This window comes from Ovis canadensis, chromosome 3, assembly GCF_042477335.2.
Source record: "Ovis canadensis isolate MfBH-ARS-UI-01 breed Bighorn chromosome 3, ARS-UI_OviCan_v2, whole genome shotgun sequence".
Classification (NCBI taxonomy): Eukaryota; Metazoa; Chordata; class Mammalia; order Artiodactyla; family Bovidae; genus Ovis; species Ovis canadensis.
Window position 1 is genome coordinate 219,899,395 of NC_091247.1, and position 125,259 is coordinate 220,024,653.

At 53.2% G+C, this 125,259-nt stretch overlaps 3 protein-coding genes across 3 annotated transcripts; 2 read left to right on the forward strand and 1 right to left on the reverse strand.

Annotated features, from left to right (window-relative positions):
* The first annotated feature begins 474 nt into the window (after positions 1 to 474).
* On the forward strand, positions 475 to 40,982 carry ADIPOR2 (adiponectin receptor 2). Its single transcript, XM_069585931.1, has 8 exons — positions 475 to 823; positions 22,386 to 22,642; positions 29,304 to 29,423; positions 33,290 to 33,461; positions 35,216 to 35,402; positions 35,573 to 35,760; positions 37,167 to 37,360; positions 38,406 to 40,982. The coding sequence occupies exons 2-8, from the start codon at positions 22,472 to 22,474 to the stop codon at positions 38,532 to 38,534; spliced, it is 1,161 nt and encodes a 386-aa protein (XP_069442032.1). The 5' UTR covers positions 475 to 823; positions 22,386 to 22,471; the 3' UTR covers positions 38,535 to 40,982.
* A 3,662-nt stretch (positions 40,983 to 44,644) lies between these two features.
* Positions 44,645 to 111,604, reverse strand: CACNA2D4 (calcium voltage-gated channel auxiliary subunit alpha2delta 4). Its single transcript, XM_069582008.1, has 38 exons — positions 111,459 to 111,604; positions 109,620 to 109,701; positions 108,232 to 108,348; positions 106,600 to 106,659; positions 105,312 to 105,474; positions 104,999 to 105,130; positions 101,505 to 101,565; positions 100,744 to 100,894; positions 99,890 to 99,964; positions 99,537 to 99,626; positions 99,347 to 99,460; positions 98,893 to 98,971; positions 97,194 to 97,342; positions 96,104 to 96,166; positions 95,262 to 95,342; positions 94,685 to 94,759; positions 93,974 to 94,060; positions 93,382 to 93,453; positions 88,361 to 88,422; positions 87,202 to 87,269; positions 86,723 to 86,768; positions 86,541 to 86,638; positions 85,088 to 85,181; positions 80,078 to 80,173; positions 78,993 to 79,120; positions 75,844 to 75,924; positions 53,987 to 54,048; positions 51,750 to 51,794; positions 51,518 to 51,580; positions 50,567 to 50,637; positions 50,152 to 50,227; positions 49,715 to 49,767; positions 49,388 to 49,443; positions 48,979 to 48,999; positions 48,070 to 48,187; positions 46,618 to 46,730; positions 45,930 to 46,012; positions 44,645 to 45,323 (listed from the first exon to the last, which is right to left on the reverse strand). The coding sequence occupies exons 1-38, from the start codon at positions 111,602 to 111,604 to the stop codon at positions 45,219 to 45,221; spliced, it is 3,336 nt and encodes a 1,111-aa protein (XP_069438109.1). The 3' UTR covers positions 44,645 to 45,218.
* LRTM2 (leucine rich repeats and transmembrane domains 2) lies at positions 65,621 to 73,003 on the forward strand. Its single transcript, XM_069585939.1, has 3 exons — positions 65,621 to 65,746; positions 67,813 to 68,403; positions 70,896 to 73,003. The coding sequence occupies exons 1-3, from the start codon at positions 65,683 to 65,685 to the stop codon at positions 71,348 to 71,350; spliced, it is 1,110 nt and encodes a 369-aa protein (XP_069442040.1). The 5' UTR covers positions 65,621 to 65,682; the 3' UTR covers positions 71,351 to 73,003.
* Positions 111,605 to 125,259: the final 13,655 nt, after the last annotated feature.

A 125,259-nucleotide genomic window follows, 5' to 3' on the forward strand; every position in this document is an offset into this window, starting at 1 on the left:
TTCAGACCACGGAATGTGAAGAAAACATGTTCTACACCGGCCAACTTCTACACTGTGTTTTGTATTGGATAAGTATGTAGGCAGATTTTGGGTTTAAAGAAGTTAAAGCTCAGCTGAAACAAGTAGAAAATGAATCGTTTTGGGCAAATGGACACGGTATTGATGAATTAGTTTCTGACCTGCTATTACACTGAAACATTTTTAGAATCGCTCTGAATTTTATACTTTTAAGAGGAGCGGGCTCACATTCGTTTTCTGGAAGTCGTGAGGCACAAATGGTAGTGTCTCCGTGAGGTAATAAAAAGCAATCGCTGTTGTCTTGTCGCAAGACGCTTCACTTTTAGGTCTGAAGCCGCCTCCGACTGTGTCTAGCAATCCCTCGTTTCGGTTCCGCCCGCGGCTTGCGGGCCGTATCCATAGAAACCGGGAAGCGTCCAGAGCGGCGGCCACGCCTCTTCCGCTGCACATGCTCCCGTTTCCGGTGGGAGGGCAGCTAAGGGACTTCCGTGTCCCCGGGTGCTCGGCGCCTCCCTCTAGATTCCCGACCCACCCAAGCTGCTCCAGGTCCGGGAGCGGCCAAGGGGCGCTTCCGGCTTCGACCAGTGCGGCTGCGCACGAGGCGCCTTCTCATTGGCTAGGGCCGCCTCGTGTGATTAGCGTCACGGCGGCGGCAGCTGTAGGAGCCTCCCGGACGCTGGGTCGCGGCGGCGGCGGCGGCGGCGGCGGCGGCGGCGGCAGCGGGCGCCACCTCCGCTCCTCTGGGCTCCCAGCAGCCGCGGTTCCGAGGAGCTCGAGACGTGCGGCGAGGCGGCGGCGAGCTCTGGTGAGGTTCTCGAGTGGGAGCGCGGTACTAGGGAGGGAGGCTGGACTGGCGGGGGCGAGGGCTGAGGGCAGGTGTCCCGGCAGCGCAGCGGGCGAGGAGCGCACTAGTCGGTTCTCTGCTCCGACCCCCGGGCCGGCGCCCTCAGTCCCCGGCCCCCTCCGCCGGGATCTTCTCAGCCCCGGGATCTTCTCAGCCTCCGCTCCCTGCAGTCTGGTTCCCCCAGCCTTGGATCTCCTCAGTCCTGAGTCCCGCCGCCCCGGGTTCCCTTCAGCCACGGCTCCCCCGGCCCTGGGTCCCCGGTTTCCTTCGGTCCTGTTCCCTTCTCAGCCCCGGGTCCGCTGGGCCCCGGGTCACCCTTCCGGGTTTCCGCTGGCCGCACTCCGAGGTGGGCTCCGCTCGGGCCCCGATCCGGCTTTTGCTGCGGGGAGACCCCTCACCGGCGTTTGCCCGCGCGCAGGCGGCTTGGCCGGACCGGGTCCTGGGCCCGGTGTGTCTATATCGCCCCTCGAGGCGGCTGCTCACCGGCTCCCGCGGGCCTGGGCGTCTGTGCCGGAGCTCGCTGTGGGCGCCCCTGGCTCTGGACCTTGTTTTCGTTCGCCGCTGAGGCTTGACAATTTGGCGCGGTCGCTGGGTAGAAAGGTGCACGGGTCCCGCCGCGTTCGTACCCGGCACGCAGACTGTGGTGCAGGGTCAGCGTGTTTTTTAAGCAGAGGGGTCTGCTAACGTCTTTATGTTTAGACTCTGGACTCCTCAGCCCTGGGTTGTTCCCCTCGCATCTTCTCCCAAAGCAGCCCTTCGTCCATCCTCCAAAGAAACCCTTTAAAACTCTGAGAAATCTGTCATAACATTTCAATTTGCTTCCCAAGTGAAATGTTGAGAATAGTTTCTTCCAACCCAAAGCTTTATTTTGGGGGCGGAGATCAGAAACTTTTTGAAGTTTGAAGTGTCCTACCAAAGGCCACTTGAGTGTCTCGTCTTACCACCCTCTGACTGTAATTCTGTTAGACTTTCATAGATGGTTCATTCCTGATTCTTTTCACTCCTCATGTTTATCTCAGAATTTTCACTTCTAGTGCTGGTAGTTGTCCATAGATGTTTTCATCTCTTCTCATAAATTTTTCCGTGCTGACTGTCCTGATCCAAAACCAAAATCCTTCCATCAGTTAGTTGGGACTTCAGGCCCTGTGGTGGCAGCCACTAGTGGTGAATTATTATGACATTTTCAAGAAATTTCAAATCGATTTAAATACGAAAGGTATTTCTTTTTGCCTGTGTTTGTAATTGCCTAGCTACTAGTATGTGTTCCCATTCAGACTTCAGGCTCCTTAGCAAGCTTTCTCTTACTGGGGCACTAAGGATGAGAGGAAGATTCCCAGAGCCTAAATAAAAAAGTTGATTTTTTTGTCCCTACTCTTGTGTATATTAATAAATGAAAAAGTCCCTTCCCCCTAATCAATAGCGTCAGTTTAGCAGATGCGCTTTCTTTTTGTTTTCCAAAATGAGCACAGTTTTGTTTCCCTCTTTATTTCAAGGGTGAGCAAACTTGACAGCTTGTGGGCAATGTCCTACCCGCTGCCTGTTTTTGTAAGTTAAATTTTCAATGGGACATAGCCATATGCTCTCATTTAGGTTTTGTCTGTTGCTTTTGTGGTGTGATTTGAGTAGTTAGGACAGAGACCTTTATGGCCTGTAAACGGTAAACATATTTACTATCTGGCCTTCAAAAGAAAATGTTTGCCAACTCCTTTACTTTATTAAAAACAACACATATTCAATGTAGAAAGTTAAAATGAGTCAAAAAAATGTAAAGGAAAAAGTAAATAGGATCACAGCAAAAATCACAACACAAATCAGGGGTTTGTTTTTATGATTATCCTTGTAGAATCTATTAGTGATTATTTCTATGTAAATGGGCTTATGTTGCCAAATATTGGTTTGCAGTCTGTTAAATACTCATTTGGCAATTGAATACATTGTATTTTTCTGTATTGAAGATTTCACTAGAAGGGGCTTGATGAACCAGGTTTTCCTTGTTTGTCTTACCAATCAAGGTTTTTTTTAAAAAATGAGGCATCATAGATGCTTATTGGTGGTGGACACTATTTATTGAACACAATAGATGCTTATTGGCGGTGGACACTATTTATTGAACACAATAGATGCTTATTGGTGGTGGACACTATTTATTGAACACTTACTATGGACTAGATAGTTTACCAGTCTACATGATACAGGTAGTGAGTCATTTAATGCCTGCAGCAGCTCAGTACAGGTACACAAACTATTGTCGCTACTTGCACATGAGGGGACTGGAGGCAGTGAGAGATTAGCTGCCTGAATTGGTCAGCTAGTTAATGATGGAGCTGGGGTTTGAGTCCACACAGTCTGGTTTCCTGGTGGCTCAGTCAATAAAGAATCCGCCTGCAATACAGAAGACCTGAGTTCGATCCCTGGGTTGGGAGTATCCCCTAGAGGAGGGCCTGGCAACCCACTCCAGTAGAATTCCCTGGAAAATCCCCATGGACAGAGGAGCCTGGTGGGCTGCAGCCCATGGGGTCACATAGAGTCGGACTCGACTGAGCAACTGAGCGCACACAGTCTGGTTTCAGCGCCCATGCCCTCAATGTGCTACTTGGTCACTGTAGTAAGTTTTTAGACAGTTGAGAGATACATAATGTAAAAATTCTTCCTTGTGCTCCTCACTCTCTGTAGGAAATGACTGCTAACAAGTTTGATATAGAGCTTTCCCTCTCTCTTTGCATATGCAAATGTTTATTTGCAAATCCATCTAACACATGCAGGTTTTACAAAAATTAACAGACTTCATTAGAGCAGTTTTAGATTTATAGAAATTGTGTGGCTAGTAGAGAAAGTTCTCATATCACCCACACTCCATTTTTCCTTATTAATAACATCTTGCACTAACATACTATATTATAATTGATAAACCAATGTTGCTTCATTGTTAATTAAAATCTGCATATTAGGATTCATTTTTGTATTGCAGAGTTTTTAAAGTGGGATCAAACCAGTCATTGTTCAGCAAGTGTACTTTTTTGGGGGTGATTTTCAGAAAATAGTGCTTCTGGACTTTTAAATGCAAATGAACAATCTTAATTTACTAGTATTCAGATTAATAACACAAGTTTAGCATTTTCCCTGGAATGGAAAATTTGCTTGGAAGTTACTGCTTTTTCCGTTTTTCAGAAATTTATCCTGTAGCACCAGCTGGTCTTCTCTGAAGAAGCACTTACTTTTGGACTGGACATTCTGGCTCTTCCATGAAGCTTGTTCACTTTCTTGGAGATTTCTAGCTGTTCTTCATCAAGGGAGTGGTGCACAGCCCCCATTTACATCAGCTTCCTCCTCACTGAGCCTGGTATTTCCCCACCTATCCGGATAGTTCTCAGCATTCTGTTCCTCAGCTTTCAGAAGTTCAGTTCCTGGAATGTAATCTTTAGCATCTAAGTCTCCATATTCTTGCACCCTTGATTTTATTGAGACCTCTGTAGGCTTACCCTGGAGTTCCTTCTGTGATATCTGAGGATTCAGTTTTCAGAAGAACTGAATCAGAGTTCTAGGAGAGGTTGAGAGTGTATTTTATACTGGGCCAAGTCTTCAGGAAGGTTTCAGTCATTGAGCTGTTACCTCTCTCAGGGCATTACTTCCTCCTGTCATGACTTCCCCAGAGTTCTTGTCATGACAGAATGGGTGGCGTGGTCCTGAGCAGCACCTCAGTGGTCTCTGGGACTACCAGGTACAGAGAAGTAGGTAATGCAAACAGAAGGGTCTGGTTCCTCCTCTTGGTGCTGCTGCAGAAAGAAACCTGTGTACAATGGGACAGAAAGAGCTTGTGAATTCTTGCCAGTCTGGAGATGAAGTTCATGAGCAGTATCTTCACTTCAGAAGTTTCCTTGTAACTCTTCAACTGCTTTAGTGGTTTTCCTGCAAATCCTTGGGGCTCATGAACTGAATGGATCATTGAGAAGTTAACACTTGTAACTTTTTTCTTCTGGTTTTGAGGTGCTTTGGTAACATTCTTGTCCTGTGTTCGGAGCCTCTCCCCCAAGGCATGCAGCATTAGCACTCTTAAGTCCTTGCCCTGTTGTTATTGTTCATCTTGCCCTTGGAAGAATGTCAGGTCAGCGACTCATACTTCGGTGACCTTAGAGAAGCTTACAGTTGTGATAACACTGACTGATGGTCTTGGCATCATTTCATTTGTTTCTTCTGTAATTTAGTCATCACTTCCAGAGATACCTTGGCTGCAGTTGTGCTGCTGTCTCTTAACGTGTGTATGTGCAATTCTGCAATACATATTCACTTCATTCTTGTTTTTTGCACCTTTTTTCTCATCAGTCACAAAATGAGTGTACAAAGTCTTAGAAGCTTACCTGGCAGCATAGAGGTTCAAAAAAGAACTCTGGCAGCCTTGATGGATTGATGAGGTTCTCGGTGAGGTCAGAACTTTGCAGTGTTATTGGGAGGTGTGCATTCAGGACAGTGTAGGAGAGAAGGTCTTGGTTCTTGAGGAAAGTTGTCTAGATGTTCTGGGTGGCAGTGACCAGTCTGTGCCATAAACATCACCAGCGTTGCCAGTTCTTTCCTGGGTTTGTGGATTAGTCACTCAGTCGTGAGTCATGTCCGACTGTTTGTGACCCCATGGACTGTAGCTCACCAGGCTCCTTTGTCCATGGAGTTCTCCAGGCAAGAATACTGGAGTGGGTTGCCATTCCTTTCTCCAGATTTATTTGGTTGCAATTTGAAAATCTCCCACATTGGATTTGCAGTGAATATTCTGCTGTGTAAGCTTCTCAGTGTAGACCAGAGGGTCTGCTTTATTAATCCTGTAACTGCCATAGGTTGCTGGGCAGCTTGTGTTTATTTCTGCTTGACAGGTTGACTGTAGACTGACTTTCTTTGAGCGTTTCTCAGAAGACCCACACCACTAATAGCAGCCAGCCCTTCTCAGGCTGGGTCCTGGAGTGTTTCTTCCAGGTGTGACCAGAAGTAGCACTGGGAAGTTGACTGATGGCGGCATCTTGGTCACAGTAATATGTTTAAGGGGCTTCCCAGGTGGCTTAGTGGTTTGAAAAAAAAAAAAAAGAAATCTGCCTGCCAATGCAGGAGACATGGGTTCGATCCCTGAGTCGGGAAGATCCCCCAGAAGAGGAAATGACAACCCACTCCAGTATTGTCTGGGAAATTCCATGGACAGAGGAGCTTGGTGGGCTGCAGTCCATGGGGTTGCAAGAGTTGGACATGACTTAGCAACTGAACACGTGCAGTGTGCTCAAAAACCAAGGTCCACGATGGCTTCTGGGTCTCCATCCTTTAGTTTCTTGGTATTTTATTGAATGTGTGCACCATAATTTAATAGTTTTTCCTATTGCTGGGTATTTAGATTGTTTAAATTGATTGTCTAGTGTTTAGATTTAATATGTATGCGTTGTATGTACAATGTCACATGCTAGTGGCTCTTTAGGGCAACTTTCTGTAGCTTTCTTCTTTTTTTCTTCAGTATTTGTTGATTTGACTCTGCCGGGTCTTAGTTGTAGCATGTGAACTCTTAGTTGTGGCATGTGGGATCTAGTTCCCTGACTAGGGATCAGACCCAGGCCCCCTGCATTGGGATCATGGAGTCTTAGCCACTGGACCCCTAGGGAAGTCCCTAGGGTGACTTTCTGAGTCTAGTTACTGGGTTGAAGGAAATGCATATTTTTTGTTTTGATGTATATTACTAGACTGCTACCCAGAAAGGTCACAGCAGTGTAAACTCTTGTCAGAACTGTGGCTGAGGTCTAGATTCTTTATACCATTTTGAACTTTTTTTTCAATCTTTATCTGATTGGCAGTTAAACATATCTTGCAGTGTAGTCTGTCTCTCTCACTGGGAGATGTATTTTGTTTGAAGTTGGTTTAGAGTTACTTTAGGCAAGACCAAGCTTTCTGTAGTAGTTCTTTCTAGTATGTTCTCCCTTAGATAGAGCGGCTCACCTGTTTAGATTCCCTGTCTAGCCCTGAAAGGCAGTGTAATTTTGCCAACCCTGCTAAAAGAATCTGGGTGACTGCCCGGTAGACAATATACTTGTTGAGGATAGGTGTCTGTTGCAGTCCTCAGTTCAGTTCAGTTCAGTTCAGTTCAGTTGCTCAGTCGTGTCTGACCCTTTGCGACCCCATGAATCGCAGCACGCCAGGCCTCCTTGTCTATCACCAACTCCCAGAGTTCACTCAGACTCATGTCCGTTGAGTCAGTGATGCCATCCAGCCATCTCATTCTCTGTTGTCCCCTTTTCTTCCTGCCCCCAGTCCCTCCCAGCATCAGTCTAGTGGTGGGTAAATGTTATGTTCTTTTTAAAACCTAAATTAGATTGTGTTCTTTTGGGCTACTGCTGAGTGAAGTGCTTTAAGTTTGTTAAAAAATGACCTTTTCAAAGTCTTTGTGTAATGTAAACTTGAAAAATTACAGCATGAATTGGTCATCTTGGTGTATATTATCTATATCGTCCTTTATTTCTAAAATAAGGTAAGTAAGACTGGTTAATATCCTAGGACCTGTTTGTAAGGAAATAATTAACCAAACCTATTTAGTAAGTACAGACATATTCAGTTTTGGAAGTTAAAGGACTAGGTTAATTAGGGGGGTTGTTTCATGTAGCCCCTGGTTTGGAGTATGCCATGTGGTACGGGGCGTGTGTACCGCCTAAATGTTATCTTGCCTTCGGTAGACCTCGTAAGTGTCCAGACAGAAGGCAAAGGCTAGCTGAAGTTGGGAAGCTGCCAGAATATCTTTCAGTTCAGTTCAGTCGCTCAGTCATGTCCAACTCTTTGTGACCCCATGAATTGCAGCACGCCAGGCCTCCCTGTCCATCACCAACTCCCAGAGTTCACCCAGACTCATGTCCATCAAGTCGGTGATGCCATCCAGCCATCTCATCCTCTGTCGTCCCCTTCTCCTCCTGCCCCTAATACCTCCCAGCATCAGAGACTTTTCCAATGAGTCAACTCTTGGCATGAGGTGGCCAAAGTATAGGAGTTTCAGCTTTAGCGTCAGTCTTTCCAGTGAACACCCAGGACTGATTCTCTTTAGAATGGACTGGTTGTATCTCCTTGCAGTCCAAGGGACTCTCAAGAGTCTTCTCCAACACCACAGGTCAAAAGCATCAAGTCTTTGGCTCTCAGCTTTCTTCACAGTCCAACTCTCACATCCATACATGACCACTGGGGAAACCATAGCCCTAACCAAATGGACCTTTGTTGGCAAAGTAATGCCTCTGCTTTTCAATATGCTATCTAGGTTGGTCATAACTTTCCTTCCAAGAAGTAAGCGTCTTTTAATTTCATGGCTGCAGTCACCATCTGCAGTGATTTGGGAGCCCCCCAAAATAAAGTCTGACACTGTTTCTACTGTTTCCCCATCTATTTCCCATGAAGTGATGGGACCAGATACCATGATCTTAGTTTTCTGAACATTGAGCTTTAAGCCAACTTTTTCACTCTCCTCTTTCACTTTCATCAAGAGGCTTTTTAGTTCCTCTTCACTTTCTGCCATAAGGGTGGTGTCATCTGCATATCTGAGGTTATTGATATTTCTCCCAGCAATCTTGATTCCAGCTTGTGTTTCTTCCAGCCCAGCATTTCTCATGATGTACTCTGCATATAAGTTAAATAAGCAGGGTGACAATATACAGCCTTGATGTACTCCTTTTCCTATTTGGAACCAGTCTCTTGTTCCATGTCCAGTTCTAACTGTTGCATAGGTTTCTCAGGAGGCGGGTCAGGTGGTCTGGTATTCCCATCTCTCTCAGAATTTTCCACAGTTTATTGTGATCCACACAGTCAAAGGCTTTGCTGTAGTCAATAAAGCAGAAATAGATGTTTTTCTGGAACTCTCTTGCTTTTCCCATGATTCAGCGGATGTTGGCAATTTGATCTCTGGTTCCTCTGCCTTTTCTAAAACTGGCTTGAACATCAGGGAGTTCATGGTTCACGTATTGCTGAAGCCCAGCTTGGAGAATTTTGAGCATTACTTTACTAGCATGTGAGATGAGTGCAGTTGTGCGGTAGTTTGAGCATTCTTTGGCATTGCCTTTCTTTGGAATTGGAATGAAAACTGATCTTTTCCAGTCCTGTGGCCACTGCTGAGTTTTCCAAACTTGCTGGCATATTGAGTGCAGCACTTTCATAGCATCATCTTTCAGGATTTGAAACAGCTCATCTGGAATTCCATCACCTCCACTAGCTTTGTTCGTAGTGATGCTTTCTAAGGCCAAGGCCCACTTGACTTCACATTCCAGGATGTCTGGCTCTAGGTGAGTGATCACACCATCGTGATTATCTTGGTCATGAAGAGCTTTTTTGTACAGTTCTTCTGTGTATTCTTGCTACCTCTTCTTAATATCTTCTACTTCTGTTAGGTCCAAATTGCTTTATCGAGCCCCATTTTGCATGAAATGTTCCCTTGGTATCTCTAATTTTCTTGAAGAGATCTCTAGTCTTTCCCATTCTGTTGTTTTCCGTCTGTTTCTTTGCATTGATCGCTGAAGAAGGCTTTCTTATCTCTTCTTGCTATTCTCTGGAACTCTGCATTCAGATGCTTATATCTTTCCTTTTCTCCTTTGCTTTTCGCCTCTCTTCTTTTCACAGCTATTTGTAAGGCCTCCCCAGACAGCCACTTTGCTTTTTTGCATTTCTTTTCCATGGGGATGGTCTTGATCCTTGTCTCATGTACAATGTCAGGAACCTCAGTCCATAGTTCATCAGGCACTCTTATGTATTATATCTAGTCCCTTAAATCTATTTCTCACTTCCACTGTATAATCATAAGGGATTTGATTTAGGTCATACCTGAATGGTTTAGTGGTTTTCCCTACTTTCTTCAATGTAAGTCTGAATTTGGCAATAAGGAGTTCATGATCTGAGCCACAGCCAGCTCCTGGTCATGTTTTTGCTGACTATATAGAGTTTCTCCAACTTTGGCTGCAAAGAATATAATCAATCTGATTTCGGTGTTGACCATCTGGTGATGTCCATGTGTAGAGTCTTCTCTTGTGTTGTTGGAAGAGGGTGTTTGCTATGACCAGTGCGTTCTCTTGGCAAAACTCTATTAACCTTTGCCCTGCTTCATTCCGTATTCTAAGGCCAAATTTGCCTGTTACTCCAGGTGTTTCTTGACTTCCTACTTTTGCATTCCAGTCTCCTATAATGAAAAATACATGTATAATATATACATATATATAAATAAGGTAAAGGAGGAAGCATATATTCTTTTTTCAAGTGGCAGCTTAATTCAATGACTAAGAATAAAATTTGGATTTGAATTTTCTTGGCAGCCGAGATAAAAATGAAAATATGGTAAAATACCTAGCACTGAACTGGAAGAAGGAACTAGACCAGTTTTCTAGGGATAAATCTTCCCTTGACAGATTTTAAGGAAATTGGGTATTACATAAAGCCTTTTTTTTTTGGCTAGAAGCCTGAGTTTAGAAAAGGGGAAGGATGATGCATTAACATTTCAAACAAATGAAAGAAGTTTTGTATAGGGCAGTGGGTTTGAATTTAGGTTGCACATGTGTATTTTATTTGGCTAATAAAAATTTTTTTCATTAATATATTTCAAATATATGGGAAAATCCTGAGACCAATATAATTAACACTCACATACCCACCATACATGTCATTTCTCTCAAAATCTTAACATTTTCCCACATATAGGTGAAGCACCTTCTTAGGTTACATTTCACTTTGCAGAAGTATTGCTATTGTCTTGAATTTAGTGTTGATCACTTCTAATGCCTGTTTTTATGTAATTACTACATTGGAGTATATTCATAAATCAATATTATGTCTTGGGCATTTTCAAACTTTATATGAAACAATATTCTACATATTCTGTAACTTGTTTTTCATGAAACCTGTTTTTTAGACTTGAAAATGCTGATTTTTTAAAACCCATTTTGACCTACAGAAATGGCACTTTCATATGGTTCATCCTAATTAGTCATCACTTTTATTATCTTCTTATAGCTATATTATTGTATTATATGAATGCAACCAGTTTAAATTTATTTTTCATGTTGATAAGGTATTTAGGTTGTTTCCACTTTTCCTGTTTTAAAAACAGTGCTATAGTGAACATTGCTGGTTAGCAGTCTTTGTGCATGTATGTAAAATCATTGGCAGGTTTTTCAAACTACAGGTTGGGAGCCATAAATTGGTTATGAAATCACTTTAGGAATTAAAATAGGTTAGAGAAGTATCAGGTAGTTTTGCAGGCAATAAGGATAAAATGTCTTTTGATTTGGTGTGTGTGTGTGTGTGTGTGTATGGTGTATGGTTACTAGCTTTGAAATGAAGTTCTCTGTCAGACATTGCCAAATTGTTCTCCAGAATTGTGTCCCTTGCCGTTTTTTAGCATGAGAAAGAGAATTTGCTGTATCTAACTAAATCCTTATAGATCCATGGCATTGTTAGATTTTTCACCTGTTTACTTGTTTACAAGTCAGATGAGTGTGAAATGATATTACCTTTAATTTTTTCTTGATTGTTTGTGAGGTTGAGCATGTTGAAATGTTGAGTGACCATTCAGGTTTCCATTTCTTGGCTGAGTCTGTCCCTGTCCGTCTGCCCTACCCCTAACTGGGTTGACTTTTAAAATGGCTTTTAGTAGTTTATTGTATATCCTGTTTATGTCTGTGAAGTGACCTGCAGATATCATCTAGTTTGTGTGGCTTATCTGTCAACTTTTTATGTGGTTTGTTTTGGTGAATGGAAATGATTATCAGATCTATCATCATTTTCCTTGTTGATCTGTATTCTTTGTGCTTTATCTAAGAAATCTGTTTTGTACTCCCAGGGCATTAAGTTCTCCGGATTTCTTTCTAAAAGCTTTAGAAGTTTGGTTTTTTATATTTAGGTCTTGATCTTGCCTGAAAAGAATTTTTTTGTGTGTATTTAAGTCAGGGATCTAATTTTTTTTTTTTATATGCATAGCCAGTCATCACAGCACTGTTTGCCTGTTTAAAATACAGTGTGTTTTAAAATTTGAACTGTAAATCTTTTAAGCATTTTCTGGTTCAACGCAATAACAGCCTTTTTGTCTTTTATCAGGCTGCTTTACATGGTCAAGTTTGATCCATTAGTGGTTTACTTGATCCAGAAACAGAACCTGGAGGAGTAAATAGATACAGCACATTGTGTAGATCTCATCCAGATGTCATTTCTCTCAACCAGTGTTTAAATAGAGGCTCGGTTGCATCACTGACTTAGTGGACGTGAATGTGAGCAAACTCTGGGAGATAATGGAGGAGAGAGGAGCCTAGTATGCTGTGGTCTATGGGGTGGCAGAGTCAGACACAACTTGATGAATGAACAGCAGCAGCAAGGTTGCAGATGGTCTGATGATAAACTTTGGTGGAGGAAACACGTTGCTGGTGTCTTTGCTTTGTTGGTTAATACCCACAGACTTTGGAAACTAGATAAGCAGGTGTTAGATTGAATGACTCCTTGATACTTGAAACTTCAGAATCCTTACATGTATTTAGTCATCCAGTTGCTGTTATGGATACATTCTGAAGTTTGAGACTTTCAGTTTTGGTTTTAGGAGAATTAATACATATAAATCTGAATCTTTCTGAAATGTCTAATAGAAACTTCTACAAATCAATTTAAGAATAAAAACTATTTTTGTTTCCACTTGAAATGAATGTTTAGTTGCTGTGAGGTCTGCAGATAGTTACATATTCTATATCTTTCTTTTTTCTTTTTCCTCATTTCTTTTTTTTTTTTTTTTTAATTGGTGATCGAAAGAAGACCTTGTGGTTTAGTGGAATTCAGTGATCCTGGGAAAAGTTATAGATACAAGTTTTATTTCTAAATTTCTGATTGTGATATTGAGAAAGATAATTAACCACTTCTTGGTTTCTCCATCTGCAGCATTCTAACCCTCCCCTGTCCCCCCAAGAAACTTATGTTGTAGAGGGTGTTATGCAGGATGAGATAGGGCCCTGAGTAATGGTTGCTTAGACAGCTCTTTACTGAAGTGTAGGGGTTTTGATTTTGCCTGAAACCCTGACTCTACAGGCCAGATATCCAGATATACCTGGAAAGATTTTATTTCTGATATGGTTGGAACACGAGTATGGTTATGTGGTAAAATAATCCGTCTGCAGTGCGAGAGACCTGGGTTTGATCCCTGGGTTGGGAAGATCCCGTGGAGGAGGGCGTAGCAACCCGCTGCAGTATTCTGGTCTGGAGAATCCCCATGGACAGAGGAGCCTGGCCGGCTACAGTCCATGGGGTCGCACAGAGTTGGACATGACTGAGCAACTAATCACAACATGTGGTATTGTAGGGCAGATGAATTCTGGAAGGAAGTCTTTGCATAATTTACATATTTTGGTTCATTGTAGGTATGACAGTTTATATACCCTGGACTTGTCAGGATTTCCCTGACTAACTACATTTAGGACTGTTGTTCTTCTCATCTGTACGTGGATTTTTGTGCACTGTTCTTTGTTTTAGAAACTCAAGAGTTGCTTATAGGTCTTGGGAGAGGGAAACGGCATCGTAACATGACTATAAGAGTTGTGGGAAGTCCTTTGTATAAACTATTTCTAATCCATGAGCATGACCAGTCGCTGTAATGCACTGTCTGTACCTTAACTGAAGCCCTGTAATGTGGAGTGGTAGGCTTCCCTGGTGGCTCAGATGCTGAAGAATCTGCCTGCAGTGTAGCAGACCTGGGTTCGCTCCCTGGGTTGGAAAGATCCCCTAGAGAAGGGAATGGCTACCCACCCCAGTATTCTTACCTGGAGAATTCCATGGACTCAGGAGCCTGGCGGGCGACAGTCCATGGGGCCACAAAGAGTCAGACATGACGAATGACTGAAAGCAATAACAAGGTGGAGTTAAGATCTGGTCTTCGGAGTTAGATACAGATTTGAATTTGTGGTCTTCCACTTCAGTTTGTGTCATTGAGTTACTTGATTTCCTTTAGTGTCAATTTCTTCATCTGTAAGTTAGGACCCCGTTTTATAAGGATTGCTGGAGGGTTAAATGAGATGATGGGTGAAAGGTCAGCTATTAGAGTTGGCTCCGTTAAGTGTTGAGCAACAGTTCACCTCCCTTCAAAGAGATAACATCATGACTAGGAAAACTGGAACCACTTCCCTTTGTGGGAGGCAGTGTTGTATCGTGGAGGGGGCCTAACTGGGCAGTTCTCGCTTCTCTATTTTGGGACTTGTGTAACCTAGACTGGTCTTACCCCCAGTCCTCTTGTTTGTAAATAGAGCTTGTACTGTCTGTAGCAGGCAGGTTTTAAAGTTAAAATGAGAGAATGTGTAAAAGCTCACCTTCTCTGGCACTTGGTGGCCCTCTGAATCAGCCTCTGAACCTGTGTAGTGATGGACAGTAACACTGTATTTGGGAAGTAGGTCTCAAGCCTGAGAGGTCAGCTCTCACTGGCTTTGCCCCAGCTCTGCTCCACAGGATCAGCTTTGCTGGTTTCTTCTCAGCAGAGTTGGTCAGTGGGTGGGGCAGTGAGGTTCCTTGTGATATTACTTAAAAGTTACCCTACTTCATGCTAAGAAGGAAAGTAGCATAAGTGATGAGTGTTGCCTGTCTTTATAGCTTCAAGATCATCTTTAAGAAATAGCTGCATTTGATTTGAAATGTTTCTTTATGCTTCCAACAGTTGATATTATGAACATGAATGTATAATAGTGCCTGTCTTAAAAATCTAACTGTTGCTCCGTCTCAGTTATCAGCTGTGCCATTTGTTAAGGGCTGTGTCAGTAACATATGTTGGGAACTTTTCCCATTTTATCAGTTATTCTTTTCCCAGTTACCATTTTTTTTTAATTGACTTTTTTTTCTACTCAGAAATGTTCTGAGTGTTTGGGAAGGATTCCAATTTTAACCAGTCATTTTATTGTTTCTGGTATGTGGCAAGGCTCTGTTCTCCTCCCCATTTTCTTCCCTGTTTCTTAATATTTTCAACATTGCTATAAAGTACAGCAGTCTGTCAGTGTTATCTCCTGGTTTTGTCATTTAAGTGCTACCGTGCGTTTATTTGAGAACAGCTTATGGTTCATGCTAACATAGAGGGTTGTGGATAAGAGCATTAACTGGGGTGTTAGGCAGACTAGATTGATTGGGTAGATTAGGTTGCCCCTTATTACTGTCATTTGAGACATGTTATTTATAACCTCTCTGGGTGTTTGTCATCTCCAGAATGGAGGAAGCAGTTGTGCCAGTCTCCCAAAACTGTTGAAAGGATTTCAAGAGAGAATCCAGGGTTCTTTGCACTTAGCGCTGATTGCATGTTAGCTGTCCCTGTCTTCCCCCTCCTCCACATCATACAGGGAAGGATTGTGAGGTCCTTCTTTGCATCCCAGACCAAGCTTGTGGTTGTGGATACAAAACTGGATTCCACAAAAGGCTCCCTGACCCTGAGAAGTTTGCAGTTGAGAAGGGGAAGAGACCAGTGAACAGAGAAATGTAGTCAATTTTGACAGCTACTGTAATAGAAACATCAGTAAATGAGAAGAGTGGAAGGAGTTAGTGTCAGGAACCTGGGGAAGTCAGGGAAGTTAGTTTCTGCCTAACTTATCCTTGATAAGTGTGGGTCGTGATTCTCCATTTATTTATTCAGCATATATTTAGTGAGTACACTTGCTGTGTGCCAGAAGCAATTTTAGGTACTTGGAATATAGGAGTAAAGAAGATACATAATGTCTCTTCTTTGAGGAATTTTCAGTCTAGTGAGAGAAGACTAGTAGTAAACAAAGAAATAAAAATAACAGAGACAAGTGCTGTGAGATTAAAAGGTGATGTGATAAGGAAAGACTGAGATTATGTGGTCAGAGAAGGATTCTTTGAATAGGTGACCTTTAAATTGAGATTCGCGTGTGAAGAAGGAGTCCAGCCACGGGAAGATCTGGGCAGTGAACATTCCAGGCCGTGGGAACGAGTGGCATAGAGGAGCCCTTTGAGCATTTGGAGTATTTGGAGAGTAGACGGGAGGTCATTGAGGCTGGAACATAGTGGGCAAGGGGAAAACGGGTACAGGGTGAGGCCAGAGTTAGGGGCTAAGCCATTTAAGATTTTGTAAGCCTGGGTAAGAGCTTCCTTAGGTGTGAAGAGAAGCCATCGGAGGACTCAGAAAGCAAGGGAGTACCTTTTGATAAAGTTACCCTGTGACTGCCACGTGGGAACTGGGTCCTGAGGATCAGGAGTGGGCTAAGGGGGTGGGTAACTGGCTCTTGTATTAGGACAGGTAAGACGTGGTGGCTTGAATCAGAAAGTTAGTGAAGGGAAATAGTAGATTGGGGTGTTTGAAGACCCCTCTCCCCATCACTGTAACTATTTTTATGTTTTTATTTTTTTGGCCGTACCTCGCAGCTTGTGGGATCTTAGTTCCTCAACCAGGGATTGAACCTGGGTCCTAATCCCTGGACTGCCAGGGAATTCCTACTGTAAAGCTTTTAAAAGGGTTAATTGTAAGAGGTCTAGCCCTTTTCCTTGCCAGTTAACGTGATAGAAATCTTCCAGCAAGGTTCTCTGAAGACTTGAAAGCCAGCCAAGGTAACACGTCTAGTATTTACTTTTAATAATGATTTAAAAAGAGAAAAAATAGCTAGTATTCAAAAGAAAATCTTGTGCCTTTAATATCCCTGCTGGTTCCATTGTTGAAATAAATCATTCCATCCTAAGAAACACTCTGGTTTCATTATTAGAAGTTTAGATTTGCATCGTAAAGAGATCATGAGGGGCATAACCTACTGGCACTTTCATGTAGAACATTCTGTACCACTCAGGTTTCCCAACGAGAAGAGCGTGAACTTGATACCAGAAATCCCATTTTAACCATGTACTGACTTCACACGCATACCCCAGTGTGGAATGACAGAGCACACTGGAGTGATTTCAGTGTACAGCTTTTCAAGTCACTTTGAAATTGGCTACTTTCCCCTTAGGGGGAGCCAGCAAAATCATGGGACAGATTTTACAGCCTGTCTTCCACTACTGAAGAATCCAATTTTAGAACTGGAAAGATAAGCCACAGGCTTAGACTGCGCACCCCCCACTCTCCGTGTCCCAGCTTACACAGTGGGACGTTACACCGCTAACCCTCAGAATTGGAAGACTGAGGTCCATGGCAGTTGGCCAGTCATCAGAGAACCTCTCTGGAAGATTTCTGTTGCCATTAAGTGGCAATGAAAGGGGTTGGACCTCTTAAAATTAGCACTTTAAGAAGCTTTACAGAGGTGAGGGAGTGAGGTCCTCTGGGTGCTCCTGTTCATGGCTACACTGCATTGATACTTTGTCAGCTTTGTGTCCTCCGTGTGCTTTTCTGAATATATTATTTACATCAATAAAAAATTTACTAGACAGGCAACATAATAGAGTGCTACAGTGTTTTTCTACCCCCCAATTTAAAAAATGTGTAAAATACACATAACATAAAAGTTACTTTAACTATCTTTAAGTGTGTAGTCACCTTGCTGTACGTCCGTGTTGTTGTGCAAGCATCACCACCATTCATCCACAAAGCTTTTTTCCCTCTTGCGAAAAGGGAAACTATGCCCGTTAAGCAGTAACTCCCATTCCCTCTTCCCCCAGCCCCTGGCAGCCTCCGTTCTTTCTGCGAGTATGGCTTCCCTGAGCACCTGTGGTAGGTGGAGCCGCACAGTATTTGTGCTTTGTGCTTGATAGCGTGTGGTCGTCAGGTTCATTCAGGTCACTTGTGTCAGAATTCTCTTCCTTGGAGGCTGCAGGTTTTCCTGTGCATCGGCACTACGTCGTGCTTGTTTATCCATGACGGGCACTCGGGCTGCTCTGTGTTTTACCTGCTGTGAATATGGACGCGAGTGTGTAAATGTCTCTTCAAGACCCTGCTTTCAGTTCTTTTGAGTACATACATACCCAGAAGTGGAGTTGGTGGGATCGTAGAGTAAATCTATTTTTAATTTATTTGAGGAACTGCCATACTGTTTTCCACAGCTTGCTTGCTCTTTTAAAATTGGGGGCAACATAAAAATGAACAGTGTGAAATAGGTGAAGTAATGCATTGCACTGTAGCCTACCTTGGCAGGAACCCAGTGTAACTCTGATTAAGTACGTCTCTTTTTCCCCTGGGGAAGGAAACATTCCTTCAAGAAACCTCTGTATCTGTTGCAGGTTGCTTCTCAGCAGTGAGCACATCCTTGCCTCATGGAAGGTGCAGACAAGTATTGGTTTTTAGAAAATACCTTTTTTGGAATAGAGTTAGATTTTTAGACCACCAGTATCAAACCATTAAGTTAGCAGTTTGTTCAGGTAGAAAAAAATTGCTTTATAGGTGACCATTTAAGCAACCTTGTTGCTTTTAAGCAACATAGTAAGTTTATCTTATACAGTATTATTTGAAGGGAAAATGAAATCTAGGAAGTAGAGTTTTAAATTTTTCATGGTTTTCCCCTTGGGAAGAAAACGTGGTGTGAGCACAGTTGACTGAGGGTCGAGAGATTACAGGTTCCAGTCCTGACTTTGCAGTCTACGCTTTGGTGTTCACTCTCCTGGATTTTTCACTTTGATTTTTACCCCAGCAAACTCCTCTTGTTGTTGTGCAGTCACTGAGTCCTGTCTGATTCTTTGTGACCCCCTGGACTGCAGCACACTTCCCTGGCCTTCACTGTCTCCCTGAGTTTGCTCAAACCCATGTCCATTGAGTTGGTGATGCCAACCAACCATCTTATCCTCTGTCATCCCCGTCTTCTGCCCTCAATTTTTCCCAGCATCAGGGTGTTTTCCAATGAATTAGCTCTTTGTATCAAGTGGCCAAAGTATTAGAGCTTCAGCATCAGTCCTTCCAATGATTATTCAGGGTTGATTTCCTTTTGGGTTGACTGGTTTGATCTCCTTGCAGTTCAGGGAACTCTCAAGAATCTACTCTAGCAGTACAGTTCATAACTTTTTTAAAGAAAGATTTTGTCCAGTGTTAACTAATATGCTAGTATCACTTCTAGTCCTAATAATACCTAGTTCTGTTTTCAAGCTCATTCTCTCTTCTGAATTCCAGACTTGTGTTTTCTGGTGCCAGCTGAACATTTCTTGCACTTCAGACCCCATTTCTGAAAACGAATTCATTCTTCTTCTATGAATTTACTTCTCCCATATCATCTCTTCATCTGAGTGAGTGGCGTCCTCTGTGCAGTCGACTGCCCAAGCAAAAAGCATGAGTCATCTGGGTTCTTTCTGTCGAGTCTTCATGGACCCTCATTCAGTTATCCAAATGTTGATTTTTCTCTACTGAGCATATCTTGAATTTGTCCCTGTTCTCTGACTTCTGAGCAGACCCTGGACTCCTTGCCTTGCATATTGCTGTTTTCTCCTCACAGAGTACCTTTCCTCTACTCTGCTTGGCAAACCCCCATTGCTTTTGGGCAGAGTAAGTGACGCTTGAGTCTGCTCCTAGAACACATGAGGCCACTTTTCAGAGACCTTAGATCTGCTCTGCTTGCTGGAAGTTACCCAGGTTGACTTGTGTAGGATTTCTCCATCTGTTCATAGACTGAGAGCACCTCTCAGTTAACTTGTTGTTTCCTGCCAGCTGTTGTGTATTGGGTTCCTTTCTCCCCTCCCCCCACCTCTCTCTCTCAACTTCTGTGTAATATAGCAAGCATAACATTCATAGAATCTTGATGAATGAAAAATTTCTCTTTGAATAACTTAGAATATTAGAATAATTTAGGATGTGCTAACTATTCCCTTAGAATAACTCTTTGGATTAACAGATAATGGTACTCTGAAGTCTTAGTTTCCATCTCCATCTCACTCCCTTTTCCTGTTAAGAATCTTAGAGCAAATTAAAGCCTAATTCCAGATAGTTCCCCTGTTTTTTATTCTTTTTAGCAAGAAAATCATTTATGCAAGTACTGTTGGACCATAGTTCCAGCTGCTCTTAGAGACTAATAGCCTTGGATAAGTAACCTAATCTCTGAGCCTCAGTTTCCACATCTGTATGATGGGGGGTAAAATACCCTAGAGGGCCATACGTAAGAATTATGTGAGATCCTGTGATACAGAATTTAACTTTGCCGATCCACAGTAAATGTTAGATCCCTCTTCCCTGAAACAGAGTGAAATGGTGGGTGTGAAACAGCTTTGTAAATAAGTATGTGTAAGCCACTAACATTGTTTCCTCTTTCAGAAGTGGGCATTTATAGCATAGTTTATAATCTCACTATTAGAATGTGCTTGCTCAGGCCCTTATGTGATAGGCACAGGCCCAGTTTTGGTGATCTTTAAAGATGGTGTTTGTTCTTGTTCTAAAAACTTGAGTGAACTCTTGCAACAAACTCAGATGGTTCATGAAGCTGCTGCTGCTACTGCTGCTGCTAAGTCACTTCAGTCATGTCCGACTCTGCGACCCCATAGACGGCAGCCCACCAGGCTCCCCTATCCCTGGGATTCTCCAGGCAAGAACACTGGAGTGGGAGTCTAACTTGAACTCGTGAGCTAATGCTTAGTCTTGTGTGTCCACACATAAACACTTAAGTGTGCCTTTCACCCTCTCGGCATGCTGGCCAGGCCCTCCCACTTCACCCCACTCCTCCTTTCCCCCAGTAAGAATTTTGCATCTCCTGGGATTTATGAGCATAACATGTACCTTGGCTTCTTCCTGTTTTCATCTTTTTAGTTGGATTGGCTATGATAATCTCCTTATTTGGATATGTAACTTAAAGCTCTAAAATAAGCTTTTGTCCTACGAATTTATGAGTTAGAGGGCCAAGGACTTGGAATTATTGAACTTCTAGGAAACTTATGTGATCCAGTTTAGAGACATATTGATGACTTCTGAAAGTGTTTTTACCACTTAAGAACATTTAAATGTCATCCTATTCATTAAACATTTAAGTGCACAGAGTCAGAGGGGTATGAAAGTGTGCTCTGGCCCTGAGGTTTTACCTTCCAGGGTAGTCCAGTTAGATTTCAAAACAGCTCAAAAATACTGTAGTTCTTTGGCCCATTTTTTGATTGGGTCGTTTATTTTTCTGGAATTGAGCTGCAGGAGTTGCTTGTATATTTTTGAGATTAGTTCTTTGTCAGTTGCTTCATTTGCTATTATTTTCTCCCATTCTGAAGGCTGTCTTTTCACCTTGCTTATAGTTTCCTTTATTGTGCAGAAGCTTTTAATTTTAATTAGGTCCCATTTGTTTATTTTTGCTTTTATTTCCAGTATTCTGGTAGGTGGGTCATAGAGGATCCTGCTGTGATTTATGTCGGAGAGTGTTTTGCCTATGTTCTCCTCTAGGAGTTGTATAGTTTCTGATCTTACATTTAGATCTTTAATCCATTTGAGTTTATTTTTGTTTATGGTGTTAGAAAGTGTTCAAGTTTCATTCTTTTACAAGTGGTTGACCAGTTTTCCCAGCACCACTTGTTAAAGAGATTGTCTTTTCTCCATTGTATATTCTTGCCTCCTTTGTCAAAGATAAGGTGTCCATAGGTACATGGATTTATCTCTGGGCTTTCTATTTTGTTCCATTGATCTATATTTCTGTCTTTGTGCCAGTACCATACTGTCTTGATGACTGTGGCTTTGTAGTAGAGCCTGAAGTTAGGCAGGTTGATTCCTCCAGTTCCATTCTTCTTTTTCAAGATTGCTTTGGCTATTTGAGGTTTTTTGTATTTCCATACAAATTGTGAAATTATTTGTTCTAGCTCTGTGAAAAATACCATTGGTAGCTTGATAGGGATTGCATTGAATCTATAGATTGCTTTGGGTAGTATACTCATTTTCACTATATTGATTCTTCCGATCCATGAACACAGTATATTTCTCCATCTATTAGTGTCCTCTTTGATTTCTTTCACCAGTGTTTTATAGTTTTCTATGTATAGGTCTTTAGTTTCTTTAGGTAGATATATTTCAGACATTAAGCAACTTAAATGCAAAACATTACCAGTAATATATGCCCTGTCAGTCAGAGGCATTGCTTTATTTCATAAAAGTGTGGTGAATTTTTATTTCTTTACTTGTGAAGTAGAAATTAGAATACCCTGGAGAATCGTTGTGATGATGTAAATGAAATTGAATATATAAAACCTAGTTGTAGTACATAAAATCCACATATATTCTTTCTATATTAGGTATGTTTTTAATTGAAAGAGTAGTATATGGCATACGGAAAAAAAAAATGCAGGCAGAATAAAATGAAAAGTAAGCCGCCTCCCTCCTAACTCTAGGTTCTTCCTTGTGTATGTACTTGTGCATCGAAAACACAGTTTTGAATATTTAAATAGTTATCCTGTGTGCACAACTATACTTGTTTATGATTATATACTTTTATTATAATATGTAAGTGAGAATATTATACATGTATCTTTTGTATTCTGCTTTTTTCATTTAAAAGTAGATTTTGGCAGTCCTTTTTTCAACAAAATAGGGGTTTTTCTATACATTATTTATTGTTCTTAATGAGTACAGAAAATTTTAGTTTTAGTGTATAATAATACAACCTGTGTCTTCCCCCATCACTCATGCAAATATGTTAATGCAGAGCTTTCTCTCCTGTAGAATCAGCTCCGTATCCTAAACATCCATCCTCCCAAGAAGAAGGGACAGAAAGAAAGACCTCTTTGTCAGAAAGCCTCGGGTGTCCCATGAACGAGACAGAGGAAAGCCGGCTGGAGCACAGCAAGACTCCAGAGCCAGCTCTCAGGCTCAGGAAAGGGCACCAGCTCGATGGCACGAGGAGCGGTGACAGTGATGCCCACCACGCTGGTCGGGAGCCTCTTGTAGAGGCGTCTGGCTTTTCTTCCTATCATAAAAAAGTAAGTTGGAAAAGACTCTGATGCTGGGAGGGATTGAGGGCAGGAGGAGAAGGGGACGACAGAGGATGAGATGATGGCTGGATGGCAGCACTGACTCAATGGATGTGAGTCTGAGTGAACTCCAGGAGTTGGTGATGGACAGGGAGGCCTGGCATGCTGCGATTCATGGGGTCGCAAAGAGTTGGACGCGACTGAACTGAACTGAACTGAAGTTAAAGAATGGTGAGTAAAAACAGATTTATGGGAATGTGGCTGGAGGAAAAATGTTAAAAATTTTGAGGACTCTGCTGGAGAGAAGATGGTATTTTGAAAAGGAACCTCGAGCACGTTTGTAAGGTTTTAAAGTCTCTTAAGTTATCTAGGAGTTAGTCACACCTTTTCTGTTGACACATAAAACCACACTTAAGCTGCCCTATCTTGTTGAATGAAATGGGTTTTGTAGTTACCATATATCCCTTATAGTTTGACCACGCTTTAGTGAGGGCATTGTCATTTCTGTTTTTGGAGAAATCCTGAGTGTATGCTGAAACTGCTTCTCCAGATGCTTTGTCTCGAGTGCATATCTTGGGAGTCAGTAGGCTTCTGGAAAAAGAACCTAGTCTTTTCTTTTACCTTCCAGAGGAAAGACCACCTTTTAAGTGACTCAAGCAACTCTGCCTGGAGAGCAAAGGTGTAGATGTCTGAGCAGGGCCACTAGTCAGTATGGCTGTCTTTATGCCAGTCCATACCGTGTCCATGACTGTAGCTTTGTAATATGTCTGGAAGTGTGATGCCTCCAGCTTTGTTGTTCTTTCTCAAGACTGATTTGACTGTTCAGAGTCCTTTGTCATTCCATATAAATTTTAGGATTGCTTTTTTATGACTGGGGTTATCTAAAAGGAAGTGGAAATGTATTAAGCGAAACTAGATGAGGCTTGACTTGGTTCCTGAAGGACCGGAAAGCATTCCAGGCAAAGGGAGTAGCAGATGTGCAGACTCAGAAAGGGCACAGTGCTTTTAGGGAATAGCAGTAACGATAGTAGCTAAGCGTGTCAAGTGCACACTGGTGTATGCTGACGTGTGAATCTGCAGAATGTTCGGTATGGCTGGAATGAAGGACAGAGGGTACAGGGAGTCAGTTTGTTAACAAGTAAGCCTAGACAGTGGAGCCTAAAATCCAGATCTTTAACCCTTGCCCCAATATTCTATCAGCCAAAATTCTTTCTGAAGTGTGTAGTGTTATGTGTTGGTTGAAGGGCATAGACTATTATTTCTAGGTCTCTGATTCTAAAGCCTTGGCGCTTTAACTGTATTTGCTGAAGTTTATAGTTTGTGTTTCATAAGCATCTATAGATAACACAAAAGAGACATTTCAAACCAGGTTACCCTGATCTTTAGTTTTATGGCTTTATTTCATATCTCTGAGTTTTTAAGGTATAAAGTTAAATAAAGAGAGCAGCCTTTATGGTTGTCCTACTTTTCCTCTGCTCCAGATTCTTCCTTATAAATGGGGGCTGCAGCCAACTCTTCATTCATTCAACCTAGGATTTATTCTCTTGGACTGATGTGTGCTTTAACCAAACTCATAAGAATGCCACAGTTTGTTAGTTTATCATAAGAAAGCTGATTTGTCTGCCAGTCACTCCTGTCTGCCAATCACTTCATTTTCTTTTTTTGAGGTCTGCTTAGGAACTTCAATAAAGATTAAAAAACAGTTGCTTTGTGAGAATTAAAAAAAAAATTTGGATGATTTTAAAGATTTTTTCCATCAAACTTTGATAGAGAGAACTAGTCTTTAAGGTTAAGAGTATGTGTATTTCTAGGCAGACCAAAATGAATGTTCACAGAGACTAGCTGTTGAACTTACTATGTTGGATGATACCAGAAATGCAGTCATCAGCGCTTACTCTTTCAGCTCTTGTTTTGGACACCTTAGTTTCTGCTGACCCCTGTGTGTGTCTGGGCTAGGTATGTCAGCTTGCTAGTGCCCTTACTACACATTGCAGATTTCTAAATTTAAGGCTGGATTCAACCTGTCAACTTTGCAAAAAAACTACCAAGATATAGCCCGTTGATGTATCATTGAATCACTTTGCAGCACGCATGAAACTAACAGCATTGTAAGTTCACTGTACTTCAGTTAAAACAATGGTTAATTAAAAAAGGCAAGCAAGCAAACAGTAACTTGTTGACGAGATGAAGTGAAGTTTCTTACTGCAGTAAGAGTGAGCAGCACCCTCAGGGTCTTGTTTAGAAAGGCGAGGTTGTGGACAGCCGTGTGTGTGGTTTGGGGCCTGACTGTCGTGGTTTATGGCAGGTACTTTCAGTACCGAGCTTATATTGATATTGCACAGAGTTTATGATAGTTTTGATAGTTGGAGCAAGTCTAGTGAGCACATACTTGGAAGGGAGCAGATTTGACCAGTTCAGCAACTGTATTAAGGAGCTGGTTGAGCAGTCTAATGTTAGTGAATTTTTGAGAAGTTCTGAAGCTCATAATGTCACCTAGTAGTTTGTGTCCTTAATCTTCCTGGGCAGGTATTTTCTGAACACATGAAGTCATCTTGTATGGGGGCCTTAGCTTGTATTCCTTGTAATTACGTGGATACAGCAGGCCTCAGTTCTCAGACCTCTGGAGGGGCAAACACACTTCGACCCAGGTTTGGTGTCCTGGCCCTGGATACCTTTCCGTTTCCTCTACCTTTATCTTCTCATCATGGACAGCATTATGATTATGATTAAGAACAGGTGGCAAGAATACTGTGCAAAAAGGTCCTAATGACTTGGATAACCATGATGGTGTGGTCACTCACCTAGGGCTAGACATACTGGAGTGTGAAGTCCAGTCGGCCTTAGGAAGCATTAATGTAAGCAAAGCTAGTGGAGGTGATAGAATTCTAGCTGAGCTATTCAAAATCCTAAAAGATGATGCTTTTCAAGTGCTACACTTAAATGTCAACAAATTTGAAAAACTTAGTAGTGGCCAAAGGTCCAGAAAAGGCCAATTTTTATTCCACTTCCAAAGAACAGTAATGCCAAAGAATGTTCCAGTTACCGTACAGTTGCACTCATTTCGCATGTTAGCAAGGTTATGCTCAAATTCCTTCAAGCTAGCTTCAGCCATACATGAACCAAGATCTTCCAGATGTACAAACTGGCTTTAGAAAAGGTTGAGGAACCAGAAATCAAATTGTCAACATCCATTGGATCATAGAGAAAGCAAAGGAATTCCAGAAAAACATCTGTTTCATTGGTTATATGTGAATCACAACGCACTATGGAAAATTCTTAAAGAGATGGAAATACCAGACCACCTTACCTGTCTCTTGAGAAACCTGTATGCAGGTCAAGAAGCAGCAGTTAGAACTGGACATGGAACAATGGACTGATTCAAAATTGGGAAAGGAGTATGTCAAGGCTGTATATTGTCACCTTATTTAACTTATATGCAGAGTGACATCATGTGAAATGCCAGGCTAGATGAATCACAAGGTGGAATCAAGATTGCTGGGAGAAATATCAACAACCTCAGACATGCAGATGATACCACTCTAATGGCAGAAAGTAAAGAGAAACTAAAGAGACTCTTGATGAGGGTGAAAGAGGAGAGTGAAAAATTCAACATTCAAAAAACTAGGATCCTGGTATCCAGTCGCATTGCTTCATGGCAAATAGAAGAGGAAAAAGTTGAAACAGTGACAAATTTTATTTTCTTGGGCTCCAAAGTCACTGCTGATGGTGACTGCAGCCATGAAATTAAAAGATGCTTGCTCCTTGGAAGGAAAGCTGTGATAAACCTAGGCAGTGTATTAAAAAGCAGAGACATCACTTTGTGGACAAAGCTGTACATAGTCAAAGCTGTGGTTTTTCCAGTAGTCATGTACAGATGTGAGAGCTGGACCATAAAGAAGGCTGAGCACCACAGAATTGATGCTTTTGAACTGTGGTGCTGGAGAAGACTCTTGAGAGTCCCTTGGACAGCACGGAGATCAAACTAGTCAGTCCTAAAGGAAATCAACTCTGAATATTCATTGCAAGGACTGATGCTGATGCTGAAGCTCCAGTACTTAGGCTACCTGATTCCAAGAGCCGATTCACTGAAAAAGACCCTGATGCTGGGAAAGATTGAGGGCAAGAGGAGAAGGGGGTGATAGAGGATGAGATGGTTGGACGGCATCACTGATTCAATGGACATGAGTTTGAGCAAACTCCAGGAGATGAAGGACAGGGAAGCCTGGTGTGCTGCAGTCCATGGGGTTGCAAAGAGTTGGACACGACTGAGCAACTGAACAACGATTGTAGCCTGTGGCACTTGCCTACTGACTTTTAGTATGTAAATATGTAGTTTATGTCCAGCTATTCCCCTAAGTTTCAGCTGAACTGAACTAGTCTCTTTTCTTCGAAATAGTGCTTTTGCTTTTCCTTCTCGACAGTTCTTTCATCTTTCCAAAATTCTAATTCTAATGCAGCCTTTCCTGAGCTCCACATTCCGTTTCTAAACTGACTGTACCTTATTTTTGTTACAGTTATCTTTGTGGCTAATTTGGTCCCTTATTAGATTGTACACGCGTGGAAGGCAGAGACTGTATTTTGCTCACCTTTATAGAAAACGTCCTTTTAATAAATATTTATTAAACTGAACTGAGCTGAGCTGGGCTAAAGCAGACCAACACCCAATAGACTGGTGGGTTATTGTCATTTTGTGTTAGACTTATCTTTAACGACTTTGGTCTTTATCGCTCTGGTTCTCTTTCCAAAGGTAAAGTGTAGCCCGGAGAATTGACATTTTAGCTTGTACTTTGAATGGATCATCAGTTGGATATGGTGGTGTTTTGAGATATAACCCACTTTAACTCTTCTCACAGATGGACTTCAGTGATGGGAGCAGGAAAGAGAGATTTGAAAGCGTCTTTGTACTCACTGCAGAGCGCTGGCGTCTCTTTCAGTATAGGGACAGTGATTTATTCGTAGGAAGCCGTGGAGCACTACGGTTTCGGCCTTTACTTTAGGCAGCTTGGGTTTTTGCTGTTCCCCGTTCACACTGCCCTGTTTCTCTTCGTGACCCGTGTTGGTGACAGTCAGAGGTGTGACGACAGGGCAGAACGTCACGTGCGTTTACCCTCACGCGTGACCGCCTTGGATGCAGTTCGTTGTTGAGGCAGATCTTTGGGTCTGTGGTTTAGTGGCTACTGGAAGGGGAATTAAAAGTAATTTCCACTCCTGACAGGGTCATTCTTTAGAGTTCATATTGGAAGACAGAGGCTTTTATATGATGTGTATCGTGCCCAGCGCAGACTTTTCCAGACCTTCATCATGTGGCAGGGCTATAAACTTGCCCATGTGTCATGGAGAAAACATTTTTGTCCTTGTTCTGGCCACTTAATTCCTACCATGTTATCCTCTGTTTAACCAAGGAAGCTATATTTACCACCACCCACTCTGTGAAGATGCCTAATTAGCAACTCTGCAATGCTTGACCACAATAAATAGCTATTTGTGGTCCTGTGTTTTAGACATTTGTTTTTTGAGGGCATGTTTGTGAGTATTCTGTTATAAGAGGGCTCAGTAGCTGCAGTGCAGGGGATTATTTTGTTAATATTTTTGGTTGTGCTGGGTCTTTGTTGCTGCGTGTGAGCTTTCTCTAGTTGTGCTCTTCAGGCTTCTCGTGGTGGTGGCTTTTCCTGCTGTGGAGCACAGGTGCTAGGTGCACGGGCTCAGTAGCTGAAGCGGACAGGCTCAGTACTGGTGCCTTGCTGGCCTTAGGCACACGGGCTCAGTAGCTGGAGCGGGCAGGCTCAGTAGTGGTGCCTTGCTGGCCTCAGGCACACGGGCTCAGTAGCTGGAGCGGGCAGGCTCAGTAGTGGTGCCTTGCTGGCCTCAGGCACACGGGCTCAGTAGCTGGAGCGGGCAGGCTCAGTAGTGGTGCCTTGCTGGCCTCGGGCACGCGGGCTCAGTAGTTTGGCATGTGGGCTCTGTCGTTGCAGTTCTGGGCTCTGGAGCGCAGGCTGTAGTTGTGGCACGTGGGCTTAGCTGCCCCAGAGCGTGCAGTGGCATTCCCTCTCAGACCAGGGATCGAACCCATGTCCCCTGCACTGGCAGACGGATTCCCACCCACTATACCACCAGGGAAGTCCCTGCCTGATGTGCTATAGGTTTAGATAAGAATACTGATGTAGTAAGGTGGTTGTCAGGATTAAATTGAATGGCCTTGCTTTTGTGCTTGGTGTGCTTTAGGGATTTAGTAAATGGTTTCACAGTGTTTTTCCTCCTTTCCCCTAGAGCACTTAACTGCATTAGATTTATTTTACACGTTCCAGGTGGGATTCTTGGAGATTGTCCCCTCAGTAATTTCTCAGCTTTGTATATGTAATAGTATTTTGTGGTCTATAATTCTTACAACAAAAAACAAAGCATCCAAGGCCACTCCTGAACCTTGCTACGGAAACAAACAGGAATGCTGCTGCCGTAGTTTAATTGTCTGCAGAGAAGAATCAGGCACCTCTTATTTTTAGTACTCAGTAATTCTATAATAAACAGACCTTACTTCCTATATTGTTAACTTGTCTGAGGCCTTGTTTTAACCTTAAGAGATTTTCAGTGTAATTTTTTCAAGGAAAAGGTATTGTTCGTTTCCTCTGGCTCCTGACCTCTGTCCCCGACTGTCTCTGTGATTGCCTTGCAGAGCGTGGAGGAGTGTGAGTGCGATGATGGAGCATCTCAGGAAGATGAGGGGTTCATGGGCATGTCCCCCCTCCTGCAAGCCCACCATGCCATGGAGAGGATGGAGGAGTTTGTCTGTAAGGTAAGGTGGCTGCTCCTGGTCATTTCCACGCTGTATGTTTAGTCCTTCCCAAACAAGTCTGCGAGTTAGGAGAGCAGGAGTACCGTCCCTCTGGGGAGAGTGTGTGTCCCAGTGAGTGGGCTGCCTGCAGCAGCCCTCATAAAGGTTTGAGAAAACTAGATCCTCTAGCTGGGAAACCAGCTCACAGAGTAGATGTCTTACTGACCAGTTAGATAAGACAGAAGGAAGCAGAGTTGGGGGTGCTGGATGCCTATAGGCCCTGAAATGAGTCTGCTCTGCAGCGTGCTCCTCCTGTCGGGGTCCAGTGGGTGATAGACTCTTCCTCAGGTAGGACTTGCCTCGTCTTCACACACATCCAGTGTTGTCAGTGTGGCTGGTATGTTTTCTGAGTCATTAGGATCCCCGTGGGGCTCTGTTCCCCTAAAATGGCATCTGGAATTGGGGTTGCTTGTTTCGAAAACGTGATCAGGGACCCTGATATGTATGGGTTTAGCCACTTGATCCATCCGATCCTGACAGGTGTGACCTCAGGTCAACACAGTTCAACCTGTGTGTGTAAATTTATTATTAAACGATTTTGAAGAACTCTTGATCATTTAGAGAACAGTTTTTCTGACACTTTGCTTTTTCATGAGTTTTGTGAAACCAAGACTTTTTATGAATATAGTCTTAGATCCTAAAAACTAAATTTAGGTTTTTCTACATTTACAATGATGCTAGAAATAATTGGGGCCAGTTGACTTAGAGTCCTGTACTTTGGACCAGAGCTGAGAATAAAACATTATAATCTGAATATAGACATCTCTTTCAAGACCAGAGGGATTTCAGGGAGAGGGTGGCAGAGTCTTAAACATTTATGGATCTACTTTTAGAGCCCAGAAAATTTTAATCAGTGTTTGAAAACTGGTGAAAAAAAAGCCAATCGAAACATTAAACCCATTCTAGTAATCACTATCTCAGTAGAGTTAGAGCAAAGGGATACAAAAGATACATTTTGGTTTTCAAAAGCAAGTTTTTCCCTTAAATCTCAGAGTTGAGTATTCAGTGTCAGCCACTAGGGATTTTTATATTTATGGATCAGTGGGGTGCTGTAGGTAACTTGACTTTTTGTTCTCCTTTCTGAACCAAGAATAGAGAGTAAGGCAAATAAAACTTTCCAGTTTAAGAGATAACAGGTGGTGAATAAATAGGACACTTGTTTGCTATAGACTATGATTTCCTGAAGGAAAGGAGTGGGTCATAAAATTATTATGAACCCCTATTATCCTGTAGAAGTGTGTCTGAGCGAAAGGGGCAGGCTTCCTGAGTCACCCCACCCACCGTGGCCAAGCTCCTGACTGTCCTTGATAAACCCGCCTGCCTGTATTTGGTGACACTGGATTCTATTTCTTGGAAGCAAGTAAACAGACAGTTGAGAATGCAGTGTCCTGCCACCTTGCTTGTATGCTTTACCTTGTGGGGAAGGCTTTTCTACAGGAATAGGGGGAGTAAATAAAGTCATTTAGGCTTTAGAGACTGTTTGTGTTTGGCGTCTCTTTTATTCCAGCCTTCAGTCGCTGCTAGTCTACCATCATAGTCTGGCCCATGTGGACATAGAGGTCTTTTGCGGGTCATTTTTTTTTTTTTTCTAAATATGTTTTGTTTATCATATGGTCTAACACCACCCTAGTGAGCCATTGCTAAGATGTTTGATTTAGGCATTGCCCTTGTCAAGCTTATAAACAAAGGTGTCTTTGATTAAGCTTGACCTTGTTCTTCCTGCTTGGAGTTGAGGGGGGAGAATACCTGTCTGGTCGGCATTTGGCTGCCCTGCCAGTTGAGCCACGGGTGCAGTGTAACGATGGAGGCACAGCGCCTGGGCCCAGCCTTCAGAGGCCAGAGTGTGTGTTTAGAAACCTCAGGGAAAGCCGCTCTGACACTGTGTACCGGTGTCACTGGTAAGAGCTAGTAACTGCTCGTGTGATAACACATAGCTCTCCTCATACAATCACAGCTGTTTGCAGGCTGTGAACTGCCTGGAGGGAGGCTAGGATTGGTTTCCATCTTAGAAAATAAAGTTCTCTCCAAGTAAAGCTGAGTAGCAGCATCTGGTGACAGATGAGTTTATTTTGTTGCACGTTAGGAACCACCAGTGGGAGGGCAGGTGAGCACAGGCCTGGGGTTGGGAGGAGAGTGGAGACGGATCGTGAGTGCCATTGTGAGGGGGTCATTGCTATTCTCGGTTTTTCGTCCCACCCCAGTGGAGTGCAGGGAGGGGAGGGGTGGGGTGGGCACGGTGGCCGGCAGGTGGGGGTCCAAGGGGAAGCCCTAGGTGGACATGCTTCTGCCTCTTCCTCGGCGTCTGTTTGGCTCAGCAAGGGCAGGTTAGTTGAGGTGGAAGTGATCTTACGGTGTGAGCTCGCTGGGCTGAGAGTCGTGAAAGGAGCGGAGTGATGAGGCTGGCGTGTTTTTTAGGAGGGGCTCCCCCACCCCCATCTCTTTCCTTTAGAGTCTGACAGGGGAGTGGCAGCGAGGAAGAGGGGACCTGAAGGGCCGGAGGCTGCGCTCCTTGGCGGCTCCCCAGGCTCAAGCTCTCAGGTGGCCACCTGTGGGGACAGCAGGGTTGCACACCGCCTTTGGGGTGGGGGAGCTGGGGGTCATTTCTGTGCATCCTCGTAAGTTTCCACACTCGTGTCCTCGTTTTATAAACGAGAAAACTGAGGCTTGAGGATTTTTCTAGTTAATGAAGACTCCCTCCTTCAACTGGGTAATGGCAGAGATCCAAGGTTTTCCGACCCCTTTGCTCTTTCTTTCTACTTGATTATATTTGCTGTGATTGGAAGAGAAAGCAAAGGAGAGGGAGGCAATTTTAGCAAAAGGTGCCTAAGTGTGATTCTACGTTTTTTTCCCCACCAACAGGAATATTAAGTATAAAAACGGTCTTACTTAATACAACAGGGGTTTTCCTGGTATGTATTAGGGGCTTCCCTGGTAACTCAGTTGGTAAAGAGTCCACCTGCAATGCGTGAGCCCCCAGTTCGATTCCTGGGTTGCGAAGATCTGCTGAAGAAGGGAGAGGCTACCCACTCCAGTATGCTTGGGCTTCCCTGGTGGCTCAGCTGGTAAAGAGTCTGCCTGAAATGCGGGAGACCTGGGTTTGATTCCTGGGTCCGGAAGGTTCCCTGGAGAGGAGAAAGGCTACCAACTAGAGTATTCTGGCCTGGAGAATTCCATGGACTGTATAGTCCACAGGGTTACAAAGAATCGGACATGACTGAGCGATTCTCTTCTCCCTTCATGGAGAAGGGAATGGCAACCCACTCCAGTGTTTGTGCCTGGATAATTCCATGGACAGAGCAGCCTGGTGGGGTACAGTCCATTGGGTCACAGAGAGTCAGACACTACTGAGCGATTAACACAAAGTCTGTCGTGAAGGATGAAGGAGGAGCATCTGTATGGGCAGGACTCCAGCCTCTCATCTTGCCTTGGCCGGACTGAAACAGAGCTGGAAAGCACTTTTTTTTTCTTCTTGGCCATGTCTTGTGGCTTGCCCATGTCAGTTCCCTGACTCAGGACTGAACCCAGGTGCTCCCCAGTGAAAGCGCAGAATCCTAACCATTAGGCCACCAGGGAAGTCGCCTGGGTATTTTCTGTAACTTCATTTGCTCTTTCCTTTTCCTTAGAAAAGCTCCCCTACCCCAATAAAAAGAATGTATTTTTTCCTCAGTCAGTTTTTTCAGAATATAGGCCATTATGCCTTTGAATGCATTTGTCTTTCTAAAGATAGTTTACTTTATCTCATTGTAAGGCAGTGCGGTAAGAGATAGCCATCAATGTTGCTAAATCAACAGTTAAACCCACAGAAGGATTTGCTGATCCTCTTCCAGGTCTGGGAAGGTCGATGGCGAGTGATCCCTCACGACGTGCTACCTGAGTGGCTCAAGGATAATGACTTCCTCCTACATGGACACCGGCCCCCGATGCCTTCTTTCCGCGCCTGTTTTAAGAGCATTTTCAGAATACACACTGAGACAGGCAACATCTGGACACATCTCTTGGGTATGTTGAGTAGTAATGATTAATGTGACCTTTCTGGTCCTCCCCCCACCGCTGTATGTAAGGGTAAGGACAGAACTTAGAAAGTGTGTTTTGAATTTGCCGGTTTTGTTTACTGGATTGCTTGTGATGCAGCTCCTCGGTGGTGTCTCTGGTTGTCCCAGTTTACACTAGGTTTTCAGACATGTCCTTAAACCAGGCCAAGGAAAAGGCACTATGCAGAATTGGCTGTAATATTTTAATGAGCATGGAGAGGAAAGTAGTTATTTTACAGAAGTAAGTTGATTTTTAAAAGTCATTATGCATGGCCAGTGAACATATGAGAAAGGTGCTCAATGACATCGTGAGTCATTTGAGGAAGTACAGTGAGATACAACTTCACACTCACAAGAATGGCTGTTATCAAGAAACTGGAAAGTGACAAGTCTTTGCCCGGATATGGAAAGATTAGAACTCTCACGCATTGCTGGTGGAATGGAAAATGGCGCAATCTGTATGGAAAACGGTTTCAGTTCCTCAGAAAATTAAATGGAGTTACCAGCAATTTTAGGCATATACCCAAGAGTATTGAGGACATATTCCCACAAAGGTGTGTACATGAATGTTTTTAGCAGCTTTATTCATTGTTAGGGGAAAGTGGGAACAACCAAGTATCTATCATCTGACCTATAAATAAAGTGTAGTATATGGATGCAGTGGAGTATTATACAGCCTTAAAAGGGCTGGACTGCTGAGAATGGGCAACGGCACGGGCTAGCCATGAAAACCTTGTGTGAAGTGAAAGGAGCCGGACACAAAGGCTGGGTACTGTACGATCCATATACACGAAGTACCCAAAATGGGGAAATGCATAGAGCTAGAAAGTCCAGTAGATCAGTGCTTTGTTAGGGTTGTTGGGGGGTGGGGGTGGGGTGATGGGAGATGGCTGAGCAGGTGTGGGACTTCTTTTTGGGGCAGTGAAAATGTTCTGAAATGAAATAGTGACGATCGCACAACCTGGTGAATGTATTGAGTAGTCTGGCCTTTCCCCATTTAATGTACGTATCTTACCACATGTTTGATTTCCTCTGTGCCTCCAAGTTCTCCAAAATCAGAGAGTAGATCAGAGCAGGGAATCAGATCGAGTTTGTTGCTGACTTCTAACTTTACTAAATGATCGCACAGAATCACTTAGCAAACGTTTTAACTTCTTAATTTCTATGTTTGTCTTGTGTTGAGTAGCCTTTCCCTGAGCAATAAGAATGTGGTATCTTACTGTGAAGAACAGTTTAAAAACTGGTTTGAAATTGCCCAAATAGCACTTCACTGTCCCTAACTCCTAACTCTGTGGGCCAGCTGGTGAGGACCAGAGCCGCAGGTGGTTCCATAGAGCGGTCCGCTGTATTTCCTAGCAGAGTTTGGAGGGGTCAGCGTTCATTGCAAAAGAAACTGCCAAGTGGGCCTTTGAAACCTAGCTGTAGCACATGTGCCAAAAACATTATAAATGGAATGTCTTATGGATCTAGAGGTAGAGGTGGGCTTAGTTAGCAGGCCTTGTCTGTTTTCTTTTTGGATTAATCACAAGTTACCCTGTTATACTGCGCTTGTGAAGCTGAGGGGCATGTGATACCAACAGTGTCTGGACAGACCAATGTTTTGGATAAGATTTAGTTGTTCGGAAGAATTTTGATTCAGGTGTTAGGACTGAAAACGTAATCGATACATAACACTCTCTTCAGAAGGTAGTAATCCCGGCTTTCTTCCGTCCTCTTTTCTAGGTTGTGTGTTCTTCCTGTGCCTGGGGATCTTTTATATGTTTCGCCCCAACATCTCCTTTGTGGCCCCCCTGCAGGAAAAGGTGGTCTTCGGATTATTCTTCCTGGGGGCCATTCTCTGCCTTTCTTTCTCGTGGCTGTTCCACACAGTCTACTGCCACTCAGAAGGGGTCTCCCGGATCTTCTCCAAGTAAGTATCTGCAGAGTCCCTGTTTGGACCAGTGGTCCAAAGCCCGTGGGCTCAGGGAGCGCGTCCAGCAGCGTGGGCAGAGCCCTCGATGCTGCCTGCCGGCGCTCTTGCCTGGGAGCTGCAGTGGGCAGCGATGTCCGACAGTAAGTGGATTTTCTCCCCCGCCCTAGACTGGATTACTCTGGTATTGCTCTTCTGATCATGGGAAGTTTCGTTCCTTGGCTTTATTACTCCTTCTACTGTAACCCGCAACCTTGCTTCGTCTACTTGATTGTCATCTGTGTCCTGGGCATCGCAGCCATCATCGTCTCCCAGTGGGACATGTTCGCCACCCCCCAGTACCGGGGTGTGAGAGCAGGTAAGAAGCCCAGACTGGGGTTCCGTGCTGCCAGTCTGCAAGCGTCCGGCTAGGCACTTGTGATGCAGAGATGGAGAAGTCACGGTTCCTGTTCTTGAGGGGCTTGTGATGTTGGGGTGTCCCTGCTCGTCTCACAGCATCAGTGGGGGTGGGTGCTGAGCTGATGCATCTGATAGTACAGTTTACACGAGTCCAGGGCTGTACGTGGTCCTTACGGCTGTGGCTCCATACCTTTTGTGAAATGATGGTTCCTTTCTATGTATTTTCATTTTTAAATGTGTTAAACTCCCAAGCTGATGGTGTTATAGAGATAGCACACACCTTCTCTGGTACAGGATGAAGAGGGTTTTATGTTCAGGATCATGCCTATTTGGTTGGAAACCAACCGAAAGCCCCTTCCTTCCTGTGCGAGGGCCTGGCTGACCCCATTGGAGCCAGGGCTCCTCAGTGTTTTTGCCTCTAGTCTTTTTGCCACACCCAGCGCCTGCCGAGAATGAGCAGGAAGTACTAGAAGGAGTACTCGTCTTTTCAGTCTTTTTGCTTTAAACCATTTTGTGTTAAAGCCCAAGCCACAGCTTATCTGCAGTTCCTGTCCATGTGGTGCTTGGTTGAGGCGCACACTTCATGGTGGCTTTAGACCCCAGTTACCTTTAGGCTGTTTCTGATCGTGACATTTTCTTTTACAACCCTAGACACGTCTTTTTAATACATAAGTAACATAAATTACAAAACTTGGACAAAATGGTACTTAACCTTCAACTTGACACAGTCTGATATGTTTTATTTCAGTTCATTAAAAAAAAAAAAAATCGGTGATCCAGACTCAGTTTAGTCTTACAACCCAGGGCATGTCCAGAAGTTTGCAGATCACTTGCTGTAGAGGGTTCGAAGGCAGTCCGACTGGGGGGTGCCGTGCTGGTGGACTTGGGTGTCTGGCTGGTGCTCTGGGGGCCCTCCCTCTCTCATCGCCCACCCTACCTCTCTCACCCCGGGGTGTCTGTTGTCTCAAGGGAGGATAAACTATGTGGAACTGCCCTGTACTGTAGCCTGTGTCTTAAAAAGAAGCGCATATAGGGTGTTGCAAGCCAACCACTTGAGTTGTTGGTTCCTGAGGCATTCAGCAGCACATCACTCTAAGCTCCTTGAAGACTGCTGATTTATGGAGCCGAGGCTTTTTCAGCAGGAGGCTCTCTCTTTGCCTTTGTAAATAGATCTCTTTTTAGAACGTAGCCGTGCTGAATTGCATGGCAGAATCCCAGAGTTTGAAGAACCTTCTTTTTCTTTTCAAACTAGAAGCTAATGTTGCATCCCGCTTTTGAGATGCTCAGTTTACAGAGTCACTGGCACCATGCCCAGTTGTCCCTCCTCCTTTCTCCTTGTCTCCATTGTGTCCTTGTGATTCCCAGGAGTGTTTCTGGGCCTCGGCCTGAGCGGGATCATCCCTGCCTTGCACTACGTCATCTCGGAGGGCTTCCTGAAGGCTGCCACCATCGGGCAGATCGGCTGGCTGTTGCTCATGGCCGGCCTGTACATCACGGGGGCGGCCCTGTACGCCGCCCGCATCCCTGAGCGTTTCTTCCCCGGCAAGTGTGACATCTGGGTAAGTGTGGTCGGCAGCTGGAGGCGGGCAGGGTTCACTGTCTTATCTGTCCCATCTGTGAGTTAGTTACTGGCACCCAGGGAAGTGACAAGATTGAGGAAGTATCCTCACCCCAGCTTCCCTCTGAGCCGCGTCAACATGGTGAGTGCGGGGCTGAGGGCGCGCACTGCAGGGGCGGCCCCACCGTGAGACCCGCCGCCCCATAATGGGCCGTCGCCAGTGCCTTCTTGGGACCGGCCCGGGAGCTTGGGTACTCCTTACTCAGCGCACTGCCCTTCAGGGCAGGCGTGGAGTCGTTGTCCCCCTGTCCCCGTGCTGGGCAGCAGGTTTTCAGGCCTCCTCCATTTGGTCTAGTGTGTGGGAGGAGGGGGACAGACTAGGTTTTTACCCAGGTCCTTTTCAGCACCAGAATTCAGTGATTAGTAACAAGAGACTGATGTGTGTGTGTGTGGTTGGAAGGGAGGTGGGCTAACCAGACGGTTGTTAAAGGTAAACCGAGAGGAGGAAAGAGTGGGGGCAGAAAATGCAGGGGACCAGTGGGCAGCCTGGTACCAGTCCACACACAAGTCCCGGTCCATGGCCTGTTAGGAACCAAGACTGCACTTCGGGAGCTGAGTGGTGAGGGAGGGAGCAAAGCTTCCCCTGCGTGCACAGCTGCTCCCCATCGTCCTCTTGACTGCCTGAGCCCTGCCTTCTGCCGGATCAGCGGCCCTTTTAGATTCTCACAGCAGCAAGAGCCCTGGCCCTAGAGTGAAGGTGGGGTATCCTGAGATGCCCACAGTGTAGGAGTAGAGTGCATAGGAGACGCAGTGCGTTGCTGGGCCCCCTGCGCCAGGAGTGCGCTGCATCCCGAGCTTGGGGCCGCAGCGCTGTTTCTGTGGGGACAGCGGGCCTCGCCTCAGAATGCGATGTGCCTGCGGGGTGCTCTGAGAGCAGGGACGCCTGAATGTGAGCCGCCGCCCTGCCCCCGCCCCGGCTCCGCGTGGTCTTCGGGATCTTCTGCCGACGTTTAGTGACGACTCGCCCTCCCTGCTTCTATCTCCAGTTTCACTCTCATCAGCTGTTCCACATCTTCGTGGTGGCTGGCGCGTTCGTCCACTTCCACGGGGTCTCGAACCTCCAGGAGTTCCGTTTCATGGTCGGCGGAGGCTGCAGCGAAGAGGACGCACTGTGACGGCGGCCAGAGGCCGGGGACGGTGACCCCCACCGGCCGTGACGCCAGCGCCAGAGGAGCCCCACCGCGCGGGGCTTCGTGACGCCCCAGGGCTCCACGTGGCCCGCAACTGGGAAGAGAAAACAAAAATAAATCACACCTCACAGGTGGAGAAGAGGCGAGATGGCCCAGCCCTGCCTCGTTCTTGGGTCTGGCCGACGGAGGGCGCTTGCGCCCCGGGCACGCTGGCCTCTGTGCTTGTAGCCGGCTGAGACGTTGGCTGGAGGTGCCTCCTCCTCCCTCCTCTCTCCTTAGAAACGGTGACGCCGAGCAGTGTTGGCGAACATTTATTATGTTCTCTGAGGGGTGGCAGTGTGATTTTAGATGCCCTTTTGGGAGAACAAAGAAATTAATGTAAATAAGATTTCTAACTTACTGTTTAAATAAAAATTTATATAAATGTTTAAACCACAGGGCTGGGGAGGGAGGGAGGCTTTTGTATAGAACGAAACACGTGAGAGCCACACGCCGTTCCAGTTTTGCACATGTGACCGCCGGAGGATCAGGCGACAGCCCCAAAATGTATGACGCCCGGCAACCTGGGTGCCTTCTGCCAACGGGGCACCTCGGGCCCTGGGGCGGCAGCGTCCTGCCCCGCCTGGCGACCCTGGAGAGCCAGAGGCAGGGGCGGTGTGTTTGCTGGGGGAAGCGGGGTGTGTGAGATCATGGCAGTAGTGACGTGTCAGAGTTTGAGCGACTTGTTTGTGCCACCTACCCAGGAACGTTACTGAGGCTGGCGGGGATTAGGGGACCGCCTGCAGGGCTTCCCGCATCCTTTTCAGTGCCGTGGGGACTCGGCTGGTTGCAGGGGTGGGGATGGGGTGTCTGCAGTGGAGCTCTGGACCACTCTGTATGAGTCCTTCCAGGAGAATCACTGCCTCACCTCCCCCTCAGCCCCTGCCCCCACGCCGGGAGAGAGACCACCTTCCCTGGCACCATGGCCCCTGGCCTGAGGCTGGCCGTACAGGGGCCCCGGGGCCACCGCCTGTGGTGGGGGGGGGGGTCTCCCTGTGGTGCTGCCCTGGTGCCTGGGGGCTGAGCACGCGCACACCAACCTGACCCCCTTCATCCCCGCCGCCCCAGTCAGGTCTCCAGGAGCAGGGAAGCCCGCAGCACGCCTCTGAGGCCAGAGCCCTTTGCCCACCGGTGCTGGGGTGACCGGCACCCCAGAGCCCAGTTTTCTAGGGGTGGTGTGGTACGAAGGTTTAGACGGAAGTGATACATTACTGCCAGGGAGTCTGGGTGGCTCCTTGAAGCTGAGTCTGAGGGGCTGCTCAAGTAAGGCTGCTTGAGCCCCAGAGGTGTCCTGCGGGGGTGTCAGAGTCTGGTGCGGAGGGTCTGGCTCCTGGGAGGCCTGCACCTGCCCACATATCTCCGAGTCCAGTTGTTAGTCTCAGCAAAGACTTCTGGTGGTTGAATTGCACCCGGGACGGCAGGCGTCAGCCTTGAACAAGGTCCCGAGCTGGGCTGGCCACCTCCCACCAGTGTTTGGGAACATGGGAAGGTCTCCCGTTTACTCAGTGGGTTTCTTTTCTTGGTTAGCTGTCTCCTTTCCCCTGCGTCTCCAGCAAAACCTGGGAACCAGGAGGCAAGAGTCTTCTGTAGAACTCAGGAGTATTCTGGTCTTGAGTGAGGGCGCTGCCCCCGGTGCTGGGCGTGCTGGTGCCGTGTGGACAGGTGGAAGAGCAGTATTACCCCTCCAGGGAGCACGGCCCACAAGACAGTGCCCCACCGCACCCCTGGGAGGAGGCTCATTGGGCTTCAGGATGTACCCCAGAAGCCAGCCTTGCGTCCGGTCACCTGCCCAGGGAAACGGTGTGTTGTGTGCGGCCCCCGGGACACCGCCAGCAGTCCAGGGCCCAGCCGCGCCCCCTCCCCCCGCCCCACCACACTCCCCGAAGAGGAGCTGCACCTGGCTCAACACAGCACAAACCCTTAGAAAGTGACGTGATCACCAACCAGACGTCCCCCGACCCCCACCCCGTGACACCCCCCGCCCCCCGCGGCGGCCCCTCCCTGGGAAGCGGGTGTGCACCACCTCCGTGTGTCCTCCGAGCCCAGGCCCGCCTCACGCACGCCTCCGCCTGCTGGGAACCCCACAGGTCGGCGCCTGGATGCCTTACTCTCAGCAGTCAGAGGCTCGCTTGCTCTGTGCGGATGCTCATTTTCTCTTCCGGCCCCCAGCTGTTTGGGACCTCTGCAGCTTCATCCTCTCACCCATTGAAGAGTGGCCTTCTCAGTATTTACCCCTTCCTGTTTATAAATTGTCGAAGCCACAAAGCACAGTTTTGGGGATCACAGGGGGCTGGGATTTCAGAAGGGCGTTTGTGTGATGGCCCCACTCACCATGGGATGTCCCTCCTTGCTGTGTTCTCAGACTCCTAATAAAGAGACCAAGTGGAACATGAACGTTCTTGTTGTGCCTTTTTTTTTTTTTTTAAAGAAAAAGCTGCCTCAGCTTCCCTCTCCATAGCTTTTGGTATTTCTTGAAGCCTTCATTTAGATACTGAAGCTTAAATTTCTGGAAACATCCCACTCTGAGTTCTGGAGACCATTCTGAAAAGGCTCTCTGTGGACTGACCAACAAATTAAGCTCTTGTGAAATATTAATAGGATTCTTTGGCCACACAGGTATTTTCTATACTGAATAGAATATCTCAGGACACTTGGGGTTATCGTTGGGCTACCAAATATTTGAAAGTCATATTGTATACTGCCATTTTCGCAGAGTAGTGTTGAGAGTGCGAAAGTTGAAAATGTTCTCTGGCAGTGTTAATTAGATAAATCTTGTAATTTGTATATTTCACATTTCCGTTTAATTTTCCTAACATGTTAATGATGGCAGGCAGGATGAGGATGAAAGTTAATAGAGGGTGTGGTATAAAAACCAATGCTCATGCCCAACTCAAGCCTTTCCGGCCTTCCTTACACTTTCATCATAACTGGGGTCCCAGGCACAAGACTGGAGGGGAGAGCCAGCTCCAAGGGGCAGTTGCTAATTTATCGTTAGAGGTACGAAAATAATATGTAAAGAACGCATCATGCGAAGGGGGTGTGTTACAGCACTTGACACTTGACGTAATTGTAACAGTAGCACCCAGTGAACAGATCTGTTGTTGACTTGTGTTTCGTAGGTGAGATTAGGAGAGGTGAGTCTGACTTGTGACACAGTCTACACTAAGAGGAACATTCAGATCAAATGGTCTCATGTAGGGACTTCCCTGGCAGTCCAGTGGTTAGGACTCTGGGCTTCCACTGCAGGGGATGCAGGTGCGATCCCTGGTCCGGGAACTGAGATCCCCTTGCTGCGCGGCACGGCCAAAAATAAAAGCCTCGTGTGTTTTGACTGAAAGGTTTTGGGGGCTTGTTAACCCTTCTATGTAATTTAAGAGAAGAGAGGATATACCCTTTCTGCCTTGGGTATATTTAGTTTTCTTCAGGGGAATTTCCAGTATTTGGATGAGTTCTCATTTTAGGTGTAGGAATAGGTTTTTTGCATAGGGAACCTGGAGGCTGGACACTGGGTTGTGTCCTTTTTTAATTTTTTTATGTGGGCCATTTTAAAAGTTTAATTACTGAGTTTGTTACAGCATTGCTTCTCTTCTATGTTTTGATTTTTTTGCATGCGAGGCATGTGGGATCTTAGTCCCCAGCCAGGGATTGAATCTGCATTGGAAGGCCAGGTCTTAACTGCCAAGGAAGCCCCTCCCGTCCTGCCCCTCCCATCCTGCTTGAGGCCTACAGACACCCCCTGGCTTTCCTGGGTCCTTTGCTGTGCTGTCTGCAGGCTCCCTTTTCACGGTGATACCTGTGGTGCGGGAAAGGAAGTGGATGAGAACGCATTTGAGTCCTGGCCTGACAGTGGCTAGGGCTCTCTGGCCTGGAGATGGCTGTGGGCGCTGTTGCTCTCGTGAGTAACCCCTGGTCTCCGAGCATCCCGCTCGGTCAGGGCTCAAGCGCTGACCCCACGCCCTGTGTCGTGCTGGGCGGGTTTTCCCGCTCCCAGCCCCGTGATATATGGCAAACTGGTCTAGTGTGACTCTGCCTTTGCTGGTGATGGCAGCAGTCTAGCTGGGCAGGAAGTCTAGCCTGTCACTGCCACCCCTGCCACCCTGGCCTGGGGACAGTGCTCTGGGGACAGCACCTGGGTCTGCTGAGACAGCTGCTTCCTCACCTGTGAGCTTGTCCCCGCCCCACCCCGAGTCAGCATCCCTCACTCGAGCTGCAGGGTTGGGCTGGCATCTGCGCCAAGCTCTTGCCCTCATTCTTCCCCGAGTTTGTGTCTTTGACTTGGAGACGTCCGCTCCCTTGCCCTCCGGAACGAACTCCCACTTGGCGTCATGGAGCGGTGCTCAGGCCTTTTGTCTCAGCAGCACGTGTCTCAGCGTGTCTCAGCACACGCTCAGAGGTGACTTAGGAGCTGGCGCACCCCTGACCTGAGTTCAGAGCTGGCAGCCCTGGCACCCTCGGGCATCCACAGGTTGTTTTTTTTTTAGGAAAAGGGAATTCAGGACTCTCTCCCCCAGAATCTTGTCATCTATTCAGTGACTTTGGTTTTAACTTGGTTGGTCTGAGTTTCCCTGGTGGCTCAGACGGTAAAGCGTCTGCCTGCAATGCGGGAGACCTGGGTTCAATCCCGGGGTTGGGCAGATCCCCTGCAGAAGGAAATGGCAACCCACTCCAGTATTCTTGTCTGGCAAATTCCATGGACTGAGGAGCCTGGCGGGCTACGGTTCCATGGACTGAGGAGCCTGGTGGGCTACAGTCCATGGGGTCGAAAAGTCAGACATGACTGAACGACTTTACTTGGTCTGAAACCAAGGTGACAGCTCTTTAACGTGAGCTAGGCTGCCACCTGCTGTCCTCTGGGCTGTGGTAGCGGTGGTGGTGGGTGGCAGAGGGTTAGAACCACCGAAATAGAAAAGGGCAAGAACAGCTCTGACCTCCGAAGGCAGGGCTTATGTTCTCTTTTCCCAGGTGAAGAGCAGCTTTATTGTATCAACGGCTTTTGCTTCCATTGGTTCTGACAGGGAGTCCTGGCCCTATAGCCCCTCCTGGCCACACAGAGACAGGGCTGAGGCTGGGAGCTGCCCCAGTACTTCTAAGCATGGTTTTTAAATTGTGTGGCCAAGAGTGTCGATAAATTGCCTGAAAAGACTCTTCCTGGTTGTGGGGAGGGGGAACAGGATGCTGTCCTGGAGAGAGGTTAGAGGTCAGGGTCTGGACACGCTCCAATGCCCCAGAAGGACACGGCGAGGGAGGGGCTGTCGCCTTGAGGGCTCTGTGACATGAAGGTGGGGAGTCGACCTGAGGGGACCCCTGCTGCCTCCTCGCCCACCTGCACCCGGCGGTCACCTGTGACCTCGCCTGTTGTTCCAACGTCCTTTCTCCCTCCCCTCACCAGGAAAGCAGGTGCTTCAGAGGAGAGCCGGTGACACGCTGTGGGTGCCAACCGCAGGCCACGTGGTTTCAGGCTCAGGATACGGACTCCACGTGCACGCCTCGCACATCACAGTCACCTCTTCCAGGGAGGCCGGCTGAATGTAGAGATCGGAGGCCACCCCAGGGTTTCTGCACAGTTCTGCCTTCAGCGTCATTCCCACAGTGGGGACTGCAGTCCCTGGGGAGCCAGGTCTGCATGGGAGGAAGCTGTGGCCCTGAGACCCCTGGGTGGGGGGCGTGCCCAGATGCATCCGTCTCCCCCACTGGACTCCAATTTGCAAATAGGAATGCTCCCCAAAGCTACAGCCGCGAGGCCAGAATCAGGTGGTCTTTCTTGTGGATCATCAGCCAGAAAAAGACCACCCTGGGTCCTTGGGCCTCCAGGGGGTCTGGAGCCTTCAGGACCCCCCTGATTTTGCCTCCCTGAAGACCAGTCTTTTGCTAGGACCCCTCTGGCTGCAACTGGTCCTGCCCCCTGCCCTGGACTTGCATCCTGCTCCAGTGCAGCAGCTGTATCGCTAACCTACTAGGTTTTTCTTAGAAAGAGGCAAATGGTAAGTCAGGGCTTTGCAAAGACATTTATAGAAATTTTTTTAATAGCAATAGTTAGTGAGCATCACACGCAGCCATGTTCATGTAAAGGACCTGCCTTCTCTCTCTCTCATGCACGCGCGCACACACACATACATGCACAGATACACACACACCTTTTTTGAGCTTCAACTGTGAGACTGAGCTTCCCTGCTGTATACCTTACCCTGGGGCAGCTCCATCTCTGGTGGGGAGCATTCCTGCCCTCCTCCCCTCTCTGCCCTCAGCCTCATTCCTCTCCTCCTTCTCAGGACATTTAAGTCCTTGGATTCTACTGAAGACCAACCAGGCTCATTAGAAACAGTTGCCCTGTCTCTAGCTAGGTCTGGATTTCTGGGGGAATAGATGGAACTAAAGCTCTCTGGTCTTGGTCCAGGTTGAGCTCATGCTGGACTCCCCAAGAGGAGGTGGGGAAGACTGCCCACTGAGATGTGGGGTGGAGGGTACCCGGCACTCCAGAAGGTCTTCAGGATGGGTTTCTGACTCCACCAGCAATCTCAGGAGGCCCACGACTGATGAGCATGGCCCTGGGCAAGAACCCAGCTGTAGAGTGCCAGGCAGCATGGCGGACTACTGACTTCCCAGCGTCGAAGCAGGCCTGATGGGGCAGGGTCACCGCAGCAGCTGGGGTGGCAGCACCCAGGCCCACAGAGGCAGCAGGAGCAGGCGGAGCGAGGCCGAGGTGTCTGAGGCGCCTCCGCAGTCCTGGGCATTCTCCTGCGGACCCAGAGCACTCCCGGTGAGGTGCCCATCCAGGCAGAGGCGACCGGGAGACTGGGAGTCAGGAGGGAGGTTCTGGCACGAAGAGGGACCGAGGGCTGAGGGAGAGGGGAGTTCTGGCAAGTGGAGGGAGCCCTGGTCCCCCCACCCCCTGCTTCTAGGAGAAGGAAGATGGAAGGGCTGTGGAGTTATCCTCTTAGAGTGACTGCAGAGAAGCCCGGCACTCTGGGAGTATCCTGGCTGTGGACTCAGCGTGTCTAGCAAGGACGACTCAAGTACAAGAAGCCCAACTACGGTGTTCAGGGCTGGTCACCACAGTATTATGTGCATAATGGTTTCCTCCTACCCGCCCGGACCCCGTGGATCCAAGTGCGATGGGGGCAATGTGGAGAAGCTGTGTTTGAGTTTACCAACGGCCTGGCCCCTGGGAGACCAGCTCTCATCATAAAAACACTGCCGGGTCCCTCCCTGCACAAATGCACATGGATGAGGGTTCCAGAGGTGCCCTTCCAGCTGCACACTGGGTGTCCAGTGCTCTCACGTCTGAAGGGTACAGGCTTGGGCTGAGGTTTGGGGATGAAGACCCCCGCCACCAGCCCCCACCTCTGGATGGAAGGCGTGGCAGGCGTCCGGGCGCCGGCGGAGCTTCTGGGAACGCATCCTGTCACACTTGATGGAGGCGTTATGTGCAGAGGTCACTGTTAAGGTGAACACAGCTGAGGCGGAGATGACGCTGGAGCCTGTGTGTGTGACAGTCGCTCAGTCGTGTTCGACTCTGCGACCCCAAGGACTGTAGCCCACCAGGCTCCTCTGTCCATGGGATTCTCCAGGCAAGAGTACTGGAGTGGGTTGCCTTTCCCTTCCCCAAGGGATCTTCTCGACCCAGGGATTGAACTCAGGCCTTCCGCACTGCAGGCAGATTCTTTACTGTCTGAGTAAGGGAAGCCCAAGAATACTGGAGTGGGTAGCCATTCCCTTCTCCAGGGGATCTTCCTGACCCAGGGATTGAACTCAGGTCTCCTGCTTTGCAGGTGGATTCTTTACTGTCTGTGCCACCCGGGAGCCTCTGGGGACTCAGTTCTGGAACCTCTGGTGGGACTGGCTGCCTCACTGCCTTCCAGGGTCAGAGGTCAGCCCTTGGAGCCGTGGGAAGGGCAGGGTGTTGGTGGTGAGGGTGGCTGGCCCCACCTCTCTAGATCTGAGCCCCTCGGTGATGACCCGCCCTCCCCGCTCCCCCGTCCACCCCTCCCCTGCATCCCACACACACGCAGGCTGGAGCCCCAGAGGATATATTTGACCTCCTCTGCCTCCCGCAGCACTGGCGGGAAGGTGCTGCAGTCACAGGTGCGATCCGTCACCAGGAGCAGCAGGTTGCTGCTGGGGACCTGCTGCATCACAAACGCCCTGTGGACACGAGAGAGGTTGGGCCGTGGAAGCTCCGAGCAGCTGGACGCTGGGCTTCAGGGAGACTCTTCTGGAGATGGCGTGAGGGCTTGGGGGCCCAGGTCAGCCCCCTGGTGGGAGGCAACCTGGTTTACATCTCCCACAAGCCTTTGCAGCTGCCCTGCTCTTTTCCTAGAAGATTGGAGGGAAGGAAGCCCAGACATCTAGGGGGATAGGAGTTGTTATTGACGTCTGTGGGGAACACAGGCCTAAGTCAAGACCATGTCAAGTAAACAGGCCAGTGTGGAGAGGCCGCCCCCAGCGGGGTTACAGTGCTCAGGCGTAGCCACAAGGTGGCGCCCCAGGCCCGCACGCTGCCCAATTTGAGCCGAGTAGGTGCAAGCCGGTTGCGGTCACTGGCTCAGCCAGTGCGTTGGCCACAGACACTGCCCATAGGCATTTCCTGCGGGGTAGGGGACTTCATACGTGCACGTGCACACACACACAGCACACCCACGTGCCCATATACACGTGCACAACAGACTCACATGTACATATTCAACCTTCTTCATACCATATGAAGTTGGTATCATCCCTATTTTACAGATGGGAAAGCTGACACCTCTGGGTAAAGTGATGCACTCAAGGTCACCAGTTCCTCTTCAGTCAAAGTCCGTCTACTCTGAGGCCTTGGCTTTACCCACACTGTTCGCCGTATCCACCCTGCCAGCCTCTGAGATAAGTGTACAAATAACTACATTCCCGTGAAACCAGCTGTGTGAGTCCTACAATGACAGTGCCTGCCTGAACAAGATGGGCTGTCTGTGTCTGAGGCCAGGGTCCCAGGCGTCCCACTAGAAGGCAGTTTGCTTGTGCCCTGAATCTCAGGGACATCCTGGAAGCCCCTGGGGAGTGGCATGCTGGCAAGTGGACAGCCTAGGGGAGGCCATCTCCTCCAGGTCAGGATGGAACATCCCGTGGGTGGGCGGTGGCCCGAGGTCGGGGTGGGAGTGAGCAGCACAGAACTTTGAGCCAGGCCTCCCAGCCTCCCTGGGCTGGAGCCTGGCCTCCCTGCGGGAGCTAGGGCAGAGGTGTCAGGTGCCCTAGCCACTCCTGAAACGTCCTCCAGCCTCCCGGTCCTTTGCGTGGACAGACGTCTAAGTGAGAGCTGGCCCTCCTTCCCTGAGTCTGCCCTGGCCTCAGGGCCATCTCTCCTGTCTGCCGACATGGACACTATGCCAGCCCTGTCCCCAGCTGGCTGCCATGCTCTGGGCCGAGGCCTGTGGTCCCTCCACCAAGGAAGTGGGCACAGAGGCCTTGCCGCGGGGACCCCACCTGGCTCCCTCCCCTCCCCGCTCACTTCTGGCAGGCGCGGCACTCCACAGTGCCGTTGGCCTCCCGCAGGGCCTTCTGGTGGACGAACACGGGGTAGGCGGTGTCACAGGGCTGCAGCAGGTCCTGCTTCTTGTGCTTGTGGGCTGTGGGGACACGGAGGGGTGTGGACGCGGGGCTTCGCTCACCCCTGTAGGGGTGGGCCTCGACAGCCTGGGCGGTGCGGTCACTGCGCCGGGAGGAAGACGCTCCCTCCACTGGCAGATGGCAAGCCATCAGGACTTAGGGGGTGGGGGAGAGGGAGCGGCTGAGTGTGAGTGACGCCTGGGGTTACCCTGGGGACGCCTGTCTCTCTCCTCACCGTCAGCGGTGATGTCCAGGGGCTTGGAGGAGGTCAGGGTGTGGGGGGCCTGGGAGATGACAGCCTTGCTCCCTGTGGTCCAGCGGGCACTCTGCAGACATAGCTCCCGGACAAGCCCTGGGCCTCCCCCCACAACTGACCCCACGGTCACTTAGAGGTGGGCAGGGGGCCCAGTGCCCAGACTTCCTGGACTCCTCAGTGGGGCCTGTGTGGTCACTTGAGCGGGCTCAGAAAGGACTTGGCAAACTCAGAGGCCTGGCAGCCGCCCTGGAGGAGGACCCACGTCCACTCCTGGGTGAGCAGATAGCTGTTGCCTGTGTGGGGCCTTGGCCTCTGGACCACAGGACACTGTCCTCCTAGCGTCGTCAGAGCTACTGCCCAGGAGAGGGCTGGAGGGTTCCGTTTTCCCTGGGGCAGGGCTGTGATCATGTGGGATGAGGTCTGGGCTACACACCCTCCCCTAAGGAGCGAGGCTCTAAGTTGAGAGGGGCCTTCATTGTTGAGGAGTCCTGGAAGGAGAGAGGTTCCTGGGACCCTCCCAGCCCAGCACTGGGGCTCCTAGGCCGCTCTACTTACAATGATGGAAAACGGTCTTGGCTGTCCAGGACGTGTGGCCCAGCACGGGGTGGCGATGATGGTGATGATGGTGGTGTCACATGGTGTGGGCATGAGGTCACATGGAACGGATGATGTCACACGGGAATGGTCAACATCACGTGGGATGGATGATGTCACATGGATGATGTCACATATGATGGATGACATCACATGGGATGGATGATGTCACATGGGATGGATAATGGCATATGGATGATGTCACACAGGTTCATGGTGTCCCGAGATGGTATGACATCACACAGAGGTGAGGGAAGGTGATGGAGAGGCCAACAGGATGGATGTGAGTGGTGGGCCCTCTGCAGTCCCCTCCCCGCAAGTGGCGGCTAGAATGATGCTGGGCTCTGGGTTCCCGCAACCGAGCACTCACCCTCAGCCCTGTGGTCCCCACGCCAGGAGCCCCAGGCCCTCCACTCCAGCAGGAGCCTGTCGGATAGAAGTGGCCAGAGTCCTGATCGCCCTCCTCACTGGTCCCCGGGCTGTCTGCCCCTCCCCCCAGGGAACCCTTGTCCGGAGGCTCCTGGGGTACAGAGGCCCTCCCTGGCAGCTGCCTGTAGGAGGGGGCATTGTATGTGCCTGGCTGGTTCCACTCCAGACCTCAGCCTCCTCCCCTGGGGTTGTGGGGACATCAAGCAGCTCCCTTCAAGGGGCCCCCTCATAGCCCACCCCTGCATGAAGCCCCCAGCCCCTCACTCACAGCAGGAGTTCGTTCATCAGCCACCTGGTAGCCGACAGGAGGGCAGAGATGGGCTGGGGGGAGAGGGGACACACTGTGAGCCCTGGGCTCCCCCCACCCCATCCCAGCAGCGGGATCAGTGGAAAGCTGTTCTGGGAAATTCCTGCTGTAGAGCGGATGACGGGATAACGCCAGTCATCACCCTGGGTGGCGTCTATGGGATCCCTGATGGGTTGTGGACCGTGCGGGGGTGAGGGTGGGAACCAGGCAAGAAGGGGGCTGCAGCTGTCCCTCTGCCGGAGCAGTTGCCCTGACCGCCCCGCCCCGCCAGATAAGATCTGGGAGGGAGCGGACTGTGGGCGGCGGGGGCAGTGGGAGAGGGTCAAGATGGGCCCTGCTTCCTGGAGAGAAAGGGACAGGTCACCATCTGGTGGAGGGAAGCCCCTGGGAACACTCACGCTGGCCAGGGGCTGGGAGGCGCTGTGGTGGTGGGTTGGGGGTCTGCACATGGCCTGGTAGTCGTACATGGTCACTCTGAAGCCAGAATTGGGACAGGGTGAGTCCAGACCCCACCCGTATTCCACCCCCACCCTTCCCTGAGAGACTTTGCAGCAGGGTTTTCGTCAGCAGGTCAGAAAACGACATTTCTGGGCTTGGGCTGCTCAAAGCCAAGGAACAGCAAACCTCATTCGCCCTCTCAGGGACCTCAGCCCTTCCCACCCCTGCAGGCCTCAGGCCTAAGGAGGTTGCTCTACAGCCCTGGGGGTCCCTGTGCGGTTCTGAGGTTGGGATCTAAGATGCATCTCATCTGTTTAGCATCTGACCCCGCCTCCTCTCTATGTGTTTGGGGAGGGGGTCGCCTGCCCCACTTACTGGTTGAACACCCCCATGCTGAGCAGCTGGGTCACGAGCGCACCGTCTACCTCCCCCAGGAATCGGCCCACCTGTGAGGGCAAGAAGAGGGGGAGAGGAAGGGACAGGGGGTCGCTCCGAGCTCCAGACTTCACCTGCATCTGGGCTTCCCCTCCTGAGGCTCAGTAAGTGTGTGTGTGTGGGGGGGGTGTTGTACTTTCTCCTTGGCCCTCCTGGGTCCAAGGGGGTCCTGGGCATGTGGCCAACTGGTGTGATGGGGCAACTCCAGGCCAGGCTGGCCGGTGAGGATGGACTTTCCCATCCGAGAGGTCCAGACGAGGGGAGAGAGTGTCCAGATCCTGGCCCCACGGAGGTGGGAGGGTAGGCGCTGAGGTCTGAGCGTTCACATGCAGAAAGGTGCCTCCAGGGCAACGGGCCCACCTGATGGGGTTGGTGCTCTCAGAAGAGACCCCAGGGGGCTCCCTGCCCCTTGTGCTGCTAGGGACACACTGAGAACCCTGTTACCCAGGGGGGCCCCCTCGGGCTCCAGCCCCTACGACTGTGAGAAGAGCATCTTTGTGGTTTGTGAGCCGCCCCGTCTGTGTGCTCTGCTTTGGATGTCTGAATGGGTTAAGGTGGTGGAGGGGGAGGCAGACAGGAGTAGGTGGTGGGCGGCAGGAGGGGCTCAGGACTCTGGGGTGGGCCCCCTAGGCAAGGCTGCAGACAAAACCCGGGGGCCTCGGGGAACCCCCACCAATAGAGCAGGGAGACAAAACAGACAGATGATCGCCTCTGGGCATCTGAGGTGGAAAGGCTGGGTCCTGGGGTCTCTCAGTGCCAGCTGTGGTTTCAGACTGTCTACTGATTGTCTCTGGGCAAGGATGATCGCTTCTGGCCTTTTTGACAGTAGAGGCCACTGGGCGATGTGACCGTCCCTGCCCCCCTGTCTAGTTTCGCCTCTGAGTGTCTTACCTCCTGGGGCCTCTCTGAGATCAGGATGAACCCGTTGTTGTCGACGACGAAGCAGTCCAGATCCTGGGGAGAAGCCCAGAAGGAGGTCAAGGCCAGGCCCTAACACTGACCCCTGCTGGACCATGTGGGGAGGCCACTGCATGGAACCCAGGCTGGGGAAGCAGGGGCTGGCCCATCAGGGGGACGCGAGTGGGGGCTGCCCCTACCCCCTTCCCGCTGGGGAGGCACTCACACTGTCCTGGCAGCTCTCTTGGCACGGCCCCTCCGCGGCACCACACTGGAGGGAAGGGCAGAGCTGTGAGTTGTGTATCCGTGTGTGTGTGTGTGAGTGTGTGATGTGTGTGGTGCAATGTATGTGACGTGTGTGTGAGTGATGTGTGTGTTATGTGTATGTGTGATGTGTGTATGATGTGTGTGTGATGTGTAATGTGTGTGGTGTGTGATGTGTGATGTGTTTGTGATATGTGTGATGTGTGTGATGTGTGTGGCATGTGTGTGATGTGTGTGGTGTGTGATGTGTTTGTGCATGGTATGTATGTGTGTGGTGTGTGTGTGATGTGTGTGATGTGATGTGTGTGATGTGATGTGTGTGATGTGATGTGTGTGGTGTGATGTTTGTGGTGTGATGTGTGTGGTGTGTGTGGTGTGTCGTGTGTGATGTGTTTGTGCATGGTATGTGTGTGGGTGGTGTGTGTTTGATGTGTGTGGTGTGTGTGTGATGTGTGTGATGTGTGTGGTGTGTGTATGATGTTTGTGGTGTGGGTGTGGTGTGTGATGTGTGTTGTGTGTGATGTGTTTGTGCATGGTGTGTGTGTGTAGTGTGTGATGTGTGTGATGTGTGTGATGTGTGTGGTATGTGTGTGTGATGTGTGTGGTATGTGTGTGATGTGTGTGTGGTGTGTGTATGATGTTTATGGTGTGTGTGTGTCTGATGTGTGTGTGTGATGTGTTTGTGCACGGTATGTATGTGTGTGGTGTGTGTGTGTGATGTGTGTGGTGTGTGTGGTGGGTGATGTGTGACGTGTGTGTGATGTATGTGGTGTGATGTGTGTGTGTGATGTGTGTGTGTGATTTGTGTGATGTGTGATGTGTGTGATGTGTGTGGTGTGGTGTGATGTGTGTGGTGTGTGTGGTGTGTCTTGTGTGTGATGTGTTTGTGCATAGTATGTGTGTGTGTGGTGTGTGTGTGGTGTGTGTTTGATGTGTGTGGTGTGTGTGTGATGTGAGTGGTGTGTGTGTGATGTGTGTGGTGTGTGTGTGATGTGTGTGGTGTGTGTGGTGTGTGATGTGTGTTGTGTGTGATGTGTTTGTGCATAGTATGTGTGTGTGTGGTGTGTGTGTGATGTGTGTGATGTGTGTGGTATGTGTCTGGTGTGTGTATGATTGTGTGGTATGTGTGTGTGTGATGTGTGTGGTGTGTGTGATGTGTGTGGTGTGTGTGGTGTGTGTGGTGTGTGGTGTGTGTTGTGTGTGATGTGTTTGTGCACGGTGTGTGTGTGTGTGGTGTGTGTGGTGTGTGTGGTGTGTGTGGTGTGTGATGTGTGACGTGTGTGTGATGTATGTGGTGTGATGTGTGCGTGTTGTGTGTTGTGTGTGTTGTGTGTTGTGTGTGATGTGTTTGTGCACGGTGTGTGTGTGTGTGGTGTGTGTGTGATGTGTGTGATGTGTGTGGTGTGTGATGTGTGTGGTGTGTGATGTGTGATGTATGTGTGATGTGTGTGATGTGATGTGTGTGGTGTGATGTGTGTGGTGTGATGTGTGTGGTGTGTGTTGTGTGTCTTGTGTGTGATGTGTTTGTGCATGGTATGTGTGTGTGTGGTGTGTGTGATGTGTGTGATGTGTGTGGTGTGTGTATGATGTTTGTGGTGTGGGTGTGGTGTGTGATGTGTGTTGTGTGTGATGTGTTTGTGCATGGTATGTGTGTGTGTGGTGTGTGTGTGATGTGTGTGGTATGTGTCTGGTGTGTGTATGATGTGTGTGGTATGTGTGTGTGTGATGTGTGTGATGTGTGTGGTGTGTGTGGTGTGTGTGGTGTGTGGTGTGTGACGTGTGTGTAATGTATGTGGTGTGATGTGGTGTGTGATGTGTGTGTGTGGTGTGTGATGTGTGTGATGTGTGTGGTGTGTGATGTGTGTGGTGTGTGATGTGTGTGTTGTGTGTGGTGTGTGTTGTGTGTGATGTGTTTGTGCACGGTGTGTGTGTGTGTGGTGTGTGTGGGGAATGGAGCCCACAGGACACCTGTGGTGTGCATGCGGGGGTGTGTCACATGCCTGTGTGGTGAGAGCGGTGTGTGCACACGGGGGATGTGTGTGGTGTGGCGTGTGTATGGTGTGTTCCTGTCGTGTGTGCCCTGTGTATGTGCACGGGGGGTCCGGGGCTGCGAGGCGGGCAGGGCCTCGCTGGTGGCAGCAGCTCAGGCGCCCAGGTCGGGGTCTTCACCCTGAGTCCCGCCCGCACCCCCACACGCACCTGCCGGGTGGCGGCCCAGAAGCTGCGCTGCAGGAATTCCATCCTCATCTGGACGCCCACGGCTGCCGCGGAGCGGGGAGGGGGGCGGCGAAGAGAGGGTGAGAGAGGTGTTGGATCCCAGCCCAAGGGAGGAGGTGCATCCGCAGAGGGCTGGGGGCACCTGGCAGCCTGGGCCGGGGGGGGGGGAGCGTGGCTCAGTCTCTCCAGAGCCGACACCACCAGAAAACACCCCAAGATGCGATGATGAAGTCAAGGAGCCGGGAGCTCGAGGTGGGTGCCCGGGGAGGTGGTCCCACGTTCCCACTGAGACCCAGGTTGGAGTCCAGGGCCCTGTGGGAGCGATACCCCTCCACCAGCCCGCTCAGGGCCCCATGTAAGAGGCTCCTCCTTACAAAGCAGGACCCGGTGAGCAGGCCTGCAGGAAGCTCCCAGCCCCGGAAAACCCGGCTCGATGCCGCTGCTTACAAGAGCCACCATGCCTCTCTGGTCCCCAGACAGGCTGGGAGAATGTGAGGTGATGCCCAGAGGCTAGGAGAAATCTGGGCCCGGAGAATAGGAAGACAGGCAAGTTGTAGAGAAAGAGAAAGCATAGGGAAACGAGGCCGCTTCCTACCATCAGGGATAAGGATAAGAGAAAATGCCCTGGGTGTCAGACAGCTAAAGCCCCGAGCTTGAGTCCACACGGTAGAAGGCTGGGCAGTGGGGGGAATCCACGCCCAAGTCACCGGCCCCTAAACACGAGGAAGACCTACCGCCCGGGGTCTCTAGGGCCCTGGCTGCTCTCTCCTCTGGGCCTGACGTGAGCCCCTGTCGGGAGGGCGCTGATGGACCTGGGCAAGCCCCCTCGCGGTCTGCGGCTCCTTCCTCTGTGAAATAGGGACCGGTCGGGGTCCCCAACATTCTGCCATGTTCATGAGACCGCATCACCCCAATGGGGAGATTTCCCACCACAATCGAGGGCTTTGCTGCTGTCGGGTCTGGGGTGTGTGTGTATGGAAGGAGTGGGTGGGAAGGAGATAGGATGCTCCCCTCCCCCAGTTGTCCCTATGGCTGCAGGAGGCCCCTCAGCCCTACCCCTCGTTTCTCCTGTTACAACCTCCCCTAATGCTCACTTTACTTATTCATTTTTAGTCTTTTGGCTGTGCCGCAGGGCATGCAAGATCGCAGTTCCCTGACTGAGGGGCGAGCCTGCACCCCCTCTCCTGGCAGCGTGGTCTGAACCACTGGGCCGCTGGGGAAGTCCCCTTGCCCTTCATTTTTAGACAGACTTCCCTCACCTGTAGGGAGAAGCTGAGCGAAAGAGGAGGCATCTTCTAACAATGGCCAGAGGGGAGCAGCGTGAATGGTTCAGGATTCAAGAAACCCTGACCCTGGCCTCTGGGTCCAAGCTCTCAGACTCTTTCCAGAGCCAGACTCAGCCTTGCCACTCCATAGCTCAGGGCCAGGTCTCCTGGAGGTATGGCATTTCCAAACTGGAAGAAATTCTGGGATTCTAACCCAGGGCATCTCGAGAGGGCGGGGCCAAGGTTTCCCTAATGAGACCGGGTTTTGAGGCTCATGGGTGGAGACAGAGGAGCAAGGCCCCCAGCCTGTTCTCCGGAACCAGGGTCCATCTCACAGTGGATTCACGAGCCCCTCCAGGCCCTAGGCCCTGGTCCTAGGACTTGGGACATCTCACTGCTTGCTGTCAGTCCACCCTGGTCACCAGTAGGCATTTCAGACTTCATTGGTCAAAACCCGACTGTGGCTCTTTCTCCCCAAGCCTGAGCCTCCTTGAGAACCCTCCCCGCATGAGGCCACAACGCCCACCTAATGGTCACCATCTTCCCACATCCCGCCAGGGTGCTGCTGCCCTTGTTGCCAAACTTCATGAATCTCCTCACTCTCTCCAACCCCACCACCATCTGGATTAACGCCCCAGACCCCCCAGCGGATCCTTCCCCACGGAGCCTAGAGAGTGGCCTTCCTGAGGGAAGTTGGGTCTCTCCCTTGCTCAGAACCTTCCAAGGCCTTCCTGCTGCCCTCCGAACAAAATAGAAACTTCTCTGTGGTTTGGCATCCAAGGCCCTGCCGATCTCTCTGATTTCAGCCTGAATCTCTAACTCCCTTGAACAAGCCTGTTCCCCGCCCAGGGCCTTTGCACCTGCCGCCCGCTCCCCTCGACCAGCACCCCCACCCTCGGAATGCACTTCCCTAGAATTAATGAAGTGCTCCTTCTTACAACTGGATCTCAGTGCAAACAGCATCTCCTGAAGCAGCGTCCTGACCTCCCAGATAACGAGGTCCTCCCCTCGACTGGCCGTTCACATTCTATCTCATCACCCTTCATTTTCTAGGGAGCATGACATTTACTTTCCTCATCCATAGTCTGTCTTGCCCCACCTAGAATTGGCACTAACAGTGAGCAGGGGGCTGGAATTCCCTAGCCCCGAGAATAAAACTTAGCACATGGCGAGGCTCTCAATAAATACGTTTCGAGCTAAATAAAATAAATGCTTGTGTATTCTGTGGGGGCCTCGCAGAACTCCTCTCTCCATTCAGAGCCCCTCCTTCCTAAAGTTGGGGGTCCTGGATGCTGGAGAGGTCCCTCTCCTTCCTAGAGATAGGGGTGCTGGATGCTGGAGATCCAGCTGTGCCTGGTGCCCTAGAGGACCCAGGGAAATCCGCTAAGAGTTGGGGAATTCAGGTGAGACACGAAGAGTAATTTCCTAGGGAAGAGCTGTTAGCTGCTGAGAGCAGGGGTTGGTTTAGAGTGAGGAAGGCAAGGTGCGGGGCCTGGGGGAAGACAAGGGGGCAGGAAGGGGGCATCTTCAAGGATTTAAGGACAACTCACTCGCTGTGTTCCACCACACCTTACCTGGGGCTCGAATCATTTCAAACCCTTTTGTTCAATGCCTGCCTCACAACCCGAATCGTGCTTTTCCACCCCATCAAAGAGCCCAGCCTCCTCGGGAGACTCCACGGCAGCTCTCAGACCTCATCCCTCGCTCCAGTGGGCCCCAGGCTGGCCACCCCTGCCTGGCAACCCCCCGGAAGCCTGCTCTGTGCAGGTGAGACCACCCCTCGGTCCTGGGTTGCAGATGGAGTGGTGAAGAGTCAGTCCCTGGCTGAGGCCGAGGGCGGGTGAGACCTCCATCCTCCCAGCCTTCTGTCCCCACCCCCCCAGGCCTGTGCTTGGCGGGTCCTTGCATCAGAGCCCGACCTCGGTCCCTAGGGGGACCTGCCACAACCTGTTGGAGGGGGAGCGATCGGACCCCCTTCCTTCTGCCCCTACTCTGCCTGTCCCCCTGATCCACGCCGCCTCATGCCCTCCTCTGCCTGCTTCCTGCAAAGCAGTTTTTCTTTAAGACCCACTCGCTCGCTCGGCTGGCAGACAAAGAGCCTCAATAAGGCCACAGGCAGCAGACAGCTTATCAAGATGCTCCTCTTTGCTCTGCGTCCTGGCTGTCACCTCCGCGTTGCTTTGTCATCACAGACGGCAAAACAAAACAGCCGCGCGGCACACGCACACACCCGCCCCGCCGGAGCCGCCGTGCCCCAGGAGTCCGAAACTCCATCATCCCCCTCGCTCTCCTGTCGACCGTGTCCTTGAAACCCAGCGGCAGGCGGTGCTGACCTGGGGGGTCGGGCGGCTGTGGGTCGACGGGGCCCATCCTTTATGTAGCAGCTGGGGAGCCGGTGTTCAGGGACCCCAGAGACCTTGTCATCCACCTGTCCACTCTGGGGCAGTGAGTAACCCCGCAGTCCGGTTAACAACAGCTAATGGCTGGTTGTCAGAGCCTCTGGACCCTGACACCTGGCTGAGCTCTTCCGTCCCTGCCCATTCCTCACTCAGCCAGGGGAGGCAGACCTCTCTTCTGGAAGGGCCCCCCGTTGTAGACCTGGGGTGACCCGCCCACCCACAGACAGCTGTCCTCTGTGATATGGGTCAGAGAAGAAGGTCCAGCTGGACACGTGCACCAGGATGGGAGTTCTGGTTGAGTTTTTAAGGAGGGGAAGGTGCCCCGTGGGTGAGGCGAGGGTTCCAGATGCTGGGAAGGACATGCTGTTTGGGAGCAGCCGGGGGACAAGGGGGTGTGTGGGGCAGGTGGGAGCCAGTCTCATGATGCAGGGTGGGAGGCTGAGATCTTGGGAGGGAAGGCTGCTTTTCCTCCGGGCACTCCTGTTGTTGCCCAGCAGAGCAGACAGAGAAAGAAGGTGCAGGAGTGTCAAGGGGTCTCTCAGCTTTCACCCAGTGCTGACCACGGACCCCTGAAAGTGGGCGTAAAGGAAGAGGGATGCTGGATACCCTTGACAAACGCGCCACATGTCCAGCCATCAGGCAGGCTTTGAAAGATGCCAGGAAGGTCACCAGGGTCCAGCTCTGGCCAGCGGCTCCTCCCCAGCTGGTCCTTAACTTTGTTTCCTTCGGGTCAACCCCTGCCTTCCCTTGGAATATCTGTTTCTCCAATGCCTCCGTCCTGACTGGCTGGTAGGGAGGCCTCTGAGCTCTTGATGTCAGTCTCTCCCCATCCAGCCAGAGGCCCACGCTGGGGGAGGGGGCTGGTTTGCCCCGCCCCCCCCATTCCCCACCTCCGCGCTCCTCCAGGCTCACCCCAGGGCTCTCCAGAAAACCTGCCCCCAGGCCCCAGCCCAGCCTGCCTGCATCTCCCTCCCCAGATAGCCCTGGTCTGGGGTCACAAGGCTCAGTGACCTCTGTGTGTCTGCATGCCATTGACTCTGTGTGGCCTGGGGCCCCTCCCTGGAGGACCTCAGGCAGATGGGCCCTCGTGTACCCCTCCCTCCAGAATGTGTCCTTTTGACCTGCAGGCGCGGTGGGAAATACGGCCCCCATCTCGGAACAGACTCAGAGCAGCTTCCCGCTGCTTCCTGGGGGGCCTCTGTGCTCTGGGTCCTGCCGCTTGGTTCTCAAAGGGAAGGGGAAAGGGGACAGAGCTAGAGGATGTTGTGTGGGGGGCAGCCAGGGCAGGAAAGCCTGCAGAGGTGGGGAGGGAAGGTGGTGGTGGTGGGGGGGCGCTGGTGAACAGCGCTCCTGCCCCTGGAGCTCACGGCCGGCCGGCCGCGTCTCCCCCTGAAATGGGAGGTTTCAAGGGTGAGCGCCTCCGGTGTGTGTGCGCCAGCCCGCCTGTGCGCCCGCCTCCCGTGAGCGCGCCTGTCGCTGTCATCGCGGATGTTCCCCCGCTGTCACTCCGCTGCTCTCTGCTCGCACACGCGCGCCCCTCCCCGCCTGCCCCTCTCCGCGGCTCCCTCTGTCCCTCCCTCTCCTCCTCCGTGTGTCATTGACCCGGCAGCCCTGGCCCCAGGAGGAGGCGGCCGGCCGCAGGCGTCCCTCCCGCCGGTGCGCTGCTGCCGGGTCCTGCTGGGGACCCAGGTCCTGCTGGGGATCGGGCTGTGCCGCTGTCTGATTCCTCCAGGAATTCCAGGAGAGGCTGGCTGGACGGCTCAGACCGCTGATTCAAGGGGCTTGTTCCTGCCAAAGGTGAGTGCTGAGCGCCCTCAGCGGGGGTGCAGGGTTGGGGGGGGGCGTTGTGGGAGCTGGGCTTGGGGCCGAGCCCATCCTTGCTAGGTTCTATGCCTGCAGGGACAGCTGCTATGCCTCCTACCTGGGGCCAATGGCTGGGGCTGGGGCAGGACTCAGGACTGGACATCTGGGCAGCTGAAGGGCACAGGGAACTCTGACCTCCCGGTGTTGGGGACAGGAGCCAGCATTCTGCTGGAGGAGGAGGGAGAAGGCAGCCACGGGGCCAGACGACAGGCCCGGTGGCATAGAAACCATCCCTGCAGTGTGTAGGGCGCCAGCCGGGGGCCCTGGGCCACCTGCACGCCCAGCTCAGCACAGACAGCCTCGGGTCTGGGTGCCATGTGAAGGGGGCACAGCAGACGTCTGTGGGGTAGGGGGCAGCCTGGGGCACTGGACCTTGGGGGGCTGACTGACCTCTCTGCAGTATGCCCTCAGTGTGGGGTGCTGGCCCCCTGGAGGCTGCCCTTAGACACGGGTGCAGAGGAGCCCTCCCCAGCTGGACCTGAGTCCCCAGGCTCCGGCGGAGCCTCCCTGGGGGGCGTGGCTGGGAGTGGACGAGGGAGGGGAGCCTCCACGCCCTTCCTCCTGCCCTTTCTCGAGCCTCTGGATCAGCTCTCAGCCCACCCAGGCCTGGTGGGGTCCCTGGGAACCAAGCTGAGGCTGGAGTCCCCCAGATGTACAACCCCTCTACCTACAAAGGGGTCAGAAAGCCTTGGAGGGGGTGGTGGACTCAGCTTAGGGGTGGCCAGGACAGGACAGTGCAGGACAGAGGCCCCCTGACCAGGTGTCCGGGCCTCCTTGTCCTCTCTCTGAGCTGCTGTCTTCTGCCTGGGGTGGGCGGGGGCAGGCTGGCACCTGGCTGTCAGGCCACGGCTGGGTATCACCTGGTCTGACTCAGACTGACACCCGGCAGCTTAGATAACTACACGGGCTGGGGTGCTGGGGGGCAGGCTGAGCACGTGGAGACGGGCGGAGGAGTCCAGCCGGGAGGGAAACCCGCAGCGATCCCCCCTCCCCACTGCACAGGCTCGGCTCTGCCAAGAGAGGGAGACCAGGGAAGCCAGCCGGGGGTGGTGGAAGGAGGAGGGGGAGGCTCCTTCAGATCCGATCTGGCTCCTTTGCGTTTGCCTGGAAGCTGTGTTTAGGGCCAAGTGAGCAAACCCTGCCCTCATTTCAGTCCCCAAGCTGAGGGGCCGGGAGGGGGTTTGTAAAGGTTGGGGTGCCAGGGGAGGTCTCTCCCCGCCACTACACCGATCAGACCTCCTCATCCCCTGCCTGCCGGAGGCCACCATTGAGCCTGGACCAGAGCCTGCCCAAGAGCAACTCCTGTGAGAAGTGACAGGGGTGGGGGTACTTTATGTCCATCTTCCAAGAGGGTCTGCTTGAGATCGGGAGTGTCTGACAGGAAAGCCAGGCTGCAGGAAGTTGGGGATGAAAACGGGACTCGCATTTAAAAATGAACCAGGAGGCTGTCTCCTCCAAGAACAAATTTAGAGATTTAAAAAAACCTGCTTCCGCACTGCTTGAGCCGCGTGTGTTCCGGGTGCCGGGCAGGGAAGAGGTGGGAAGGGCCCGGAAGGCCACACCGGCGGCTGCGGGTGGAGGGCACAGCCCTGGTGCCACCCCCAGGGCTCAGCGTGGGTGCCCCAGTCCTGCCTACTGGGGGCCTTTGGGCTTGGGTGGGTGGGAAGGAGGGCGCTGCCCTCGGGGCCCTGGGCAGTGGCATCAGCCTGGCCTCTTGCCTCTGTGACCTTCACCTCTCCGCAGAGCGCAGGCTGCAGAAGTCTTGCTCTGGGGTGGAGGTCCGGGGGAAGGGTGTGCAGCCAGTTGGCATGATGTCCCAGGGGCAGGCGCGCCAGCCAAGGCACAGTGGACGCTGCTGGCTTGTGGGGTGTGGACCGGGCTCAGGGGGATGGACATGACCGGGCAGCAGGGAGGAGGGGCGTGGACACCGGGCCTGTGGGGTTTCCTGGAGGTTTCTAACCAGAGACTGAGCCAGCCCTGCCTGGAGGAGGAGGGAGGGTGGGTGCAGAAGCACAGAGAGATCGGAGGCCCCCCAAGCTGAGTGTTTGCGGGAGGCAGGAACACGGCAGGCTGCTCCTTCACGGGGCCAGGTGAGGCGCCCGCCCCCAAGTCTCCAGGGTACTCTGGCCCCCAAGTCTCCAGGGGACACGGCCCCCCACACGGCTGGGAGGGAGCACGTGGGCCCTTCTGCTCCAGCTGCCGCCTCCTGCCCGTCAGCACCTCCCGCCCCAGCTTCCCCGGAGCTCCCAGCCCACTTGCTCACCTCAGTGCACAGCCCCTGCTGCAGGGGTTCTAGAAAGCATCCTCCCCAACCCCCCAGCAAGACCCCTGCCCCCCAGGACTTCCCCCATGGCATCTGTGGGCATCCCTGGGAAGAAGGGTGTCAGGGAGGGGGCGACCAGTTTGATAAGAACAACTGTGTCAGGTACGCTGAGCCAGCGGACAAGGAGACGTGGGGTCAGCTGTGAAGCTGGGCAGCTGAGAGGGTGCAGCCCATCCCTGCCCCCTGCCTCGCGCTCCGGCAGCCTCCATGTGCAGGCAGGGCAAAGCAGGACCAGCCTAAAGGCCTGCAAAGACAGCCGGGTTAGCAGCCTCATTGCTGGACTGCTCGGACGCAAGCCTGCCACCTTCTACTGCCTGACCTGAGACAAGATAATGAGCCTCCAGAGCCTCTGTTTCCCCATTTGCAAGTGGGGCTGACAGTGCGTCTCAGCCCAGGGAATAGCTGGGGAACCGGGGACCACGCACAGCTGCTTGTGGCTATGGTAACGTGTCTCCCTGGTCCAGAGCCTTCCCGCAGGAGGTGATGCTTCCAGCACCCCTACCACTCCCGCACCACCCCCTGCTGCCCAGGCCCCTGAAATGGCCCCCCAGGAGAGGAGTGACCTAGCCCAGGGCCTTTCAAACTTGACCAGATACCTGAATTGCCTGGGATCTTGTAAGAGGCAGGTTCCGACCCCGTCGGCCTGGCCTGGGTCTAGAAAGTCCCTGGGGAGGCTGGTGCTGTTGACCCCTGGACTGCCCTTGAGTAGCAGGGGGCTGGGCGGGGCACGAAGCCCCTGTTTCTGCTCTGGGAGGGCACTTGCGGTGCTCGACCCTCGGCTCTTGACCAATCTCCGCCCAGATTCTCTCAGCAGGGCTGCCCTCCGCTCTGTGCCCCTGTCCCTGGACTGGACAAAAATGCCGACAGGGCTGAGGGCCTTGGAGCCTAGAGACCCCACCACCCTCACTTGTTTCCATCCTCTACCTGGGTGGGGTCTCCCCTCCCAGACGCTGTGAATTTATTCCTCAGCGGCCAGCGCCTGCCTTAGCAGCTGTGCCCCCGGCTTCCTGATGTAGGTCACACTTTCCTAACGAGGCTGAAAGCTTCCAGGTTTGGGGTGGGGGGAGGGGGTCCTCAGGTTGGAGGTGGGCCAGAGGGTAGAGTGCTGGGCCCAGGGGTCCCTGAGGGGTGCTTCTGGGGTCCCCAGGCAGGCAGGACCACTCCCCAAGGAGCACAGTCTGCACCCCATGGACCTGGGGAGGGGCTCTCAGGGCCACCAGCGTCCCCTCCCCCCAGATGGTGGCTTTAATGGACCTGGCTGGCTTTAATGCACTTCACACTGGGGGGCGGGGTGCCAGGACCTGCACTCAAGTCACCTTCACGGACAGGTGCTCACTCTGGAGATGGGGTGGGGAGGCAAGGATGAGCCCAGGTGGGCATGGGGCCTGGGTTTGGGCGAGAGGGCTCTCTGGCACCTGTCTCCCCATGGCAGCCGAAAGACCCGTGGGTGGGTCTGAGTGTGGAAGGGCCCCCTAGGGGCCTCTCTCGACCCTGCTTCTAGGCCAGTGGTCCCTCCCCCGCCACCCCATGCACCTGTCTGCTGGGGGCATGCAAGAACTGCCGGAGGGGCGGCATCTGAGGGTGCGTGAGTGCACGCGTGTGTCAGCACGCGCCCTGGCTGCACGCTGTCTGGGGCTGTCTCACCACGTGCCATGTTGGGGGCGTGTGTGCACCCTGCTCAGCCCACACCTACATGCCTCCCTGCTGGGGCCACTGCAGGGAACCATCCCCAGGGAGCGGGCTCCTGTCCCTGGCCGGCCATGTGACCAGGCTAGCTGGTCTTCATCTCTGAGCCTGGGTGGCTGCTGACCCGCCTGGTACTGGGTGGATGCTTTGAGCTGCTGACATGAGGATCCTTGCTGGTGGGAACAGTGAGGGGCTATTCTGAGGGTCAGGGCCAAGAGGGTGGACAGTGACCTCAGTGATGGAGGTCTGGAGGCTGTGTGTGAGCCCGGCCCATGGTGACCGCCATGTGACTGCTGCTCACCTGGCACGGGCTCAGGAACAGGGGTATGAGGTTGGGGGCAGGAAAGAGCGGTCAGCGGCCAGGCTTGTAAGCTGCTGACCCCCTCCCTGGGGCCCTGCCTTCTCCTTGCATCTACCTGGGGTCACCTAGACTGTCTTCCAAGACAACGTGTCCTGAGTTCAGCAGACATGAACTCGCCTCCCATGATTAGACTGGTCTCATGGGGGACAGTGTGTTTTGCTTATCGCCTTCGAGATAAGGAGACTGAGACCCAGAGAGTTGATGGGGTTTAACATACAGAGCAGCTGACAGAGACTTGAACCCAGAGCCCACCCTGACCTGGGCGTTTCAGCCGGGAGCCCAAGGGGTCTGGTGCTGGGAGGTGGGGGAGCATCTGGAGATGACCCCTGAGCTGTTCCTCCACCGCCAAGCCCAGGACCTGGTCCATCCTCAAGGTTTCCCCCTCACTCCACATCTGCCCAGCATGCCTCCTCTGCAGCCCCTGAGAGGCTGTGAGCCCTCCAGAGCAGGGGATGGAGGCTGAAGTCCAGAGCCAGAGCCAGAGCCAGAGCCAGGTCCCCCCCCCGCCCCCGCAGCGGTCCCCTCCCTACCTCCCCCCCAATCCCGAGCGGCCCCCACGCTGAGCAGGCGCTCCTGCCTGGCCGCTGCTTAGGACCCACGGGCGCTGCGCTTCGACTGGGCTCTCGGGGCCAGGAGGCAGCTTGGCAGCTGTATGGAGGGGGGGAGGAGGCGGGAGAGGCCCCTGGTGCCCGAGGGAAACCCTGATGGTGATGAGATTCCAGGGCTCAGCAGGCCCCCAGCAGCTCCTCCCACCTCCTCAGCGTCTGCTCCGCTCTGCCATTGGCTCCCGGGCTCCCAGAATTAAACCGGCTGTGGGAGGGGGAGCGGGAGGCTGCAACCTGGAGCCACGGGGGGACCCGTGTGGCTGCCCTCTGGAAGCAGCATCAAGGTCCCCCTCCTGGCTGGCCTTCCCCACCTGGCGCCAGGCCCAGCTGTGATGGGGCCCTTGGCCACATTGGGAGGGAAGCAAGGAGGTCCTGTGCCATTGAGTTGGAGCAGGAGCGGGTCCCCTGGGAGGCGGAGCCCCCTCTCCTTGTCCCTGGCCCTGCAAGCTCACCTTCTGCCCGGCCTGTCTCCCCACTGCAGCACGAGCCCCTGAGCTGATGAGTTTTTTCCCAGACTTGCCGGAGGCGGAGGACGGAGCACGGCTGCTCCCCCACTAGGAGACCGTGGAGGGAAAGCAGGGGGCTGCCCCAGGGGGCCTGGGCCTCTCCCGTGATCCACCCACCGACTGACCCACCGACTGCTCCTGTGCTGGGCCTGGTCTCTGCCTCCCTGGGGGCCATGGTAAGAGTGCAGTGGGGTGGGGAGCCAGGTAGCCCTGGCTTTAGGCACCTGGGACATGGGGGAGGAGGCCACATGACTCTAAACACGTTCAGGAGATCATCCAGGGAGATAAGCAGAAGGGGCAGGCTGAGGATGGGGGCTGGGGTGGGGGGGAGATGGACGGCTCCTGAACCTCCTAGCCCGGAGCTCAGCGCTGTCTGGGCTCCATCTGAGGGCTCCCGGGATGCCCACCTGCCCCTGCACGATCCCTGACTCATCCAGGGAGGTTAGGTTTCCTGGCTTCTCAGCCCCCTCCTACCCCTCCTCCCCCAGCCAGGGAATCAGAGCTGAGAAGAGCAGGAGAGGAGTGTAAAGAGACACCAGCCCCCTCCACAACCCCTGGGCTGGAACACCTGATGCCCGCTTTGCTCATCTCTCTCTCCCTCTCTCTCAGGACTGACTGAGCGGACGGACGGGGGCTCCTCTCCCCGGAGGTGCAGGGCCTGGAAGCCACTATGCTGGCCCCGGGCAGCCGCCCTGAGCCGAGGACCTGGCTCGCTCTGTGGAGGCGGATCTCTTGTGAGTGGGTGGTGGGGGGAGGTCGGGCATCGGGGCTAGCAGGGCTGCAGGGACCGTCTGCCCGGGTGTCCGTCATCAGCCCTGCCCGTAGTTCCAGGGGAAGGGCCACCTCTGAGCTCCATGGTGGGCAGATCGGGAGCGGGGTCCCACGTGCAGGTCTGCCCCCTTAGACGAGTCTGCTCCTGAGCCCAGGGGCCCCATCTCCCTCTTCTAATGGCAAACCTCTTGTCCTGCTTGGCTGCAGGCTGAGTGGCCCTGGAGCCCGCTCTTAGGGCCCCAAGATAGAGGGAACCAGTGGGCTCTGGGGACACGGCGCTGGAAGGGCTTCAGGGGTGTGGTCCAGGCCCTCCCCTGTATATGGTGACACAAAGGCCGCCCACTTGCCACAAGGGAGACTAGTGAGCTGTCGGGCGAAGGAAGCCCTGGGAATTCTCGCACAGCTGAAGGGTCAAGGCTACTGGGTAAGAGATAAGAACCATCCTGGGGGGACGTCTGTCCACCTGACCTGCCGGCGCCCGGTCAGCCCTGAGATGCCACCACCCCACGACATAGGCGAGCTGAATTATTCACCATGTAGAGCGGCTGAGCCCTGAGATGCCCAGCTCCCCTTTCAGCCTCCTAGAATCACTCACCATCTCGCAACACATGGCTGTTTTCTCGTCACCAGAGCTTTCACACTGGCCCGAATTTCTCGGGACGGGGGGACGGTGACCTCTAGTCCTGTTGGTCCTTCTGAGTGGGGAGGCCAGATGGGCTGAGTGTTTCTCTGGGTAAAGTGGGGCCCCAAGGAAGGGAGGCTGACTTCTGAGTGGCAGGGCAGGGGGAGTTGGGCAGGCTGCCTTGACCGCAGTCAGCTCAGAGGGTGACAGGTCAGCGGTCCAGCAGGTGACCTCGGGTGGCTGGAAGGGCCTCCAGCTGGCATCCACAGCCTTACCTGTGCTGATCCCCCGCACCCCCCCCAGAAGAGAGAGGCTCAGGTGTCAGCCTGGGCAGGCCTCTCCGGTGTCACTGACCCTCCAGGAAAGGGGGTGCAGTCCTGTTCTGTTCCCTCATGCCCTGCCTTTCGGGACACCAGACACCAGAGCCCTGCTGGACATAGATTCAGAGCCACCCCCTCCTGGACCTGGTCAGGGAGGTGCTGCCCCTTCCAGTGGAGCCAAGTGGCCAGAGTGGGTCTGAACTTGTCCATCACTCCTTGGCTGGGGCCTTCCTCTGGGCTTGGCAGGTTCCCTCCCCCTCCACGGGGACACCCAGGACAGTGAAGGGGGCTTTGAGTTCACTCTTAGAAGGGTAGACCCCCAGAGAGAGCTGCCCTGAGGCGTCGTTTTCTGAATGCCCCTTCCCCTGCAGCCCCGCCACAAGGGCTCTGGGCAAACCATGAGACCAGGAGAGGAACGCTGCCACTGGATTCCTCCTGCAGAAACTGGTGATGGAGCCCATGGCTAAGGGCAAGCCCGGTTGTGGAGTGAGAACAGATGTGGGGCATGTCCAGGCCCAAGATTTGTGTGGCTCGCACCCCAGCATCCTCTGTGTGGAGGGGGAACTGGCATCTCACCCCATCATTTCCACACGGTCTCAGGATGGGAACTGGGTGCCGGGGCTCCCTCCTCGCCCTGAGGTGCTGGCCCGTCTTGTATGTGGGATTCCTGCAGGCAGGAGTAGGGGTCTTGGTGTGCCCCTTGGTGCATACAGCACAGCCCCCACCCACTCTCCGTGCAGCTCTAGGTGCATTTGGGGGGTGGGCATCGAGAGAAGGGAAGAGAATCTTTCCCACTGCAGTGCCCCTGGAGGGGATATGGAAGGTCCTCTCACAGCCCCATGTCCTCTGTTGTGTCAACGTCTATCGTGTCGGGGGCCCAGGTGCCCGAAGTGACCTACCACGTGGGATCTGTTCACGTGAGGGTGCTGTGGGTACTGAGTTCTGTCTCACGTGGTTAGGACACGCTAGTGCACGCTTGTGGGTGGCCATGGGGATCCTGGCAAGGCCCCCTTGTGGGATTCGCATGAAAGAGACAGCAGGAGGAGGCGGTGACCGTCTGTCCCTCTGTCCCCCGTCCACCCCCCAGGGCTCGCCTGCTGGATTGCCCTGTGCGTGGCGGAGGCCGTCCCCGCCTGCCCCTTCCCCTGCACGTGTGACGGCCGTGGCCTGCAGGTGGACTGCAGTGGCCTGGGCCTGACCGCGCCACCCCCGGACCTGCCAGCCGCCACCCGCAGCCTCCTGCTTCTCAACAACAGGCTGAGCTCCCTGCCTGGCGGGGCCTTCGCCAACCTGTCGGGCCTGCAGCGGCTGGACCTCTCCAACAACTTCCTGGACCGGCTGCCGCGCGCAGCCTTTGGGGACCTGGCCAACCTGACGGAGCTGCAGCTCCGTAACAACAGCCTCCGGGCCCTGGATGCGGCGCTGCTACGGCCCCTGCCACGCCTGCGCCACCTGGACCTGTCTCTCAACGGGCTGTCCCGGCTCCCGCCCGGCCTCTTCGATGGGCTGCCCGCCCTGCGGTCCCTGTCGCTGCGCGCCAACCGCCTGCAGAGCCTGGACCGCCGGACCTTCGAGCCCCTGGCTGGCCTGCAGCTGCTGCAGGTGGCAGACAACCCCTGGGAGTGCGACTGCCACCTGCGGGACTTCAAGCGCTGGCTCGAGTGGTTCTCCTACCGAGGTGAGTGCAGGGGAGGCTGGACGGGCCAGCAGCAGGCGGAGGGGCTGCTGCCACCCCCTTCCTCCTGCGCCCCTCCGCTCCGGCCGCCTCTCTCCAGACTGACTCCCTGCCACGTGCTTTCCCTTCTGTAGGTGTTTAGGACGGGCTTGAACACACCGTGTAACTGTCCCCTGGGCATCCCTGGGCCCGGGGAAGAGGGGATGGATTAAAACCACCCTCGCGCCTCTGAATAATGCAGCCACCTCTTACACACCCACAGTTTCAGGAGGTAGAGTAGAATTCAGATCCGCAGATGCAATCCCATTTTCATTTTGACGCTGATCTCAACTCCTCCTCCCAAGAAGTTATGTTATCAAAGCTTTGGCTAAGAAGCCCAAAGCCTCTGGTTTCCAGTTCCTTCCTTTCCTCCTTTCGTTAACCCCGGGCAAGTCCTAGAAAAAGCTTCAAAATGATGAAATGAAATGGACAGGAGGGCAAAGATGTAAGCCTCCTGGTTAAAAGCGCCAGATCTGGGTTGGCTTCGTGGCTCTGCCACTTACTGGCTGTGTGATCTTGAGAAAGTAGGCTAGCCTCTGTGGCTGTGCCCCCATCAGTGAAACGGGGCAAATAACAATATCTGCCTCAGAGAATCCCTGTGCAGATTAAATCAGAAACACATGGAAAGTAACTGGAAAAGTACTCAGTGTGAAGTGGATCTGAGGTAAAGCTTATTCATTTATGTGTCCACTTGCTTGCTGGTAGAAGTTGTAATATTTAACCAGGCTTAACTAGAAACCATTTGGTGCCCAGCACAAAGCAGGGCTCCAAGAATATTTGCTGAATGAATGAACTGATGTGAAAAGGACTCTAATGCTTTCATCAGGCTGACTCTTTTTGTTTCAGAGTGTTTCCACAATCTCATTATCTGCCTAATATTCTCATATGTTAGTTAACTAAAAACATTTTACAAATGATGAAGTGCCATAAAATATTAGTCACTGTGGTAATTTCTCCCATTTTCTGTGAGAGGAGAAATAATAATGAACACTTGTATAGTTTCTAGTTTCCAAGTATCTTTCCATACCCATGACCTGCTTGACCCCTTAGAGCAACTGAGATGGTCATTCTTATGACAGGCACAAAAATTGAGCCTCGTGAGCGATTACATGACTTAGGTACTTTGCTCAAGATGATGTGGCCGGGAGGGAGTCAGCCTCAGGTTTTTGGAGCAGGAAGTTGAGGTAGCCCCATTTCCATGGCCAGTTCTCGCTGGCACAAAAGCCCTGGACACAGTTCACGGGGTGTAAGCCTTGCATAGGCGGTGGGCGGCACGGGGGATTGGACAACCAGACCAATGTGTGATCTGCAGGGGACGTCCTTGCCCCTCCAAACGGTCATCGGTCACTGGGAAGTAAAGAGCACGGAGGGGAATGTACATTTCTGGAACTTGTCACTGTTGGAGCTATTTTCCACCCTGCATGCCTCCAAAAGACACCAACCAAACCAAAACAAATAACCTAGGCTTTTCCTGCACCCAGGAAAGACTGATATCTATTGTATGGGGAGTCTGCGGCAGCTGGGCTGGGCTGGGCTAGGCTGGGTACCAGCAGGGATGGGGGGCAGGAGCCCAGGCCCTTCCACGGGGGCAGGCAGTGCCTGAATCTCGGTCTCCAGACACTGAAAGAGGCCAAAAGGGGGTGTCTGGGCAGCTCCCCTCCTCTTGCCCCACCTGTGTTCTGCGCCCGCCTCCCCCAGGTCAAGTCTGGCTCAGCCGTCATCCGGGCGAGCCTGGGCAGCCTTTGTGGCCTGCACGCCCTCCTTGGCTCTGGCCCCTCCTCTGACGTCGGGGGTCTTTGTAGTCCCCTACAAGATGCCTCTGGGCTCAGGGTGCTGTGGCCAGGGCACTGACGGGGCCGCTGTTGCTCTAAGAAGGACACCACTCTTGTGGTTTCTCCTCTCCCTTCTCCAAGGAGGTACCTTAGGGACCAAGGTCCCTCTTGGAGAAGTGTGGCTCCGACTTCTGCCCTTGGTGTTAGTGGGAGGAGCCCGGGGGCATGAGATGCTGGGGAGAACAGTGCCGGGGATTACAGACAGGTCAGCAGGGATCAGGACAGTGCCTGGGTTACATATGGGCCAGCGGGGATCAGGCAAGGAGGGGTATGGACTGAATTTGGGTCATGGCCCCTCCTTCCTGAGCACCGGGCTGGGGGTGGCCGGTTTGACTCTGGGGAGCAGGCAAGGTGGGGATGTCTGTGTGCTTCTCTGCTAAATAGGAACAGGGACACCGTCCACGTCACAAGGCTTCTGCATGGGTTAACTGCCACCATGTGTACCCGCCTCCCCGGCTCTGGGCTTCATACACGCTAGTCCCCCACTTTCCTCTTCTATCTCTTTGGCTGCAGGACTCACTGCCTTGCTGGTGGAAAATGGTCCTCCTGGGCCCTCCACGTGGGACCTGGGGCTGGGGGAGGGACTGCTGGTTCTCATCCCACCTTTTCTCTCTCCCAATGCAGGGGGGCGCCTGGACCAGCTGGCCTGCACCCTGCCCAAGGAGCTGAGGGGGAAGGACATGCGCATGGTCCCCATGGAGATGTTCAACTATTGCTCCCAGCTGGAGGATCAGAATAGCTCAGCTGGGCAGGAGGTCCCCGGGCCGCCCTGCACCAAGGCCAGCCCGGAGCCTGCCAAGCCCAAGCCGGGCCCCGAGCCCGAGCCTGAGCCCAGCACCGCCTGCCCCCAGAAGCAGAGGCCGCGGCCCGTGAGCGTGCGGCGGGCCATCGGCACAGTGATCATTGCGGGCGTGGTCTGCGGCGTGGTCTGCGTCATGATGGTGGTGGCCGCCGCCTACGGCTGCATCTACGCCTCCCTCATGGCCAAGTACCACCGTGAGCTCAAGAAGCGCCAGCCCCTCATGGGCGACCCAGAGGGCGAGCATGAGGACCAGAAGCAGATCTCCTCCGTGGCCTGAGAGCCCGGCACAGAGGGTGGGGAGCACGCTGGCTCTCCCTCTGCCGCCCCCTTTCCACCTTCCTCCCAGCCTCTGTGGACTCTGAGCCTCCGGAAGCCACCAGCGTGTGCTGACGCTCCTCCTGGGCCCCCAGAGCTCTGGACTGCGGGCAGAAAGGACAGGTGTGCAACAGAGGCTCCTGGGCCCGGTGCCCCCATGCCCCTTCAGCCTCTCCTGCAGTCAGAGCTCACAGCTGTGATGCTCCCCACCTCTGGCTTGACTCGTCTCGCCTGCATCTGGGGTGTGGGGCCGGTTTCTGGAACTCTCTTCTGAGCTGGCTGATGTTGGGCCCAGCTTCCAGCAGCTGGTACCAACGTGCAGTCAGACCAGCCCTGCCATTGAGACAGGCGCTTGGAAACCCAGCACCACACCCTGGCCGACACCGCCAGGCCCTGCATTACTGACCTCCCCGCCCCGCTCGCTGGTCTCTCTCCCAGTTGCTCGGCGTTGCACTCACAGTCGCATGGGGACAGAGGTCTTAGAACCTCGGAGAGCAGAGTCAGGCCTCCCCCTTGGTCTCGGCACCCAGGCCACACAACCTCCTGCTTGCTGACACAACCTCCCGCAGCTGATGGGGAGAAGCCCAAACCCATGGGCACGAGGATTCCTTTCAGATCCTCTCCAGGGGCCAAGGTGGAGCTGCTGGATGAGGCTGCTCGTTGCCATGGTAACCTGCTCACACCTCTCCTGCTGGGCTTTCTGGGGACTCTGCTGGCCCAGAAGCCTTGAGGCTGCAGCATGTGTGGACGGCGGGCCCCCTGGGTGTCCAGGTACAGACCACCGACTGGGCTTGTCCTCAGTGCTGCCGAAGTACATCCCTGTCAGGCCCTGTGGGGACCCCCACCCCCACTCCCACAGCCTGCAGCCCCAGAACTGTTGCTCTGCACCTTCATCCCCCTGCCCCTACCTTCAGCATCCCTGGGTCTGTGACCTCGGGGCAGGGGACTGGCTCATACTCTGTGACTGCCCTGCTAGCACATCCCAAGCAGACGCTGGGAGCAGCAAAAAGCCGCCTGCATTCTGCTCAGAGGTGTCAGTGGGGAGGCGGGGTCCCTTTCCCAGCGTTCTGTCTGCTCCACCTGGCTTCCCACAATCCTTGTGGCCCCTAGACTGGGGCCCAAACCAGAGCACAGCCCTGGGATCCTATCTCTGCCCATAGCCCCCTAAACCACCAAAGGGACCGAGGCTGGGGGCTGGGGCGGGAGGGGGCGGTGCAGGCTCTCCTTGCCCAGGTCTGCCCCCTTGGTCAGTGTGATCTGAGGTGAGTCTGGGGCTCTCTCTGCAGGACACCAGCCTCCCCCAGCTTATGGAGGTTTGGGAGCCATCAGGCTGGTTTCTGGCTCTGAGACGGGAGGTCTCGGAGGGGTGGGTGCCCAGAACACGGGTCTGAGGCAGGACAAGGATGGGGTTGCCGAGTGCAGGCTGCCCACCTGGCTGGCCACAGTCTTCCTTCTTTTGAGGTGCTGGCTGACACCGGATCTGGGGATTCGGGGAGTGGGGGAAGGCTGGGCATTGTCAGTGGTGGACTCTTAGCCTGAGATAGAAGATTTTTAAAGGCAAAATTATATTTCTGGTTTGTTGTTTCAGATGACCAATAAAGACTGTATTTTCCTACATGCCTCCTGGTTTCCTTGGGTGGGAGGCAAGCCTGGAACTGGGAGCTGGGACAGCGTCCCCAGGCAGGGGCATGGGGTGTCCCCAGTCCCCTAAGGTGAATGGAAACTCCCAGCTGAGGCCTGGCTTTGGGGCATCCCTGGAAGGGCAGTGGGCGAGCAGAGAGACCCAGGTCTGTATCAGCCCTGCCGTGAGCCTGGCCACCGTGCAGCTGAGGGCTGACACTGTGGGGTAGGACATGCACCTATGCCCCAGGGACCCTGCTGCGTGATGGAGAGGGCTTCCCCGAGGGCACTTTAGGGGACCAGGTTTCACCAGTCTCTGGGAGGTCTCTGCGTTTGCAGGAGGTGCCCCGTTTAACATCCTGTGCTTTTAAGACTGACTCCAGGGACAGCTGACAGGACTTGGGGCTCACACAGATGACCTCTCCTAAGGGTTCAGCAGACAGGATCAAAATTATAGACCAGAGGCCTGGGGACGGCGGCCAGGAGAGGAGGTGGGCGGGAGGACCAGCAGGCCTCTGGGTGGGTCATCCACCTGATGCCCAAGTGACCCACTTGCCTGACTGGCCTCTGGCTGACTGGGCCTGGGCTACACAGGTCACAGTCTTCAGACCAAGATGGAATTCTCTCCTAACTGGGAGCCCTCCACTGGGTGACCGGCCCCCTTGACCCCGGCCCAGCCCAATGAGACAGGAGCAAACCCTAGGGAGAAGAGAACTAGTAGGCCCCTGTTCCAGAAATTTAGCTGGACCCCTTCTGGGGAGGGGGTAACTGGGGGGAAGTCCTGGCTGGATCCCTTCCTAGGTTGGGGGTAACGGGGGAATTCCCAACTGGATCCCTTCCTAGGTAGGGGGGGTAACTGGGGAGGTCCCAGCTGGACCTCTGCCTGGGTTGGGGTAACCAGGGGCAGGTGTCCCCCTGTAACCCTGATGGGCACAGCAGAACTGGGAGACCAGTGCTTGTGGGGGTAGAGGACAGGCCCCCGCAGCCTGCACAGGTGTGGGTAACACACAGGTGCACTGTTCTGGGCACATGAGGTCTGAAGGCCCGCCGGGCTCATGGAGGCGCTGCTCTAGACAGAGATCCTCCGACCACAGCCGCTGTGCTGGGGACACAGCTGCAGCTGATGGCAGCCGCACATGATGCTCTCGACATTCCCCAAGCAGGCCTGGCACTCACAGAGACTTGATAGTGGGTCCTGATCAGAACGGTACATTCCTAGAAATTTTGCATGAACTCTTGAGAAGCAGCTGCTTAGCGGTCAAAGGATCCCTCCTCGTCCACCTGCCTGGCCCTTGGCTGAGGCTTGAGGCTGTCCCTCCTCCTCCCATGCACAGACATGGGGTGTGTGGCCTGCCTGTCAACACACGCTCATGTATACACAAGGGAAGGAACCACCAGGACAGCACTCAAGGGGTCAGAGAGGCTGAGCCACAGGCCAGGAAGAGGAAATAACAAAAGGAGACTGAAAGAAATATAATCGAGGGAGAAAGATCTCCAGCGCCCCAGCCCCGTCCGATCGCATCCACTCCCTCCCTCCTCCCAAGCGTCAGAGCGATTGTCTGCAGCGAGTTAAACCACAGGCACCGGACACGGTTTCCATGGCAACCCCTCCCGGCTCTAATTCAGCACTGAGTTAAAAATGATATCAAATAATTGGAGAGAGCAGGAGAGCATAGCCAGCAGCCTGACCCGCCCCCCCGCCCCCCGTGCCTTCCCTTCACTGGGCGTTCAGGTGTGCGGGAGCTCAGATGACCATGTCATAGAGGGGGGCAGGTGGGCCACAGACTCAGCCGGGGCCCCGGAATGGTCTCTAGGGCCTGGGATCAGCAGCCCAGGTGAAGGACAGAAAGGGACAGAGCGAGTCCCTCCCGCATGCCCTGCTGCACAGCCTCAGGACACCTGTGACACACATTTGCGAACGAGGGTGCTGAGCAACCAGACCCAGCCACTTCCTGCTTCATCCAGCTATGGGCAGCACATGCCCTCGCTGGGGTGGGCAGCCTGCCTGCCTGGTGGCTCCTGCCTGCACTTCACCCTGCACCCAGCCTGGGGGAGAAGACACGAGGGTCCCTACCCCCGGTGCTGGCTCCTAGCAGCTGCTGAGTCCCCCATAAGGCAGGTGCCCAACCCCATCACTCACAGTGGTGAGACCCCAAGGACCTGCAGGTCTAAGCCATGGAGGTTGGATGCAGGACCCTCATCACACAGGCCTCATGGCTCTCAGACAACTATCAAAGGAGCCAAGGACCTTTCTAGGCTCCAAGAAGTTGGGGCAGCCTGCGAATCTCCCTGGGCACTCTTGCAGGGTTGTGATCCCACGCCTTCAAAAGGTGATCTGAGCTCAAATTCTCGTTCATTAACTATTAGCCGTGAGGCTTTGGGCAAATGATGTTTCTGGGTCTCAGTTTCCTCATCTGTAAAATGGAACCAAACCCGATCACCCCAGGGCTGGAGGAGAACTGGCACGGGAACACTGGGCTTGTGTAGGGGCTCAGACATCAGGGTCTGAGTCACAAGCCCCCTCTTCCCTTTGGCGGACAGTGGAGGCGGGAGCAGCACGCAGAGGGTGGGAAGGAGGTCTGGGTGGTCTCTGTCCTGGGTGAGCTCGAGCAGATCTCTTCACCTCTCTGGGCTTAACTTTATGCACAAATACTGAGGCATCACGGTTTTATAAACAAAGTGACTTAGGAAGACTCCCCTCACTCCCCAGCCCCACATTTCATCTGTATGGACTGAGGCCTTGCAGACCACACACAGGCCTCCTGCAACACCTGAGCTTTGCTCTCGACTCTCTCTCCCCGCCGCCTGGCCTTGCAGCCCGTGGGCAGCCCCTACCTGCAGCGATGGCCGTTCTGTTGTCCACGTTCACTGCTACGGCTGTGCTCACGGTCACCACCGCAGGCTCACTGGGACTTTCTGGGGGAAAAATTGCCAAGTCACACTTTCAGCACCTGAGGAGGAGCTGAAGGTGGGGCAGGCTGGGGAGCCCGGTAAACACCATGTTCCCCGTGCGAGTAGGGGGCTTCCAGGGGGCTGCCTGGTACCACCCACCTCCGGTCTTTGTTGAGTGTCTCCTACATATGCCCTAAAGGCAGGGTGCCGCCCACCTCCCCGTGCAGCTCTGAAGCTGCCAGGTGGTCCCTGCCCCTCTGGATGGCATAGCATTGCCAGGTCCCCAACTGCTGACTGGCCTGCCTGCAGCTGCCCGCTGGAGCCCAGGGACCCCGCTGGAGCCCACCCAGGGACTTGCATGGCATCTCAGGGCCCTATCAAGTGGGAGACGGGGTGTGTTCCCGGACAAGGAGCTAGCTGACCCTGAGTTGTCCTTCATCAGTCACGTGAGTCAAGGTGGCAATGACAGCCCCTTTGGGAAGCCAGATGCCAGGGCTGCATGGGGCCCAGAAGGCCAGCTGGCGTCTGACACATCCACAGAGCCCCCATAAACCCTGGGGGCCTCCATGTCACTGCCCGCTTGGCAGCTGTGCTCTGGGGACTCGGCCAGGCTCCAGGGCCCGCCTGGAGGTGCCTCTCCAGCTCCGAGGAGAGCCAGGCTGCCAGGCGTGGCACCAGCTCGAGCTCCGCATCCGCACAGAGCTTCCGCGCTGAGGGGTGTGGACAAGCGCACCCGCGGCTCCTGGACTTCACGTCCCTGAACCTGCTCTTCAGGGCGCTCTTGTCCATGGGGTCAAGTTCCTCACTAAGATTCCTGAGAAAGAGGTACGGTTTTATCACGTGCTCTCTCTCCTGTTAGAATGTCTCTCATCAGACACTGCTTGAAACAAATAGGTCATGAGACTCCTAGTGTCGGCCGTGAGGAAGCTTAAATCAACCACTGGTTTCTCCCATTTGCTCTTTCCAGGCCAGCACCACCCATCACACCTTGCTGGGACCAAATACCTCACAGAAATGGAAAATAACTCTGATTCTAGGAACTGACTCTACGGAAGGTTGTCCTGGGGTCTAGGAGTTCGCTATGATGAAGACACAAGGGAACACATGTCTCTGCATGGGTGGCTGTTTCTCTCTCTCCTTTTCTCTAAAACGGAAGCTGGCTTCCCCCGCTTGCTTTTGAAATGTCTGGAGGATACTGATGGGGTGACCCCCTGCAGGCTGCCCCGGCAGCAGGCTGCCTCCAGGACAGACTTGCTGTGTGTGTTCCACGGGCTTGGAAGGGACACCCGCATATGGGGTGGAGCCCTGATGAAACGGTCTCTGGGGATGTTGGGGGTCTTAGCATCTGTGTCATTGGGCAGCTACCCGGCCCCACACCTGGCTGCATGAGCCAGCTACCAGGGGGTGGAGGTGGGGCCTGGGGCTGGCCCCAGAAAGGGGGCTGTGGGCACGGAGGCCACAGGCCTGAGCCACTAGGGCTCTGGCGAGACCCTGCTCCGTGCTGGCAGTCTTAGCACCGACTGCAAGAGATAGCTGAGCTTGGCCAGGGCTTGTCCTGGGGTCAGGCGGAGGGTTGAGAGTCAGCCTGGGGAGATGGGCCTCCCCTCATCCTGCAGCTGAACCCTGCCAGCCTACTCGGGGTCCCCCATTATACAGGTTGTTTTCTCTCTCTGCAGTTGGGGGTGGGGAATGTATGAGGGTCCCCTTGCTGGCCCCCAGCTCTCCCTCCTCGCCTTGCACTCAGCTCTGCCCACCACCTTCCTGCCCCCTGCCCCTCCAAGGCTACCAGCAGGCCCGTTCTGGGGACAGTATGGGCAGGAGGGAGCCTGTCACCTGGGGGAGGGGGCACGGTGCCGCCCCAGAACCTCTGACGACCTCACGGACCTCCTGCTCTAGACATATGGGAAGGAGGAGGTGCCCCTGAGGCTTGGGCTCCATGTGGGAAGAGGTCACAGCCTGCCTCCTGCCCCACCATTGCCTTACACACAGTGACGTGCAGTGAGACCCTGGCCCTGTGCCCCCCTCCCCCCAACTGTGTGGTCCTGGTGAGCCTCAGACTTTCTCTGTGTAAGAAGAGGCCGTGCATGCCAGATGAGCTACGTGTGGATAAGTGTTGCGTAACGCGATGGGAGGATGGACAGGAAGGCATCTGGAGGGCGGCTCAGTGGGGGCGGCTCTCGCTGGGCTGCCTGGGGGTGGTTGTGGCGGTGGTGGTGGACAGACACCTTGGAGGGAGGACAAGCCTCCACCCCAAGTCGACCCCCAGCCGCCCTCCTCCCCTTTCCTCCTCTCCTGCCCCCTCAGGTCACTTGGCCTGGTGGACATGGATACTTCTGGGCCCTCTCGCTCACTGTGCAGGGTCAAAGTCCCAGAGGGGGACTCGTGGACCCTCTCTGGACCACAGACTCTTCAAGTGGGAATCGAGAGAGTGAGCTCTTGGGCTTCCGGGGTCCAGTCTGTCCTGAACATTGTGCAGCTTGCCTGGGGCTCTGTTGAAGCTGCTTGGCGTCTTTTCTGGGCCATCTCTTGCTGGGTTAGGGGTTGGGGGCTGCAGCTCTGAACCCACCCCTGCAGTCACTGGATGAGCAGGCCTGTGCTGGCTGGGGCCTGAGGCCCATTCACTACCCTCCTCAGGCCCTTCAGCCCTTGGTGACCTGGCAGCCGGGAGGCACCCTGTTATTATCAGGAGTGGCTGAGGGGCTGGCTGGGGCTCAGGGTTGCCCTCCTGGGAGACATCGACAGCCCAGCCCTCTCGTCCCCACTGCGGAATAAAGTCTGTTTCTTTCATGGTGTGAGCATCTGTCAGAAACACTCAGAAATTTAGAAATAGAAAATTCTTAGAGGCCAACTGTCCCAATAGCCTCCTATGCAGAATCTGGGCTGGAATCCAGCCCTTTCTGACTTTTGGGTCAAACCTCTCTCCTTTGTTCTAGCTTTTAAATGGCATCGCTGACTGCTGACCAGGGAATGAAATGACCCACCCTGGGTGTGGGTGGAGGTCAGTGGGAGGGGACCCCAAGGTCTGGATGGTTGTCTTGTATCCCTGGGGGGAGTGGGGATGCCCTGGCCTTGGAGCTCTGGATATGGCTTACCCGGTCCTTCTGCCGAACGGAGGTTGAAGACCATGCTGCCAGGAGGATGCTCGGCTGCCTGGCGGTACCACAGAGGGAAGTGGTCCAGGGTGAACATGCTGTCCTCATCCGCCGGAGTCAGGAACCTCCTGCAAGGAGAAAGACCTGGCACGTCCCCTAGATCCGGGAGCACGGTCCTCCCTGTCTTCTGTTCTTACAAGGTCACCGTGGCCAGGCCAGGGGAGCGACTCCCCTCTGCCTTGGGGGAGGTGTAGGCAGGAAAGATTAGCCCCTAAGGGGGCATTGTCCCAGACGACGCTCCCTGGCTATTCCTGCCTTTTCCAGAATCAGATGCTGGTGCATCAGCAGGCACACCGTGGGAAGAGCAGGGGTTCTGCCTAATGAAAGGCCTTCATCGCCTTGTAAACTGCTTGTGTTTCTTCTGGATAAACCCTGATTCCTCTGTTGGGCAAGTAGCGTGTCTGCAGGAAGAAGCCGCACAGTCGCAGAGGGGCTCATATGTGTCCGACTCTGCTCTTTATGACACGCTGGCGGGGTGGCCCCAGGTTGGGTGGGATTCTTCTGGAATTCAGGCTTTGCCAGCAGTGGGGCTCCTCAGACTCAGCACCGTGGACGTTTGGGGCGGACATCGTCGTGGGCCGGCCCCTGCACAGTGGGGTGCACAGCTGCCCCCTGGTCTCTACCCACTGGCTGCAGGTAGCAAGCCCCTCTCCCCAAGCTGTGACAACAGAAACATCTCTGGACATTGCCCGGTCAACCTGGGGTGGGAGTGGGAGGCAGAATCGTGGGCTCAGGGCAGGGGGAACGTCGTCAACAAGCACTGCATGGCCAGATCCAGCTGGGCACTCAGAGACGCATCCCGGTGGGCGCCCGCAGCTGCTCCCCTCTTGGGGGTGATTGTCTCCCTCCTCTGCTGGGGATCTGTCCAGGGTGGTGTGAGCCCGGGTAGGAGGCAGGTTTCTCTGGCTCCCCAGCCTGTCAGCCCCAACCCTTCTTCCCCTACACTCCTGGAGTCCGGCGTCAGGCTGCTCACTAACCACAGCGACACCCCAGGGACTCTGCTCCTGGTGCCCGGCGGGACTCACTTGTCGGAGACCTTCTCGGAGCCCACGAACAGGCTGCTTCTGAGGAGGCCGGCCCGGGTGCCCAGGAAGGCCATGTCCACCACTTGCTCGGACTCGCTGTGGGCAGACAAAGCAGGTGTCATCACGCTGGGCCAGGGTGGGTGCCGGGGAGGACTCACAGGCCCCTCCCAGAGCCAGGTCCTGTGGTCGATCTCTCGGGGGCTGTTGGGCACTGGCTTTTGCTGTTGTGAGATTCCCCCTTGCTCGGGGCCCCCTGGGCCTCTGCCCGCTGCGTGCACTCAGCTTTGGGGCAGCAGCTGACTCTGGCAGACAGAAGGGACTCAGGAAGAGAGGTTTTAGCCCCAGGACAAAAGGAAAGTAACTCCTTGTGCCCAGCACACACTCAGCACCGTGTCCCGTGAAGCCGGTTTCACATATTTGCCCTATTCCTGAGATTGGGAAGGAGCAGACTTCTATGTCTACCCAGAGAAGTCTGGGCAGACCAACAAGATCTGGGGAGGGCCCGCGGGCTGGAGGGCCCCGAGCCTTCTCACAGGCCCAGAGTGGCCCTGTGGGGACCATGCCACATGGGAGGTCATCACTTTTTTAAAAATTTCAGCTGTTTTTGAAAATTTTACCTTTTATTTTTTGGCCACACTGGGCAGCACATGAGATCCTAGATCGACAAGGGTTTGAACCCACGCCCCCTGCATATTGGAAGGGTGGAGTCTTAATAACTGGATTGCCAGGGAAGTCCCAGATTTCAGCTTTACTGACGTATAACTGACATAAAATTGTAAGGTAGCTTAAGCATGGGTCATGGTGATTTGATATATTTATATATTGTGAAAGGATTCCCTCCATTGTGTGTGTGTGTGTGCGTGTGTGTGTGCATGTGTGAACACTTCTGTTCCACTTTCTTAGCTCATCTCAGTTACAAAATCCAGTATTCTGAATAGAATCAGCCCCTACTCATCCTACAAGGTCTGTCCACTTCCCCCGTCTCCTCCCCCACTGCCCCTCCAGCCCCCAGTAATCACTTTTTCACTGTTTCTGAGTTAGTTACCTTTTTAAAAAAGATTCCACATGTAAGTGATATTACACAGTATTCCTGTGTCTCTGTCTGGCTTATTTCGTTTAACATAATGCCCTCTGGGTTCATCCACGTCATTGCAAATGGCAAGATTCCCTTCTTTTTCAAGGCTGAGTCATAGTCCGTTGAGTACATCCACCACATCTCCTCTTTATCCGTTCATCCACCAGTGGACGCTGAGGCTGTTTCCGTGTCTTGGCTGCTGTGAGCAACACAGCAGCGGACAGGCACGGATAGACATCTCTCCAGTAGCCTGTCTTTGCTTCCTTTGGATAAACGCCCAGCAGCGGGGTTGCTGGATCGTGTGATAGTGCTGTTTAAATTTCTGGAGGAGCCTCCGCATCATTTTCCATAGTGGCAAAATCAGTTTACATTCCCACTCACTGAACACAACGGTTTCCTTTTCTCTACATCCTCACAAACACTTATTATCGCTCATCTTTCTGATAATAGCCAACTTGCAAAGACGACTGAGATCTTTTTTTTTGGTGCTGCAGTGAACCCAGGATTTTAAAGTGTTTGCTGTGCTCTGACCCACAGCTGTTGCCGCATCTGCTGCCTCTTGTCTGGTGGGCCCACTCATGCTGTCCGACCACCCCTTGTCTGGCCGGTGGGAGCCTCTTCAGTTTGTCTCCAGTGTCCTGTTAGCACAACCTCCTCAGTCTTTACTGACTTGCACTTGGGATGACGAGATGCCCCCGGCTCATTCTGTCCACCTTCTGCCCCGGTCCTGGAAGTAGATACTTCTCCAGGGGTCACTGGCTCATTTCAGCGAGGGCTTCCTAGAGTGGACACTGAAACTCCACATGGTTGGGTCTGGGGTGCTCATTGAGGTCAGCCCTTTCAGTGGACAAGGATCTCCTCTTTGTTTCTTTCAGGGAAAATACATCATGAGTTCATTGATATTTCCAATCCATATTTAATTTTCCATCTCAACTTTGATTTAAAAAATCTGCACTGTGGGGCTTCCCTGATGGTCCAGTGGTTAAATTTCATCTTTCAGTGCAAGGGCTGCAGGTTTGATCTGTAGTCAGAGAGCTAAGATCCTGCATGCCCCGGGGCCAAAAAACCAAAACACAAAATACAGAAGCGATATTGTAACAGATTCAATAAAGACTTTAAAAATGGTCCACATCAAAAAAAGCTTAAAAAATGTTTGTGCCTCTTTTCTCATCTGCTGAAAATCTTGTTCCTAACGACATTAGTGACACTATTTGCTCTGTCTATCCATGTAGTTTGGAATAACAGTGCCAATAAATATAGTGTCTAGAAATGTGCTTATGGAACACAGTTTTTAAGATTTTCATTTGTTTAGAGTTTACAGTTCTGTGCTTTCAAGTCCCTCGACAGAAGTCCCTGCTGTGTGGTTATTGATTCACAACCAGGTTCGTTTCACTTGCCTTCACATTTTCAGAGTTTATTTTTTAAATTTAATTTCATTTTATAATGACATGATTTACACAGTCCCAGAGTCAAATATGCAAAGTAAACCATGTTCAGAAGAATCTGTTTCTGTCTCCATCCCTCTGCCCCTTCATTCTTCTTATTAGTAAGCTCTTTGCTTGCTTGTTTATTCTTCCATTAAAAATATGTAAGCATAGATACGTAAGCACATGCTCGTGCACGTTTCTATATGGAGTTTGATGTAATCCCACTTGTCGGTTTTTGCTTTTGTTGTGCTTGCCTGCAGAGACAGATCTAGAAAGATCTTGTCAAGACTGATGTCTGGGGCTTCCCTGGTGACTCAGTGGTAAAGAATCCGCCTGCCATTCTTGGACCATTATAGACAGGAGACATGGGTTCGATCCCCGACCCAGGAAGTTTCCACAAACTGGGGGGCAGCGAAGCCTGAGTCGCACAGCTGCTGAGCCTACGCTCTGGAGCCTGGGAGCCACAGCTAGGGAAGCCTGAGCAGCCTAGAGTGCGACAAAAGAGAAGTCGCCCCAGTGAGAAACCCCGAGTGCCGCAAGTCGAGGGCAGTCCCCGCTCTCCGCAGCCGAGAAAAGCCTGCGCGGCAGCGAAGACTCAGTTTACCCAAAAATAAGTAGATAAATGCCATTATTATTACTTTTTAAAGACTGATGTTAAGAAGCACATTGCCTATGTTTCCTTCTAGGAGTTTTTTGGTTCCAGGTCGTATATGTAAGTCTTTAATGCATCCTAAGCTGATTTTTGTTTATGGTGTGAGACAGTGGTCTATAATTTCTTTTCTTTTCTTTCTCCTTTTGTGTGCGGCGGTCCGGTTTTCCGGACACCATTTGTTAAAGAGACTGTCCTTTCTCCTGCGTATATTGTTTGTTCCTTTGTCAAGTAGGAGTTATCCACGTGTTTCTGGGCTCTCAATTCCGTTCCATTGATCCACGTCTCTGTTTTTCTGCCAATACCATGCTCTTTTGATTACCCCAGGTTATCTTTCCTGACGTACTCCCTGGTCAAATATATTTGCTCCTCAGTGTCCTCCCGACATTAAAAACACCAGCTAATTTCTGAACTTGGAAACATAAAGACTGTACCTCTTCTCACTAAACCCAATGACCCACCCCCATGGTAGAAGGCAGGATAGAACAGAGGGCCAAGAGTCCAGCCACTGAAAACCGGCTGCCTAGTTTTGACTCTGGCTCTGCCACTAATGACGCAGATGACCTTGGGCAAGTTGCTTGTCTCACTCGGCCTTGGTTTCCTCATCTGTAAAATGGGGGTAACGATGGGATCTATTTTGTCAGGTTGTTGTGAGGATCAAATGGCTTCATGTACACTAAGTACTTGGAACAGTGCTGGCCCACTGTATTCTTCATTCTTCAGTTTCATTTAATTTTGGATAGATAACACAAGGCTTCCCAGGTGGCTCAGATGGTAAAGAATCTGCCTGCCAATGCAGGAGATGGGGGCTCAGTCCCAGGGTCAGGAAGATCTCCTGGAGAAGGGCGTGGCAACTCACTCCAGTTATTCTTGTCTAAAGAATCCCAAGGGCAGAGGAGCCTGGTGGGCTACAGTCCATGGGGTTGCAGAGTAGGACACAACCGAGGGACGAGCATGCACACGCATTCACATGGACTCAACATGGTACCAAAAATTATATAGAGCAAATCTCTCCGTCCTGGGGTCAGCTGTCTGTGCTCTTACCGGAGCAGCCAGTGAGGACTGTTTCCTACAGAGTCTTCCACAGATTTACATGTGTACACATTCCCCCTACCTAGTATGTTTCTGCCCCTTTAACAGAAACGGGAGCGTATCACCATGCACTGTTCCATGTCTTGCTTTTTTAATTAAGAGCTTGTTCCTGTAAGATTCTGTTGGTGTTTTCAAGAGGAAGCACTGGTTATTAAATGTCTAGGAGAGATCTGACATCGCTGGGATGTGAATGTTGACTCTTACTGTTCAAGAACAGGTGTGGCCCCTGCATCCTTCAGCTCAGCGCTGCCTAACGCCCTTCTGGTACTCATGTGTGCATTCACACACTCACATCAGTCCTTTTTGTCCACTTTCCCGTGAGACACCAGCGCCCCAGGTGAAGAGGAGCAGAGGGAGACAGGACTCACCAAGGTCACGTTTGTACCACACTCAGCCTCGACCTCACCAGCTGGAAACGGGCCCCAAAGGCTTGAGCTGTGCTGTTCGGGGGCAGTTGGGCTGATGCTTGTCCCCCCTGCCCCTGCCAGTTGAAGCCTGGCACCAAGGGAGGGGTTCTGGGAACTGGGCTACAGGGTGTGGTGTGGGTGTTTCCTCGGTGGAAGCTTTGCCAAGTCCCTGCTGTCCCAGGGGGCTGTGAGGGTCACCATCTTCCCACGTCTATGGGTGTGACACCCCACGTCTTCCCACCCTCCCCTCTTCTTAGGCCAAAGGACCTGGGTGATCTCCTGAGCTGCCCACCAGGTCATGGGAGGCCCTGCCTTGACCCAGGAACACCAGGGGCAGGACCCAGCTGCACCAGGACTTACTCGGAGCTGTTGAGGGCCAGTGCCGTCCAGTATGCCTCCATGGGGGCCGTGACCACCGCGTCAAACAGTGCCTCCTGCAGCAGCTCCTCGTCACCTGGGGCAAAGTCCGGAGACCATCCTCCGCTTACTCCCCCGCGATCATGCGGGCTCAGCTCCCACCCCCTGCCCAGGAGCCCTGACCCTCAGGGTCTAAAGGTGCCTCAGAGAAGGTCTGGAACACTCAGAGCCCCTGCTGTCTGCCAGAGGAGGTCATCTCCGGAGGCCAGGAGGCCGTGTCCTCTGCCCCAGTGTGTGGGCAGAACTCAGCGATTCCCAGGCCTCTCCAGCTCTCAGGCTCTGTGAAGTCAGGAGGCCTGCCTGCCAGCTGCCCCTGCCTCCTTCTCCCCCAAAACTAGCCTTGGGGCCTCTGCATACCCTGGTCTGATGCTTCTGCCCTGTCTCTGTCTGGGTGGCCCTTTCTATCCCTTCCTTTCTCTAAAACATTTATTGATGTTTATTGAGGTGAAATCCACACAATGGACACCCTACGGATGGCATGCAATCTGGCATTTACACTTGCGCAGAGACCCGCAGCCCCCTTTACAACACCGAGTTCTCATGGCCCCAAAGGACTGCCATGAGGTGGGTCCTTTCACCCTCAGCTTGAGTGATGCCCCTGATGAGGGGCCCCTTCCCCACACAATACCTGCTCATGGCCTCATCACCCCTGCAATGACTAGCCTACATCCACTCAAGTGCTGGTCCCATTACTGGCTTCTCCCCTCAACCACAGACTCCGTGATTGCACGGCCTGGTCTGCACTCATCGGAAGCTTCACTGATGAACACCACCACCCTCACCCCGCCTGGCTGGCTGGAGAATGTGTCTAGCACAGACGTGTGGGTGGAATGAACGAATGAATGAGGCCTTGTTGGGATGGCATGGGAGGTGGGGACTTCTCTCAGGGGGATACTGATGTGACAGGATGATCCACAACTCCTTCCAAAGAGGAAGAGGTGGGACCCAGTGGAGGGTGGCCCTGCATTCGTGCAGGGACTTGGGGTTACCTGGACCCCGCTAAGGGAACACTCACAGATCGAGGCTGCAGGAGATGATGCCTTGAGGGAGCCTTACCTTGCCTGCTGGCTGGGGAGTGAGATCGGGGGGCCCTACTGAGTGACGGGGACAAACCTAATGGGCAGGCCAGTGCCCATCACTGTGGGCCCTTAACAGTGCCCGGGGGACAGAGGCTTAAAGGGACCCTAGTCCCTGCCATGGGGACACACCCGTGCCCTTGCAGGTCTCAGAGCCCTTGTCACTGGTATGGCTCTGGGGGGACTGGCTGTGTCCTCTCATTCGAGGGGATCTCTCTGGTCTCCCTGAGCCATTTGTGATCTCTGCAAGCAGGGCACTCGAGCCTCCACCCAGCCCTTCATCCCCGCAGAGTCCTGAGCTCGGGCCAGGGGACACTCACACTCCAGGGCAGGGTCCTCCTGGGTCAGGAAGCGCACCACGGCCTCCAGCTGGGTCAGCTTACGGTGCTCTGGGTCGATGTCCGTGATGCAGTAGATCCTGGAAACCCGGCAGAGCCCGTTACCCCGAGTCCGGGGGGCCCCCCATCCCCACTCTGCACCCCGCCAGGCCCCGGGTCCTCACCAGTCGCCGGCCAGGCTCAGGTCTGGGTGAAGCAGGTCGTGCAGGCCTGAAAGCAGAATCCCGGCTCAGTCCAGGGCTCACGGACCCAGTGCTCTAAAAGCAGCCTCGGGGCAGGGAGGGCCAGCCGCATCCTGCCAGCTTCTCGGGCAGAGGTGGGCTCCGCGTGGAGCCCAGTGGTGTCCTGGTAATGTTGCTCTCTAAATGCCTTCCATCCCAACACCTCCTGTCTACACCCTGCCCCCTGGGATCGCCCTCGAGGAAGCCTTGGCTTACCTGGCTTCATCGTGTCCAGCCGAGCCCGGGGCCGTGTGTGTCTGTGGCCACACCCTCAGCACAGAGGCCGGCACCGGGACTCACAGGCCCCTCTGGCAGCACGGCCCGGCCCACAGAGCCCCGGCTGGGTTGGCCCTGCCCTGTGTCCCTGGAGAACCTAGTTTTCCTCAGAACTGTGCAGAGGTGCTGGGCACTGGCCAACCCACCTTCTTCCACTGACGTGTTCCCCAGGAGGATGTATTCTCCGTGACCTCGGGACAGCACCACCCCCAAGCTGCAGGCAGAGCAGAGGACACAGGCTAGAGGTCAACTGGGGCCTGGCCTGCTGCCCCCCAACCTTGGACCCTCCAAGTACACAGCCCACGACAGTGAGTACAAACCGCTGCCCCCACCCCGCCCCAGCTCTGAGTGCCTCCCTCCCCGAACCCTAGCAAAGACTTCTGCTCTGTCATCAGCATCTTTCCTGAGAAGGACCTGGACAAGAGAGGGCAAGGCCCCCTCCACTCGCGTTCTGTTGGATTAACCCTGGACCTCTTGGGGGCTCCAAAGATGGAGAAGGGTCTCAGGGTCCTACATGTCCCGTGGTCAGGGAGGCCCCTCCCACCTGGAGAATCCCACCTCGTATTCCTCTCCCTCCTGGAAGATCATCTTTTGAGGCTTGGCTGATACCTGAACCACCTAGGGGGTTTATAGGGTCCTAGCGCCTGGGCCCCACCTCAGGAATCCTGAGTAAGGAAGGAAAGACCTGGACACAATGTCACAAGTTCCTGTAGGCACCCCAGGGACCAGTCGGGACTGGGGACCACCCTTCATCAAGCAATGGGGAATTCAGAGAGAAGGGGCATTTGCTCTTTGCACTGCGTGACGCTGGAGCCGAACATTTATATAATGGGAGGGAAACTGAGAGACCTTCACGGCTTACCTTTCATCTTACAACTACTTACAGTTGCATCACTTTAAGACCTCCAGGTAGATCATGACATTTATTACTAATTCTCTCAATACTGCAGAGAAGCAGCTATTATTATCATCCCCCATTTTATAGGTGAGACATCTAAGGCACAGAGCAGTTAAGTAACTTGCCTAAGATCTCACAGCCTATGAACGGCGGAGCTGGGATTGCAACTTAGTTTAGCTCCTGGCCCTGAACACTGGGCCATACTGCAACACTGAGTCACACAGCAAAGCAGGTGTAGACCTCAGCTTTCCTGAGTGTGGACCTGGGTCTTTTTCTGTTATCACAAAGATGCCAACTACTTATGAGTGAATCCAGTCCCAGACCTGAAAGTCCCACCTGAGCGGTTGGCCCTGACACTGTACCCCACCCCCAGCGCCCCCCCCCCAAGTGAGATCCAGGCCCCTCACCTGAAAGGTGTGTCACTGATGTCCGTGAAGAAATAGTCGTTGGTCAAGAAAAGAACTCGCTTCTGAAAAAGGCACCAGGGAAGTGTGCCGGCTGGGGAGGGAGTGCCAACCGCCCCTCCCTCCCTCCCCATGTGCCACTTGGTGCCCCGCCCCCCCCCCCCCCGGACCGCCCCTCGACTCAAAGGCCTTTTCCCACAGGCACACTGCAGCCCTGGGGAAGGTGTGCCTGACTGAGGGCCATAGTCCAGACTGCACTGTCCCTATGGGGCCATGAGTTACCACGTGTACCACTCAGGAATGGAAATTTGAAATCTCAGTTACTGTCAGTTAACAGAAATGAAAACCTAGAAAGCCTGGCTGGCTGGTGGCCCCTGCGCTGGCCAGTGGCTGCGGTTCAGGAGGGACCAGCACAGGCTGCTGGCTGGAGCTCACACTTGTACATCCTACCAGGAACAGCCCGCCTCTGGAGTCCAGACCCCTCCAGGCCTTGCTGCCCTTCACAGCTTCTCTTTCCTTTCAAAGCTGCCATGTTGAAGTTGAGTTGGATTTGCACAAGTCAGGGCATCAGGGGGTGTGCACTGTGGCTAAGACAGGCACAGGCATCATACAGCCCTAGTCTAAGCCCTGCTGGTCACTCACGGGCTGGTGAGCTTGGGTGAGTGACCTCACGTTCTTGGGCATCGCATTTCTGTTTGTAAATCAGAATCGACAAGAGCATCCCCAGTGGGCTGCTGGGAGGCAGTGAGGGTGTTTACAGTGGGCGGGAAGGGCAGAGTTGACTGGGCTCCAATGCCCCATAGGCTGTACCATCTGCACACACTTGGATGCCTCTGGGAAAGCCGCACACTGCACTTGGCCATGGGGCTGTCCTTATCCCCTTTGCCTTTTTTTTTTTCAGGCCTTTCTTCTGGGTTGGAAACTGGAGTAAGATGTTGGATGGGATGCAGAGCGAGAAGGTAGCAAAAAAGGTTTGTTTCAATAGGAAACCAGCTATGGACCAAACGAGAAAGGACAGTTCCCAGCTTGGGCCTCGTCCTGCCTGATGCCCTCTGGCCCCCTCTGCTTCAGGCAGACCCTCTCCCAGTTGGGTGGGGGGTCTGGGAGCCATGGGGGCAGGTGGGAGCCAGCCAGGGCACTGATGGGCTCCAAGTGGGGCTGGTTTGAGACTGAAACTGGAGAGCATTAACATTTTCTTTCTTTCTTTCTCTTTTTTTTAATTGAAGAAAAGTTGAAATGCGCAAATCTAGATGTATCATTTCAGCAGCTTTGATAAATGTATGCTGTTGTGGGATTGCCTCCCAGGTTGAGATGGGGATTGTGTGCAGCCCCTGCGATCGCTCTGCCTGCTTCCGGTCAGCACCCCCCCACCCCCAACCGTCTTCCTGGGCGAGCTCTGCTCTGACCGCCATCCCCAGGGCTTAGGTTTGCTGTGCTCACAGCACGAGCCCTTTCGCCGCCACTTCTGCTCCACGGAGCGTCCCTGAGACCCACCCGTGCTGTCGAGCATGTCAGCACTGTGCTCCTTTCCCTCCCAAGCAGCAAGTACTTCAGGGAGGGCAAACTGCGGGCATACTTCTAGGTTTGCCCTCTGTGGGTGGTCATCCGGGTGTTCCCAGTTTAGGGCTGTTTTGAGTAAAGCTGCTGTGAACGTTCTTCTTGTGGACGTGTGTCTTCATTTCTCTTGGTAAGTACCAGGGAAGGAATTCCTTTGCAAAATATGCAAATTATGTTTGCCTTTATAAAACACTGCCAACTTCCCCAGATTATTTCATTATACTTCCACTAGCAATGTATGAACTCCAATTTCTCCACATCTTTGCCAGAATTATCAGTCTTTCAAATTGTAGTTATGTTAGAGGGTATGGGAGTAGTTTTCATTTGCATTTCCCTGACAACTAAAGTTGCTGGTTGGGCTTTTCATGGGCTTGTTGGTCATGTCTGTCTCTTCATTTCTAAAAGGTCTGCTAAAGTGTCTTGCCCACATTTTTAAAATTACATTGTTAGACTTTTTGTTAGTAATCTGGAGAAGTTCTTTATGGTCTGGACACAGCCTATGTCTGGATTTTCATTTTCTTAATTGTGTCTCCGGATGAACAGAACTGTTTTTTGATGAAATTCAATTTTTCAAATGTTATTTTATGTTTAATGCCTTTGGTGCTTTTGTCAAAGAAAACTACATAACCTCAGGTTGTAAAGATTTTCGGCTGCATTTTCTTCTAGAAGCCTTATAGTTTTAGCTTTTACGTTGAGAGCTTTGTAATAGAGCGACATTCAAATTAATTTTTGTGTATGGTATGAGTATATCTTAGTGACTTTTGATACATTTATTCAATTGTTCTGGCACCATTTGTTGAAAAGTCTTTCCTTTCTCCATTGATTTGCCAAGGTGTCTTTATCGAAAATATGCTGGCGACTGGTGTGTTTTCCTGTGTGTTTCATTTCCGTAGTCTCCGTTCCATGGATCCATTTGTCTATTCACATGCCAGTACCACTCTGCTTGGTTACTGCAGCTTTGAAGTAAGCTTTGAAAGCAGGTACTGTGAATCATCCATCTCATTCAACAAAAAGAATTTGTCCTTCTTTTTCAAGATAGTTTTGGCCATGTTAGGTCTTTTGCATATTCACATAGATTTTAGAATCACCTTCTTCTATGTCTAGAAGTGTGTTAGGTTTTTTTAATTGGGATTGTGTTGAATCTATAGGTTAATTTTGGGAGAATAGACATCTTAGGAGTATTGATCTTACAATCCATAAACACGGTTATACTTTCCTATTAATTTAATTTTTTATTTGACGTGCTTTCTGCAGTGTTATGTAGCTTTCAGTGTAGAGGTCATATACGTGAGATTTATTCCTATTTTATATTCTTTGTGCTGTGGAAATTGGAACTTGAAAGTATTTTCATTTTGCAAATGTTTCTGGCTATATATAAAAGTATAACTGATTTTTATAATAGTACTCTGTGTTCTGTGAACTGGCTAAATTTATCTATTAGTTCCAGCAGCTGTTTTGCAAATTTGGGGGATTTTCTATGTGAACAATTATCTTGCTGTGAACAAAGATAGCTTTACTCTCTCCTTTCTACTTTTCGTGCCTTTTATTTTGTTGCCCAGCCTTATTAGAAAGACAGGTTCTCGCCAGGTCCCCGGCAATGTTGGACGCAAGTGGTGAAACCAGACACCTTACCAGGTTCACAGTCTCAGAGAGTGTTCAGTCATTCACCACTGAAAGTGAACTTTTCCACACATGGTTTGTTTTTTTATCAAATTGGGGATGCTTCCTTCTGCTCCCAGTGAGGTTTTGTCAAGCGTGTTCAGCATGCTTTGGGGTAGCCAAGTGCTGGTTTCTTCTCGTGTGTTAATGAAATGGGGTAACTACCCTCTCTGCGGCTGTTATCTTACGCTTGCTCACCCTACAAACCCCACAACACAACAGCAACATTTTTCCTTTAAACAGTTGTCTTTTTGAGAAGTTAAAAGAACGAATGAAATCTTATCCTAACCCACGCATTTATCATTTCCAATGCTGCTCATTTTTCTTTGTGTTGATCTAAGTTTCCATCTGTGTCATTTTTCTTCTGCCTGAGGAACTTCCTTAAGTAGTTCTCTTAGGGAAGAACTTTGATCTCCTTTATTTAAAATTGTCTTTATTTCACCTCTTTTTGAGGTGGGAGCACCCCGACACCTGTGACTGGGAGTCTGGTTGAGATAAGGGTGGAGGTGCCTGGAAGCCACCTCTGCCTTTTCTGCCTCACGAGAAGGACCTGCTGGGCCTGATGGGTCATCAGGGATGCTGACCGGCCTGCCTGAGGGAGGCCCTCTCAGTCCAGAGCTTGAAAACAACAGGCAGAGGCCAAAGAACTGATGCAGGTCCCGGGGAGAGCCAGCCTGCACATCTAAAAGGGATGCAGAGAGTTACTTTCCTTCCCAGGGCTTCCATGTTTGGCTTCCAGGAAAGTCCATGTCTGTGAAAGAAGCTGGGTCTAATCGTTGCCGACGGATGCCCATGTTCTTCCCTCGGAGGCGAAAGGGCAGCGGCAGTGGGAGGGAAGAGGTGACATTTGTAAATATGTCAAGGGACAATGCAGAGTCAGTGCCAGCCAGTGGGGCCTTTTACACGGAAAGAGGAAGCCGTGCCTTGTAAGTGGCAAGCGAGTCTGTGGGGACAGGAAGGCATCGCTGGGTGGACCCATTCCTGAAAATCAGCTCTGAGGATCAGCAGTAATTTTTAACTTCTTCACAGATGACATGCTTTACAAGAGCTGCTAACACTTTGCAAAACTAACTGTCACTTTCCCTGTTTCCAGGGGCTTCCCTGGTGTCTCAGACAGTAAAGAATCTGCCTGCAAAGCAGGAGACCTGGGTTTGATCCCTGGATTGGGAAGATCCCCTGGAGAAGGGAATGGCAACCCACTCCAGTATTCTTGCCTGGAGAATTCCAGCGGAGCCTGGCAGGCTACAGTCCATAGGATTGCAAAGAGTTGGACTCGACTGAGCGACTAACACCTTCCCCCTTTCCACCATAAACAACAAAAGGGCCACCTAGCAGGCAGGTAAGGCAGAAAGAGGGCTTCCCAGGTGACGCTAGTGGTAAAGAACCCACCCACCAATGTAGGAGACATAAGAGACGCAGGTTTGACTCCTGGGTTGGGAAGATTCCCTGGAGGAGGGCGTGGTAACCCACTCCAGTATTCTTGTCTGGGAAGGTTGCAAAGAGTCGGATACCACTGAGCAACTTAGCATCCATGAAAGGCAGAAAGAAGACCCGTGAAGGGCTGGGCTTTCTGCTGCTTCACCCTAGGCCCCTGAGAGGCAAGCCCTGAAGAGGGGTCACTCCCTGGCCAAAGCTCTGTGGGGCTGATGCTGGCTGGGCTGGGCCCCTCCCTCGGGCCCTCCAGGCTCCAGCAAGTTCTCAAGATTTACTCTCTGATTCAGCCAGGTCCCTTGTCAACACCGCCAACCTTAATTAACCAGGATGCCACATCCTGGTACCAGACCTCAGCCTTTTCCTCGAGCGCTTACCCCTCTGTCCAGCGGGACTTTCACGTGCATGGAGAGAGACCCAGTCTCCCCATTGATCATGGCCGTTCTCAGCTTTGAGGAGAAAGAAAACAAAATCAGTTGCTCAGCACACACTGGAGTGTGGAGGCTCTGAGCCTTGGCTTAGAGGTCCACCCTGGGAACACGCTTGGTTTTCCCCTTTCCCCCGCGAGCAGAGCCCAGGTGGGAAAAGAGATCTGCTTCCAGGGCTCTATTACCCTTAGCTGGAATTCTAGAATTCACTAAGATAAGGCTCCCAGTGGGCTAATGAGTGAGGGGCACTGTGGCCAACCCTCCAGACACAAGTTCCTCCAGGAGGAGCTCCTGACACCAAGGCTGGCCTGCAGCCGCCCGATCCCAAACTCTGCGGCTACAGACGCGAGCTCCTTCAACCTCGGAGGGAGCAGCTGTTATCTCTCTGGGGCCGTGGGGAGAACCATCTGTTAGCAGCACCAGTTCTGCTTTGGGCCCGGAAAGTCTCCACCGAGGGAGCGGGGTGAGCTCAGCACCTACGCACTCCTCACCCCCGGTCCCCGCCGTCCAGCCACCCACCCTCTCCCCCTGCGCCACTCACTGTTCCAGCCTGGTCCTCCCACTCCACTTCCGAGAGGTCCACGCTGTTGTAGTTGGGCTTGGGCTTCAGTTTCTTCCCCTCTCGGTACTGAGTAGGCCAGGCAGGGGAGAGACTTGAAGTTAGCACAAGGCCCCGCTCAAGCCTAGCCCTTCCAGAAGGCCCGTGGGGCAAAGCCATAAACCAGAACATCTCGGCCATTCCTCCACCCAAGGCAGAGGGGCCCTGGCTAGCATTCGTGACGTATGGTTCCGGGCCTCAGAGGGGGATCTCCTTTGACAAGGAGCTTGCCCTGGTTTGGGACTCTAATTGTTAGAAAGTTCTTCCTCATCCAGAGGAGAAATCTGTCTCCCTGTGACTTTTACTACTGGCCCACCAGGGATGTCCCTATATTGGGTTCTTAAATGGAATCCATTCACTGTTTCAACTGTTTCTATAAACTACCCCCAAATCTGGGTGTGGTGGCTCAGATGGTAAAGGAGCTGCCCAGAATTTGGAAGACCCAAGTTCGAACCCTGAGTCAGGAAGATCCCCTGGAGGAAGGCATGACTACCCACTCCAGTACTCTTGCCTGGAGAATCCCACGGACAGAGGAGCCTGGCAGGCTACGGTCTGTGTGGTTGCAGAGAGTCGGACATGACTGAACCCACACATATGAACTGCCCCCAAATCCCGTACGGTTAAGACCTCAAGGCAAATAGGCTTGGCACCTACCAGGGGTCGGAGGTCAGGATGCGAGAGGATGTAGCCGTTGTTGGTGTTCAGAAAGGCGTAGCCATGCACCCCGAGCTGGGGAGACAGGGATCGAGTGGGTATCAGGGGGTCTTTGTGCAGGAAGAGTGGGACTCGGCAGGGAGGAGGACCAGGATGGCGAGAAGTGGCAGAGGCCACAGAGCAGGACGCAGCTGATGTGGCCAAGGGTCCCAGGGGCCCCAGCCCCCGTCCCTTCTGCTCCGTGCCTGCACATCGAGGGTGTGTGTGTGGGCGGGGGGATGTCTGGGGGCACGTGTGGGGGTGGGACAGGAAGGCAGGATGTGGGAGGTGGTGTCTGGGGGAGTGTCTGGGTGTGTGACAGGAAGGCAGGATGTCGGGGTGTCTGGAGGTGTGTCTGTGTGGCGGATGGGGGTGGCATGTCAGGGGTGGAGTGTCTGGGGAGGGGGCATTAGGAGGAGGAAGGCAGACCCCGTCCCAGCTCTGGTCTCAGCCACGCTGTCTGCAGGGAGGCTCCTGAGCCTGCTGAAGTGGCTCCTGGGGGGCCTGTGACCCCACTCGGGGGCTGATCCAGGCTCACCTTGTACCGGGGCGCCAGCTTCATCAGCTCCCTCAGGGCCACGTCAGAGCCCACTACGCCCAGGAGGATGCCGTGGGACCGCTAGAAGGAAGCGCCGGTGTCAGGGGACCTGGCTTCCCATGCGCGAGGCCAGGCTGGACCCCCAGCCCTCCCAGACCCGCAAGAGGAAGCCACTTGCACCTCAGGTGGTCCTTGCTCTGTAGTTAGAGTTTAGGCTGAGATCCTGGAATAAAAACCTAGGACCTAGCAGAAGAGGCCCCAGGAGTAACCTCAAGCTGGGAAGATTACTGTCCTGTATTAACGCTGAAGTTGTAATATTTAAATGAAATACAGAGTTTAATGAAATATCAGCCTTCACAGCAGAAGCTGAAGTACTGGGATCCGGGGGGATGGGGTGCTAATCTGAGCGCTGGTGTCTCTGAAGCACATGGGGCCTGTAAGGAAAGTTTTTCCGGCCAGACAGAGGAGTGGAGGCTCTCAAACCCCCCCACCAGAGCCTTCACAGATAAGTCAAAGCCTGCCCACACCCGAAGGGTCAGTGTGGCTCTGCTGGACGTCGGGCAGGTGACCCCTCTGGCCCAGGATCCCCAGGCAGGGTCCCACGTCCAGAGCAGCTGGCCAGCACCTGGCTGGGTGAGCAGAATCACAAGGCAGCTTCTGGAAGTGAGGATCCCGCCCCGCCCCTCCCGACCCAGAGACGTGAGTTCCTGGGCACAGGGCCTGGAACCTGTGTTTACACACGCCCATGGTGACCCTGAGGCCGTGTCGAGAACCCTGGGTCTAAAGATGCCGGCCGGCGGCCCCAGCTCGAACCTGGCAGCTGCTCACGAGCGGCCACTCACCGTCTCGTTCTTCTTGCTGAAGACGGGCATGGCCACGGTGGTCAGCAGCGCCAGGCTCTCTGCCTGCGGGTGGAGAACTGTCATGGGGGGTGGGCGACAGAACAGAGTCTGCAGATGGGGACCCAAGTCACAATAACTGCCCCCAAGGAGACTTTCCTTCTCTGAATGAGGAGGAGAGTTGGCAGAAAGGCTGGAGGGGAGGGGGCTGGAGGGGGACTGGGGCAGACACCACAGCAAGCAAAGCCCTGAGCCAGGGCGGGTCTCAGAGCCCTGAGCCCACGGTCCTGCCCTGAACCCATTCACCCAGGCGTCTTGTCTCGGCCACGCCAAGGAGACAGGCACACCTACAGGACAGGTCCTTCTGTGCACGAGCCCAGGAACAAAGGCTCAGGCAGCAAGAGGACACGCCTAGGAGCCACTGGGGCACAAGTTCTGGCCACTGAGATGCCAGGTTAAGTGTCCAGTAAGACTCCACGGACGTTTCCCTTAGAGGTGGGGTGTGCGCCCCTCCCCTCCTCCACCAGAAGCCTAGAATGTGGCTGTCACCATTCTGAGCCCCTGTAGCTGCTTGCACAAGGTAGACCCCAGGGATGGCATGGGAGGGGCAGCGGGAGGGGCCAGGGAGCTCGTCGTCCACCTCCAGGCTTCTTGTACGGGAAAGGGAAACACATGTCCCTCCTATGGAAGCCACCATTCCCAGGTCTCTCTTAATCCCAACCTGACATGGGGGTCTGTGTTCATGATGACGTTTGAGGAGCATCAGGACTGTCCCTTTCCTAGACATTTCATCTGACCATCTACCTTCCAAGTCTGGTCCTACATTGGAGGGACCTACAAGAGTCTCATTGGACACTGGGGTCCAAGGGAGGTTGCCGGGTTAAGCTGCAGTGTCTGAACCACTGGTCAGTCCCCTTTCTTCCTGGAGTGAGTGGGAGAGGGCAGGGAGGCAGGCAAGGACCACGGAGGAGGGGCAGTCTGGGGCCGAAGTTTCTGTCCAAAGGGGGGTGGCCCCCGGTGGGGAGGTCACTCCACAATGCCTCCCCAGGAGGTGCTCTGGCCACCCCTCCCCAACCCAGGAGCCCCCGCTTGCTCCCTGGGGCCCCACCTTGCTATCTATGTAGGCTTCGGTCCAGGTGATGTCGTGGTCATGGTTGATGACCATGGGCCGGCTGAGCACGTGCAGGTATTCCATCACGTTCTCCTGGGCATCCGCCAGTGTGGAGATCTGCGTGTAGTAGCCTGGTCGGGGAGAGGGTGGCTGTGGACGCGAGGTGCACACCCCCAGCTGCCTACAGCTCTCGGCTGGGAGCTGCCCTGGGTCAGGCACGGGGCGCTGCTTCCCCTGAGGCCGCCCTCTCCTGGGGCAGTGATGCTGCCAGGACATGAAGGCCTGGCCCTGCCTGGACTTGGGAGAACCCCCACCCCCCCAAGATCTAGAGCTGCCCTGGGAGCAGCAGGGCCTCAACTCAGGGCACAAGGCTGCCCTTCATCCCCCAGGGCTGTCCTGCAGGGGTGCACCCCATGGCAGACAGCTCTGTCCCGGGTCTTTTAATTTTTTTATGTTGGAGTCTAGTTGATTTTTGTCTTTCCTGATAGCTCAGTTGGTAAAGAATCTGCCTGCGGTGTGGGAGACCCCGGCTTGATTCCTGGGTCGGGAAGATCCGCTGGAAAAGGGATAGGCTGTGTTAGTTTCAAGCGAATAGCAATTTTCAACATTTAATTTTTGATTTTATATTGGAACTCCTCACCGCCTGCCCCCCATCCCACCCCTCAGGCCTATTTGCAGAGAGCCTCCCTCCTCCCTTCTCTAACCACAGTCCTCCATCAGTCATGGGGAGGGGGCTGCAGCTGAGGCAAACGCCGTACAGGCTGTGACTGGTTTAGCACGCGTCTGCTCACCATCACCCACAGGACGCTCTCCCCAGCTCTGGGGAGCCGGGCCGCTTTTACTTCCAGGACTCCTCTTGTCTCAGACACTTCGATGCCCTTCCTCGCTCTGTGCATCTGACTCACTCCTACCACTTCTTTACGTCTCACCTTAGACACACATCCTTCAGGAGGCCTGCCCTGACCCCCTAAATGTAGGAGGGCTGCCCCCTTACCCACACTTTGGGCAGCCTGTGCCCCTCTGCCCACAGCTCAGTTCAGATTGTCCCCTCACTGACGGCTCACGTGTGTGTCTCCCCGCCCCACCTCCCTGTCTTCCGGACAGAGTCAGGGCCATCCCTGCCATCCTGACCACGTCCATTTCCCAGGGCTGGGACCATCCAGAGCAGATGCTTGGACATCCTGCTGGGGTCAAGGGGCCTGAGTCAGCACTGCAAAGCCTGGGTATCGGGTTCTGGCCAGAGAGAGATGAAGGCTTCTATACACAAAGCCTTATTCTACAGAAAGCGATGGCCTGTGCCCTGAGTCTGGAGCAGAACCAAGCCCATGGGCTTCATCTGCAGCGGCTGGAATGGAGGCTGGACACCAGAGAGCACACTGAAGTGTCGGTCCCCCTGTCTGCCCGGTTTTCCGTGTGGCAGTTTGGGTAAAACCTCATTTGAAGAGAGGCCCCCGCCTTCTGCAGACCCGAAGTCCCGACTTCTGGGTGCCTCTTAGAGGGTGTGTCATGGGGTGAGAGCCCTGCAAGGAGCAATCGGCACCCGTCTTGATTGTCCAAGGAGGAAGCGGGTGGAAGCGGGTGGATGCAGTCACCTCCGCTTTGGGTTCCGCACCAGAATCCCGGCTCAGCACCTGTGCTCAGGAGTGGCCCCAGACACCCTGGCTCACATGGCATCACCCACCTTTGTTGTTGCAGGCGATCCACTTCAAGCGGTCAGCAAAACTCACTTCCCTCCCAATCAGGTAGGTGAAGACCCGGACCTGATGGACGAGACCCGGTAGGCTTGAGTCCCAGCTGCTAGGGGCCTGGCCGCATCTGGGTCTAGGGCTGGGCTTTGGACTGTGCACTTTCAGCCCCTCTAATCAGGAAGGGCCCGGGGCCTGGGCTCATGGCAGGGGCGATGCCTGCGTGGTGTGGGGGCTTATGGGGGATGCCTGCCTGGTGTGTGGGTCTGCCTGGTGAGGCTCACAGCCCACAATATTCCATCCCCACCCTATTCTGTGCCCTTGAGTGGAGCTCTGGGGTCACCCTGATGTTGGAACGTCACCCTGGGTCTCAGGGGCCAAGCATGCAGACACGGCAGGAGGAGGCACTCCCCCTGCCCCCCTTCCCTGACACCCCTCCCCGAGAGGAACCTTGCGGTCTGGCCAGTTGTACTTCTCCAGCACTGGCTCATAGTCTTCCACGGCCCCGTCGGTGATCAGCATGATGGCCTGGTTGCACAGGCTTCCTTGCCCGGCCTCTTGGAACTGTGGGGAGACGTGGTTGTGACTCCCTGCCTCCTCTGCCCCGTCCGTGCCCTGTGCTCCCCAACACACATCAGACCTGCTGCAGGATCTGGAAGGCTTCACGGAGGGCTTGGTCCACGACGCCCACACCCTTGACCATCAGCTCGTCCACCAGCTGTTTGAAGTGCTGTTGGAGATAAGAAGTTAGAGGAGGGTCAGCCGTCGCTGGGCCTGGGAACTTTCACCGTTGGTGGTACTTTCAGAGGCTGTGCAGAGCTACTTGCCCAGAAGAGCATGACTGCAGGACCCATCCCCTAATTTCACAGCTGGACGTCTGCAGCAGAGGTTTCTCAGAAGCCCCCAGGAGAAGCTGAGAGGCCATGAGTGGCTGGGGGCAAGGCCATCCCCACCCCTGGAAGAAGAAGCTGGACGGGCTCCGGGTACACCCACCTCTCGGTTGTCCCGATCTGCCTGGACCAAGATCCCCTTAAAACAAGGTTCGATGTAGTGGATGTAGTCGTTATACTGCAGAGGGTGGAGGGCGGAGGCCAAAGGGCAGAGGAGAGAACACACAGGGTCAGTTTGGCAAGTCAGAGCCCAGTCACGAAGCTCACAACTCATGGAGGGTTAGGGGTGGGCTCACCCGGGCCCCTGTGTAATATGATCTTGGGGACTCTACGTTTTTTGGCAGTTTCTCTGAGTAGAGGGAAGGGAGTACAGGGAACAGCAGGGCCTTGACTCTGAACATTCTCTTCCGAGTCCTGGCCTGGGCATCTTCTGGGGAGGCTGGCTGGGTGCCACCCACCCCTGGAGCTCACAGAGTCCAGGAGTCGCCCAACTCTTCTCTCCATTTCTGTCTGTCTGTCCCTCCACTTAATCCCTTTCTGGGGGCAGTTGGAGCGGTCCTCAGGAAAATCAGGACTGGTGACTGTGGTCCCCTCCCTCCTGACGTGTCTGGATTTGGGGACGAAGGAAGTGGGAGCCGGGGGTCTCCTATCCTGCAGAAAGGAGGGTCTTTCCAGGGTGATGCCTCCAAGGGCACAGGGATGGGGCTGAGTTAGAGGGCTACTCAGATGCTCCTTCATCTAGATCAGACCCCAGACTCATCTGAGAGCCCAAGGAGAGCTGCTGCCTCAGAGAAAGGGCCACACGCACTTCCCACGTGGTCTCAGAAACTGTGGACCCCTGGAAGCCCATCCTGGGTGGGAGGCCCCCCAGCTCCAGGGGACGAAGCGTCGAGTGCCCATAAGTACAGGTCACTCTGGTGCAGGTGGAAGTATTTCTTGAACGGGAGGCGTGTTTACTGCGATGATGTTCACGAAGTCGTTCTCCCCCAGCGTGTCCAGGATGGTGGAGACGGTGTGCTTGGCGATGGTCATCCGCAGCCCCTTCATGCTGCCGCTTGTGTCCACCACGATCACGATGTCCTTCGGGGAGGTGGCAGCTTGTATGTACCTTTAGCAAAGGGGGAGGGACATGTTGGCGGTGGGATAGCCAGAGTCAGAACCACTGTTGGCTGGGTCTCTCTTGTTTCTGTTCAGACTCTGGCTCAAAGCTCAAGTCAACCCCCAGGCTTTCTCGTGTCCAGAACCAGCCAGCTGTTTGGCAGCCACTGTGGGGGCAACGGTTGGGACTGTGCCCACTGAGCGAGCATGTCAGGTGGGGACAGTCAGGTCTTGGTAGTGACCCTTGTCCTCTTTGGTTTGGGCCAGCCTGAGTTCCAGGGGGATCTGACAGTGGGAAGGAAGGGAGCTGGACCCCCCAGACCTGGTTATAGATCTGCCAGAGGGGTGCGGGGGTAAAGGGAACCTGGCCAATGGTGGGTGTACAGTCAGCTCAGGGCCCTGGAAGGAGGTGTCGGGCGGCAGGACAGCTGTGGTCAGTCCTGGAGCAGAGCAGCTGTGGGGTGATACAGACAAACACTCTTCTTCTCTTGTGCTGGGTTAGTTCTGCAGACCTGAGGCCCCAGGGTAGGTGCAGAACAGGCCCTGGGGGAGAGCTAGGCAAAACCCAGAGGCTGCAGAGAGACACCAGCCCCAGAGGCCGGGCCCCTGGGGTCACTTACCAGCCGCGGTTCCGGCAGTCGAAGGTGATGACTCCGTTCTCATCTGGCGTCCACTTGATGCCTGGGGAAAGAAGACCTCACTCAGCCAGGCTGCCCCAGAGCCCCGGGCTGGGTGCTGACTCCAGAATGCCCAGGACCCCTGGGGCAGGGCCAGCTGGGGATGTGGGCAGCGTGTGTGGGACCAGTCATCACCCCCTGTAAACTGAGGGGGCAGCAAGGCAGGAGCAGCTGATGAATGGACACACCCCCAACTGCCCAGATCCAGAGCTGGGTTCACTTTACAGGTAGGACTCCCCAAACTCCTGAACTCCCAGTGCCCCAAGAGACATGGGCGAGGCCCGACAAATGTTCCTAAGTGGCTTCCCCACAGATGAAAACCCTGACTGCAAGCACGTGGACCTCGGGCTAGTTGAAACCAGATTTTCTTTTTCGTTTCCCTCCCTTTTTTTCCTTTTTCTTTCCCCCTTTTTCCTTTCTTTTATATATATATATATATATATATATATTTTTTTTTTCCCCCACACTGTACAACCCCCTTCAGGGCTCATAGCCCACAGGTATAGAGGCCAGGCCGTGGCTGCAGGCTGAAGTTGACTCTGGCATGAGCGCACCAGGAAGAAACTAGACTGGTGATGCTCAAAAGCTCACTTGGATGCCAATCAATCTGAGACCTGAGGGGGAGATAAGTGGGCTCCCAGGGCCCCTCCCCAACGTGTCCTTTAACCCCCTTCCCTGAACGTCCTCGGGGAGCTGGAATCCCTTCCTGCCTTTACCCTGGTACACACAGTCCCTCTTCAATAAAGAGCTCTGCTTGCCTACACGTCTTGAGGGAGATATCTTCATTTCTATGGCCTTGCTTTCTTAGAATCTGGAAAGGCCCGGGAACACACACGAGATATTTGTATCAGATAACAGTAAAGGCATCTAATTTGGGGAGATTAAGAAGTCAGGGTCGGGGCAGAGATGTAAGAAGGAGAGTTCTCAGGTGCTTTTTTTACTGCGAAGAGGGTAAAATATGATTTAATTGTAAAACCTTGTGTTACATGTGCCTGATAAATCCCTGTTACACATTCAGGACTAATGACTAAATGGAAACAGGAATAAGTTCAGAAGTGATAGGGGAAAAAAAAAAAGAATTGGAGGGGGAGAATTTATGAAAAAAAAGTAAATCATTAAAAAGGAAAGGAAGAAGCAAAAAGGAAACATAAAAATAGAAGGAGGAGGAGAAATCTAAAATATAAGATTGTAGCATGTCCAAATATATCAGTATAATACACGAAAATGTGCTTAACTCGCCAAGTAGTAACAGAGATTGTCAGTTTGAATAAAAATTTAAAAGCTATATGCTATTTTCAACAGATATGGCTGAAAAAAGTGACATAGAAGATTGGAAGTGAAAGGATGGAAAATATATAGATATCAGGCATATACCAACCAAGAGCACACTAATATCTCTATGAATATCAGATGAAATAGACTTAAAAAGTGTGTTATAAAGGTTAATGAAGAGCAAGCAGATATTAAATCAGTAAAGGCATGGAAAATTTAAATAATATGACTGACAAGCTTCATCTAATGATGTGAGCAGAATTTCTACCCAATAATTAAAGCACTCATATTCTGCTCAAGCACATGTAGAATATTTACAACAGTTGATGACATATTAAGCTATGAAACTAGCTCCCAACTAATTTCATACAATCAGCACCATATACACCGTGTTCTCTGGCTGCAAATAACTGAATCAGACCAGAAATGTATAATAAAAAGATAAAGCTACAATCCCCATATATTTGGAAATTATAAAACACACTGTTAAATTACTAAAGGTTCAAAGAAGAATTCACAGGGGAATTCAAAGATATTGAGAAGCAAACAACATTAAAACACTACCCTGACACCAAGAAGCACAGACAAAGACTTTTGTGGGTCAAAAGCCACAGTGAATAGAATGCAAAGGGAATCCATGGAATGCAAGGAAATAGCCAGACTGCAAAGAGAACCCAGTGACAAGAACAGCAAACAACCCAGGACAAAAATGGGCAAGCTTTGGGTCTGCAGACAAGTTGACGTCTCTGGGAGCCCTGATGCAGCAGGAATTCCACCCTGGGGAAGGCACGAGGGACATGGGAGGTGTCTTCAAGCATTTGAAGGACTGTTCCACAGAAGAGGGATGAACTTGCCCATTGAGGCGCCAGAGAGCAGAAAAGAACCAATGACTTGTTGTGGATTTGGGTAGAGAGACAGCAGTGTCCCTGGTGGCTTGGACGAAATCCGCCATTTGATCGCTGAGTTGAGAAGATCCCCTGGAGAAGGGAATGGCAACCCACTCCAGTATTCTTGCCTGGAGAATCCCATGGACGGAGGAGCCTGGAGGCTACGGTCCAGCGGTTGCAAAGAGTTGGACATGACTGAGAAACTAACACTCTCACACAATTTTTTCATGGGAGGGTCCACCCTGGGGAAGCTGTGAGCTCTGAGGTTGTTTTGTACTCCTCCTAAGAGAAACCCTGGGGGACATGGAACCATCCTCTACTCTCAGGACGGGCTGGGGCTGGGGACCTGGGAACCCTTGGCTGAAGTGCTTCTACCTGGACGAACGTCTCCTTGAGCAACAAAATACAACGAAACTATAGACTAAAAATAACCGCACATGTGTGCAGTTGAGGCAAATTATGGACAACAAGATATAAAAATACCAAAAACACAACTGCCACTTCTGAAGAACTGGGAGCAAAAGCAGGGCACTGCTCATGTCCCCTGCACTCAACACCACCAAGGTGTGAGCAGACCACACAGGCACCCCTCCAGCCCAACCCTGGGTCGCACCCCTCTCCCCGACCCTGATCAAAGGAACCAGCTCATCACCTGCAGGAGCCAGCAAGGGAACCTGCGTTTTGCTCTTGCTCCCCACTGTTACAGCAGGGGCCCCAAATTTAAAGGTTTGCCTGAATTTCTTATCTGTCTTCTAGTCAATTTCTATTGATTAAGGGAGTAACACTTGTCTCAGAAACAGGGCCATATCAAGGTTTTCTGGAGAGGGGGCTAAAGTAAGAGTGGGTGTGAGCTATGGAGGTGAATCCTTTTAAATGAGAAGTAACAGGAGGCAGAGCTCTTGGAGACCTTGCAGAGGGGCTTCTGTTTTCTGTTTGGTCAGTAGACCAGGGAGATTCCCCTACTGTCTGCTGGGCTGAACACCCAACAATTCAACCTCGTTCCCACTGTTGAGCATGGACTTTGCCCCATTTCCCCAGCGAGGAAGCAGCCTTCTGAAGGTCAGAACTGTTTGGCCCTCCTTTCTACCTCCCATATGCTTCTTGCAGGACCAGAGTCCAGGTGGGCATTGATTGGCTATTTACCGAGGGGTCCAACAGCATCGTTAGTTCATCCCTTCGTCAGTTATCACTTGAAAGTATGCTTCTTGGGTTGCAATGTCACCTTGTTCCCAGAGACAGAGCCTAGAGGACTGTGGAGACGCCTCATCGAGTCCTCACCTGGGTAGATGCGGAAGAACCCCGTAGAGCTGCCAAAGTACTGCCAGGTCAGCGTCGGGTCTCTCCGGAAGTTCTCCACGAAGACAGCGTTCAGAGCTTCGGACATGTAGATTCCATTCAAGATATCTGGGTCTGAAGGGTGAGGTCGTGGGGTGGGCAACACAGGGGAGATGACATCGGTCTTCACCTGAGCTTATGGGCACACAAGCACACACTCGGCAGCACGCTGCCGGCAGCGACGCCGTCCAAGCCGCAGTCACTCTCCCCTGACCCGGGGGCCCCGTTTGCTCCCGGGGGGCAGTCCGGTGGGCACCTTTGTTGTAGACGTTGGTGGGCAGCTGCACGCTGCTCAGGGTGGTGTTCACCAGCAGGTTGCTGAAGTGCGCGTTGGCCTCTAGGAGGAACTCGGCCCCCAGCTCCACATAGGCCCCGCTCGAGTCCTTCTCGTTGAGGAGGACGGAGTTGTAATAGTCGAACTAGGGTGACCGAGAGGGGCAGGGTGTGAGAGAGGGTCAGACCGGAGGCTGAGGAGTCCAGCCACCACTGATTTGGGGCAAGTTCCAAACAGTTGGACCCGATGGTTGATTCTTTGGGTTTTGAAGTAAACTGTCTGGGTTGTGGCTTCAGTCCCCACTTTGCTTGGTGTGTGGACACAACCAGCGTTGGGACAGACAGGCAGACACAGATTCAGGGGAGGTGGACAGATGGAGGTGCCCTCACCAGCACCCTGAGCTCTAACGGGAGTGGGAGAGCTCCTGGGACCCAGAACAGGGTCCCTGCGGGGGGTTTCCCTCTGAAGAGACAGCCTGCAGTCTGGCGCTCGACTGGGCTGCAAATGGCTCCTCAAGGACTCAGAGTGGTTCGGAACCAACCCTGCAGGTTCATACACACCTGTGCGGTTCAGAACCAGCCCTCACATTTATACACACCCGTGCAGTTCAGAACCAGCCCTGACGGTTCATTCACACCTGTGCGGTTCAGAACCAGCCCTCACATTTATACACACCTGTGTGGTTCAGAACCAGCCCTCACATTTATACACACCCGTGCAGTTCAGAACCATCCCTGAAGGTTCATACACACCTGTGTGGTTCAGAACCAGCCCTCACATTTATACACACCTGTGCGGTTCAGAACCAGCCCTCACATTTATACACACCCGTGCAGTTCAGAACCATCCCTGAAGGTTCATTCACACCTGTGCGATTCAGAACCAGCCCTCACATTTATACACACCTGTGCGGTTCAGAACCAGCCCTCACATTTATACACACTGTGCAGTTCAGAACCATCCCTAAAGGTTCATTCACACCTGTGCGGTTCAGAACCAGCCCTCACATTTATACACACCCGTGCAGTTCAGAGCCATCCCTGAAGGTTCATTCACACCTGTGTGGTTCAGAACCAGCCTTCAGGTCCACACACACCTGTGCGGTTCAGAACCAACCCTCAGGTTCACACACACCTGCATGCATTGAAAGACGATGCTGGGCCTCCTCCCCCCACCCTCGCCCCGTGTCCCGTCCTCAGGGGACCCGGCCTGAAGGGCTCCGGGACTTTAGCCGACATTCCTCCCAGGGCTGTGGGGCAGGAGGACTCACCACCAGGGACTCGTTGAATTCGTGGTTCAGGTCGGCCTCCTCGGCAGCCTCCACCAGATTCTGCAGCGGGGACGCGACGGGGAGAGTGAATGGGGACAGGAGGCCAGGGGCCCCGTAAGGTCCACTCCCAGGGGTCCACCCACGAGAACCGGGGACAGACACTCAGACCAGCGCCTGCACACGAACGTGCACAGCAGCGCTAGTCTCAGTGGCCGAAAGGCAGACGCAGGTCACAGGACAGGAAACCAGTCTGCAAGGCGACACACAGGGTCCTTTCAACTACGCAGTGTTCCGCGGAAGGTCAGACACAGAAGCCTGGGGACACAGCCCAAAGGCCAGCCGTGGCCAGGGGCAAGCAGGACCTTTCAAGGCAGTGAACCCACTCTGTGATCTATGGCAGTGGGTACAGGTCATTACATGTTCATCCAAACCCTTGGGATGCACACCCCCAAGAGTGAACCCTCAAGCAGACTACGGACTTCAGGTGACAATGACGTATCGCTGTCAGTTCGTTGATTGTAGAAGTGTACCACCTGGTGGGAGTGTTGGTAGCTGGGAAGGCTGTGTTTGTGAGGGCAGGGGAGTAAATGGCAACTCTGTGCTTTCTTCACAATCTTGCTGTCAACCTAACACTGCTTTAAAAATTAAAGTCATTGGGTTTTCCCTGGGGGTTTAGTCATTAAGACTGCGCTTCCACTGCAAGGGGTTTGGGGTTGATCTCCAGTTGGGGAACTAAGATCCCACATGCTTCATGGAGCAGCCAAAAATAAATAAATTAATTAAATATATTTTTAAAAAAAGAGGAGTTCCCTGGTGATCCAGCGGTAAAGACTCCAAGCTTCCAGTGGAGGGGCCATGGGTTTGATCGCTGATCAGGGAACTTGATCTCACATGCTATAACTAAGACCCAGTGCAGCCAAATAAATAAACAAATAACTTTAAAAAAAAAGATAAAGGAAAAAAAAGGTGCAGTGAATAGAAGTAGAGACACAGCAGGGCATTTATTACCAGGAAGATGGGATTTTACATCATCTGCGACCCTCTGGGTCTCTGTTTATCCTCCTGTGAACTGGGCAGAGCAATCCTTGCTGCCCTGCACCCAACCCTCGTGTCTGAGGGCAAGATGAAGAAGTTCCATGGGGCAAAGCTTATTTAGTGCTGCTCTGCAGGAGATTCCCCATGGCACCCTCATGGAGGGTCTGTGGCTGTGACCCTGGAGGGAAGGGGGAGGGTGGGGAGGAAGAGGGAAGGAAGAGGGGAGGAGGGGGAGGGGGTTCACTTCACAGGCAGTCAGTCACCCCGTGGCCCTCCCACCCTCTGCCCCCACCCACCATTCACTCAGTGGTTAACTCCTGGGCCCTCATTCTGCACCCCGCCCCACTACTGAACCTGAGATCATGATGCAGGTCCTTCTTGACACCATGGGCTGACCCTCCAGCCCCGGACACTGTTCCCTAAGGCAGGGTACCCACCCCAGCCCTCCCCTCTCTCCCGTTGCCCCCACCCCACCTCCTCTTTGCAAGAGTCTGGTGGCTCACAGAGCTACGGGGCGGAAGGTGATGTGGGTGGGAGGGCCCAGGGCAGGTGTTCGGTGTCTGGGGTGGATGGGCCCCCAGCCCCCAGGCTGAGCACCTGGATAGCCTCCACTTTTCTGCGGAGCATGGTCTCCATGTCCTCCGAGAACTTCTTCACCAGTTCCAAGCCATCCACCTCCTTGATCTTCAGACTGGACTCCACATCCTTGTATTTCTGTTCAGGAGACACATGGAGACACACACCTGTTTTCTGGGACCCAGAAGTCCACCCGGATGGCTAGCAGCCTCTGCCCTCCCACTGGATGTTCACACCGGGGCCAGGATGGCCCTGTCTCCTCCAAAACCTCCCCTGCAGATGACAAATGACTTCTCTTATCAGATGTCTTCTGATTCATATCTGTCAGAAGGAGAGGTTGAGGCCCAGAGAGGTCGTGAAACTCAACTGAGGTCACACAGCTGCTCAGGGGCTGGGCCTCCACATGCTGCCTCTAGGGATGGCTCTCAGGGGCTGCGAGGCTCGAGATCTTGGTGCTCAACCCCACACCCTGTGAGCCACAGGGCTGGGCACTGCCTGACCCTCAGCCAGTGAGCCTGGGTGCTAAGAGGGCCGCTGAGTCACTGTCTGGGCCCTGGGAAGCCATCTGGGCACGAGTTACTTAGTTCCCCAAACTGCAAGTCCATGGCTTTCACCCCACACAGCCACGTCTCCAGCTCCCTCATGAGTCAGAGGAAGGAGAAAATCGGAGGAAACTTGCCTGGCTGAGGGGCTGGTATGGCTGTGGGGAGAGTGAAGGGAGTCAGGGGGAGCCGGCATTGCTACCTGCCCAGAGCCAGGACAGCCGGAGGGGACAGGCATGACCTTAAAAGCCAAGGGCTCCTTCAGCAGTGCTTAGGAAACAATCTGAAGCTGCAGAGGGGAGAAGATGGGGAACACGGACCCTCAGCCATGGGCAGTGGGACAGCAGCACCCTCCTTTGTGAGGGTCTGGAAGTCGTGATGCCAGGGGGACTGGAGCTTAAGGGGTCTAGTGAGAGCCGGGCGGGTCATTAATCGACAGAGCAGTGAACCACTCATGGGGGGGTTTGCCAGCTCCTGCCCAGCGGCCCTGCAGCTAGAACACCGTGGTAGGCAGGGTGGAGCACTGAGTGGGCGGCTCTCCTCTGGCCCCTGCCTGCTCCCCAGTGTGGGGCCTGCATCTGGCCCACCCACTCCCTCTCCAATTGGTTCCTCACCCCCACAACCTCTTGTTCCCGGATCCCCTCTCAGGGTTGGCTTCCTGGCCCCTGAGCTGACATCCCACCAGCTCGCTCTGTGTCTCGGGCAAATCATTCCCCTCCCTGGGCCTCAGTTTCACCGTCTGAAATGGGGATTGGATTAGATGGTCCCCGGGCCCTTCATCAGCACAGACATGCTGCTTCCCCACCAGGACGGAGTCCCTGGCTCTGATCACCTGGCTGACTGCCCAGCCGCCCTAGGTGGACTGACCTTCTGCAGCAGGAGGGAGCCCGAGTACTTGGTGACAGTGTCATACAGGTCCTGGCCAAAGGTGTCTGCCCACAGCTTCACTCTGCCGGACAGAAGGAGTACATGCGTGCATGCACGCACGCACACACACATGCACGCACACATGAACGCACACACGTGCACACACACACGGAGACACAAAGATGCACACAGACAGATGCACACATGCATGTGCAGACACACACGTGTGTACACATGCACACACATGCATGCACACACAGACACAAAGATGCACACACATGCACACAGACAGATGCACACATGCATGTGCAGACACACACGTGTGTGTACACACCCACATACATGCACACACATGCATGCACAAGACACAAAGATGCACACACATGCACACAGACAGATGCACACATGAATGTGCACACACACGTGTACACACTCGCACACACGTACACACACACCCATACACACATGCACGCACACACACAAAGACACAAAGATGCACACCCATGCACACACATGTATACACGTATGCACACACACAGAGACAGATGCACACAGACGCATGTACATAGGAAGCCTGTGTCTGCACGCAGAGACACCCACCGATGCACATACACAAACCCGCACAATCATGCAGGGACACACATAACATAGACATACACGTAGACAGGGACACACACAGGCGCACACACACAATTACACACTGCTGTACACCCAGGAAAACACACCAACACAGTCCACCCCCTGTAGGGCAGGGATCCAGAGGACCCGTCAGGACTCAACAGTTACACTATGATCAGAATACCTTGGCTAGGACCCCGCTGAGGGGCAGAGCTGCCCACCCAGAGCCAAGCCCTAACCCCACACCCCGAGGGCTAGAGAGAAGGGAGCGAGGCTGAGCGTGGGCAGGTTGGGCGGGAGACCCTGAGGACGTGCACAGATGCAGCTTCTCAGCCAGCTGTCCTCTAGCTGCCCCTTGCAGGTCACCCTGGGGCCACGACTCCTCTTCTAAAGGCTCGGTGGGGGGATGTGAGGCAGAGAGGCCGAACCTCTGAGCTGTGTCTGGGAGGCTGGGGCCGCAGGCAGGTGACAAAGTAGAGGTGGGACCCCCTCCATGGGGACAGTGGACCTCAAACCTCGTGCACGGCTCAGCCCCACACAAACCCCGGGCATCCGTGGGCTGCAGGGCCCCCTTCTGTAAGACCAAGGCTGACAGCAGTCTGACTTGTGCTGGGCTCAGGTGTGATGAACAGGTAGCCCCTTTAGTCCAGGATGCTCTGCACCCATCCCAACTGGAACTGTATTTAACGGAGCCACCAGAACTAAGCAGTAAAGACCAGACACCCCCAGGAAGCCACACAGTGGTTTATACACAGAATGACTGGAAGCTTCCCTGGAGCTGCTCTTAGTGACAGAATGTAGGACTGGGGCCAAGAGGGAGGCAGACAGGCATAAAAAGGGAATGGGGAACCCCCTTCACTCCCCCTGACTCCTGGCTGCACAAGCTGGTGGTCAGTTTAGGCCTGTTTACCCTCATAATGTCGAGATGTGGGTTTCCTGGCAAATCCTTGGGGGACCCTGATGGTCACTTCCAGCAACTCGGCTCCCACTCCAACTGCTCATCCCGCAATCACCCCCCAGGTGCTGAGGGTGCCAGGAGTTGTGGGGACCTCCATGATCAGGTCTGGGGAGGGGGTGGGGGTGGGGCCCTAAATGGCAGAGGTTTGGGAAAGAGAAGAGGTTCACAGGAGAAACGGATAGGGGGACTGGGGGGCGAGGACTGAGATGGGCCGGGGAGGGAGGAAAGGGTCTCTGGGGCAGGGGGCTGGCCTCGAGGCTTACGTTTCCACAGGGATCCTGACCTGCCCCTGTGTTGGGGGCAGGGATGTGCTGGACAGCAGGCACAGGAGGATCGCTGTCTTCCGCAGGGAGGCCCAGGCCACAGAGGTGGGGCTGGGGTCTGCATGGATGCTCGGGGGCCCAGGCATGGTCCCCCTGTGGGATGAGGCTGGGGAGCAGCCTCAGACCCTGAGCTCTGTCTGCCCAGACCCCTCGCACGGCCCCACACCTTCTGCTTCCGGGTCTGGACAAGCCTGTGGTTCCCCAGCTTCCAGTGGGGTCCTGGCTGCAGTGTCTGTGCGTGAGGAGGGGGCTCCCCTGTCTGTCCTGCAGAGGGGCGGCCCCACCTGAGCAGCAGGCTCCCAGGAGAGGGACTGACAGGAGAGGCTGGGACAGAATGAGCCAGTTAATCCGCCGGCCTCTTCTCTAATCCCCGCCCGGCAGCAGGAGGGTGGCGGCAGGGACCTCAGTGGGATTATCCTGGTTTCAGAAGTGGGGGCCGGCTCACCACGTGTGAGCCTCAGCCTCCTGTGTCACAGAGGCAGACCAGTCCCTGGACCCAGGAGACGATGCAGCAACCCTGACCCTGTGACGAATCTGCTCCTGAAACCTCAGAGCCATCCTGGGGTCCATGTGAGTATCCCCATTTGCTCAGGGAGGTGAGGGGACAGGGTGTCTCTGCCTGGGCTCCCGCGTCTAGCCTGCTGCCTTCGGCCAGGTCACAGATAATGTCCACAGTCGGCGGCCCCAAGTGCCCCACATCTCACCTGGTTCTAGGTTGGGGACCCATTTTCTGGGAAGCTCCATCCTCGCCCCCCCGCCCTCCCCACCCCTTGCACAGATCCAGCCCCTAATGCTTGTCCAGCCGCTGCTGGTCAAGGCCTACGTCCATCTGCATCTCAGGCCCTCTGTCTGATTTCCCCCATCCTAGGTGGAGCTGGGGCACTGTGGGCCGCAGGGGTCCGGCCGAGAGGAAGCCGAGTGGGGATACAATGAGTCTGGCTTGTGTAGCTACCCTAGACTGTTGTCTCCAGCCGTCCCGGCAGGGTGGCTCCAGGGACACTCACCGCCTGCCCTCAGGGCTGCTGCCCCACAACAGGACCACCCCCCAGCAGCAGCGTGACCACCTCACAGCATCCCCCGCTAGCAGTGTGCGGGAGGGGAGGGAAACAAAACCACAAGCTCATCTGTAGAAGATTCTACCCGCAATGAAACAAAGTGGTCAGTGAGGGACCTGGTTCTCTCCAGGCCTGGTGCTCCTGTTAGGAAGCAGTTGACACTGATTGCCCATAATTATAAACATGACGTATGCTGTCTTCTCTTCCGACAGGAATTACACACAACAGGATTTGATGAAAATTCTTGTCTCTGTGGGCCCAAACTGGCAATAGTGCCATATGAGGCCACATTCACCCCTGCCACCGTTCAGAGTGCTTCTTGGTTGATGCATCTTGTCCTGATCAAACTCACTGCTTCCTGCAAAACAGGGCGTGGGGCTGCCACAAAAGCAGAGAAACACCCGGAGAAGCAAGGGTTCCCAAGACAAACTCCTGGGCATCTCTGGTGGGGAGTCAGTGCTGCGTGCCAGGAGGGGCAGTAATCGCTACAGATGCTGGAGTTTAGCTCCTAGGAATGCTGGGTTTCAGGGGAATTCTGCATACTCTTCATGTTGAATCATAACAAATTTAGAAAAAGTGCCACAGATGGTATTGGTCAATTAGCAAATAAAAAGAATCTGTGACTTTTCTAGGTTTTGTGATTTTTGCGGTATTCACCCACTTCTTAAAGTTTGTCATTTGAAGTGACTCTCATTTTATTTTTAATTTAATTTTTTGTTTTTTTTTTTTCAACTAAAGAATTAAAGTATAGTTGATTTATAACATCTCAGGTGTATAGCAAAGTGATTCAGTATTTTTGGATTCTTTTCCATTATAGGTTATTACAAGATATTGAATATATTTCCCTGTGCTACACAGGATTCTTTTCCATTATAGGTTATTACAAGATATTGAATATATTTCCCTGTGCTACACAGTAGGGCCTGGTTTATCTATTTTATATATAGTAGTATTTGTCTGTTAATCCTAAACTCCTAATTACTCCCTCCCCCAGACACTGTTATTTTAAATAAATGCTCCCTTTTGTGCCTCCCTCTGCACCCGTGTTCCGTGTGTGCTGTCGGTGACTCCCCACGTGACGTGAGCCATGACCCCCCGGCCCGCCCCGCCCAGTTCTGGTACCTTCTCACTGTGGCTGCTGCCTGACTCTGACGCTCTAAGCCCTGCAGCTGCTAGGAAGTCCTGTCCACATCACAGACGCGGGGGTGACTTGGTTCCCCAGCCCCTCAGATCGGCTGGGAAGCCCGCAGACTTCTTGCAAAGAAGCAGGCTGATGGTGGGGTAAAGCACTGGGTGTGCCCCCACAGGCTGTGCAAAGAAACACGCCTTTCCAGCCTCTCTGAGACACAACTCGCCGTGCACACATTGTCCACTCTGGGCCGCTCCAGCTATGGGCCGCCTTACTGCACCACTTGTGACTCCCCAGGGCTGCAGGGGCTCGGTGGGGAGGGCAGAGGGCTTCAGAGTTGAGTCCTTCAGAGGGGGCATTTCTTAGCAGGAATAAAATGACCAGAGCAATAGCTAAGGGCATTACCAAACTCAGAGAGGCCTCTGACCTTCAGACCTCAGGGCTCAGTCCTCAGCTGTTGGCCAGGAAGGAGGGAACTTACATCTGGCTTTATTCTTACATCCAGCTTTTATTCCCACAAGGGGAAGAGTATTTCAGTCTTTCATCTCAACTTCCCTACATTTAACCCTCTTTTCTAGGGAATCTTCCTGGTGTCAGCCCCCCACCATGCCCTGGAGATGTGAGGCACAGATTGGAAGGAAGGATGGACATGATGCTTGAGATAAATACTTTGAGTCTATCCAGAGACCCTGGTCTCAAAGCCACCACTTGGCCAAGTGCCATCATGTCTAACTGAAGTATTTAGCAACATAGTATGGATAGAATAGACATTTATTCTCTCCTTGTGGTGGGAAGAAGGCAGGGAGCAATTTTAGGGAAATCCTCCATAGTGAAAGGGACATTTGAATTGGGCTTTGAAGGATGAACAGGAGTTCACCAGTTGGAGACTCTTGAAGGGACAGAACAGATAGGATAGGAGAAACAGAAGGAGCAAAAGCAGGGAACTGTGGGTATATAATGCTGTAAACACTTTATGGTAAGTAGTGAGACTCTCATTGTTTATTACTGCAAAGTTATACTTAGCGGCTTAAAAATAAAAGCAATTATCTGTTTAGCTCCTGAGTGTGTGTTTTGGGCAAGGATCCACAGAAAAGGCTCATTGGTATCCCACGTGGTGTCTGCTTGGGCAGCTCAGTGTGGGCTGGCGGGTCCACCTACAGGAGGGTTTGCTCACACGTTCCGCAGGTCGCTGCTGGCTGTCGGCTGGGACCTCAGCAGGGGCTGAGGCTGGGAGACCTGTTTCCCCTCCTCATGGGCTGCTTGATTTTCCTACAGCACAGTGGCTGGACTCCGGGTTTCTTTGGAAAAGAAACTTTCCTCCAATCACCCCATCGTGAGTGCAGGGCCTCTGACAGCGAGACTCTGCCCTCACACCCATTCAGTCCATTTCTAACCCAGAAACTGAGTCCTTATACTTGTTTTGTTTTAAATATTTATTTATTTCTTGGCCACATCTTCTGGCATGCGGGATCTTAGTTCCCCAACCAGGGATTGAACCTGTGTCCCCTGCAGTGGAAACGCAGACTCTTAACCACTGGACTGCCAAGGGAGGTCCATGGAAGCCATCTGAAAACGTAAGTCAGACCATGTCACTCTGCTCGAGGACCCAGCAGCTGCCCACCTTGATGAGAGTAAAAGCCAGCGCTTGTTCCACAGTCCCAGGCCCATCACGAGCTGACCCAGCTTCCTCCCAGGCCCGTATCTTGCCAGGTGCTGCACCACAGGCCCACAGCGGCTCCACGAGGGGCCTGAGCCCCCTCCGTGGCCCTGCTTGGCCTCTGCCCCTGTTTCTATTGGGCAAGCCCTGGAAGGGGGGGATGGCAACTGAATTGACTTCGAAAGAGTTTATTAAAGGGACTATTTACAATTAAAAGACGCTTGCTCCTTGGAAGAAAAGCTATGACAAACCTAGAGAGCAGTTAAAAAGCAGAGATGTCACTTTGGCAACAAAGTCTGAATAGTCAAAGCTATGGTTTTTCCAGAAGTCAGGTATGGATGTGAAAGCTGGACCATAAAGAAGGCTGAGCACCAAAGAATTGATGCTTTCGAATTGCGGTTCTGAGGAGGACTCTTGAGAGTCCCTTGGACAGCAAGGAGATCAAATCAGTCCACCCTAAAGAAAATCAACTGAATATTCATTGGAAGGACTGGTGCTGAAGCGGAAGCTCCAATACTTTGGCCACTTGATGTGAAGAGCCGACTCATTGGAAAAGCCCCTGATGCTGGGAAAGATTGAAGGCAGGAGGAAAAGGCGACAGAGGTTGGATGGCATCACTGACTCGATGGACACAAGTTTGAGCAAGCTCTGGGAGATGGTGAAGGACAGGGAAGCCTGGTGTGCTGCAGTCCATGGGGTCGAAAAGAGTCAGACACGGCTAAGCAACTGAACAACAACAACAGCATTTACAAAGAGGGGAATAGGGTGCTGGGGAAACCTCAGGCACTGCAGTCGCGCCAGCAGGACACAGCGGAGGCTGCGAGCCTGGATGGACTGAGCTGTCACTCAGAGCAGCTTCAGCCACAATCACCACGAGCTGCGGGGCCAGGTGCCCAGCAACAGATGATGCGCAAACAGAGCAGTCTATGCACACAGAGGGACGTGGCTCAGCCTTGAGGAAGGAAGCTCTGGCACCTGCCGCACCATGGAGGGGACTTGAGGACACTGTATCAGTGAAATAAGCCAGACAGAGAGGGATGTGTACTGTGTGATTCCGCTTGTAAGGGATCCCTGGAGGAGTCAGAGTCATAGAGACAGGAAGTAGAAGGGTGATACCAGGGGCTGGGGGGTTAGTGCTGGTGAGGGCGGTGTTTCAGTTCTGCAAGACTCAGAGTTCTGGAGATGCTCGTATGGTGGTATGAATGTGTGTGTGTGTGTGTGTGTGCGTGTGTGATAGTCGCTCAGTCATGTCTGACTCTTGCAACCCCACAGATTGTAGCCCACTAGAATCCTCTGTCCATGGTGTTCTCCAGGCAAGAATACTGGAGGGTATTTAGTGGTATTGAACTGTATACTTAGAAATGATTAAGATGGTGAGTGGGTTTTTTAAAAGCTGGAGAAAGGGGCACATCTGCAGCTGTCCTGGGCAGGGCCACATGTCTGGACCCCTGCTCGGACCCCCGGAGACTGCTTCTCATTTAAAGCATTCACTGCTACAAGGCACTGGTTCTGGCTCCTGGAGATTTGGAGACTCTGGCCCAGGAGAGCTTGGGCTCAGATTCCCAGTGCCTTTAATCACACATGGCCAATCCTACTCTTAACCCGGGAGGAGGGGCAGAGAAATAAGGCCAGGAGGGAGGGTGTTGTGTGTCTAACTGCCATGCACCTCTTCCAGCCCCATACCACTCTGCGGTTACAGGAACCATGCCTGGGATGCAGGTGACAAGCCCAGCATCACCCTGGTGTCAAGCTGGATTTGCTGGCCCTGAAACTGTGGGACACCAGACCCCCACCTTCTGCCTGTGGAGTCTCAGACCCTTCAAAGCCCGGGGCTGCAGGGGTAGGCTCATTAGAGCCTGGCCAGGCAGGCAGCTGGTTGCCCAGAGAGGCCTCTTGGGGACCTGCTGGGTCTATAAATACCTGTTAGAAGAAGTGAGTGCGTTTAGGGGGAGGGAAAGGAGAAGGGGGGGCCCCAAGGGGCCTGGGAAGCTGGGGGGACTTGGTGGAAAAGGACTTGGTGAATTTCCATGCTCTCTCAGCCCCAGGAGCAGCACAGAGAGACCACAAGGGGAAACGAGACCAGCTGCCAGCCACTGAGTCCCTTCTGCACCCACGAGTGGGGGCTGGCTCAGAGCTGGGCTGGGGGTGACACATGGGAATGTGACGTGGTCCAGGGCGGAGGCTGAGCAGCACCACGGGGGCAGGACAGGACCGTGCTTCACTGAGGGGACACAGAGGGAACCCACAGCCTCTGTCTTCCCAGCCACTGCCAACCTTGAGTGGGCTCGAGTGGCAGCTAGAAGAGAGGGCTCCAGAAAGTGCTGGAGGACTGGTGCATGGTCTCTGCCTGTAACTGCAGGTGGGACTCAGGGCAGAGGCTCCCCTGGCAGCCCCGGCTCCATCTTGGACTGGGTGGCTGGGACAGGGCTGGGGCATGGTGTCCGCCCAGGCTGCCCTGAGCTCCGGCCCCACAACAGGTTTTGCATTTGTTCAGTCTGGTAAGTCCCAGATCCTCTGGGGAGGAGTGATCCAAGTGACCACCACCAGGGAAGGATGCATCGGTCCCTAGAGCTGGGGCCACTGCACTGAATTTAATAGGAAGGCAGGACTCATTGGTAATTAGCCTGTAATTATCCTTTTAAATAGAACAAACATTTTCCTTGCAATCTTACTTAAACGACTCATTTGTTTAACAGACTTCATAGGCAATGAGAGCTCAGGCTCTGGTGTCGGGGTTCTGGGTCTGAATTCTACCTCATTTCTTCAGCATTGTCATGCAGGGCACCCTATTTTTCTTGTCTGTGAAACAGAGATGACATTCCCTGTCTGCGTACGGCAAGTATGTATTCAGTGCAGGTAACAGGAAGCCCAGCTAACGACCGAGGACTCGGCACAGAGCCAGGGTCTGGGGGCTTCATCTCTCCACTCTCCCCTCCTTTGTATTCTGGGTTCATCCTCACGCTTGTCACCTCATTGTCACAAGATGGCTGCTGCCCTTCCAGACGTCACATATGAGTTCAAGGCAGGAGAAAGAAGGGCCTTGCCACATGCTTCTATGCTTTTTAGCACGAAGGCACACATTCTCCCTAGAGTCTCACTGGCGCTCTCTGCTGGCAGACTTTAGCTCTGACATACCGGCCAGAAGTGAGCAACACTGTCACCCGAAGGTATAAGGTGGGCTGGAGAGATGGGAGGGGGACGGTCCCCATCCCCGAGTCTAACGAGTCCCAGGGTCTCACCTGGGGCTGGCGTTGGTACCAAGGAAGACCAAGAGGCCAGGTGTTGCTCGGACAACGTTCCTGCTGCACGCCTGAGCATGGATGAGGTTCTGCCCAAGTTCTTAGCACGGGAGCTGGCGCTGAGAGACGGCCTCTGTTACTGTTCACACGTAAGTTCTCTTCCTGCGCATTGACTGACGGGCAACCCTCCAGCCCAGGATGCCTTCAGGGGAGCTGGCGTGCCCGCTCCTTGAGGAAGAGACCCTGTGCTCCAGGAAGGAAGGAGGAGGCGGCTTCACTGGCCAGTGTCCTCCGAGGGGGTGTCCCAGGTCTTGCCTACAGTACAGGGGACTGGAGTTTCAGTCCACGATGCCCTTGGGTGCTTCCAAGGAAGGGATTCCTGATTTTACCTGGAGAAAGAGTGGCAGAGGTTCTAGTGGGAAGGGAGAGTAACACCCCTCATTTCTTTGGCTCTCAGTTCCACACCCCCCCAGAGGATGAGGCCCGGGCCTGGAGGACTGCGTATGGTTCATCCCTGCTCACTGCCCAAGCTCTGCAGAGCCCCCTCATCACCGGGTCCTGCAGCCACCCTGGCCCTTCCCGTCCTGTCACTGTCCTCACACCACGGTGGAACCGCAGGCCAGTCGCCCTCGACTGGGAGGGTGCCATGGCACATCCCCGGTGGGTAGTGGGGAGGCCTGGGGGGTGGCCGTGCAGCTCCTCTGCCCACCCCGAGCGTCAGCAGCTGTGTGGGAGCCACACGTGAGCGAGCACAGGCAGCGGGAGCCTCTCGGCAATTTTGGGAAGTGCAGCTAGAGGCTCATCCCTCTTAGCCTAAGCCGTGTCCTCGTTTCCCCCGAGCGGGAGGGGGAGAGTGCGGGGGCGGGAGGCAGAGGGCAGCGAGAGCGGGGCGCCCAGGGCCTCTGCAGCCAGGTGTTTGCAGGCTCACTGGACCGAGACCATTGGCCTCTGGGTCCCGTGCTCTCTGTCCTTCCAGCTCACTGCCTTGATCTCTCCTTTCATGGGGCCTCCTGGTCCCCTGGGGGCTTCCCAGGTGGCACAGTGGTAAAGAACCTGCCTGCCAATGCAGGAGACATAAGAGACACAGGGTCGATCCCCGGGTGTCGAAGATCCCCTGGAGGAGGGCATGGCAACCCACTCCAGTATTCTTGCCTGGAGAATCCCCTGGACAGAGGAGCCTGGCGGGCTGCAGTCCATGGGGTTGCAAAGAGTTGGACACGACTAAGCAACTTAACGCACATGCATGCCTGGTCCCCTGGAGAAGTCACATCCCAGGCAACTTTGTCTGTGAGCCATCCGGGACCCTCCTCACTTTCCCCATCTGTTACCCCTGCATCCCCTCTCCCTGTCCATTTCTCATTTTCTCTTCTTGTCAGGACCCAGCAAACCCTCCTGCCATACTCCGGCTCTGTGGGGGCTGGGAGCTTGGAGCCACGATAGCAGGGCTCCCGCAGGGAGGGGGAAGCCCACAGGCTGCCAAGGAGGCAGACGTGCGGGAAACTTCTGGCCCGAGGGCAGCGTGGCGTGTGCACATCACTCTCATCTCTCCCATCGGCTATTCATCTTTTCCTCTCAGAGGAAGGCTGTTTGCTTTGTTCACTATTCCCAGCACTGAATCAGTACAGACATACAGCAAGTGCCCAATCAATGCTCCTGGACTAGAAGAAATCTGGTTGCAAATCAGAGCCCTGCAGGGAGCCTGCCGGAAATGCAGGTCCCTAGGCTGCGTCCCAGGCCTGCGGGTCCAGGTCTCTGCCTGGAGGTCCCGGCACCTGGAGCACCCCCTTAGCTGTGCTGCCCTCTGCAGAGGGAAGGGTGGGTCAGCCTGGGGACCAAGTTCTGAGCAGCTGCCCAGCGTGAGGACAGAGGTTCCCTGGACCGGGCGCTTCCACCCCCAGCAGCACCATCCAGTACGACACAGGAGTGACCGCAGGGAGCGCACAGGGTGAGGGGCTGTGGGGACAAACAGTTGACTGGAAACGGCAGATTCCATGTGCAGACGGCGAAGGATGAAAAGTGTAAACAGTTCTCGTGGGAAGAAAGGATTTGTAGCATGATCATACCGACGTAAATTAAAAATACACACCCTGGGCTTGGCAAGGATTTCTTAAAACACAAAAAGCACTAAATTGTAAGAGAAAATTTAATAACTTGGGCTTCTTTAAGATGAAGAGCATTTATAATTGTCAAAATGCACCATTAGAAGATGGAAAAGCAACAGACTGAAGGCGTCTCCCTCTCCAGCAGAAGACTCCGCGGGGACGTGAATAGGATGGGGACAGACCCACACTGAAAAGAGGGCAAGAAAGTGCTGGAGTGTGGCCCCAAGACCACGTGTGTGCGGCCAAGACCACACGTGCAGAACCCGTGCTCCACATCTGGAGTTATCTGGGATACACAAGCTAGACCACCAGACACCACGAACCACATCAGAGGGGACAGGTTAGAACTGGAGGGGCTGCTGTAGGGGCGCGGAGTCAAGGTACACCATCTGCAGCCTATCTGGGAGGGGGCTGCTTCCTGGCGACCCCTCCACTCTCAAGAACAAGCCCAGACCTGCACTGGGAGCCACACGCGTAAGTGCTCTCGGCAGTGCTGCCTGGACGCCCTTGAAGGCCCGCCCCAGGTCTAGCAGCTCAGGGGCCCTCGAAACCAACCTCCCAGACAAGAAGCCGGTGTGGGGTGGAGCACGGGAGCTGGGGAAGGCCACCAGGACCATGGGCTACGTGACCCATTTGTGTGAAATTCAGGAGACACAGCGGTGAGGGTTGAATGGGGCCCCCCACCCCGGTTTGCAAGCTGAGGTCCTAACCCCTGGGACCTGCGGATGTAACCTCGCTCGGAGTTCGTGGAGCAACATGGGCCCTCATCCTCCACGACGGAAGTCCTTCTGGAGGGGACTCTGGGGCAGAGGCACAGGTAGGGTGAACACTGCATGAGGGGGAAGCAGAGCCCAGGTGGCGCCTCTGGGCCCTGAGAAGCCCCCCTCCCATATGCCCCCAAAGCCCGTCGATGGCCGGAAGCCGCCAGAGGTGAGTAGAGATGTGGACCAGTTGTCCTTCAGAAGGAGCCTCTGCTGCTGGCATCTTAGCCTGACTTTTGGCCTCCAGACCCCAGACAATCCATCCCTGCTGTTAATCCCGGGGCGCTTTGCTGTGCACCCCAGGAGCCAGTCCAGCAGTGCTGGGTTCTGAACCCCCTTCTAGTCCTGGGCTTCCACTCCCAACCCTCTGGCTTCAAGGAAAACCTCCCCACCACGAGGGAGGGGCCTGGAGCTGCAAGGGGCTTCCAGAGTGGGTTTTGGAAGGGGTGTGGGGTGACTGTGGGGCACCCCCCTGGGCAGCAGGGTCAGACTACAGGGAGGCTCAGGAGACGCGGCCAGGGATCGGCAGCTAGGAAGGGTGCCGGGGGCTGTTGGGCGTGCACACGTGTGCGTGCGCGCCTGCATACGTGCATGTGCTTTCCCGTGCATGCGTGTGCACATGTGCATGTCCTGAGGAGGCTGAGAGGCTGCAGGGAAACGCAGGGAGGGCCCCCAGCTGGGAACTGGTCCCTGTCGACCCCAGGCCCCTCCTCCCTTCCCTCCCGGGTTTTTGGGAACCTTCCTTAATTAATGCCTGTAAGATGCTCTCAGATGCTGGAAGCAGCAGTAGCAGCTTTATAAATAAACACTGACTTCTGAAGGTTGACTAATGCCCGTGCCCTTGGGTGCGGGGAGAGCGTGGGACTGGGGGAGGGGTGGCGGAGGAGGTCCCCAGAGCACGAGGTGGCGTCTCAGACAAGGTCGGGACTCCTCCTGGGGCTGTGTCCCTAGCAGCAAAATCAAGACTGGATCTTTATCTTCACAAGGTCCTCTGTCTTCTTTCCCATCCGGCCTCTGGCCAGGGTCGCAAAGCGGCCTCCAGCTCAGCTCCAGGGCCTTTGGGAGAAGCAGGCAGGGCTGCGTGGCTGGCCTGGTCCACACACGACCTGGCCGCTCCCTAAAGGTGGCTGGGAAAGGCCCATGGCCTGCCCAGGGGCCCCTCAGAGGTAACACCGGCAGCAAAGCCACTGGTCCTCGAGTGTCCTTCAAAGACCCCCGTCCTGGGGCAAAGGCAGAGGTGGTGGGGGCCGTGTCACAACCAGCACCCGGGTCAGCTTGGGGATGACCTTTCCTGGATTTACATCTTAACCAAAAAGGAAGGCCCTCGGAGAACACGGGGGGCGGGCAGGTGGGGCTGGACGAGGCCACGTTTGGTTCAAGCCCTCACTGACACGGATGCTGTAGCTGGAGGCCTTGGTCAGTTCCACCCAGAGATGAGCAGATGAACCACAGAGCCAGGCCCGGACTCGGCCTCCTGACCTGAGGAGCTGCTCACCCACAGCCCTGAGCCTCCTGGGTGACCGGTGTGTGTGCACGGCGATGCGGGCAGAGACCACCTGTCCAGGCAGCCTAGGACGCCCACATCTGGCCTCTGTCTGGACGGTGACCAGACCGCTCGGGCTCAGAGCAGCCTGGTTCACGTGGGTACCCCACTGATGGACGTGGGTGGACAACAGAGAGGACTGAGGCCTGGGACCCTTGGCCTCAGCTCGGAAAGGATCTCTGCCGCAGACTCCCACTCCCCAAAGTCTGGGCGCTAAACCTGTCATCGTGCTGAGGACACGATCACTCTGCTCCCTGGGGGGCGGGGGGAGGAAAGTCCCCCAGGACCCGTGAGTTCTGAACCGAAACTCATGCACCAAGTGGCCACAGCGGCACCTGGATGCTGGGTCGCTGGGCCAGGAACAGCAGAGCGCCCCAGGGCGTTGGTTACCTTCTGTTACCAAGCCCACCCCCGCAGTTTCTCACTGGGGACGCGGATGTCCAGAGCAGGATGAGGTCTGTAGATGGCTGACAGCCCAGTGCCCCTGAGAAGTGGGTCTCCCAGGCCCTGCTCCGTCCTCCGCCGCCTAGCTCTGGGTACTCACGTCGGGCAGGGCCCCGATGGCATCCGGGCCTGGGCAGTGGGGAGAGGTGGGGGGTGGTCCCAGGCCCCTTGCCGCCCCATTTCTACAGATTATACCTGGTGCCCACTGGCGAGGCCACTTCGAAGTGGTTGCTCCTCCCTCAGGAGGACCCTGGGGACCCCGGGTGGGCAGGGGCCATGCTTGCCAGGGGCCTGTCCAGGAAACACTGCTCTGCTCCAGTGACGACTTCACTGTCCCCGCAGCAGACACACAGGGATGGCTTTTCTGGGGCTACCGGTTAAGGGAGGATACAGGGGCTGGGGGGAGAGATCTCCTGGAACCCCTGGGCTCATCATCACAGGGCACATGGAGCCTGGTCAACTGGCTGCTGGGCAGCGCCCCCCGGTCCTCAGATCATCACCCCTGCCCAGGCGTCGGGTTATGTCTTCCAGGGTCGCGTGTGGGCTCAGCTAGGTGGGACCTCTTCCTCCAGACCTGAGAGGTCCACTGCCCCCTCACATGTCCATCCGGCGCCTGCCAACCTCGGGGAAGCCCACCTTGGCTTGCCCAGGGGGGCTGCTGCAGCCTCTGGCTCACAACTGCTGGCTCCCACCCCTTTCACCATCCAGAACATTCTCTCCTCCCTCCAGAACATTCTCTCCTCCCTCCCACAGTGCTCCAGGTAACTCCCGCAGGGGGTCGGTTGTGTGGCGCTCGAGCTGCCACCAGGGGGCCGGTTGGCCGTGTGTGGCTTTCAGCCTCCCCTTGGAGTTTTAGGACCAGTCTGCGCACAGTTTTTATTTGTGTGCTTTCCGCAAGGCTCTGTTGGGAGGCATTACTCATAACTCAGTTTGGTGAAAATCTATCTGGATACTCATGCTTGAGGTAAATATACCGAGTGTTTGTAACCACCTCTCTCACCCCACCCCGCTTAAAATTGTAAGAGTGCTGAGCATCGGAAACCAGAAAACCAGGCACTCAGCACATGCTGGGGCCCCACGCCACTGAGCAGACGCGGAGCTGCTGAGCCTGCTGGCTGCCGGCAACACGAGGCCATGGAGACGGCTCTGCGCACCAAGGTGGGGACACACCCGGCCTCCCCGAATAGGAAGGGTGGCACAGGGCTGCGTGCAGTGTGTGCGTGTGCGGGCTCAGTTGCTCAGTCGCTCAGTCGTGTCCGACTCTCTGCGACCCCATGAGCTGTAGCCCGCCAGGCTCCTCTGTCCATGGGATTTTCCAGGCAAGAATACTGGAGTGGGTTGCCATTTCCTTTTCTGGGGGCTCTTCCCAGACCAGGGATTGAACTCAGGTCTCCTGCATTGGCAGGCATCGGATTTTTTAATCACTGAGACACTTGGGAAGCCCTCTGAACAGAGCAGGCAGGTGGAAAGGCAGGCGGCTGCTCTGCTGGCGGGAGTGAGCAGCTGGGCTGTAGAGACGACGGACGCTGTGCCCTCCCGCCATCCCGCATCCCGGGGGCTCTGCAGGTTGGTTCTGGGCTCCCTCTCCCGCCTGCGTCTGGGTGACGTCCGGCCAGACCACCTGCACACTGGTATTCAGAGGCCCGAACCTGACATGACAGCACCTGCCCTGGGGCTACGCACCAGGGACACCGGCCTTCATGGTGCGGGCCGATGTGTCCTCTGGCTGGGCTGGCCTGCGGCTAACCATCCTGTGCAGGACGCATGTCCTCCTGCCTGTCCTGGGACAGGACCCGTGGGCTGTGACCAGT

What these genes read in the sequence shown, in the direction of transcription:
- ADIPOR2 (XM_069585931.1), top strand. Translation starts at nt 22,472, where the DNA reads ATGAACGAGACAGAGGAAAGCCGGCTGGAGCACAGCAAGACTCCAGAG. An exon ending in TTTCTTCCTATCATAAAAAA is followed by an intron (nt 22,643 to 29,303) that starts GTAAGTTGGAAA and finishes ATTGCCTTGCAG; the next exon opens with AGCGTGGAGGAGTGTGAGTG. An exon ending in GTCTCCCGGATCTTCTCCAA is followed by an intron (nt 35,403 to 35,572) that starts GTAAGTATCTGC and finishes CCCCCGCCCTAG; the next exon opens with ACTGGATTACTCTGGTATTG.
- LRTM2 (XM_069585939.1), top strand. Translation starts at nt 65,683, where the DNA reads ATGCTGGCCCCGGGCAGCCGCCCTGAGCCGAGGACCTGGCTCGCTCTG. An exon ending in TCTGTGGAGGCGGATCTCTT is followed by an intron (nt 65,747 to 67,812) that starts GTGAGTGGGTGG and finishes TCCACCCCCCAG; the next exon opens with GGCTCGCCTGCTGGATTGCC. An exon ending in CGAGTGGTTCTCCTACCGAG is followed by an intron (nt 68,404 to 70,895) that starts GTGAGTGCAGGG and finishes CTCCCAATGCAG; the next exon opens with GGGGGCGCCTGGACCAGCTG.
- CACNA2D4 (XM_069582008.1), bottom strand. Translation starts at nt 111,604, where the DNA reads ATGCCTGGGCCCCCGAGCATCCATGCAGACCCCAGCCCCACCTCTGTG. An exon ending in ATCCTGACCTCCGACCCCTG is followed by an intron (nt 94,061 to 94,684) that starts GTAGGTGCCAAG and finishes TGGCCTACTCAG; the next exon opens with TACCGAGAGGGGAAGAAACT. An exon ending in TCTGGGCCGCCACCCGGCAG is followed by an intron (nt 51,795 to 53,986) that starts GTGCGTGTGGGG and finishes CCTTCCCTCCAG; the next exon opens with TGTGGTGCCGCGGAGGGGCC.